At 44.2% G+C, this 132611-nt stretch overlaps 3 protein-coding genes across 4 annotated transcripts; 1 reads left to right on the top strand and 2 right to left on the bottom strand.

Moving 5' to 3' along the window:
* The first annotated feature begins 52211 nt into the window (after positions 1-52211).
* Positions 52212-118240, top strand: LOC115114330 (chloride channel protein 2-like). Its single transcript, XM_065013366.1, has 24 exons — positions 52212-52467; positions 78338-78491; positions 95194-95325; positions 97223-97351; positions 97809-97942; positions 98279-98359; positions 98916-98969; positions 99294-99372; positions 99541-99666; positions 99789-99873; positions 100102-100203; positions 107526-107628; positions 107926-108081; positions 108337-108406; positions 108500-108610; positions 110120-110333; positions 110543-110682; positions 111037-111311; positions 111770-111982; positions 112355-112420; positions 112855-112893; positions 113019-113123; positions 113907-113993; positions 115813-118240. The coding sequence occupies exons 1-24, from the start codon at positions 52327-52329 to the stop codon at positions 116359-116361; spliced, it is 3345 nt and encodes a 1114-aa protein (XP_064869438.1). The 5' UTR covers positions 52212-52326; the 3' UTR covers positions 116362-118240.
* On the bottom strand, positions 73719-77047 carry LOC115114327 (zona pellucida sperm-binding protein 4-like). Its single transcript, XM_065013365.1, has 8 exons — positions 76694-77047; positions 76384-76571; positions 76022-76119; positions 75606-75761; positions 75163-75357; positions 74827-74965; positions 74177-74252; positions 73719-73927 (listed from the first exon to the last, which is right to left on the bottom strand). Exons 1-8 carry the CDS (start codon positions 76971-76973, stop codon positions 73839-73841), a joined length of 1221 nt encoding a protein of 406 aa, XP_064869437.1. The 5' UTR covers positions 76974-77047; the 3' UTR covers positions 73719-73838.
* Positions 118241-118306: 66 nt separating the features above from the next.
* On the bottom strand, positions 118307-126017 carry LOC115114328 (protein FAM131A-like). 2 transcript variants are annotated; one of them, XM_029642473.2, is made up of 5 exons: positions 125777-126017; positions 121160-121268; positions 120659-120844; positions 119787-119924; positions 118307-119368 (listed from the first exon to the last, which is right to left on the bottom strand). In XM_029642473.2, the coding sequence occupies exons 2-5, from the start codon at positions 121245-121247 to the stop codon at positions 118869-118871; spliced, it is 912 nt and encodes a 303-aa protein (XP_029498333.1). In that variant the 5' UTR covers positions 121248-121268; positions 125777-126017; the 3' UTR covers positions 118307-118868. The 2 variants fall into 2 exon arrangements, with proteins under 2 accessions (XP_029498333.1, XP_029498332.1); XM_029642472.2 differs by lacking the exon at positions 125777-126017 and adding an exon at positions 123769-123895.
* Positions 126018-132611: the final 6594 nt, after the last annotated feature.

The raw sequence follows: 132611 nt of genomic DNA, 5'->3' as shown, positions 1-132611 counted from the left end.
CTTTTAAGGGGGGGGGGGGGGGGGGGGGGGGGGGGGGTGAGAAGGATTACTTAAAGAGGTGGGGTTTCAGGTGTCTCCGGAAGGTGGTGATTGACTCCGCTGTCCTGGCGTCGTGAGGGAGTTTGTTCCACCATTGGGGGGCCAGAGCAGCGAACAGTTTTGACTGGGCTGAGCGGGAACTGTACTTCCTCAGTGGTAGGGAGGCGAGCAGGCCAGAGGTGGATGAACGCAGTGCCCTTGTTTGGGTGTAGGGCCTGATCAGAGCCTGGAGGTACTGAGGTGCCGTTCCCCTCACAGCTCCGTAGGCAAGCACCATGGTCTTGTAGCGGATGCAAGCTTCAACTGGAAGCCAGTGGAGGGAGCGGAGGAGCGGGGTGACGTGAGAGAACTTGGGAAGGTTGAACACCAGACGGGCTGCGGCGTTCTGGATGAGTTGTAGGGGTTTAATGGCACAGGCAGGGAGCCCAGCCAACAGCGAGTTGCAGTAATCCAGACGGAGATGACAAGTGCCTGGATTAGGACCTGCGCCGCTTCCTGTGTGAGGCAGGGTCGTACTCTGCGGATGTTGTAGAGCATGAACCTACAGGAACGGGCCACCGCCTTGATGTTAGTTGAGAACGACAGGGTGTTGTCCAGGATCATGCCAAGGTTCTTAGCGCTCTGGGAGGAGGACACAATGGAGTTGTCAACCGTGATGGCGAGATCATGGAACGGGCAGTCCTTCCCGGGAGGAAGAGCAGCTCCGTCTTGCCGAGGTTCAGCTTGAGGTGGTGATCCGTCATCCACACTGATATGTCTGCCAGACATGCAGAGATGCGATTCGCCACCTGGTCATCAGAAGGGGAAAGGAGAAGATTAATTGTGTGTCGTCTGCATAGCAATGATAGGAGAGACCATGTGAGGTTATGACAGAGCCAAGTGACTTGGTGTATAGCGAGAATAGGAGAGGGCCTAGAACAGAGCCCTGGGGGACGCCAGTGGTGAGAGCGCGTGGTGAGGAGACAGATTCTCGCCACGCCACCTGGTAGGAGCGACCTGTCAGGTAGGACGCAATCCAAGCGTGGGCCGCGCCGGAGATGCCCAACTCGGAGAGGGTGGAGAGGAGGATCTGATGGTTCACAGTATCGAAGGCAGCCGATAGGTCTAGAAGGATGAGAGCAGAGGAGAGAGAGTTAGCTTTAGCAGTGCGGAGCGCCTCCGTGATACAGAGAAGAGCAGTCTCAGTTGAATGACTAGTCTTGAAACCTGACTGATTTGGATCAAGAAAGTAATTCTGAGAGAGATAGCGGGAGAGCTGGCCAAGGACGGCACGTTCAAGAGTTTTGGAGAGAAAAGAAAGAAGGGATACTGGTCTGTAGTTGTTGACATCGGAGGGATCGAGTGTAGGTTTTTTCAGAAGGGGTGCAACTCTCGCTCTCTTGAAGACGGAAGGGACGTAGCCAGCGGTCAGGGATGAGTTGATGAGCGAGGTGAGGTAAGGGAGAAGGTCTCCGGAAATGGTCTGGAGAAGAGAGGAGGGGATAGGGTCAAGCGGGCAGGTTGTTGGGCGGCCGGCCGTCACAAGACGCGAGATTTCATCTGGAGAGAGAGGGGAGAAAGAGGTCAGAGCACAGGGTAGGGCAGTGTGAGCAGAACCAGCGGTGTCGTTTGACTTAGCAAGCGAGGATCGGATGTCGTCGACCTTCTTTTCAAAATGGTTGACGAAGTCATCTGCAGAGAGGAGGAGGGGGGGAGGGGGAGGAGGATTCAGGAGGGAGGAGAAGGTGGCAAAGAGCTTCCTAGGGTTAGAGGCAGATGCTTGGAATTTAGAGTGGTAGAAAGTGGCTTTAGCAGCAGAGACAGAAGAGGAAAATGTAGAGAGGAGGGAGTGAAAGGATGCCAGATCCGCAGGGAGGCGAGTTTTCCTCCATTTCCGCTCGGCTGCCCGGAGCCCTGTTCTGTGAGCTCGCAATGAGTCGTCGAGCCACGGAGCGGGAGGGGAGGACCGAGCCGGCCTGGAGGATAGGGGACATAGAGAGTCAAAGGATGCAGAAAGGGAGGAGAGGAGGGTTGAGGAGGCAGAATCAGGAGATAGGTTGGAGAAGGTTTGAGCAGAGGGAAGAGATGATAGGATGGAAGAGGAGAGAGAGTAGCGGGGGAGAGAGAGCGAAGGTTGGGACGGCGCGATACCATCCGAGTAGGGGCAGTGTGGGAAGTGTTGGATGAGAGCGAGAGGGAAAAGGATACAAGGTAGTGGTTGGAGACTTGGAGGGAGTTGCAATGAGGTTAGTGGAAGAACAGCATCTAGTAAAGATGAGGTCGAGCGTATTGCCTCTTGTGAGTAGGGGGAAGGTGAGAGGGTGAGGTCAAAAGAGGAGAGGAGTGGAAAGAAGGAGGCAGAGAGGAATGAGTCAAAGGTAGACGTGGGGAGGTTAAAGTCGCCCAGAACTGTGAGAGGTGAGCCGTCCTCAGGAAAGGAGCTTATCAAGGCATCAAGCTCATTGATGAACTCTCCGAGGGAACCTGGAGGGCGATAAATGATAAGGATGTTAAGCTTGAAAGGGCTGGTAACTGTGACAGCATGGAATTCAAAGGAGGCGATAGACAGATGGGTAAGGGGAGAAAGAGAGAATGACCACTTGGGAGAGATGAGGATCCCGGTGCCACCACCCCGCTGACCAGAAGCTCTCGGGGTGTGCGAGAACACGTGGGCGGACGAAGAGAGAGCAGTAGGAGTAGCAGTGTTATCTGTGCCGCAGATCGGCAGTTCCAGAGGCTACCGGAGACCTGGAACTCCACGTGGGTCGTGCGCGCTGGGACCACCAGATTAGGGTGGCCGCGGCCACGCGGTGTGGAGCGTTTGTATGGTCTGTGCAGAGAGGAGAGAACAGGGATAGACAGACACATAGTTGACAGGCTACAGAAGAGGCTACGCTAATGCAAAGGAGATTGGAATGACAAGTGGACTACACGTCTCGAATGTTCAGAAAGTTAAGCTTACGTAGCAAGAATCTTATTGACTAAAATGATTAAAATGATACAGTACTGCTGAAGTAGGCTAGCTGGCAGTGGCTGCGTTGTTGACTTTGTAGGCTAGCTGGCAGTGGCTGCATTGTTGACACTACACTAATCAAGTCGTTCCGTTGAGTGTGATAGTTTCTACAGTGCTGCTATTCGGGGGCTAGCTGGCTAGCTAGCAGTGTTGATTACGTTACGTTGCGTTAAAAGAACGACAATAGCTGGCTAGCTAACCTAGAAAATCGCTCTAGACTACACAATTATCTTTGATACAAAGACGTCTATGTAGCTAGCTATGTAGCTAGCTACGATCAAACAAATCAAACCGTTGTACTGTAATGAAATGAAATGAAAATGTGATACTACCTGTGGAGCGAAGCGGAATGCGACCGGGTTGTTGAGTGAGGAAGTTCTATTCAGTAGACGTTGGCTAGCTGTTGGCTAGCTAGCAGTGTCTCCTACGTTAAGGACGACAAATAGCTGGCTAGCTAACCTCGGTAAATTAAGGTAATCACTCTAAGACTACACACTCTAAACTACACAATTATCTTGGATACGAAGACAGCAAAGACAACTATGTAGCTAGCTAACACTACACTAATCAAGTCGTTCAGTTGACTGGCAGCTCCTGTCATGCACCTGGTTACTCAGTCATCAGTTTGACCCAGAGGAAAGTCAAGATAAACTAAAGGATTGCAATGAAAATATTCCACATTGCTCACGTGAATTGGAAAAAGACTTGCTATTAGAACAGGCATCAAGTGCATTTCCCTCTCTCATCTCCCCTCAACACTTATTATCCTCTATCTACCCTTCCTCCCACTCATCGGGGCTCAAATTAAAACGGCCCTCAGCGTCTAGTCTGTCTCCATACTTCTCAACAATATTCTAGCAGGTCACTTGGATGCTATTGAGACTACAGATTAAAAACATGGCTCTGCATGTTAAAAACATGCAGAGCCACAATCACAGGTTGTCTCTCCATCTGCTTTAGACGAGACATGGGAATCAGAAACCATCAAGCTCTTTAAAGGTCCAATGCAGCTGTTTTTATCTCAATATCAAATCATTTCTGTGAATTAAGTATCTTACTGTGATTGTTTTCAAGAAAACATTGTCCGCGAAAAAAAAATGCTTCTTAGCAAAGAGCAATTTCTCAAACAATAATTTTTCTAGCACTGTCTGGGAGTGGGCTGAGTGGGGAGGGGGAAAATGAAAACCAGCTGTTATTGGCAGAGTTTTGGAACTCTTTCTTAATGATCTATTAACTAATGTGCCGACTTGGTGATGTCATCAGGCAGGCCAAAACTCCCTCCCACCAACACAGGCTGAATTTTCAGGCCATTTTTTCAAACAGCTCTTACACTAAAAGGACATTATCATGATTTTAACAATTTCACAGTATTATTCCAACCTCATAGTGTGGAAATATATACAAAACACATAAATGTTTTGTTTTGGACTGCACTGAGGGAGAGCAGTGCAACATGCATAAAAGTCTCAAGTCAAGTTTGTCATATGCACAATATAAATCAAATCAAAACGTTATTGGTCACATACACATGGTTAGCAGATGTTAATGCGAGTGTAGCGAAATGCTTGTGCTTCTAGTTCCGACAGTGCAGTAATATCTAACAAGTCATCTTAACATTTTCCAAACAACTACCTTATAAACACAAATCTAAAGGGGTGAATGACATATACATACAGTGGGGCAAAAAAGGTATTTAGTCAGCCACCAGTTGTGCAAGTTCTCCCACTTAAAAAGATGAGAGAGGCCTGTAATTTTCATCATATGTACACTTCAACTATGACAGACAAAATGAGAAAAAAAATCCAGAAAATCACATTGTAGGATTTTTAATGAATTTATTTGCAAATTATGGTGGAAAATAAGTATTTGGTCACCTACAAACAAGCAAGATTTCTGTCTCTCACAGACCTGTAACTTCTTCTTTAAGAGGCTCCTCTGTCCTCCACTCGTTACCTGTATTAATGGCACCTGTTTGAACTTGTTATCAGTATAAAAGACACCTGTCCACAACCTCAAACAGTCACACTCCAAACTCCACTATGGCCAAGACCAAAGAGCTGTCAAAGGACACCAGAAACATAATTGTAGACCTGCACCAGGCTGGGAAGACTGAATCTGCAATAGGTTAGCAGTTTGGTTTGAAGAAATCATCTGTGGGAGCAATTATTAGGAAATGGAAGACATACAAGACCACTGATAATCTCCCTCGATCTGGGGCTCCACGCAAGATCTCACCCTGTGGGGTCAAAATGATGACAAGAACGGTGAGCAAAAATCCCAGAACCACACGGGGGGACCTAGTGAATGACCTGCAGAGAGCTGGGACCAAAGTGACAAAGCCTACCATCAGTAACACACTATGCCGCCAGGGACTCAAATCCTGCAGTGCCAGACGTGTCCCCCTGCTTAAGCCAGTACATGTCCAGGCCCGTCTGAAGTTTGCTAGAGAGCATTTGGATGATCCAGAAGAAGATTGTTAGAATGTCATATGGTCAGATGAAACCAAAATATAACTTTTTGGTAAAAACTCAACTCGTCGTGTTTGGAGGACAAAGAATGCTGAGTTGCATCCAAAGAACACCATACCTACTGTGAAGCATGGGGGTGGAAACATCATGCTTTGGGGCTGTTTTTCTGCAAAGGGACCAGGACGACTGATCCGTGTAAAGGAAAGAATGAATGGGGCCATGTATCGTGAGATTTTGAGTGAAAACCTCCTTCCATCAGTAAGGGCATTGAAGATGAAACGTGGCTGGGTCTTTCAGCATGACAATGATCCCAAACACACCGCCCGGGCAACGAAGGAGTGGCTTCGTAAGAAGCATTTCAAGGTCCTGGAGTGGCCTAGCCAGTCTCCAGATCTCAACCCCATAGAAAATCTTTGGAGGGAGTTGAAAGTCTGTGTTGCCCAGCAACAGCCCCAAAACATCACTGCTCTAGAGGAGATCTGCATGGAGGAATGGGCCAAAATACCAGCAACAATGTGTGAAAACCTTGTGAAGACTTACAGAAAACGTTTGACCTCTGTCATTGCCAACAAAGGGTATATAACAAAGTATCGAGATCAACTTTTGTTTTTGACCAAATACTTATTTTCCACCATAATTTGCAAATAAATTCATTAAAAATCCTACAATGTGATTTTCTGGATTTTTTTTCTTCTCATTTTGTCTGTCATAGTTGAAGTGTACCTATGATGAAAATTACAGGCCTCTCTCATCTTTTTAAGTGGGAGAACTTGCACAATTGGTGGCCGACTAAATACTTTTTTGCCCCACTGTAAATATATGGATGAGCGATGGCCGAGCGGCATAGGAAAGGTATAGATGGTATAAAATACAGTATATACATATGATATGAGTAGTGTAAGATATGTAAACATTATTAAAGTGGCATTATTTAAAGTGATTAGTGATCCATTATTAAAGTGTCCAGGGATTAGGTCTAAATGTAGGCAACAGGCTATCTGAGTTGGTGATTGCTGTTTAGCAGTCTGATGGCCTTGAGATAGAAGCTGTTTTTCAGTCTCTCGGTCCCAGCTTTGATGCACTTGTACTGATCTCGCTTTCTGGATGGTAGCGGTGTGAATAGGTAGTGGCTCGGGTGGTTGTTGTCCTTGATGATCTTTTTGGCCTTCCTGTGACATCAGGTGTATGTGTCATGGAGGGCAGGTAGTTTGCCCACGGTGATGCGTTGTGCAGACCGCACCACCCTCTGGAGAGCCTTGCGGTTGAGGGCGGTGCAGTTGCCGTACCAGGCTGTGATACAGCCAGACAGGATGCTCTCGATTGTGCATCTGTAAAAGTTTGTCAGGGTTTTGGGTGACAAGCCACATTTCTTCAGCCTCCTAAGGTTGAAGAGGCGCTGGTACGCCTTCTTCACCACACTATCTGTGTGGGTGGACCATTTCAGTTTGTCTACGCTGAGGAACTTAAAACTTTCCACTTTCTCCACTACTGTCCCTTCGATGTGGATAGAGGGGTGCTCCCGGTGCGTCCTTTATTTAAAGAGGGAGATCAAGCTGATCCTAAATGTTATAGGCCTATTTCTATTTTGCCCTGTTTATCAAAAGTGTTGGAAAAACGTTTCAATAATCAACTGCCTGGCTTTCTTGATGTCTATAGTATTCTCTCTGGTATGCAATCTGGTTTCCGCTCAGGTTATGGATGTGTCACTGCATCCTTAAAAGTACTCAATGATGTCACCATTACCCTTGAATCTAAGAAATGTTGTGCTGCTATTTTTATTGACTTGGCCAACGCTTTTTATATGGTAGACCATTCCATTCTTGTGGGCCGGCTAAGGAGTATTGGCGTCTCTGAGGGGTCTTTGGCCTGGTTTGCTAACTATCTCTCTCAAAGAGTGCAGTGTATAAAGTCAGAACATCTGCTGTCTCAGCCACTGCCTGTCACCAAGGGAGTGCCACAAGGCTCGATCCTAGGCCCCCACACTCTTCTCAATTTACATCAACAACATAGCTCAGGCAGTAGGAAGCTCTCTCATCCATTCATAAGCAGATGATACAGTCTTATACTCAGCTGGCACCTCTCCGGATTTTGTGTTAAACGCTCTACAACAAAGCTTTCTTGGTGTCCAACAAACTTTCTCTGCCCTTAACCTTGTTCTGAACACCTCCAAAGCAAAGGTCATGTGGTTTAGTAGGAAGAATGCCCTTCTCCCCACAGGTGTGATTACTACCTCTGATGGTTTAGAGCTTGAGGTAGTCACCTCATACAAGTACTTGGGAGTATGGCTAGACGGTACACTGTCCTTCTCTCAGCACATATCAAAGCTGCAGGCTGAAGATAAATCTAGACTTGGTTTCCTCTCATCGCTCCTCTTTCACCCCAGCTGCCAAACTAACCCTGATTAGGATGACCATCCTACCCATGCTAGATTACGGAGACATAATTCTTAGATCGGCAAGTAAGGGTGCTCTCGAGCAGCAGATGTTCGTTACCATTCGGCCATCAGATTTGCCACCAATGCTCCTTATAGGACACATCACTGCACTCTATACTCCTCTGTAAACTGATCATCTCTGTATACCCGTCGCAAGATCCACTGGTTGATGCTTATTTATAAAACCCTCTTTGGCCTCACTCCCCCCTATCTGAGATATTTACTGCAGCCCTCATCCTCCACATACAACACCCGTCACATTCTGTTAAAGGTCCCCAAAGCACACACATACCTGGGTTGCTCGTCTTTTGAGTTCGCTGCAGCTAGCGACTGGAACGAGCTGCAACAAACATTCAAACTGGACAGTTTTATCTCAATCTCTTTTTCAAAGACTCAATCATGGACACTTACTGACAGTTGTGGCTGCTTTGTGTATACATCACATGATGATGTATTGTTGCCTCTTTCTTCTAGCCCTTTGTGCTGTTGTCTGTGCCCAATAATGTTTGTACCATGTTTTGTGCTCCTACCATGTTGTGTTGCTACCATGTTATGTTGCTGCCATGCTATGTTGTTGTCTTAGGTCTCTCTTTATGTAGTGGTGTCTCTCTTGTTGTGATGTGTGTTTTGTCCTATATATTTTTTTTAATGTAATCCCAGCCCCAGCCCCGCAGGATGCCCTATGCCTTTTGATAGGCCGTCATTGTAAATAAGAATTTGTTCTTAACTGACATGCCTAGTTAAATAAAGGTTAAGTATATATATATTTTTAAATACAAATGTGTAGGAGCTTAGTAACTACTATCGTCATTAGGGCCCCTAATTTAGGCCTACTATGAACCAAATGAATATAGTATAATAAATAGAACATGTTAGTAACTCAACTACAACCCTAATGCTGTTGATACAGTTTGGTCATTACAATAAATCATTGTCAACTCATTTTAAATTAACTCAATTATTAACAGAATGATACGATTTAAACGTTGTTTTCTTCACCCAAAACATACCAGAGAAAATGTATAGGTTTCATAATTTATATTTCAGTAGGGATGTAGCGATTCACCGACAGGTAAAGGTCCCCGATTTAAATGTTTAAGATAGTGAACCGAAAATACCTCCATAAAATAGCTCTCATCTTTTCCGACAACTGATGTGTCCTCTCCTTCAATGTTTACATACACCTTAGCCAAATACATTTAAAAACTCAGTTTTTCACAATTCCTGACATTTAATCCTTGCAAAAATTCCCTGTCTTAGGTCAGTTAGGATCACCACTTTATTTTAAGAATGTGAAATGTCAGAATAATAGTAGAAAGAATGAGTTTATTTCAGCTTTTCTTTCTTTCATCACATTCCCAGTGGGTCAGAAGTTGACATACACTCAATTAGTATTTGGTAGCATTGCCTTTAAATTGTTTAACTTGGGTCAAATGTTTCGGGTAGCCTTCCATAAGCTTCTCAAAATACATTTGGTGAATTTTGGCCCATTTCCCTGACAGAGCTGGTGTAACTGAGTCAGGTTTATAGGCCTCCTTGCTCGCACACACTTTTTCAGTTCTGCCCACACATTTTCTATAAGATTGAGGTCAGGGCTTTGTGATGGCCACTCCAATACCTTGACTTTGTTGTCCATAAGCCATTTTGCCACAACAACATATGACCACAAGTATGCTTGTGGTCATTGTCCATTTGGAAGACCCATTTGTGACCAAGCTTTAACTTCCTGACTGATGTCTTGAGATGTTGCTTCAATATATCCACATAATTTTCCTACCTCATGATGCCATCTATTTTGTGAAGTGCACCAGTCCCTCCTGCAGCAAAGCACCCCCACAACATGATGCTGCCACCCCCGTGCTTCACGGTTGGGATGGTGTTCTTCAGCTTGCAAGCCTCCCCCTTTTTCCTCCAAAGATAACGATGGTCATTATGGCCAAACAGTTGTATTTTTGTTTCATCAGACAAGAGGACATTTCTCCAAAAGGTACGATATTTGTCCCTATGTGCATTTGCAAACCGTAGTCTGGCTTTTTTATGGCGGTTTTGAAGCTGTGGCTTTTTCCTTGCTGAGCGGCCTTTCAGTTTATGTCAATATAGGACTCGTTTTACTGTGGATATATTTACTTTTGTACCTGTTTCCTCCAGCATCTTCACAAGATCCTTTTGTTGTTGTTCTGGGATTCATTTGCACTTTTTGCACCAAAGTACGTTCATCTCTTGGAGATGACGGCTGTGTGGTCCCATGGTGTTTATACTTGTGTACTATTGTTTGTACAGATGAACGTGGTACCTTCAAGTGTTTGGAAATTGCTCCCAAGGCTGAACCAGACTTGTGGTTGATTTTCTGATTTTCCCATGATGTCAAGCAGGTACACCTCCAATTGACTCAAATGATGTCAATTAGCCTATCACAAGCTTCTAAAGCCATGACATAATTTCCTGTAATTTTCCAAGCTGTTTAAAGGCACAGACAACTTAGTGTATGTAAACTTCTGATCCACTGGAATTGTGATACAGTGAATTATAAGTGAAATAATCTGTCTGTAAACAGTTGTTGGAAAAATTACTTGTGTCATGCACAAAGTAGAAGTCCTAACCGACTTGCCAAAACTACAGTTCGTTAACAAGAAATGTGTGGAGTGGTTGAAACATGAGTTTTAATGACACCAAACTAAGTGTATGTAAACTTCCAACTTCAACTGTATATACATATATGGTCATTTTTGAGATATACAGGGTAAAGTTTACAATTTCAGAATGAGGAGAGCAATCACTTTTGCTAACGAAGCAGCACTGTATTGTCGAAATGGAAGGAGAAGGTCACTCCATAAAAAATTGTAAACTGTCAAAAGCACTCCATTTTGAGACCGGTGAACGTCTAAATTGTGCTATGTATTCATTGGCATGGCACATTTTTTTAATGATAAATATTGGTACATTACTAGTTTAAACACTTTTAATTTTTGAAAAATTACAAGTGGGTGATGGTGATTTCAGAAGAAAGGTATTAGGAGAAAAAAAGCATACATTGCCCCCCCTAATCTGATAGTGAAGTGGTAGATGACCACCTGTCTCCCTTATGGCTCAACTTACCTGACTACATGACACCATCCGCACACACTAAAACTTAGCATCCCTGTATCGTATCAGAGCCCATGTATATAGATACATTTAGAATCGTATTGAAAGAGAATCATTCACATCCCTATCTTTCAGTGTTATCTAAGGCTGCAGATGGGATAGAGTCTGGAGTATGGCCACAAACACATGTTTACCAGATCAACAGAATAACAGCAGCTGGTCAAGACTAGTCAGTCTTAACCCGTAGCCTATCACTGGCTGTTGCTATGCGTCAGTCCCATCCATGCAGTCAAATGTGAGAGAGAAGCCCAGTCTGAGGTCAAGAGCATACATCCACACATGCACAGAGAGAGACACACATCACTGGCTTCCAATAATGGGTCTTACTTGTCTTTTTCCTCGAAAGGTTTACCATTACATTTGACCTCATTGAAACGGTTGGACCAAAGTTACTCGTGGACAATTACAACTACGAGCTAATCTCTTTCCAAATAGAACATTCTGGAAGTGTTTGGAACGTGGGAGTTTTGGGAAAGATCCCAGATCTACACGGAAGCAGCTTCGAATTGGCACATTCGCAGAAGTCCTAGTGACTCGCCAAACCCAAATTGCACCAGTCTCCCCAACAAAAGTTGTTGGTACTCGGATGCTGCTGTCTCTATCTCTGTATGTAGGGCAATGTGATGATGAAGTGTTTATTATTGTCTCCCTTGTGTGTGTCTGTGGAAGTGTGAGAATGACGCAGGTCGGCCTCATGCTCTGGCTCAGAAGCTTTATGGTGACCCCGCTCTCTGTGCAGCAGAAGACAGTCAGAAGTGTATCTATGTATAAATAAGTAACAAATCGAATGTACCCATGATCATTTGCAGCAGTTGACACCGTATTAGGAGTGGACCCAGGTAGTGCCTTGATCAAATCTGCCAAACACATATGCACCTTGGTCTAGGAAGACTGCTATTTCCTATATCTATACTCTTCAAATGAAAGTACTTCAAAATAAAGTAGAGAACAAACATGACTCAACCGTTAATTCTCTCACACTCAAAATCAAATCAAATCAAATTTTATTTGTCACATACACATGGTTAGCAGATGTTAATGCGAGTGTAGCGAAATGCTTGTGCTTCTAGTTCCGACAATGCAGTGATAACCAACAAGTAATCTAACTAACAATTCCAAAACTACTGTCTTATACACAGTGTAAGGGGGTAAAGAATATGTACATAAGGATATATGAATGAGTGATGGTACAGAGCAGCATACAGTAGATGGTATCGAGTACAGTATATACATATGAGATGAGTATGTAGACAAAGTAAACAAAGTGGCATAGTTAAAGTGGCTAGTGATACATGTATTACATAAGGATGCAGTCGATGATGTAGAGTACAGTATATACGTATGCATGTGAGATAAATAATGTAGGGTAAGTAACATTATATAAGGTAGCATTGTTTAAAGTGGCTAGTGATATATTTACATAATTTCCCATCAATTCCCATTATTGAAGTGGCTGGAGTTGGGTCAGTGTCAATGACAGTGTGTTGGCAGCAGCCACTCAATGTTAGTGGTGGCTGTTTAACAGTCTGATGGCCTTGAGATAGAAGCTGTTTTTCAGTCTCTCGGTCCCAGCTTTGATGCACCTGTACTGACCTCGCCTTCTGGATGATAGCGGGGTGAACAGGCAGTGGTTCGGGTGGTTGATGTCCTTGATGATCTTTATGGCCTTCCTGTAACATCGGGTGGTGTAGGTGTCCTGGAGGGCAGGTAGTTTGCCCCGGTGATGCGTTGTGCAGACCTCACTACCCTCTGGAGAGCCTTACGGTTGAGGCGGAGCAGTTGCCGTACCAGGCGGTGATACAGCCCGCCAGGATGCTCTCGATTGTGCATCTGTAGAAGTTTGTGAGTGCTTTTGGTGACAAGCCGAATTTCTTCAGCCTCCTGAGGTTGAAGAGGCGCTGCTGCGCCTTCTTCACGACGCTGTCAGTGTGAGTGGACCAATTCAGTTTGTCTGTGATGTGTATGCCGAGGAACTTAAAACTTGCTACCCTCTCCACTACTGATCCATCGATGTGGATAGGGGGGTGTTCCCTCTGCTGTTTCCTGAAGTCCACAATCATCTCCTTAGTTTTGCTGACGTTGAGTGTGAGGTTATTTTCCTGACACCACACTCCGAGGGCCCTCACCTCCTCCCTGTAGGCCATCTCGTCGTTGTTGGTAATCAAGCCTACCACTGTTGTGTCGTCCGCAAACTTGATGATTGAGTTGGAGGCGTGCGTGGCCACGCAGTCGTGGGTGAACAGGGAGTACAGGAGAGGGCTCAGAACGCACCCTTGTGGGGCCCCCGTGTTGAGGATCAGCGGGGAGGAGATGTTGTTGCCTACCCTCACCACCTGGGGGCGGCCCGTCAGGAAGTCCAGTTCCCAGTTGCACAGGGCGGGGTCGAGACCCAGGGTCTCGAGCTTGATGACGAGCTTGGAGGATACTATGGTGTTGAATGCCGAGCTGTAGTCGATGAACAGCATTCTCACATAGGGGCTCCAACAATCTTACATCACAACCCCATAATATTCATGTTTCGGTTGCCGTTTTAGGCGGGACACTCCTTTCTCATCCCTCAGACTTCACACCTCCATTTGCACGGATGTGGCTATTTTCTTACTGACAGAGGGTTGCTATACGTCACATTTCAAGTGCCATAGTCTTCTTCCATTGTTACGTCACATGCGGGCTGTTTTTGCAGCCGCAGACAGACATTAGCCAATCCTACAACACTGCGGAATTCTAGGGTGGAATGTTTGCCGTCTGCTGGGAGACTTCCTTTGTAAAGTTGCCTCTCTGCCCACTCCCTCCTCTCTTTTAAGATGGTTTCTTTTAAGATGGAAATAGACAGTCTCCCTCCATGAACTGTCATGAAGTGATACTGAACTTAACAGTTTGTTTTAAGTCTGAGTAAAATGGTCTGTTTAGACAGACTCCAACAATGAATTCGCAATTCCCAACCGTATGCCTGTAAAACCCTTGACAGAAAGAAGTGACAGTACACTTGACTGTAGAAAGTACCGGTCATACGATCCACATGGAGTCCAGTCATTTGTAATAGTCTGTGCCAAAATGGTGTGTTTGTCATCCATTTCAATGTAATCTCTTGGATTTCAAAAGAACACATACAATCACATGCTCTCAGACACATTTTGAAAACCTTCCTTAACAAGAGGGCCACAACAGTGAAGAGTCAAAGACTCATCCACCCATCCTCACCTTGAGGTTTAGTCCCTTCAATCTATTTTAGTGTAAGTATTTTTGTGTGTGGATACTCAAAGGTGCTGCATGGTCAATCCGACATCTGCATTGGCCTTGCAGCATTTTAATATTTTTTATTTCACCAGGTAGGGTAGTTGAGAACAAGTTCTCATTTGCAACTGTGACCTGGGCAAGATCAAGCAAAGCAGTTCGACATGTACAACAACAAAGAGTTACACATGGAATAAACAAACATACAGTCAATAATACAGTAGAAAAATCTATATACAGCATGTGCAAATGAGGTAGGATTAAGAGAGGTAAGGCAATAAATAGGCCATGGTGGCGAAGTAATTACAATATAGCAATTAAACACTGGAATGGTAGGGTGTGCAGAAGATGAATGAAAGAAAGATGAATGAAGATGAATTTACGGTGACACGGCCTCTGCATAAGTCCGGGCGTTTATGCTTCGCGGGGGAGCAGCGCAGAGCTGTTGTGAAGGAAGTTGTCAAGGAAGTGAGTTTGTGTTTATACAGGACCTCCCGCCCTCACCTACCGTCAACCAATCATGGACCCAGTTTGGGAAACCCCGTTTGTTGTCGAGTGTAACTGTAAATTGAGAGCTGCTTGGAGTATGTTGCCCTCTATGGGTATTCTAGAGCACTGCAAGTCAGGTACGGGCTCCACTGTTATCCCTATCCGTATAATAAGATAGGTGTAGAATGATGGATGGAAGTTAAGAAGTATCTAGAAACGCATCTATGATTCATGGGAATTGTTGGAAGTGTACGTCTGGCCTGTGTTTTGTGCGCGTCTGTGTGTGTGCGTTCGGAAAGGAAGTGTGTGAAAAAAAAAGGATGAAAAGGTGACTGACATAAACAGATGCTCTGTTTTACCATCATGTTTCAACCGTCATATGCTGTCATTGAGCTTCTTTTAATTCCCCAATGTCAACATTAATTATGTTCAACTAAATGGGAATTGTTGCAGAAGCCCAAATAAGGGTGTTGATTTGAGAGCAACATCCTGGCTATATCCATGTCACTTCTCCCAATCACGTCCAGTATATCCTGGTAAAACATTTATTCGTGCTTTAGCCAACTCCTCTGACCAAGGAGGTAATCTAGCTGTCTACCTGCTCAGACCTGCACCGTAGAGATTATTTGCATCGACTCTCTGCACACATCCAACTCTTATATACAAGCACACACACCCACCCACACACACACAACACTTATATATATACTATTTACTCAACTGTGCGACCAAGACACTATCCACTTTATATTTGTAAATGCAGTCATACTGTACTTGACATTGCACATTCATAATGTATCTCCTATTGTGTACATATCAGTTTTGTTAAGTACATACTACTATCTTCTACTTCTTTTTTTATTGTTATTGATATTGATATTTGAACTGCACTGTTGAGGGAGCTTGTAAGTAAGCATTTCTCTGCAACGTTTATTCCTGCTGTAACTGTGTACGTTTCGTGACAAATAAACTTTGATTTGATTTAGTCACTGAACAGGTCTGCCTTAGGCGTTGGCTAAAGCACATAGCAACAGATCTGGAATCAGTCTACATCTCCCCTCATGTGTTCCAGGTAGCTGTGGGTGGAATAAGGAAGTCAGAGGTCAGGGATCTAACTGGTTTCTCATCAGTATTCAGTATGGGTGTGGTAGTGGACATCAACTAGACAGCCAGCCAGCCATTGCATCTTCACTGATTGCTGTGGTTTCTTTCATTCATTCATTGTACTCATAAGTGTCTGGAGGATATAGACAATACAGGCCCTTCGCAATATTTCAAATATAATTGCGGGAAAGCACAGGCTGGAAACCAAATGGCTCCTGATGAAAAGACTAATCTGTCTGCTATAGGCTATAAAAAATAATTGATCAACTTCACCCCTTGTCTCTGGGCTTTGGGGTCAAAGGTGATGAGTCATGAACATGACCTGGTCATGTGGATGTCTGCTGACCTCTCCACAGATTGATAAATCAAAATCAATCCATTGATCAACTGATTGGTTGATTGCTGGAAGGAGTATGGCTGGTTTGATAACTGTGTAAAGAAAGATTAAACAAATGCTTGCCAATGGAACTTCAGAGTGGGAACATGGATCAAATCAGAAATCCACTTGAATTTACTGATGCAGAAATAAAGCATCCATGGTTTCATCACATCCCGTCTAGATTACTGTTTTATCAGGCTGTACCGCCTCCAATCTGAAAAATATACAAATTGTACAACATGCTGCTAGAGTCCTAACAGGAAGCATCAAGTCTTAACACATTATCCCAATTCTTGCCTCTCTCAACTGGCTCCCCATACCGTCCCGTACAGACTGCAAAGCCCAGATCTCAACCCAATTGACCACTTATTCGATATTCTGTAGTGGAGCCTGAGACAGTGTTTTCCACAGTCATGAACAAAACACAAAATAGCATTCCAGACACTTGTAGAATCTTTGCCAAGATGCTTTGAAGCTTTTCAGGCTGGTGGCCCAATGCCTTATTAACATGCGTTATGCCGGTGTTTCCTTTATTTTGTCAGTTACCTGTAGATCAAAATACACAGCTAGATGCAGGGCCCACTCTCCATCCACCCTGTTGCGCTACCCTGCGATCCCTCCACCTTCTTTCTGGCTATAAATGGACTCATTATCACTGCCGCCCTACTGGACTCCCTAGTGTTTTGCGGTCATGTCTCTTGACCTTGTGTGATGTCCCGGTGCTAGGTCTTAGATAACAGAGCACAGGGACAAGAATAGATGGTCTGATAACAAATTAAGTAGCAGCACAGAATAGAATAACTTTATTTTTCACAGTCGAACTTCAGCATCTCTTTATGTAAGAATTTCCTATAATCTCATAACCATGTAATAATGTATCCTTATTATAATGGTATAACATGTAGTATAAACAGAGCTGGCCTACAAACATACTTTCCCTTCTTATTTTTTTGACGTGTCTCCCTCTAACGGTTCAGGGTGGTTGTATAGAGGATGGATGGTTTGATAACTTAGATTGAATGAAATAACAGCATAGAGTAACTGTTATTCCCTATGAATGATGAAGCTGTTCAACAAACAATACCTCTAAAGGTTGCTTTATAGTAATGACTTAAGGAATTTTCCATAATGGAAGAGAAGGTCAGTAGGTCTACTCTTGGACCGTGTCTGAAATGGAAGAAAACAACTTGTTTTTTAGTAGTGCAGACCACCTAAAAAAAACAGTGTCCTTGTAGAAATGCTAAGTGGTGGTATGTGGATCTGAAATATTTGTTGTTTTCTTCCTTTTCAGACATGGTCCAAGAGTAGACCTACTGACCTTCTCTTCCATTATGGAAAATAACTCCCCAGCGTACCACTGTATGAGTGCCCCTAACCTGAAATAAAGTAATGAATAGAGATTGAAGAGAAAGAAAGGTTTCCGTGAAATCAGTGCGGATATGTTTTACTGTACATTTCCACACTAATGTTCCACACCCTCCTACGATGCAATGGCCATTGTCGGAAGTGACTCACAGTCGTCTCCTCCTCCGCAATGGAGGGATGGAGGGATCACCCTGAAACATCAGCGGATTTTCTCGGCGGTTTAGGTGGATACACTCATCAGGGCAAGTTTAAGTGCACTCTCTCTCCCTCTGCCAATGACTTCCATGGCTATATAAGGTTAGCGTGAGGCCCTAAGACGAGGTGATGAAAGGAAAATGCAATATGCTTTCAAATTCCATTTGCATTGAATATACACTATCGTTCAAAGGTTTGGGGTCACTTAGAAATGTCCTTGTTTTTGAAAGAAAAGCTATTTTTTGTCCATTTAAAATAACATCAAATTGATCAGAAATATAGTGTAGACATTGTTAATGTTGTAAATGACTATTGTAGCTGGAAACGGCAGAGTTTTTATGAAATATCTACATAGGCGTAAAAAGGCCCATTATCTGCAACCATCACTCCTGTGTTCCAACACCAGTCTCAACGTCAACTGCGAAGAGGCAACTCTGGGACGATGGCCCATCTTAATCTTTTATTTTTATTGGCCAGTCTGAGATATGGCTTTTTCTTTGCAACTCTGCCTAGAAGGCCAGCATCCCGGATTCACCTCGTCACTGTTGAGACTGGTGTTTTGTGGGTACTATTTAATGAAGCTGCCAGTTGAAGACTTGTGAGGCGTCTGTTTCTCAAACTAGACACTAATGTACTTGTCCTCTTGCTCAGTTGTGCACCAGGGACTCCCACTACTCTTTCTATTCTGGTTAGAGCCAGTTTGCACTGTTCTGTGAAGGGAGTAGTGCAGAGCGTTGTACAAGATCTTCAGTTTCTTGGCAATTTCTCACATGGAATAGCCTTCATTTCTCAGATCAAGAATAGACTGACGAGTTTCAGAAGAAAGTTATTTGTTTCCAGCCATTTTGAGTCTGTAATCGAACCCACAAATGCTGATGCTCCAGATATTCACCTAGTCTAAAGAAGGCCAGTTTTATTGCTTCTTTAATCAGAACAACAGTTTTCAGCTGTGCTAACATAATTGCAAAAGGGTTTTCTAATGATCAATTAGCCTATTAAAAGTATAAACTTGGATTAGCTAACACAACGTGCCATTGGAACACAGGAGTGACAGTTGCTGATATTGGGCCTCTATACGCCTATGTAGATATTCCATTAAATATCTGCCGTTTCCAGCTACAATAGTCATTTACAACATTAACCATGTTTACACTGTATTCCGGATCAATTTGATGTTATTTTAATGGATGAAAAATGTCATTTTATTTAAAAAACAAGGACATTTCTAAGTGACCCCAAACTTTTGAACGTTAGTGTATATGCATTCATATTCAATTTTCATAACCCTGGCTGATATAACCAGAGAGAATGTAATTGTTTGATACAATGGGAGTCTGTCCATTTCATTCTCAAAAAGGTCATCCCAGGCATAGAACTAAATTGGAACAATTTAATGTATCTCCGATCCGAGGGCTACACAGATCATAACAATGGAAACATTTATCAAGTTCAGTATTTTTACATCATCCTCCTCGTCATTTTATCCCATGTGCATCTCTGTGTTGTTGTTTTTGTCGCACTGATTTGCTTTATCTTGGCCAGGTCACAATTGTAAATGATTACTTGTTCTCAACTGGCTTACCTGGTTAAATAAAGGTGAAATAAAATAAAATCATGAATTAAAACCAAGCTGCACTTCGTGCTATTCAAGTCCTGTAAAGCGGAAGCCATAGAAATGGAATCATTTTCCTGTATTGGCTTGGTTATGTCTACGCCCACATACCCCATTGTTATCAGCACACCCACATATGTGAATTCATGGAGATTTTCTGTAGCAAACGTGACGCAGTTGGGTTGCACATCTCACTGGCAACCAGGCCTGGTCCCATTACTGCCTGCTGGAGGCGTCGATGCCCACTGCCAAGTCACCCACCATGTGTTAACCAGTGACGTGGATCGGCTGGGTATTTCTGATCCTCGCCATCATGTGTACAATGACTGTGGGTTGTAAACCAATGGAAACGTCAGATGGGATGTGGAGGTGAATATCACTTATGGTTAACTTCACAGCAGTGCTGGTTGAGTCAGTCTGTGGAATATCAACTGGTTTACAGTGACCACCGTATGGCATAAAACACCAGATTATTAGTTTGTAGACTAGAAACTTCCCTGTTAATCACTTCGACTGGAGACAAAGCTGTTTATGGTAAAAATGATCCCAACAGATGAATAATTATTGGGGGGAGACTTTGGTGAGAACAGAAAATATATTGTGACATTTGTGGCTGACAATTAATCTTCTCCTTTCCCCCTTCTGATGACCAGGTGGCGAATCGCATCTCTGCATGTCTGGCAGACATATCCATGTGGATGACGGATCACCACCTCAAGCTGAACCTCGGCAAGACGGAACTGCTCTTCCTCCCGGGAAGGACTGCCCGTTCCATGATCTCGCCATCACGGTTGACAACTCCATTGTGTCCTCCTCCCAGAGCGCTAAGAACCTTGGCGTGATCCTGGACAACACCCTGTCGTTCTCAACTAACATCAAGGCGGTGGCCCGTTCCTGTAGGTTCATGCTCTACAACATCCGCAGAGTACGACCCTGCCTCACACAGGAAGCGGCGCAGGTCCTAATCCAGGCACTTGTCATCTCCCGTCTGGATTACTGCAACTCGCTGTTGGCTGGGCTCCCTGCCTGTGCCATTAAACCCCTACAACTCATCCAGAACGCCGCAGCCCGTCTGGTGTTCAACCTTCCCAAGTTCTCTCACGTCACCCCGCTCCTCCACTCCCTCCACTGGCTTCCAGTTGAAGCTCGCATCCGCTACAAGACCATGGTGCTTGCCTACGGAGCTGTGAGGGGAACGGCACCTCAGTACCTCCAGGCTCTGATCAGGCCCTACACCCAAACAAGGGCACTGCGTTCATCCACCTCTGGCCTGCTCGCCTCCCTACCACTGAGGAAGTACAGTTCCCGCTCAGCCCAGTCAAAACTGTTCGCTGCTCTGGCCCCCCAATGGTGGAACAAACTCCCTCACGACGCCAGGACAGCGGAGTCAATCACCACCTTCCGGAGACACCTGAAACCCCACCTCTTTAAGGAATACCTAGGATAGGATAAAGTAATCCCTCTCACCCCCCTCCCCTGAAAAGATTTAGATGCACTACTGTTCCACTGGAGGTCATAAGGTGAATGCACCAATTTGTAAGTCGCTCTGGATAAGAGCGTCTGCTAAATGACTTAAATGTAAATGTAAATGTAATCAAAAGAGAACCATCGGGCTCTCCAAAAAGCCTGGCTGGTGCGTAAAACCCGCAAGTTCAGACAAACAAAGAGGTGGAATGGGTTGGCACTAAAAAATGTGTTGCATAAAGCTTACTTCATTACTAAAAAAAAATTATTGCATCAGGGATAGCGTACACGGACATTTTGGCTTTGCAGCCTTCTTCAGTGTGGCTTTGTCAGTCTGTGTCAAAATGTCAGGACATAGACGGCGCATGATGTAGTGCACATGCCCTATAACTGTAAAGTCACTGGTTCAAGCCCTGCCTCCGCTGTTCCCCTTCAATCACTACAGTAGAGTTGTCATACTGTGGCTCTGGTGAGGTTTCTAAGCAAATATCACCCCCTTCTGGTCTGGAAATGCATTCTCTGCACATTGATAGAGAGAAGGATTCCGTTATTGAAAATACCATATATACACATTTATTTTTCTTTAGTGGTACATACAAAACAACTTGAATTGTGCCAATGATGCCAAGTGATGATGTGACCTCCTGGACGGTTGAGTTAAAACCTGCCCCACACCGAGTAAAACCTAGTGTGTAGTAATCAGAACATCCACACCAGAACAGCAGGAATGAGTCAGTCAACCAAGATCCATAGAAATCAGACAAACATACACACATCCTCTTGCTCCTCAGCTTTACACTATTAAAGTGACTGGTGTCATTCACAAAGAATGTTCATAGGAACATAACTCACTGGATAATGGAAAGGGTCAGGGGTGAGGGGGTAATGATGCAAAGATGATCTATTATATGGACAAGATATTTGCCGGACTGCTCTAACAATAGAAATACATGTCCTCAACTATGGAAGACAGGCAGGAGGAGGAGATCAGGTGGGTCCATTCTAGCCTATGAGAGAGCAGATACGCATGTAACCAACAGGCAGAGCAAGTAAGTTGTTTTGTCAAAGTTGCCGGAATGCCACGTGCAACCACTTATAGGAGTACAGTTGTAACAGCCTAAACATTACGAAGCTTCTATTAGATCAAATAAGCCTCACATAAAATAATGCAACACTCTCATAGAAGTTGATACAAAAAACAGCTTCTCACACAGACAGATTTTGGGTGGAGTAAATCCTCTGGCTTTGTCTCTTCCTCTGTAACAGGTGTACCCCCATGGCTGGGTGGGTCAAGCCCAGGTCTCTATGGAGCAGGTCCAGCTGGTGAAGGGGTCAGAGCCAGGTGAGGGATAAGGTGAATGGGGATACAAGTGAAGGCTCAGGGGTTAGAGGTCAGTGGTGACAACTGGCATTACCCAATGGATGAGCAGGGTAGGGCCAAGCTCTCTACTGAGCAGGTCCAGCTGATGCAGTTAGGAGTATCACTGCATGTCTGCCGGTGGGCGGGGAAAATGCAGGAAACGCACGGCAGGGGCGGGTCTCTGTGCTGGCGAATCAGATTGTTCACAGCACAGAAGTAGTCGTCTGTCAGTTGAGCAGCGTTACTGGGGATCTTCTGGCATTCGTCAAAAGTTTGGAAACACCTACTCAGGTAGCCTAGTGGTTAGAACGTTGGACTAGTAACCGAAAGGTTGCAAGTTTGAATCCCAGAGCTGACATGGTAAAAATCTGTCGTTCTGCCCCTGAACAAGGCAGAACTAGGCTGTCATTGAAAATTTAAAAATTGTCTTGCCTAGTAAAATAAATAAAAATCTTCTTCATTTTCTACATTGTAGAATAATAGTGAAGACATCAAAACTATGAAATAACACATATGGAATCGTGTAGTAACCAAAAACAAAAATGTTAAATAAATCATAATATGTTTTACATTCTTCAAAGTAACCACCCTTTGCCTTGATGACAGCTTTCACACTCTTGGCATTCTCCCAACCAGCTTCATGAGGAATGCTTTTCCAACAGTCTTGAAGGAGTTCCCATGTAGGCTGAGCACTTGTTGGCTGCTTTTCCTTCACTCTCATCCCAAACCAACTCATCCCAAACCATTTCAATTGGGTTGAGGTCAGGTGATTGTGGAGGCCAGGTCATCTGATGCAGCACTCCATCACTCTCCCTGGTCAAATGGCCCTTACACAGCCTGGAGGTGTGTTTTGGGTCATTGTCCTGTTGAAAAACAAATGATAATGCCACTAAGCGCAAGATGGGATGGTGCATCGCTGCAGAATACTGTGGTAGCCATGCTGGTTAAGTGTGACTTGAATTTGAAATAAAATCACAGACAGTCACCAGCAAAGTACCCCCACACCATCACACCTCCTCTTCCATGCTTCATGTGGGGAACCACACTTGCAGAGATCATCCGTTCACCTCGTGAACCAGCATCCCGGATTCACCTCGTCACTGTTGAGACTGGTGTTTTGTGGGTACTATTTAATGAAGCTGCCAGTTGAAGACTTGTGAGGCGTCTGTTTCTCAAACTAGACACTAATGTACTTGTCCTCTTGCTCAGTTGTGCACCAGGGACTCCCACTACTCTTTCTATTCTGGTTAGAGCCAGTTTGCACTGTTCTGTGAAGGGAGTAGTGCAGAGCGTTGTACAAGATCTTCAGTTTCTTGGCAATTTCTCACATGGAATAGCCTTCATTTCTCAGATCAAGAATAGACTGACGAGTTTCAGAAGAAAGTTATTTGTTTCCAGCCATTTTGAGTCTGTAATCGAACCCACAAATGCTGATGCTCCAGATATTCACCTAGTCTAAAGAAGGCCAGTTTTATTGCTTCTTTAATCAGAACAACAGTTTTCAGCTGTGCTAACATAATTGCAAAAGGGTTTTCTAATGATCAATTAGCCTATTAAAAGTATAAACTTGGATTAGCTAACACAACGTGCCATTGGAACACAGGAGTGACAGTTGCTGATATTGGGCCTCTATACGCCTATGTAGATATTCCATTAAATATCTGCCGTTTCCAGCTACAATAGTCATTTACAACATTAACCATGTTTACACTGTATTCCGGATCAATTTGATGTTATTTTAATGGATGAAAAATGTCATTTTATTTAAAAACAAGGACATTTCTAAGTGACCCCAAACTTTTGAACGTTAGTGTATATGCATTCATATTCAATTTTCATAACCCTGGCTGATATAACCAGAGAGAATGTAATTGTTTGATACAATGGGAGTCTGTCCATTTCATTCTCAAAAAGGTCATCCCAGGCATAGAACTAAATTGGAACAATTTAATGTATCTCCGATCCGAGGGCTACACAGATCATAACAATGGAAACATTTATCAAGTTCAGTATTTTTACATCATCCTCCTCGTCATTTTATCCCATGTGCATCTCTGTGTTGTTGTTTTTGTCGCACTGATTTGCTTTATCTTGGCCAGGTCACAATTGTAAATGATTACTTGTTCTCAACTGGCTTACCTGGTTAAATAAAGGTGAAATAAAATAAAATCATGAATTAAAACCAAGCTGCACTTCGTGCTATTCAAGTCCTGTAAAGCGGAAGCCATAGAAATGGAATCATTTTCCTGTATTGGCTTGGTTATGTCTACGCCCACATACCCCATTGTTATCAGCACACCCACATATGTGAATTCATGGAGATTTTCTGTAGCAAACGTGACGCAGTTGGGTTGCACATCTCACTGGCAACCAGGCCTGGTCCCATTACTGCCTGCTGGAGGCGTCGATGCCCACTGCCAAGTCACCCACCATGTGTTAACCAGTGACGTGGATCGGCTGGGTATTTCTGATCCTCGCCATCATGTGTACAATGACTGTGGGTTGTAAACCAATGGAAACGTCAGATGGGATGTGGAGGTGAATATCACTTATGGTTAACTTCACAGCAGTGCTGGTTGAGTCAGTCTGTGGAATATCAACTGGTTTACAGTGACCACCGTATGGCATAAAACACCAGATTATTAGTTTGTAGACTAGAAACTTCCCTGTTAATCACTCGACTGGAGACAAAGCTGTTTATGGTAAAAAATGATCCCAACAGATGAATAATTATTGGGGGGAGACTTTGGTGAGAACAGAAAATATATTGTGACATTTGTGGCTGACAATTAATCTTCTCCTTTCCCCCTTCTGATGACCAGGTGGCGAATCGCATCTCTGCATGTCTGGCAGACATATCCATGTGGATGACGGATCACCACCTCAAGCTGAACCTCGGCAAGACGGAACTGCTCTTCCTCCCGGGGAAGGACTGCCCGTTCCATGATCTCGCCATCACGGTTGACAACTCCATTGTGTCCTCCTCCCAGAGCGCTAAGAACCTTGGCGTGATCCTGGACAACACCCTGTCGTTCTCAACTAACATCAAGGCGGTGGCCCGTTCCTGTAGGTTCATGCTCTACAACATCCGCAGAGTACGACCCTGCCTCACACAGGAAGCGGCGCAGGTCCTAATCCAGGCACTTGTCATCTCCCGTCTGGATTACTGCAACTCGCTGTTGGCTGGGCTCCCTGCCTGTGCCATTAAACCCCTACAACTCATCCAGAACGCCGCAGCCCGTCTGGTGTTCAACCTTCCCAAGTTCTCTCACGTCACCCCGCTCCTCCACTCCCTCCACTGGCTTCCAGTTGAAGCTCGCATCCGCTACAAGACCATGGTGCTTGCCTACGGAGCTGTGAGGGAACGGCACCTCAGTACCTCCAGGCTCTGATCAGGCCCTACACCCAAACAAGGGCACTGCGTTCATCCACCTCTGGCCTGCTCGCCTCCCTACCACTGAGGAAGTACAGTTCCCGCTCAGCCCAGTCAAAACTGTTCGCTGCTCTGGCCCCCCAATGGTGGAACAAACTCCCTCACGACGCCAGGACAGCGGAGTCAATCACCACCTTCCGGAGACACCTGAAACCCCACCTCTTTAAGGAATACCTAGGATAGGATAAAGTAATCCCTCTCACCCCCCCTCCCCCTGAAAAGATTTAGATGCACTACTGTTCCACTGGAGGTCATAAGGTGAATGCACCAATTTGTAAGTCGCTCTGGATAAGAGCGTCTGCTAAATGACTTAAATGTAAATGTAAATGTAATCAAAAGAGAACCATCGGGCTCTCCAAAAAGCCTGGCTGGTGCGTAAAACCCGCAAGTTCAGACAAACAAAGAGGTGGAATGGGTTGGCACTAAAAAATGTGTTGCATAAAGCTTACTTCATTACTAAAAAAAAATTATTGCATCAGGGATAGCGTACACGGACATTTTGGCTTTGCAGCCTTCTTCAGTGTGGCTTTGTCAGTCTGTGTCAAAATGTCAGGACATAGACGGCGCATGATGTAGTGCACATGCCCTATAACTGTAAAGTCACTGGTTCAAGCCCTGCCTCCGCTGTTCCCCTTCAATCACTACAGTAGAGTTGTCATACTGTGGCTCTGGTGAGGTTTCTAAGCAAATATCACCCCCTTCTGGTCTGGAAATGCATTCTCTGCACATTGATAGAGAGAAGGATTCCGTTATTGAAAATACCATATATACACATTTATTTTTCTTTAGTGGTACATACAAAACAACTTGAATTGTGCCAATGATGCCAAGTGATGATGTGACCTCCTGGACGGTTGAGTTAAAACCTGCCCCACACCGAGTAAAACCTAGTGTGTAGTAATCAGAACATCCACACCAGAACAGCAGGAATGAGTCAGTCAACCAAGATCCATAGAAATCAGACAAACATACACACATCCTCTTGCTCCTCAGCTTTACACTATTAAAGTGACTGGTGTCATTCACAAAGAATGTTCATAGGAACATAACTCACTGGATAATGGAAAGGGTCAGGGGTGAGGGGGTAATGATGCAAAGATGATCTATTATATGGACAAGATATTTGCCGGACTGCTCTAACAATAGAAATACATGTCCTCAACTATGGAAGACAGGCAGGAGGAGGAGATCAGGTGGGTCCATTCTAGCCTATGAGAGAGCAGATACGCATGTAACCAACAGGCAGAGCAAGTAAGTTGTTTTTGTCAAAGTTGCCGGAATGCCACGTGCAACCACTTATAGGAGTACAGTTGTAACAGCCTAAACATTACGAAGCTTCTATTAGATCAAATAAGCCTCACATAAAATAATGCAACACTCTCATAGAAGTTGATACAAAAAACAGCTTCTCACACAGACAGATTTTGGGTGGAGTAAATCCTCTGGCTTTGTCTCTTCCTCTCTGTAACAGGTGTACCCCCATGGCTGGGTGGGGTCAAGCCCAGGTCTCTATGGAGCAGGTCCAGCTGGTGAAGGGGTCAGAGCCAGGTGAGGGATAAGGTGAATGGGGATACAAGTGAAGGCTCAGGGGTTAGAGGTCAGTGGTGACAACTGGCATTACCCAATGGATGAGCAGGGTAGGGCCAAGCTCTCTACTGAGCAGGTCCAGCTGATGCAGTTAGGAGTATCACTGCATGTCTGCCGGTGGGCGGGGAAAATGCAGGAAACGCACGGCAGGGGGCGGGTCTCTGTGCTGGCGAATCAGATTGTTCACAGCACAGAAGTAGTCGTCTGTCAGTTGAGCAGCGTTACTGGGGATCTTCTGGCATTCGTCAAAAGTTTGGAAACACCTACTCAGGTAGCCTAGTGGTTAGAACGTTGGACTAGTAACCGAAAGGTTGCAAGTTTGAATCCCAGAGCTGACATGGTAAAAATCTGTCGTTCTGCCCCTGAACAAGGCAGAACTAGGCTGTCATTGAAAATTTAAAAATTGTCTTGCCTAGTAAAATAAATAAAAATCTTCTTCATTTTCTACATTGTAGAATAATAGTGAAGACATCAAAACTATGAAATAACACATATGGAATCGTGTAGTAACCAAAAACAAAAATGTTAAATAAATCATAATATGTTTTACATTCTTCAAAGTAACCACCCTTTGCCTTGATGACAGCTTTCACACTCTTGGCATTCTCCCAACCAGCTTCATGAGGAATGCTTTTCCAACAGTCTTGAAGGAGTTCCCATGTAGGCTGAGCACTTGTTGGCTGCTTTTCCTTCACTCTCATCCCAAACCAACTCATCCCAAACCATTTCAATTGGGTTGAGGTCAGGTGATTGTGGAGGCCAGGTCATCTGATGCAGCACTCCATCACTCTCCCTGGTCAAATGGCCCTTACACAGCCTGGAGGTGTGTTTTGGGTCATTGTCCTGTTGAAAAACAAATGATAATGCCACTAAGCGCAAGATGGGATGGTGCATCGCTGCAGAATACTGTGGTAGCCATGCTGGTTAAGTGTGACTTGAATTTGAAATAAAATCACAGACAGTCACCAGCAAAGTACCCCCACACCATCACACCTCCTCTTCCATGCTTCATGTGGGGAACCACACTTGCAGAGATCATCCGTTCACCTACTCCGCGTCTCACAAAAGACAGCTGTTAGAACCAAAAATCTCAAATTTGGACTCATCAGACCAAAGGACAGATTTCCAACGGTCTAATGTCCAGCTTGTGTTTCTTGGCCCAATCAAGTCTCTTCTTATTATTGGTATCCTTTAGTAATGGTTTCTTTGCAGCAAATCGACCATGGAGGCCTAATTCACAGAGTCTCCTCTGAACAGTTGATGTTGAGATGTTTCGGTTACTTGAACTCCGTGAAGCATTTATTTGGGCTGCAATCTGAGGTACAGTTAACTCTAATGAACTTATCCTCTGCAGCAGAGGTAACTCTGGGTCTCCCTTTCCTGTGGCGGTCCTCATGAGAGACAGTTTCATCATAGCGCTTGATGGTTTTTGCGACTGCACTTGAAGAAACCTTTAAAGTTTTTGAAATTTTCCGGATTGACTGACCTTCATGTCTTAAAGTAATGATGGACTGTTGTTTTGCTTTGCTTATTTGAGCTGTTCTTGTCATAAGATGAACTTGGTCTTTTACCAAATAGGGCTATCTTCTGTATACCACCCCTACCTTTCCACAGCACAACTGATTGGCTCAAACACATAGATGGAAATAAATTCCACAAATTACCTTAACAAGGCACACCTGTTAATTGACTGTGACTACCTCATGAAGCTGGTTGAGAGAATGCCAAGAGTGTGCAAAGCTGTCATCAAGGCAAAGGGTGGCTACTTCAAAGAATCTCAAATATAAAATATATTTTGATTTGTTTAACACTTTTCAATTACTACATGATTCAATGTGTTATTTCATAGTTTTGATGACTTCACTATTACTCTACAATGTAGAAATAGTCAAAATAAAGAAAAACCCTTGAATGAGTATGTATGTATGTATGTATGTATGTATGTATGCATGTATGTATGTTCCGGAAATAACATATTCATGTAAGTATTCAGACCCTTGACTAGGCGCAAAAACCAAGCTATGAGGCCAAATGAATTATCTGTAAAGCTCCAAGACAGGATTGTGTCGAGTCACAGATCTAGGGAAGGGTACCAAAAACTTCTGCAGCATTGAACGTTTTCAAGAACAGTGGCCTCCATCATTCTTCAATGGTTCTTCCTAGAGCTGGCCACCTGAGTAATTGAGAGAGAAGGGCATTGGTCATGGAGGTGACCAAGAACCTTGATGGTCACTCTGACAGAGCTCTAGAGTTCCTCTGTGGAGATAGGAGAAACTTTCAGAAGGACAACCATCTCTGCAGCACTCCACCAATCAGGCCTTTATGGTAGAGTGGTCAGACAGAAGCCACTCCTCAGTAAAAAGGCACATGATAGCCCGCTTGGAGTTTGCCAAAAGGCACCTAAAGACTCTGACCATGAGAAAGAAGATTCTCTGGTCTGATGAAATCAAGACTGAACACTTTGGCTTGAATGCCAAGTGTCACGTCTGGAAGAAACCTGGCATCATCTCTACAGTGAGGCATCATGCTGTGGGGGTGTTTTTCATCGGCAGGGACTGGGAGACTAGCCAGGACCCAGGAAAGAAATTAGCCAAAGAAAGTACAGAGAGGTCCTTAATGAAAATCTGCTCCAAAGCGCTCACTATTTCAGACTGGTGCGCAAGTTTGGGGCGGCAGGGTAGCCTAGTGGTTAGAGTGTTGGACTAGTAACCGAAAGGTTGCAAGTTAAAATCCCCGGGCTGACAATGTAAAAATCTGTCGTTCTGCCCCTGAACAGGCAGTTAACCCACTGTTCCTAGGCCGTCATTGAAAATAAGAATTTGTTCTTAACTGACTTGCCTAGTTAAATAAAGGTAAAAAAAATATATAATAAAAAAGTTCACCTTCCAACAGGACAACGACCTTAACCACACAGCCAAGACATTGCAGGAGTGGCTTCGGGACAAGTCTCTAAATGTCCTTGAGTGGCCCAGCCAGAGCCCGCACTTGAACCCGATCGAACATCTCTGGAGAAACCTCAAAATAGCTGTGCAGCGATGCGCCCCATCCAACCTGACAGAGCTTGAGAGCATCTGCAGTGAAGAATGGGAGAAACTCCCCAAATACAGGTATGCCAAGCTAGTAGCGTCATACCCAAGAAGACTCAAGGCTGTAATTGCTGCAAAAAGTGCTTCAACAAAGTACGGAGTCAAGGGCCTGAATACTTTATGTAAATGTGATCCGTTTTTTTTTATTTGATAAATTTGCCAAAATATCTAAAAACCTGTTTTTGCTTTGTCATTATGGTGCAATGTATGTAGATTGATGAGGGGAAATCACGCATCTGCAACAAGTCATTTTTCCCTTCTTCAACTCCTGTACGGACTCAGGAGAGGCGAAGGTCAAGAGCCTTGCGTCCCCCGAAACACAACCCAGCCGCGCTGCTTCTTGACAACGCCCGCTTAACCCAGAAGCCAGCCACACCAGTGTGTCGGAGGAAACACCGTACACCTGGGACCATGTCAGTGTGCATTGCGCCCGGCCCGCCACACGAGTCGCTACTGTGCGATGGGACAGGAACATCCCTGCCGGCCAAACCCTCCCCTAACCCAGATGACGCATGTCCAATTGTGCGCCATGGGTCTCCCGGTCGCGGCTGGCTGCGACAGAGCCTGGACACAAACCAGGATCTCTAGTGGCACAGCTAGCACTGTGATGCAGTGTCTTAGACTACTGCGCCACTCGGGAGGCTCTCAACAAGTCAGTTTGGTGGAAACACACACTTGGCATAAAAATGTTACTTGCACCATAACAAATAAATATACATAGCACTACATTCACATTATCTGCCTGTAGTTATTGAACTCAACCTGCAGGAGGTTTGTTTGTTGTGACTGAGTGGGGAGGAAACAGCTGCGGGCAAGTTTCTGACACATGGGTGTGTCTTGGTGATGGCAAGGACACAGCCAAGAACCCATATCAAACCACACCCCCAAGCCAACTCATGTTTGGCTTCTGTCATGGCCTCCAGCATTTCTTGAGAAGCCAAAAAACAAGGCCATATCAGCGGGTGCAGTTTTCCAGATCTTACTGTACTGTGCTGTAATAGCCTAGTGGTTAAGAGCGTTGGCCTGGTAAACAAAAGGTTGCTGGTTTTAATTCTTGGTGACAAGGCACTTAACCTTAATTGCTCCTGTAAGGTGCTCTGAATAAGAGTGTCTTCTACATGACATGTACAAATAAGAGCATTGAACCAATCAAGCACTTAAAGGAATAAATGGATGACAATGGGGCTGCATAATACCCTGAGCATATCCATACCAATAAAGCAGAATGGAACAAAGTGAGTCTTTGGCTCAATTAAACACAGATTTCCAAAATAACATAAGGGCTTCTCTAGAAGACCTCTGTAACTTCAGTCAACAAACCATTCTGTTTTTTGCAAAGCCAAGTGGCCTTTGAAATGGACTCTCGGTCAGTGAAGTGTCTGTTTTAAAATGTCAGGGCACCACTCTTATTACCTCCCTGATTCCTTTAGTGGGCCGAGTGTGTGAAAAGGACACTAGGTTACTGGCCTTCTTGTTTTATGTGCCCATAGAGATTTGGCCTTCTTATTCCACTTTGTCCACAGTTCTGTTCTTATGGCCACTCACTTTCCCCCAGCCGTGACGGCTTGAACTGTTTGATGGTTGGCAGCTCTGCTCAAGGGCTGCAAATGGATCTTGGAGCTGGGCTGGAGTTGGTCCAAGTTTCTCTTGACTTATACTGTTTCTGTCATCTCATCCAGATATATTTCTCTCACAGATCTTTCTTGGTGGTGGTACTCGTGTTTTCTCATCTTGGTGATGGAGGCCACTGTGTTCTTGGGGACCGTCAATGGTATTGCCAGTAGTGCTGTCCCAAGAATATTGCTAAACTGAAAGAGTTTTGTAAAGAGGAATGGACCAGAATTCCTCCTGACCGTTGTACAAGTCTTATCCGCAACTACAGAAAACGTTTGGTTGAGGTTATTGCGGCCAAAGGAGGGTCAACCAGTTATTAAATCCAAGGGCTCACATGCTTTTCCCACCCTGAATGTTTACTCGGTGTGTTCAATAAAGACATGAAAACGTATAATTGTTTGTTAATAGTTTAAGCTGACCGTTTGTCAATTGTTGTGACCTAGATGAAGAGAAGATCAAATTTTATGACCAATTTAAGAGGAAATCCAGGTATTTCAAAAGGATTCACATACTTGTTCTTACCACTGTATGTGCTTGTGTGTAAGCCTGTGTGTGCTGACCGGTCACAGGAGAAGGCCACCAGCAGGCTGAGCAGGAATACTGTAGGAGATGAAGGTTAAGATGACTGCTGCCAGGGTTCCCCTGAGGACTTGGGCTGGGGCTCTTCAGGTCCCCTGGAGTAGAGTAAGAGAGAGAGTCCACGCATTAATAAGTTATTTTGGGAAAAAACATTGCTAAATGAGAGAGACACACACACAAAACATTAGGAACACCTTTCTAATACCGAGTTGCACCCATTTTGCTCTCAGAACAGCCTCAATTCGTCGGGGTGTGGACTCTACAAGGATTTGAATGCGTGCCACAGGGATGCTGGCCCACAGTGTCAAGTTAGCTGGATGTCCTTTGGGTGGTGAACCCTTCTTGATACACACGGGAAACTCAAACCATAGCGCCTGCCACCTACTACCATATGCCGTTCAAAGCCACTGAATCTTTTGTCTTGCCCATTCACCCTCTGAATGGCACACATACACAATCCATGTCTCAGTGCTTGAAAATCCTTCTTTAACCTGTCTCCTCCCCTTCATCTACACTGATTGAAGTGAACTTAACAAGTGACATCAATAAGGGATCCTAGCTTTCTCCTGGGTTCACCTGGTCAGTCTGTCATGGAAAGAGCAGGTGTTCCTAATGTTTTGTACACTCAGTGTATAATAAAAATGGCTTCAGTGACAAAATATTATGTCTAAACACCAGACCTGTTTTTTTTTTAAATGGTATTTGAGTATTTGTTATTTAAATACTTATTTTCTGTGTATTTAAGTACTTTCAAAAAATGTGGCCCCGGGCCTGGTTAAATGCAAGGGAGTATTTGAATTAGTGTATTGGAGTATTTTAAAATACTTTCCAAGTGCATTTCCAAATACATTCATATACTCAACTACTTGTCTTCTCAAATAAAAAAAACATATCTAAATAACAACTTCCAAATGTCTTTGAAAGTAGTTGAAATACCATTGAAAGTAGTTGAAATACCATTGAAAGTAGTTGAAATACCATTGAAAGTAGTTGAAATACCATTGAAAGTAGTTGAAATACCCTAAAAAGCATTTGAACTCAGGTCTGCTAAAAACACTCACATCATGTACGCTGAACTTCTGCCAGTGTCTGCCCTTAGTCTCACCTGACATGTTGGAACTAGAACTATGATGCCTGTACAGCCGTTGAACATGACAGCAAACACAGTGGAAATGTCATCATGGTGCCTGTGGTGTAGTCTCCTGTGTAGTCAGCTGGGAGGGGAGAAGAGATCACAGAATACATTAACATCTATCAAGACAATCTCCAAAGCCAAGATATTGCTGATTTGGATTTCTGAACTATTATGGCTGCGTTTACACAGGCAGCCCAATTCGTCGGGGGTTCTGTAGAATTGGAACAATTTGGAACGTTCAGATAGAAATAGGCTTTGTAAATCAAACATGCCTCATATTTAAAATAAGGAATCATGGCAGCTCTATTCATGGCATTTCTATCTGTAATGTTCAAGAATGTTTGGCATCTGAAAGTTGCCCTGATCTTTTGCTGTCTCGGTCTAGTTAGCCCCAACACCCTCTAATTTGGGTAACTTGTGCATCAAATCAAATTTTATTTGTCACTTACACATATTTAGCAGATGTTATTGCGGGTGCAACGAAATTGCTCCAACAGGGCAGCAGTATCTAACAATTCACAACAATACACACATCTCAAAGTAAAAGAATGGAATTAAGAAATATATAAATGTTAGAATGAGCAATGTCAGAGTGGCATTGACTAAAATACAGTAGAATAGAATAGAGTATACACTATAAAGCAGTTGAGTAAAGCAGTATGTAAACATTATTTAAACAGTATTAAAGTGACTAGTGTTCCATTATTAAAGTGGCCAGTGACTCCCAAGTCTATAGGGCAGCAGCCTCTAAGGTGCAGGGTTGCATAACCGGGTGGAAGCCAGCTAGTGATGGTTAACTTGTGCAGATGGAGGAGGAGGCAAAAGGGGCAAAAGAGTGGTTTGGGATGCAGCCCTAGTGAAAATGGTGTTTAGGTACTTTTGATGGATATGCTCAAAAGATGTTCACCAGACCTCTACATAGCCCAACCCCTGGCATGCAACCACACCCCAACAAAACATCCTATACTCCCCCCACAGGTTGTCCCTCAGGGTTGCCAGGCAATGATCAGTGAAGTTGGCAGTGCCCAGGCCAGTGGTAGCGTTGGCACCAGGAGCGTAGGGAAGCATGATGTCCCGCGGGCCCACAGCGAAGAAACTGAGGATGAAGGTGGCCAGGACCGACATGACGATTATTGAAAATTAGGAAGACGGCCTTGGCATAGATGTGAGCGCTAATCTGAAATGACAGTCTATGTAGATGTCATCATGTATAGTTTGCAAACAAAACGTAGTACATTATATAGGAAATAGGGTATAATGCATCCCTAGGAAGAGACACACTGCATCACATTTCTCTTTCCTTTCTCCCAGTGTGTACGGGCTAGGGAGTTTCCAGCATGCCTCTAAGGAAGCAGAGGAGAGAGAGAAAACGATCTTACCCGACAGAAGAGGCAGAGGAGAATGGCCGTGCCATAGAGCAGAGACCACCAGTATTCAGCAGGCAACACCTGGTCCAAGATCAGTGGTGCTAAGGACACAGTAGGCGCAGCCAGCATCCAGAGCCCTGCTGGCGATGGCACTGACCGACAGAACAGTCAAACTGATGAGGTATGCCACTATGAACATGGCTATGGACTGGTACATCCCACACTGGTACATCCCCCATGAACACTACACAAACAGACCGGAGAAAACAGTCAAATACTGTAGGTCTGTGTGTGTGTGTGTGTGTGTGTGTGTGTGTGTGTGTGTGTGTGTGCCAGCATGTAAAGTCCCCCATATTCCCCTATTTTAAATGTAGTCAACAACGCCAAACATTGACAGTAATATTAGAATTACCACGCCGGAATCCAACAGAACTGAATTTCAATACCATTTCTTTGTAACCCCAACAACAGCATCACTTTTTGTAACCATACATCCTTACGTTTCAACTTTCCAGATCTTCAACTACACAAAACGGATGCAGAGTCTGCACCATTACTACTCTTCTTGGTTGCACCTCCTCTGTCCATTGCAATCCAACAACAATCGCAACCATTTCTGTTGAATATACAGATAAATCATTTGTCAGTCTGTTGCATAGATTAACATCGAACTCAGGAAATACACCTGCATAAATACACCTGCTCCAGTCTTCCCATTCATGGGATCCTTTGAGCCGTCTCTATACACTGCAAGACAATAATAAAACGGATTACTAATGTATTGATCCACTAGTGCTCCTACATCATCTTCTTCACACCACTGTTTCTTTTCTTCGGTCAGGCTAAGATCAACACGTGGTCTTGAATAAAAGCACAATGGCACATTTCCTACTGACACAGGTGGCCTTATTACAATATCTCTGAGTCCATAATTCATCCATCCCTTTTCCAATCTCTGGGCCAGAACCCCTCTTTTGATATTGTGCATATTTCCAGCAGTCTTGTTAGCGTAGAATGATCTACCGTGCTACCCTTCAGTCTTGCCCAGTATGCCAGGGTTACCTTAACTCTAAGGGATAGTGGCATTTCCCCAGTATCTCAAATCAAAGTTTATTTGTCACGTGCGCCGAATACAACAGGTGTAGACCTTACAGTGAAATGCTTACTTACAGGCTCTAACCAATAGTGCAAAAAAGGTATTGGGTGAACAATAGGTAGGTAAAGAAATAAAACAACAGTAAAAAGACAGGCTATATAAAGTAGCAAGGCTACATACAGACACCGGTTAGTCAGGCTGATTGAGGTAGTATGTACATGTAGATATGGTTAAAGTGACTATACATATATGATGAACAGAGCAGCAGTAGTGTAAAAGAGGGGTGGGTGGTGGGACACAATGCAGATAGCCCGGTTAGCCAATGTGCGGGAGCACTGGTTGGTCAGCCCAATTGACGTAGTATGTACATGAATGCATAGTTAGTGACTATGCATATATGACAATCAGAGAGTAGAGGCAGTGTAAAAACAGGGGTTGGGGGGTGGCACACAATGCAAATAGCCCAGGTAGCCATTTGGTTACCTGTTCAGTAGTCTTATGACTTGGGGGTAAAACTTTTTTTTTTTTTTTGTCCTAGACTTGGCACTCCGGTACCACTTGCCTTGCGGTAGTAGAGAGAACAGTCTCTGACTGAGGTGTCTGGGGTCTTTGACCATTTTTAGGGCCTTCCTCTGACACCACCTGGTGTAGAGGTCCTGGATGACAGGCAGCTTAGTCCCAGTGATGTAGTAAAGCCTGAACCGGTGTAGTTTTAAATGCACCATCACACATCCTGAGTGCCCTAGCTTGCATCCTATGATGGCACAACAGCGATGTAAAAGCCGCAGAACCATATACAAATAAAGGTGAAATTTAAAAAAATAAAAATATAAAAAAATCACCCATAAAATGTGGACAATCATCAAAGTACGATAAATATTAATGTTCAAGATAATACACCAATATGCCTACAATAACCTGTTCCACTAATTTACAGAGATTTGATGTAAGTGCAATAAGTCTATAACGAGCAGGACAGGATGAATCTTTACCAGGCTTCACAAAAGGCAAATCCACAGCACGTTTCCATCCTGATGGTAGCTCTCCTGTCCTCGATATTTTGTTAAATAAACTCAAAATCGTTCCCAAAACTTCTGTAGGCAGATGTTTAAACATAATGTAGCATAATGGATCCTCACCTGGAGCAGTACAACCACACCCCTCGCTATTTCAAACATGGTTAATCCAGCATCCAGTCATTCTCCAGAATCCCACTTCTTACGCTATACATCTTCATGCATTCTTAGATTTTCTTCCTTACATTCATCACCTAGATTGTCAACTTTAAGCACTGCTGCAAAAGCTCTTCTTCTATGATAACATGGCGGTCTGCAATCAAACGTTTAAAGTGCTTGCTGCCACCTACTGTGCTGGATTGTATGATCAATCATGATCTTCCAAATTATGTACTACCATGAAAATCTCATTAAAAAACAAATAAATCCCTAACTTCTACCACACCCTTCCTCCTCCCCAACTCCATTAAACATTATCTATATCATGCTGAAAACAACCAGCTGTCAACAGCATGTCAACAACCGTTTCAACGGTAACACATCGGTTACCCCCAATTTCTCTTTTGCGGTCTCCACAATGACCGTCAACCTGACAGTTCTGCTTTACACAACCCGAGTCGTATTGATAACCTTCCCAATAAAAGCTATGAAGTCAACTTTATTCATTATCAACATTTGACACCACACATTCCTTTACACTGAGCAGCTTCATGTCCCATTCTTTGGCATTTAAAACACTGCAGTGCATATGGACAAAAATTCTCTAACATTGAAACTAAGGAATCCTATCTGTACATGTCCCGGCAAGACTTTCTCAAACCTCAGCGTCACTGATAAGCTTTCACTACTTTGACCCTCTTTCCTACTGATCAACTTTTTGGCCTCAATCACTCTGCCTCCCTTCACATTTTCTTTAATATCATCTGTGGACATAGATAGAGACTCCAGTGATGACTCCCCTTAACCTATCACAGTGGTTTCCAGACTTTTTAATAGTCCCGTACCCCTTCAAACATTCAACCTCCAGCTGTACCCTCTCTAGCACCAGGGTCAGTGCACCCTCAAATGTTGTTTTTTTTGCCACCATTGTAAGCCTGCCACACACACACGCACAACGATACATTTATTAAACATAGGAATGAGTGCAAGTTGTCGTCACAACCCGGCTCGTAGGAAGTGACAAAGAGCTCTTATAGGACTAGGGCACAAATAACAAATAATTTTGCTCTTTATTTAACCATCTTTCATATAAAACCTTATTTGTTCATCAACAATGGTGAATCACTCACGACAGGTTAATGAGAAGGGTGTGCTTGAAAGGATGCACATACAGTAACTCCGTAATGTTGGGTTGTATTGGAGAGAGTCTCAGCCTTTTTGCACACACAGTCTGTGCCTGTATTTAGTTTTCATGCTAGTGAGGGCCGAGAATCCACTCTCACATAGGTACATGGTTGCAAAGGGCATCAGGGTCTTAAAGGCAGGATATTCTGAGCACAGCCCAATCCAGAAATCTGGCAGTGGCTTCTGATTAAATAACATTTTCACAGAACCGCTTGTTGCAATTTCGAGGCTCTCTTTTTCAGATATCAGTAAGTGGACTGGAGGCAGGGCATGAAAGGGATAACGAATCCAGTGGTTTGTGCCATCCGTTTCGGGAAAGTACCTGCGTAATTGCGCACTCAATTCATTCAGGTGCTTCGTTATATCACATTTGACATTGTCCGTAAACTTGAGTTCATTTGCACACACAAAAAAATCATACAATAATGGAAAGACATGTGTGTTGTCCTTGTTAATGCAGACTGAGAAGAGCTCCAACTTCTTAATCATAACCTCAAATTTGTCCGGCACATTGAATATAGTTGCTGAGAGTCCCTGTTATCCTACATTCAGATCCTTCAGATCATTTTTGGCAGTGAAACGAGGCTACTCATGCGAAAAATGTCCTACCTTTCAGTATCACGATCTCTCTTCTTCCGATGTCTTTCCATTACAGTCCATTCAGATTCTTGAACATCATCATTCCACTCCGTATCATCAGAACGATCACCCATAGTGATCGCACTCCAGCACAGCTGATGCTTCTCCAAACTTCTCCAACCTTCTCTCCATTTCTTCCATTTCATCCACACTACTTGCCACCATCCCTGCAAAAGCTCTTCCTATCTGTCAGTCTTTTATTGACCACGCCCATTTGTAACATTTTGTTGTTTATCCAATTAGTGATGGTCTCTCCTTGATCACCTCATGACCCCAAAATTGTACAACAGCTGGTTGGTTTCAGCGAGTATTTGTATTACTTTCACTGAAGTTTAATTAAAACATTATGCGTAAAACTTGGCATTTTATGAGACAGGATTTTTTGAGTGTAGGCAGGCTACAATTTCATTTGTGGGTTTAATTTGAATAATTTCACACAAGTATAAGGAAATATTTATATAGCCTGATTAATGAATGAATGCAAATACAGTTTTAAAACCAATGTTATGTACAGTGAACAATATATTAAAATACTAAAAGCGGACTAGTATATGATCGCATCCAAATAAGGACTCCAATTGCTTCACACTTGTTCCAAATGCTCTGTTGGTAGGTGCCATACATTGCAAGCCATCAAATAGTCCTTCATTTCATCAATCATGATGTCATTGTGTCAACACATACATTCTTCTTATTCCTTTTGTCCTCGTAGTAGTAGTAGTGCTGCAGAAACATCCTGCAGTCCACGCTGAAGCCTGAAAGAGTGAACTCTAGTTCCAAATAATGACCAGCAGAGGGTAACGTATCTCCATGTTTCATCAAACATGTTTTCATTATCAGCCAGACAAAAGGCTGCTTGCTGTGTGGCAGGGGGTTGTTTCATTTCTCCTCTCCTCTCTGAGCAGCTCCCCTCTCCTCTTCTCCTCTCCTCTCTGGGGGCATCTCAATACTCTAAAGCAGCTCCCTCTTTTCGTCTACTTTGCTCTTTGGGCCCGTTTCAATACTCTAAAGCAGATCTCTCTATGTGGCTGCATCTCAATACCCTTAAGCAGCTTCCTCTCCTTGTTTCCTCTCCATCATCTTCTGGGGCACCTGTGGGTCAGATCAGCCATAAGCCACTCCAGCTTGCCAGTGAGCAGTCTGCTGAAAGTCCACAGAACAGTGCTCAGGCTGTGGGTACTCTGAGGGGTACAGGACAACACTGGGCTCTCCACAGACCCCTGTAGGACCAGGGGGAAGAGGGACAAGGTGGGGTATAGGTAGGATGGAAAGAGCGGGAGAACGGGGGGGGGGGGGGGAGAATGGAGGAAGAGAGATAGTCAGTATAACAAAAATATAACACACCTGGGTGATTCCTCACTAAACGAGAACTAAAAAGACCTTAATATTTTAGATTTTCACTAAATGTAATCCATAGAAGGGTCCTTTCACTTCTTAAGAGAAACGATTGCATCTGGTACCAGTACAGTTGAAACTGGGATTCACCCGTGAAGAGCACACTACTCCATAGTGCCAGTGGCCATCGAAGGTGAGCATTTGCCCACTGAAGTCGGTTATGATGCAGAACTGCAGTCAGGTCAATGATGACGAGCACCTAGATGAGCTTCCCTGAGAAGGTGTCTGACAGTTGGTGCAGAAATTCTTCGGTTGTGTAAACCCACAGTTTCATCATCTGTCTGGGTGACTGGTCTCAGACGATCCCGCAGGTGAAAAAAACGGAAGTGGAAATCCTGGGGTGGTGTGATTACACATGGTCTTGCGAGACCGGTTGGTTGTGAGACCGGTTGGACATACTGCCAAATTCCCTAAAACAATGTAGGAGGCGGCTTATGGCTTCCTCAACCCTTGAGACATCTGTGGAATTGTGTTGTGTGATAAAACTGCACAGTTAAGAGCGGCCTTTTATTGTCCCCAGCACAAGGTGCACCTGTGTAATGATCATGCTGTTGAATCAGCTTCTTGATAATCCATCCACCTGACAGGTGTGGCATATCTTGGCAATGGACAAAAATGCTCACTAACAGCGATGTAAACAAATATGTGCACAAAATTGGAAAGAAATAAGCTTTTTGTGCATCTAAAACAATATTTGGGATCTTTTATTTCAGCTCGAAAAACATGGGACCAACAATTTACATGCTTCTTTTATATTTTTGTTCAGTGTATACTATTTCTCAATTATGTAAAGATACAGACGTCACATATAGCCTAGACAATCCTTCTTCCTTCTATGGGTTTACATTTTGAGGAATCACCCACATGTCCAAATATGGAACCTGTACATTCCCAACAAGTTTCCATTACAAACGCTATTAACTTTGCCTAAGCATTTGTTGATTTAGAGCTGGAGTCTGCATTGGTAATTTGATAATACACATGAAAGCCTTTTGTTGACATTGTGTGATGAGAATGAGACACACTCAAGACACACATTGTGAATGCCAATTGGAAAGAAACAACTGTTCTGTTTTGCTCGTTTCTAGCTAGTCTTATGACAAATGTTGCTGGTGAATGGCCTGTCCCTTGCATAAGCACTCTAGGCTCGGCCTACGTGGCTGTGCCTCTGTCATGGGGAAGGTATGCCCTGCTATCTGCTTTTCTTCCTGGGGAAGGAAGAGCAGGGGTCGTCGGGGTCACAGCTACATATGAAATGAGAGGGAGTCAATGAGAGATTCCTGGAAAAAGACAGGATACTGCCTTTTTCATATGGAAACGATAGTGACTTAGCAACACTGATAGGCTAACTATGTGTGGGCGGCGAAATGGATGTGTTTGTTTACAAAATGAATAAAATTGCATGTGGGTGTGTTTGTACACACACACACAGTGCATTCTGAAAGTATTCAGACTGCTTGACTTGACTTACATTTTGTTACGTTACAGCCTTATTCAAAAATGGATTAAATATTTTTTCCCCTCATTAATCTACACACAATTCACCATAATGACAAAGCAAAAACATTTTGACATTTTTAGTAATGTATAAAAAAAAAATGGAAATATCAGACCCTTTACTCAGTACTTTGTTGAAGCACCTTTGGCAGTGATTACAGCGTTGAGTCTTGTTGGGTATGACCCTACAAGCTTGGCACACCTGTATTTGGGGAGTTTCTCCCATTCTTCTCTGCAGATCCTCTCAAGCTCTGTCAGGTTGGATGGAGAGCGTCGCTGCACAGCTATTTTCAGGTCTCCTGACATGTTCGATCGGGTTCAATCCGGCTCTGGCTGGGCCACTCAAGGACATTCACCGGCTTGTCCCGAAGCCACTCCTGCGTTGTCTTAGCTGTGTGCTTAGGATCATTGTCCTGTTGGAAGGTGAACCTTCGCCCCAGTCTGAGGTCCCGAGCGTTCTAGAGCAGGTTTTCTTCAAGGATCTCTCTGTACTTTGCTCCGTTCGTCTTTCCCTCGATCCTGACTAGTCTCCCAGTCCCTGCCGCTGAAAACATCCCCACAGTATGATGCTGCCACCACCATACTTCACTGTAGGGATGGTGCCAGGTTTCCTCCAGATATGGTGCTTAGCTTTAAGGCCAAAGAGTTCAGTCTTGGTTTCATCAGACCGGAGAATCTTGTTTCTCATGGTCTGATAGTTTTTAGGTTCCTTTTGGCAAACTAAGTGGGCTGTCAAGTGCCTTTTACTGAGGAGTGGCTTCCGTCTGGGCACCCTACCATAAAGATCTTATTGGTGGAGTGCTGCAGAGATGGTTGTCCTTCTGGAATGTTCTCCCATCTCCACAGAGGAACTCTGGAGCTCTGTCAGAGTGACCATCAGGTTCTTGATCACCTCCTTGACCTGACCAAGGCCTTTCTCCCCCAATTGCTCAGTTTGGCCGGTGGCCGGCTCGAGGAAGAGTCTTCTTCCATTTAAGAATGATGGAGTCCATTGTGTTCTTGGGGACCTTCAATGGTACAGAAATGTTTTGGTACCCTTCCCCAGATGTGTGCCTTGACACAATCCTGTCTCTGAGCTTTACGGACAATTCCTTTGACCTCATGGCTTGGTTTTTGCTCTGACATGCACTGTCAACTGTGCCTTTTATATAGACAGGTGTGTGCCTTTCCAAATCATGTCCAATCAATTGAATTTACCACAGGTGGACTCCAATCAAGTTGTAAAAACATCTCAAGGATGATCAATAGAAACAGGATGCACCTGAGTCCCATAGAAAAGGGTCTGAATACTTATGTGAATAAGGTATTTCTGTTTTTAACTTTTAATACATTTGCAAAAAAAATGTAACCTGTTTTGCTTTGTCATTATGGGGTATTGTGTGTAGATTGATGAGAGTTTTTTTTTTTTAATTAATTTTAGAATAAGGCTGTAATGTAACAAAATTTGAAAAAAGTGAAGGGGTCTGAATACTTTCTGAATGCACTGTGTATATATGTATATATATATATATATGTCTGTGTATGTATTTATTATTATCTCTTACCGTGATGTCCAGGTGTGTGACTATGTGTAGGTAGTTGTTGACAGTATGCTCCAGCCTCTCCAGAAGAGTTGAGGCACAGCCAGGCTGGCTCAGTGTCCTAACAACACTCACACTCCCAGTCAGAGCACCCAGAGACACAGCTATGTCCCTCCTCTTCTCCTGAGCCTGTGGAAAAACACACACACATAGATAACACATGCAAACACACACACACACACACACACACACACACACACACACACACACACACACAGAGAGAGATACAAACATCAAATTATTGCCACAATTGGATGCTACTGAACCGAGGAAAACAAATCATCTGCCTTGAGAAGCAGAAGTTGAAGTGTTTGATAGCGTACTGATTTCCTCTCCCAAGAAGCCTTGTGAACCTTGATGCAGGGGAGCTGAATGGGGGACGGCAGGGTCTTCAAGACATCACAATCAGCCTGAAGAGAGGAGAGAAGCATACAGACATTAAAGGAGAGAGGTAAGACAGACGGACAGACAGACAGACAGACAGACAGACAGACAGACAGACAGACAGACAGACAGACAGACAGACAGACAGACAGACAGACAGACATTAAAGGAGAGAGGTAAGACAGACGGACAGACAGACAGCCGGATGGACGGACGGACGGACAGACAGACAGACAGACAGACAGACAGACAGACAGACAGACAGACAGACAGACAGACAGACAGACAGACAGACAGACAGACAGACAGACAGACAGACAGACAGGCAGACAGACAGGCAGACAGACAGACATTAAAGGAGAGAGGTAAGACAGACGGACGGACGGACGGACGGACGGACGGACGGACGGACAGACAGACAGACAGACAGACAGACAGACAGACAGACAGACAGACAGACAGACAGACAGACAGACAGACAGACAGACAGACAGACAGACAGACAGACAGACAGACAGAGCTACTTTCTGTGTTAAAGGTAACGTATATGGCAGATTGTTTAAAACATACAGGTTTAGCCTCACCAATGCAGCCTCCATGTCTGCCACAGTGTTTAGGTCCCTCCGGGACTCTCTGTCACACACAAAGTCTATGGGCCTGGTCTCAGCATCCCACACCTCAGAGGCTACCATGCACAGCAGCAGCAGTCCTGGACACATACAGTTGAAGTTGGAAGTTTACATACACTTAGGTTGGAGTCATTAAAACTCTTTTTTCAGCCACTACACAAATGTCTTGTAACAAACTGTAGTTTTGGCAAGTCGGTTAGGACATCTACTATGTGTATGACACAAGTAATTTTTCCAACAATTGTTTACAGACAGATTATTTCACTTATAATTCACTGTATCACAATTCCAATGGGTCAGAAGTGTACATACACTAAGTTGACTGTGCCTTTAAACAGCTTGGAAAATTCCAGAAAATTATGTCATGGCTTTAGAATCTTGTGATAGGCTAATTGACATAATTTGAGTCAATTGGAGGTGTACCTGTGGATGTATTTCAAGGCCTACCTTCAAACAGTGCCTCTTTATTTGGGAAAATCAAAATAAATCAGCCAAGACCCCAGAAAAGAATTGTAGACCTCCACAAGTCTGGTTCATCCTTGGGAGCAATTTCCAAACGCCTGAAGGTACCACGTTCATCTGTACAAACAATAGTACGCAAATATAAACACAATGGGACCACGCAGCCGTCATACCGCTCAGGAAGGAGATGCCTTCCGTCTCTTAGAGATGAACGTACTTTGGTGCAAAAGTGCAAATCAATCCCAGAACAAAGGACCTTGTGAAGATGCTGGAGGAAACAGGTACAAAAGTATCTATGTCCACAGTAAAACGAGTCCTATATCGACATAACCTGGAATACCGCTCAGCAAAGAAGAAGCCACTGCTCCAAAACCACCATTACAAAGCCAGACTACGGTTTGCAACTGCACATTGGGACAAAGATGGTACTTTTTGGAGAAATGTCCTCTGGTCTGATGAAACAAAAATAGAACTGTTTGGCCATAATGACCATCGTTATGTTTGGAGGAAAAGGGGGGATGCTTTCAAGCTGAAGAATACCATCCCAACCGTGAAGCACGGGGGTGGCAGCATCATGTTGTGGCTGTACTTTGCTGCAGGAGGGACTGGTGCACTTCACAAAATAGATGGCATCATGAATTAGGAAAATTATGTGGATATATTGAAGCAACATCTCAAGACATCAGTCAGGAAGTTAAAGCTTGGTCACAAATGGGTCTTCCAAATGAACAATGACCACAAGCATACTTCCAAAGTTGTTGCAAAATGGCTTAAGGACAACAAAGTCAAGGTATTGGAGTGGCCATCACAAAGCCCTGACCTCAATCCTATAGAACATTTATGGGCAGAACCGAAAAAGCGTGTGCGAGCAAGGAGGCCTACAAAACTGATTCAGTTACACCAGCTCTGTCAGGAGGACTGGGCCAAAATTCACCCAACTTATTGTGGGAAGCTTGTGGAAGGCTACCTGAAATGTTTGACACAAATTCAACAATTTAAAGGCAATGCTACCAAATACAAATTGAGTGCATGTAAACTTCTGACCCACTGGGAATGTGATGAAAGAAATAAAAGCTGAAATCAATCACTCTCTCTACTATTATTCTGACATTTCACATTCTTAAAATAAAGTGGTGATCCTAACTGACCTAAGACAGGGAATTTTTACTAGAATGAAATGTCAGGAATTGTGAAAAACTGAGTTTAAAGGTGTATGTGAACTTCCGACTTCAACTGTACATACATATTAAACCCATTTAAGAAAATCTTTGCTATTGGTCAGTGGCCCTGGCTGGGCAAGTCAATTCAGTCAACTTCAGTCAACTTGTATTTGTCCCCAAAGACACAGGCTCATTTGATTTGACCCATTAGTTCAGTTAATTATGAAACCCCTGTGAATGGTCCCTCTCTGAATACTCACTGCTTAACGCCATGCCCCTCTCGGTTGCTTCTGATGTCCATTCATGTGGTCCATTTAAAACAAATCTGGTTAACTGTCTTCAGTCGCAATATATCCTTGCCACTCCGAATTACCTTCTGCATGTCTGAAGTACGCTGTGTCCCCTCTATCGTCCTCGCGCCCTTCCTACATTTTCATGGCCGGAAAGGACACGCATTATCAAGTCCCAGAGCGCACTCAACTTTCCTGTTGCACGTCATTTCCATATGTCAAAGGGTCACGAGAACGAATATCAAGGATCTCCTATTCTTTCGTCTGTCCCCTGTCATTTAGTAACTTTCTCTCACTCTCTCTCTCTCTCAATGACAATGCCTCATCAACAGAAATATCATCCAATGTTCAGAGGATAATATGTTGATGGGCTACCTAGCCTGCTTCCACCAGAGTTAAGGTTTATTATTGTGAAATGGTTCAATCTAATTCTTTGGTGTGCACAGCTGATCAATCAAGTGATTGGAATTCTGCTTCAGACATGGAGTATAGAGGAAATGGTAGGCCTGAAGCTTAGGATTCTATTGTATCAACTTTATATATTTTTTATCACTGACAACATAATCTTCTAATCTACAATTTACATAGTCACTCAAGTATGCAAACCATGTAAAGCACTTTCACTTTCAAAGGATTTCCTTCCCAAAAATCTCTCTCTCACACACACACACACACACACACACACACACACACACACACACACACACACACACACACACACACACACACACACACACACACTCCCCCTCTCTATCTCTCTCTGTCTCTCTTACTCACTCACTGTCTAGGACCGGTGTTTTGTTGTTGTTTTAGCTACATGCTTAGGAGACATCCCGTGTGTGACGATCCAGAGAGGTACGGTACATTCGGAAAGTATTCGGACCCATTGACTTACAGCCTTATTCTAAAATTGATTCAATAAAAAATGTCCTGCTCAAAATCCAAACGGAAAATATTTACACAAGAAGCAACCTAATATAACACAGTCAAACTCTCAGTCATTTAGTAAGTTCACCATTCTGCCATTCTCACTGTTAAACATCGCACGGTGTTTCAACACAACGGCTCTTCAACACAACACAATAACCCAAAATGACAAAGCTAAAACAGGTTTTTAGAATTGTTTAAACTGTATTAAAAATTTTAAAAACAGAAATACTTTATTTACATAAGTATTCAGACCCTTTGCTATGAGACTCGAAATTGAGCTCAGGTGCATCCTGTTTCCATTGATTATCCTTGAGATGTTTCTACAACTTGATTGGAGTCCACCTGTGGTAAAATAAAGTGAAATGACTTTATTTGGAAAGGCACACACCTGTCTATATAAGGTCCCACAGTTGTCAGAGCAAAATCCAAGCCATGAGGTCGAAGGAATTGTCCTTAGAGTTCCGAGACAGGATTGTGTCGAGGCACAGATCTGGAGAACGGTATCAAAAAAATGTCTGCAGCATTGAAGGTCCCCAAGAACACAGTGGCCTCCATCATTCTTAAATGGATGAAGTTTGGAATCACCAAGCCTCTTCCTAGAGCTGGCCACCCGGCCAAACTGAGCAATTGGGGGAGAAGGGCCTTGGTCAGGGAGGTGACCAAGAGACAGGTCAGGGAGGTGACCAAGAAACCAATGGTCACTCTGACAGAGCTCCAGAGTTCCTCTGTGGAGATGGGAGAACCTTCCAGAAGGACAACCATCTCTGCAGCACTCCACCAATCAGGCCTTTATAGTAGAGTGGCCAGACGGAAGCCACTCCTCAGTAAAAGGCACATGACAGCCCGCTTGGAGTTTGGCAAAAGGCACCTAAAGGACTCTCAGACCATGAGAAACAAGATTCTCTGGTCTGAATTCTTTGGCCTGAATGCCAAGCGTCACATCTGGAGGAAACCTAGCACCATCCCTACGGTGAAGCATGGTGGTGGCAGCATCATGATGTGGGGATTTTTTTTACAGCGGCAGGGACTGGGAAACAAGTCAGGATCGAAGGAAAGATGAACGGAGAAAAGTATAGAGCACACAGCCAAGACAACGCAGGAGTGGCTTCGGGACAAGCCTGTGAATCTCCTTGAGTGGCTCAGCCAGAGCCCAGAATTGAACCCGATCTAACATCTCTGGATGTCAGCCCAAACTCTTCCAGTCCCAGAAGGGACTAGGCAAGTCAGTTAAGAACAAATTCTTATTTACAATAATGGCCTACCCTGGCCAAACCCGGACGACGCTGGGCCAATCACGGCCGGATATGATACAGCCTGGATTTGAACCAGGGACTGTAATGACACCTCTTACACTGAGATGCAGTGCCTTAGACCGCTGCACTGGGAGATTGAGTCCCAGTGTCAGCCTCTAGGTTACACCGTCATCATAATCACTGCAGCCCTAGCCAAACTGAATAGACACCAAGGCCCGGCTACTGTGCAATTCGCCAGGAGAGGAAATTGCTTTAAGTAGCCTCGTTAAAAATATATTTCAGTCATAGTCCTGAGCTGAGCTGACTGCAGAGGTATCCCACAGTGGGGGCTGTTTAGACAGCGTGCCATCAGGTGGGTCACCAACAGGACCAGTGGAAATTTTAGCATGTAAAACTTGGTGGGGCAAAAAAAAAAGAAAGTGGGATGAATGCCAACAAAGCCACTACACAACACTAAACAATACATTAATTGCACTATAATGTTGACAAACGGTGCCCACAAACTGTTATGGCCTCCATAAAGCTGTCCCAGCAGCAGAGTCCCAACAAATTACCACTGCTACAACTGGCTATCAGCAGAGCCTTGTCTGGCAGCGAAACAGTTAATTCTGCCTCATTTACTGCCTTTAAAAAAACATAGCTGATATGGATGACTTGCTTAAACAAATGTGGTTTCTAATGACAATTGGCATGCACAAACTATGCCATAAGGGGACGACAAGTGGATAAGAGGCAATCCGTAATTTCGATTAAGACATTAAGGAGCGAGCTAGGATGGACGTAGTGAATATAACTATTTGTTCAGCACTTTTGAAATGTACAGCGACAGAATTCAGAACATGGGCCGTTCTTACAGTGTTCTCCCTGTACATCAAGTCAGAACCAGAGGATAAATAAAAGGGGCATATAAGCAGACAATGAAAGCTCTTACAATATTCAATGTTTACATTTTTCTAAAATAGGTTATAGGCTACATGTGCACCACCAAGTCAGAACAGTAGGCAAAATTAGAGGTGAAAATAGGCTAAATTATTAGGGTGAGGCACATGGGCTACTAAAAGCTTACTACACAACATACACTTAGTATTATTTTCTTAGCTACAGTATACATATCTCCCTGGCATATTACATCATTTATGCATCAGCATACAATACATTTTTGGACTCACCTTGTTGTGCTGTGCTCATTTGAACAGGAAGGTGGCGCGGCGGTCCTTCGTGGGCAAATTTTGTCATCAAACTTTGTCATCAAAGTCTGCATTCTCTGGATTTATGGTGCTTTCAAGACAATTGAGAACTCAAAAAACAAACAGGTAAACTCATGATGACGTCATTGATCTTCAGCTCATAGCTCTAGAAAGAGGTCCGAGTTGGATGAAAGTTCAAAACGTATTTTCCCGAGTTCCCAGTTGTCTTGAACTAACTAAAGTCAGATTTTGCAGTTCCGGGTTGACAGTTGTTTTAAGTGCAGCACAAATCATGCTTCATCAACAGCATGGCCAACGTTGAATGTTAATTTTAAACTAGGAAAAGAGACCCTTAAGCTTAGACTTTGTACCACACAGCCACTCCACTGAATAGCAGGCTAATGATTCCTTTGCAATAATTAGCCACTAATTCTCGTTCCTAACCACTCATTGGGGCGGTAGGTAGCCTACTGGTTAGAGCGTTGGACTAGTAACTGAAAGGTTGCAAGATCAAATACCTGAGCTAACAAGGTAAAAATATGTTGTTCTGCCCCTGAACAAGGCAGTTAACCCACTGTTCCTAGGCCGTCATTGAAAATAAGAATTTGTTCTTAACTGACTTGCCTAGTTAAAAAAAAGGTAAAATAAAAATGTGTAATTTCCAACATGTTGTGTAATGTTTATATCCGATGAGCACTGATACATTTTATCTATAATTTCTCTTCATTATTTATCTTCATATGACAAGGAATAAAAAGGATTTGCCAGTAGATTGTCGAATTGATTCATGATGATGACTGCTAGCTAAGGTTTTTCAGTCCAATCAATGCTACTATAGATATAATGTAGATATAATGTGATTTGACATCATTTTATCTGTGGCCAATGATCTTGAGCCTTCTTGGATGGGCACTTCTAATGTAACTCTATCGCAGCACCCAAGGGCCTTGAATTTTCGAGGTATACCCTTAGACTTGCCCCACCACCACAGAAAGCACTGAGCTAGGCTGAAAACAAATTAAAAGACCATGTTTTATCAACTCAATTATATATATATATACATATGCAAAACAGGCAAGCCCCACCTGCTCTGAATGACGGGTCGCCACTGAATGGGACTTACAGGATGACATTGATAGGCTAACGTGAACATTTTGACCTGCAAGGCCTATCATAAATAATGGGCAACTAATAAAAATGTGATGAATATTCATCCCACTAGGCTATATGTGTTTGAAAAGGGTGTAGGGCTAATTATCTGGATTATCATTAGAATAATGTTAAGTCTTTTCTCGAGAATACTTGACTGTTCCAGTGTTTTTCAGGCCAAGGTGAATTCAAGATTTCATGAATTACACACACACTGGTGGCGGTCCTGCTGAAGCTTTTATAGCTCAGTAGCCAACCATTAGGTCTACTCTGTGTATTTATATTTCAGGAACAGAAGAGAACACCAAGTGTTAGTCATCACCTCGGATTCAATCTTCCACCGGGTGCTACTCGAATGCCCACGGGTCGCAGCTGTGAGAGGCAGTGACGATACAATTCGATAGGAGGGAAGAGCAAAATCTCAGGGTGGACGTTGATTGATCCCCGTATTTGTGGACAATCAAGCCAGCAAGTAGAATGATACTTCGAGACGTATTGCACCCCATATTAACTGAAAGCGTGTGTGTGTGTGTGTGTGTGTGTGAGAGAGAGAGAGAGAGAGAGAGAGAGAGAGAGAGAGAGAGAGAGAGAGAGAGAGAGAGAGCGAATGAGTAGGCTGTATGCCCGGCTTTGTGTGAAGTGTTGAGAGAGTGTTGAGTGCACACCCGTCACAGGTTGCACACGGCCAGACAGTGATAGTGATACTCCCTCCATGCCTTTATCTATCTGCAGACACCTCGATCGGCGCTCGTTAATTAAGACGAATGCGCCACCAGCTCCCGGTAATGGCAACCACGTCTGGACTTTCTTCACAAGGAGATAAGGGGGAACCGTGGCACTGACAGAACCCGCATTGCATCACGAACACCCGGTAGCCTACCCCGCTGCCGATACAGCTCGAGCTTATTTATATAATACATTATTTATATAATACATAATTTGGCAAAAAATGACGTTCACAGTCACACACTCACATTTGACGGTGTAGCTCTGCTGTCGCTCCGGGGCCAGCTGCTGTCTGAATACATGCGCATCGACGCGGATGAACGCAGCAGTGTTCAGAAGTTTGAGGTGCTGTGTGCGCACAACCAATCAAGGCACCAGCAACAGGCCACCAGTTTTCACGTTTACCCGAGGTGCAGAAGAGTGAATGAGACAGGAGATTGGAGTGGAGCGTCTCTGCTTGTGGATGGACCACTGATCAAGAGGGAAAGTAAGCTTGGAAGTTGGAGTTTATGCACGAAACGCGCAGAGATATTCCTCATTTTTATTCACTCTGTTACACGAAGGATGGAGGGGCGCAGCTGACGGTTAGGGATCGTAGCCTCGAAGAGGATAAACACACCGAAGGAACCGAACTGCCGGACGAGGGAAATGTGAGTATGAATGAGTCCTCGGCAACCTCAAGTCCATCATGCACCCATCCCACCTCCGGTATCCTGTCTTTCCCCGGTGACGACGAAAACAATGGGTCAAATTATTTTGTCATTATTCCCCTCTTGTTTTCATCAGGTCAATAGATACTCTATTGATTGATACTCTATCAATAGAGTATCAATTGAACTTCGGTAATGTGTTCATGCTCGAGGGCAAATAAATCGGTTATTGAGTCAGAGTCACATTGAATTGTCTATAGCCTGTAGGCTATAACATGTTTTTATTGCAAAAATGAAATCATGTTCAATGTAGTGACATTGGGCTATATATCTATTGGCATCCTTTATCTAGACACCGAAACTTGTTAGGAGAAGAGGTACAGGTGGTTATGTATCCTATTCCACTTTCCGCATCAAGTCGTCGTCGGGGCTCAAGGTCCTTATAAGGTCCCTCATTGCTGCGGTTCATCTTGAAATTTACGCGCACGGCGAACGGCTATTTTATTCGCTCAGAGGACTTTCCTTTCTTTTCGTTTCTGTGACGTTTAATAATAATAAAGTGTTTTTACTTCTAAGACCTGTATGTCATATTTTGACATTGAATCCACTCATTGACATGCAAAAATTGCGATGACGTCATCGAGAGAGTATGATCCAGTCTGCAGATTTTATTTAGGTTTCTTTAAATGGTTTGACCCACTTGGAAATCCTAAAATGACTCTCTTCAGTTCCCTGACTGGTACTTGTCCACCCTCCTCCTCCACGTGCATGTACATGTGTGTACACACACACACACACACACACACACACACACACACACACACACACACACACACACACACACACACACACACACACACACACACACACACACACTCTCTCTCTACTCTCAGATTCATCTCTGTAGGTCGTACCATTTATGAATAATTTGTTCCCGTAGTGGGGTGCCAAAATAAACTCCACAGGTGTGTATTTATTCCGGATTGTTCCTGTTGAGACTGAAGGTTGAACTGGGTCAGTGTGTTGGTGCTTGGGACTGCAGAGCACCTAGTTTCACTACTGTAGGAACGACAATACAGCTGCTCAAAGACACAGCCACAGTAGTACCTGCATGGTATTCAAAGCAGAAGCACACCTACAGCAATAGATATTGCAGAGAGAGACAAAACACACGTAATAACTCCTCTTTCTCACTGAGAAGAAAATTATATGTTTGTGTTGCCACAGTTTGAGCCTTTGTCAAAATAAATATGGCTTGGATTATGTGTGCACGTTTCTGCATATTTGTGAATGTGTGTGTGTGTGTGTGTTGGCCTATGATTTTGTTGTTCCATTACCATGAGCCAGTTCCATTACCATGCCAACAGCCTATCAACAGCCTCATCACTGCAGCGGAATTCTTCTGTCAGCCAATCAGAGGCTCTTTCTCTCAGGGGAATTCAGTCTTTTCATCATGTGTATGATGAGAGCCACTGATACTCCAAGGCCCTAAATGCCTGGAGCGAAATGGCAAATTAGCACAGCACAACACATAAACCACAACATGTAATATTCATATGGAAACAAATTCAGTGATCAATTGCCCAGTTTTGTAGGCTACGGAGTGGGTGAGGGAAAGGTCATTGTTGAGTATCTTCAAAAGTTTCCAAAGTCGGTTTTGATTATGGGGTATGCGTGAAGCAGATTGTAGTTTTCTGTATTCTATCTTGTTCTAAGGGCAGTTCTGCCTCCAGGGCAAAACGAATGTGATTGGTTGAAAGCTCAACAGCCAGTGGGCAGAGCTCATAGGTGGGAAGGTTGGTGGTGGATGTGGTGCAGGGCATCACCCCAACTCTTACACTAACCCTAAACTTAATCATTTGGAATTACTTGCCTAAATTTAACCAATCACATTTTGTGGCTGAACTTTCGCACAGACCTATACAGTATAGTCAAAGCAAGCGTTCAGATATAGTTTATTTGAAAAGACAAGTAGTTGAATATTTAAATATATTTGGCAATACTCAAATGCACTGACTCAAATACACTGCCATGCATTTAACCCAGGCATTTAAAAATAGTATTTGAAATAAGTATTAGAAAAAACTCTCAAATACAATTAGGTAGACGATTTAACCATTCAAAAACTAAAATAAAAGTATTTGTTTTGGGCTGTGTATCAGATATTCAAATACACATGTATTTGAACCCAGGTCTGAAATCCTTAAGAGCAGCCTGTGCGTCAATCTAAGTAACATAATAAAAAGAATCCCCATCAAAATGTGTCAGTTTAAGATAGAGATCTCGTGGGCTGCGTCTCAATTTACCACATCCACCTATGTCGGCCTTCCACATCTGCGAAGGAAGGTGGTCAAGCTACAGCGGTGTTTGTCAGAACATCAGACGTCCTGAAAATCAGCCTTCTCACGAAAGCATCTGTAGAGTCCGAACTGTGTTCTTCGTTTTTCTTCTACGACCCCCACAAAAGTCACAGGACACATCTGAAGGTAACCCACTCAAACGAATGGAAGCACGGAGGTCGTTTTGTGCCAACAAAAATAAGGGGTTAAATATGTGTAAAAAAAAAAACACTAATATTTCTTGAGCTTTCTTATATCTCCTAGATATAGGACAGATACTTCAGAACCACATTTCTTATGATTTATAATTTGACTGACTTTTTTTGCCGTTTAGGAATGTGTTATTCAATGCGTTTCTATGGGCTTTGGTAGTAAAGGCCAAATTCTATATTTTATCAAATATTTTGTATATATGGTCCTACAACTCTAAATGCTAAATATCTAAATGATCCATGGTATGAGCACCCTGAAACAATTCCATATGTTAGCTTAGTACCCCTTCCCCCTCCCCACATTTCTTCCCTAAACATAACCCAACCCCTAACCCTAACCTTAACATTACATTTCTGCCCTTGGGGCACAGCTGGCCTCAGAAGAAGATTCAGTAAGGGAAGCTCATATGAGCATTGTTGAATGTCTTGAAACTTGCCACTAAATTAGCAATTGTCTCTTCACAATGTCCTCATGTCATGGAGCTCCGTTCGATGATCTGTCTTGCAGTCTCTTTTCCCTCTGATTGACTCGCTGACTGTGTGATGATGGAGGATGACTTATGCAAAGCGGTACTGTAAATCGATGCTGTAGCTTTACTCTGTGATTCAAAACAGTGTATGGACTCAATGGGCTAGTACTTTATGTCCCTGCATAGCAACTAGCATTTGCAGCTCTAGTCTACAATCCATTTTAATTACAGTGCCTTTATTAGGTGTAACAGAGCTGAGGGCTCTTGTTCCACCCATGGTCCCCCAAGCAGCTCTCTATTAGCCTGACGACTCACACTAAATTCTTCCGCTGCTCTGTCGTTCACCACATACTTTAGTCTGAGACCGCCATCAGTGAAGCCGTTTGTGGTGACGAGGGCAAGAGGGGTGTTGTACTAAACAAAGTCATCAGCAATTGGATCGTCTCTAACCAATCAGAGTATGAAAGCCAGTTACGAGTTTTAAAACCGTGGCTTTACCCAGATGTGTTCTGGCTCCGGCCCAACCCATCAGTTTCTGGACCAATCAGACGGCCCTGAATGTGTTCACATTCGTTGAATGCTCGGGGAGGCCCTCAGATCCAGACTCAATGCGGAGAAGAAACTAACATCCGTGGGCATGGCGGAGCGTTTGGGCGGAGCAAGAAGTCTGGGTAGCCAGGCAATTTATCTATTCCTATTCCCCAGAAATCCACTGTGTAAAGACACTGCTTCCATATGCTGTCTTCTTTACCCTGATCACTCAAAAGCATTAAAAAAAAATCACAAAAAAAAAAAATCGCTCAAAAGCATAGCTGTGTGATCTGTATGGCTGTTATGCATCTGAGTGATGCTTTTGTTTACAGGCCATGGTTAGTCAGTCCTTTGAGACCCGAACATTGCTCATCTGAGGTGAGATAAAATCTATACCACACATGCAGTGTATACCGGCTAAAGTGTAGCTTTAAGTATCAGGGGAAGCCATGGGCTGTGCATGTCACTTGAATGCAGCTATACAGCCTCCAGTGTATATCATAGGCTTACAATGAGTAATGAGTACACAGTGCATTCGCAAAGTATTCAGATCCCTTCCCTTTTTCCACATTGTGTTACTTTACAGCCTTATTCTAAAATGGATTAAATGATTATTTTCTCTCATCAATCTACACACAATACCCCATAATGACATCATTCTTAAATGGACGGAAGCAACTCCTCAGTAAACGGCACATGACAGCCCGCTTGGAGTTTGCCAAAAGGACTCTCAGACCAAGAAAAACAAGACTCTCAGGTCTGATGAAACCAAGATTGAACTCGTCTGGAGGAAACCTGGCACCATCCCTACGGTGAAGTATGGTGGTGGCAGCATTATGCTGTGGGGAGGTTATTCAGTGGCAGGGACTGGGAGACTAGTCAGGATCAAGGGAAAGAGAGATCTTTGATGAAAACCTACTCCAGAGCGCTCAGGATCTCAGACTAGGGAGAAGGTTCTCCTTCCAACAGGACAACGACCCTAAGCACACAGCCAAGACAACACAGTAGTGGCTTCGGGACAAGTCTCTGAATGTCCTTGAGTTGCCCAGCCAGAGCCAGGACTGGAAACCCGATCGAATATCTCTGGAGAAACCTGAAAATAGCTGTGCAGCGACGCTCCCCATCCAACCTGATAGTGCAGAGAAGAATGGAACAAACTCCCCAAATACAGGTGTGCCAAGCTTGTAGCGTCATCAAATCAAATCAAATTGTATTAGTCACATGTGCTGAATACAACCTTACAGTGAAATGCTTACTTACGAGCCCCTAACCGACAGTGCAGTTTTAAAAAATATAAAAAAATATCCGTTTGAATTCAATCCTTTTTTGACAGCACCCCTTTTAATTTCAATAAAACCTTTCATTTTGCCTGTTTAGAAGTGGTCAGAAAGTTACTTTTTTATTCATTGTGATGTAAATGATAAGCAATGTCTTCAATAATAGATAGATAAAAGTAAGAGATAAAAGTAACAAGTAATTAAAGAGCAGCGGTAAGAAATAACAATATATACAGGGGGTGCAAGTACAGAGTCAATGTGGAGGCTATATACAGGGGGGTGCAAGTACAGAGTCAATGTGGAGGCTATATACAGGGGGGTGCAAGTACAGAGTCAATGTGGAGGCTATATACAGGGGGGTGCAAGTACAGAGTCAATGTGGAGGCTATATACAGGGGGTGCAAGTACAGAGTCAATGTGGAGGCTATATACAGGGGGGTGCAAGTACAGAGTCAATGTGGAGGCTATATACAGGGGGTGCAAGTACAGAGTCAATGTGGAGGCTATATACAGGGGGTGCAAGTACAGAGTCAATGTGGAGGCTATATACAGGGGGTGCAAGTACAGAGTCAATGTGGAGGCTATATACAGGGGGTGCAAGTACAGAGTCAATGTGGAGGCTATATACAGGGGGGTGCAAGTACAGAGTCAATGTGGAGGCTATATACAGGGGGTGCAAGTACAGAGTCAATGTGGAGGCTATATACAGGGGGTGCAAGTACAGAGTCAATGTGGAGGCTATATACAGGGGGTGCAAGTACAGAGTCAATGTGGAGGCTATATACAGGGGGTGCCAGTACAGAGTCAATGTGGAGGCTATATACAGGGGGGTGCAAGTACAGAGTCAATGTGGAGGCTATATACAGGGGGGTGCCAGTACAGAGTCAATGTGGAGGCTATATACAGGGGGGTGCCAGTACAGAGTCAGTGTGCAGTGGCACCGGTTATTTGAGGTAGTATGTACATGTAGGTAGAGTTAATTAAAGAGACTATGCCTAGATTACAACAGAGAGTGGCAGTGGTGTGGAGAGGGGGGGGGCAATGTGAATAGTCTGGGTAGCTATTTGACTAGATGTTCAGGAGTCTTATTGCTTGGGGTTAGAAGCTGCATAGAAGCCTCTTGGACCTAGACTTAGCGCTCCGGTACCGCTTGCCGTGTGGTAGCAGAGAGAACAGTCTATGAGTAGGGTTGCTGGAGTCTTTGACAATTTTTAGGGCTTTCCTCTGACACCGCCTGGTATAGAGGTCCTGGATGGCAGGAAGCTTGGCCCCAGTGATGTACTGGGCCGTTCGCACTACCCTCTGTATTACCTTGCGGTCGGATGCTGAGTAGTTGCCATACCAGGCAGTGATGCAACCAGTCAAGATGCTCTCGATGGTGCAGCTGTAGAACCTTTTGAGGATCTGAGGACCCATGCAAAATCTTTTCAGTCATACCCAAGAAGACTCAAGGCTGTAATCGCTGCCAAAGGTGTTTCAACAAAGTACTGAGTAAAGGGTCTGAATACTTATGTCAATGTGATATTTCAGTTTTTTACTTTAAATAAATTTGCAGAAATGTTTAAAAAACAGTTTTTGCTTCGTCATTATGGGTTATTATGTGTAGATTGATGAGGAATACATATATTTTTATTGAATAAGGCTGTAATGTAACAAAATGTGGAAAAAGTAAAGGGGTGTGAATACTTTCTGAATGCACTGTATGTGTGGAAGCCGTTCTCAGCAAGGACAACTGTCCAGAAGAGAGAGCATATTCCATTCTTTCTGCCGTTCTCCAGAGAGATAAGTGGTTCATGTTTTCTGTGAGAGCTCTTCCATACAGGGCAGCACTGAAGGTAGCCTAGAGGTTAGAGAGGTGGGCTAGCAACGGGGAAAATGTGGTGGGCATCCTCTGTGTTATCTTCTTCCATTGTGCCCTTGAGCAAGGCACTTGACTTTAATCTGCTCTATGGATGCTGTACTGTCTGTGGATGTTGTAGTCTTGAGAGCAGTATTACAACAGTCGTACATTATATTGCCTATCTAAGTTCAAGGGAAAGGGGCATGGGAACAATAGCATGTCTACTGTACCCAGCCTCACAAAACTAGCCTCAGTTGTCATGAATCTTCATCATGAGCTGTGAACTTTGTGCTGGGCGCTGTTCAGTGGCTGTGGTGCTGAAATCAGCAATCAACTGTCTTCTGTTTGGAACGCTTAGACCATGGTGCTGTCCATGGTGCTGAATGTCTGTGCTGTATTACATTCTTAGAAAAATTTGTTCTGGATAGAGCCAAAAAGGGTTCTATGCTTGCTTCATGTACGGCGTCCCTTAAGGTTCTGTATAGAACCGACATTGGATCCATGTAGAACCTTATATGGAAACAATTTTGGTTCAGTGAACAAGAACCCCTGGGGTTCTGATCAAATAACCCTACAAAAACCTTTAGGAGTGCCATATATGAAGCAAGCAATAGAACCCTGTTTGGTCCTATCCAGAACCAATTTTTCTAATAGTGAAGGGCACAAAAATGTATTACCGTAGGTCAATTTAGATGTCTTTGTGACTTTTCCCAGATACTGTAGTTAGTAGTTCCATCAGGCAGTTTGATTGTCCATGCATGATTAAGTCTATTCTGGATTCATTTGCTCTATCACGGCTAATAATAATTTACTTTTAATGGGCATGTCTAACGCTGTAAAATATTGGACTAATCTTTATCCAGGAAGTCACAGTTATTTGTATTCAGGAGTCCCTAATACATGGTTAGTTGATCATGAAATCAATTTCATCTTAATTAACTGAGCCAAAATTAGGCACTCTTGAACTGAGGTAGGACGATATAGCTTTTTGACTATGATTTAAGCTCAGTTTAGTGTTTTTCTTCAGCACATGATGTATGGTTATAGTATTTGCTTAAGATTATCCTGGATCTGTGCCATAGGGAATTTTGCACCCAGAGTGCTCATGAGTTATGTGAAACTGGCCCTTATAAACTATAGCCTAGGCTGCTTTAGTTTATTTTACTTTAAACAAGTGTGGGTAGACTATTATTACCAAATTATGACTCATCAGTTCTCACCTGTAGACAAAAGAACACCGGTGCGCCGACGGATAGATTCAAGGAGAAACAGATAAGAGCTATTGCAACGAATACAAATCATAATTGTAAGCTCATTGTGTTTGGACACTGCACCACCCCCGCAAAACACAAAACATCAACTCCGCTCCCTTCGAACTCCGCTGGGACCGACTGTACCAACGTGTGGAGGAGGGAGGCGGCGTTTAAACAACCCGCATATGCGGCTACTCATCTGGAATAGATCGCACTAGTTCTTCAGTAGCAGCGGCGGCTTAGGCTATGATAATAACTTGCTACATTACACATGTGTAGAAGGCTATAGCTGTATAAAGGCAAGGAAATTGAGTGACAAATTAATGCGGACCGTGGATAAATCATATGGATGAGGATATTGAGACGATGCCGGCAAAGGACAAGGCCGAGAATCGGTCGCTCCAGTATCAGCAAACTTTGGTGAGTTTTTAGTGGGATAATCCCTAACCGGTCATGCTCATGTAAAAGTTATGAGTGCAAATCACTTGGGGACATGCGTCATTCATTTGAAATCCCGAGACACAGTCACTGAGCAGTGCCTTTTTTGTAGGCTTGATAGATTTTTAAGTGACTGTCAGATTTCTTAGATGTCATTCACAGAACATTAGATAACACCAGAATCTCTGGTTGCTTTTTTCCTCCGCATTATTGCTGTGAATGGGCTGCTGCGCTGCTTGCGAAAATATGTGGCAGCGAGAAAATCGATTCAAGACAAACATCCATTTCAAAAGCTGGGCACCGGCATTGTGTGTGTGCGCGCGTGTGCGTGCATGCGTGCACGTGTGACAGTGATTCGTGGTTTGTATTCCAGTGTGAACTGTTGTCAAGGCACAGTTATAGTGGCTGCCTGCATTTAAAGGTTGCCGTCAGTTTATCGATTACGCACTCGGTCGTGACCGTCCACCGTTTAGGGCGCTATTCTGAGGCCTGCGGGCTCTGGAGCGGAGCGTGAAAGGTGTGTGCCAGGTCAGGTCTCTACTGTAGATTACGTCACCCCATCTTCAAATATCCTCAGGTGTCTGTCTTATGACACTGCGTCAAAGCTATGCACCTGTTTCACAGATTTATAAAAGTATGGACTGGTTGACGTTAAAAAAAGTAGGACTCCCAAATAGGCAGTGTGGGCACAGCTATATCACTGCAGAGGCCTACTCTCCTTTTCCCATCATTCTTTACCACTGTCTCTCTCTCCTCTCCCCCACTTTCCTCTCCCCATCTACCACATTTTCTCTTCTCCTCCACCTGTCTCAACCAATATCTCCCACTGCACCTCCATTCTCTTTTCCACTTCATCCCCCTTTTCCCCTCACTCCTTCTTTGCTCACACTGCCCCTCTATTCCTCCACCTGTCTATACTCAAAGCAGCCAATATCTCCACTGCCCCTTTCCCTCTCCTTCCCCCTTCCCTCTCCTTCCCCCTTTCCCTCTCCTTCCCCCTTTCCCTCCCTCCTCCATATTTCCCTGCTAAATCTGCCAATCTACACATGAACTAAAGTGGATCCGATCTGAATAATAATTGCTTCGTGCACCAGTTTTTCACACTCATGTCACTGTGTGATTGACAGATGTAGCCTGGAGCACTTCATAGGGATATCTATAGATGGGGACAGATGGAGGGACAGAGAGAGAGAGAGAGAGAGAGAGAGAGAGAGAGAGAGAGAGAGAGAGAGAGAGAGAGAGAGAGAGAGTGATCATACCAGGAAGAAGAGAGATGTACTGAGATAAATGTGTTCCTCCATAACTGTGTGTTTCTTTGACTGAAGTCCAGCTTTTAGTGTGTATCTGAGGGAGAGAGAGAGGTGGGGGGGGGTAGAATGACTGCGATCTGTTTCTCTATCTGCTTTATCAGACTGCATTCCTTGTCAATATCAGACTGCAGTAGTTGTCTGTCTCTGTGCCTCCTATAAGCATGCATTAGTGGAAAGAGAGGGAGGAGGGGGCTCTCAGGCATTTCTAGGAGATTTTGTGCTATTTATGCTCTTCAGGAAGGCATCACGTGGCAACAACACACCCGGACAATATGCTAGTGGTGTATATGTGGGAGGGTCTGGTGGACATGTGAGAGAAACTGTGTGTATTTTTGTGCATATTTTTGTTGCTTCTGTGTCTCATTTATTTTGGTGCACATCAATGTTCAAGAGTGTGTGCATTCACTCGTGTGTGTGTGTGCATATGTGTGTGTGTGTGTGTGTGTGCGTCAAGTTCAAACAAACTTTTTGCGCTCCATAATGAGCCTAAATGTCCCGATTTATTTGAACTGCAATTTGTATTTTGCCTTCTTTAAATAGCATCCGCTATTACATGACCCTCAGCAACAGCCACGAGGACGTGCCAGCGTTTACAGGGGAAACACATAACAGTAGACTAAATCAAACGATGTAGGCCTAATGGAATGATACAAATGTAGAGTACCAATTGAAGGGAACTAACACTTCATTGGCAGTTAAATATGTGTAGTAATTACTCACGGTCGCTACCGATAGAGGCTACCCACTGGGCACAGACGTCAATTTAACGTCTATCCCACGTTGGCTCAACATTATTTCATTGAAATTATGTGGCTACAACGTTGATTCAACCAGTGTGTGCCCAGTGGGTATATTTAACATATAGCCTACAAATTGAAGGAAACAGGAAAAGTCGGGTATATGATTAAAACGTTCTACAAAGCACAAACCGTTACATTTGGTGTGACTCTTTGCCTTGTCATCCAATTTGGCTTGCATCTCCAAATGTAATCCTTGCAAGTTACAAGGCCATACAATTAAAATTCTGTACACTCACACTAGAGCCCGACCGAGCATGCCCCCATTCTCATCGACGGTGCTGCAGTGGAGCAGGTTGAGAGCTTCAAGTTCCTTGGTGTCCACACCACCAACAAACTAACAGGGTCCAAGCACACCAAGACAGTCGTGAAGAGGGCACAACAGAACATATTCCGCCTCAGGAGAATGAAAAGATTTGGCATGGGTCCTCAGATTCTCAAAAGGTTCTACAGCTACACCATCGAGAGCATCCTGACTGGTTGCATCACTGCCTGGTATGGCAACTGCTCGGCCTCCGAACGCAAGGCACTACAGAGGGTAGTGTGAACGGCCCAGTAGATCACTGGGGCCAAGCTTCCTGCCATCAGCCTCTTTACCAGGCGGTGGCAGAGGAGGGCCCTAAAAATTGTCAAGGACTCCAGCCACCCTAGTCATAGACTGTTCTCTCTGCTACCACACGGCAAGCGGTACCGGAGCGCTAAGTCTAGGTCCAAGAGGCTTCTAAACAGCCTCTACCCCCAAACCATAAGACTCATGAACATCTAATCAAATGGCTACCCAGACTATTTGCACCCCCCCTCTCTCTTTTACACCGTTGCTACTCGCTGTCACTTTAATAACTCTACCTACATGTACATATTACCGCAACTAACCGGTGCCCCCACACATTGACACTGTACCGGTACCCCCCTGTATATAGTCTCGCTATTGTTATTTTGCTGCTGCTCTTTAATTACTTGTTACTTTTATTTCTTATTCTTATTCTTATCCGTATTTTTTATTTTTTAAACTGCATTGTTGGTTAGGGGCTCGTAAGGAACCACTTCACGGTAAGGTCTACCTACACCTGTTGTATTCGGCGCATGTGACTAATACAATTTGATTTCATTTGATATGGGATTTTTGGGTCCAGTACGATACCGATTTTAGGGAGGCAAAAGTCACCGATTACTGATACCACCAAAAAGCTACATCCTATATCTAACTATATCCTCTATAAATATGAAATTAAACACAAACACTTTTTCAGTTTACCTTCTTAGATACAACATAAAGAGTTGTCTATCTATGGCAATGGTTAAGAATGCAGAAGTGCTTGTGCTGAAGCACCACAAGCACACTAATAAATGAGAAGGGATGAATTAATTCAACTTTGTCTCAAAGTAAATCTGAAACTGCACTGTTCACAACCTATGCAGTGAAATGCAGTACCATGCAGTTCTTAATGTCTACACTAGATGTCAGCATTTGTATTGAGTAGATTCACTGCAGTGCTTTATAACATTCAAAGGTCATGTGAAGAAACATTTTATGGCATCATCTGGTGCCCAAATTGATGATATATGTTGCACAGCAAGAGTCGAGTCAAAACTAACACAGATTTGGTTCAGTCACTTCAGTCAGTCGTCCTGATGAGCCCTTCCCAGGTAGCTAGTTTAGGCTTGTGGCTAGAAATTTCAGCATGAATTTGGAACTTATCTGCCGAAGTTGGGACTAGGGAGAGTGTTCAGAATCATTCAGTTTTTATGACGTTAACGTTATCGGTGTTTTCTTACTGAAACATTCATGTAAATTACACTGTTATTCAATTCAAAATCTATACAAAACTAATTGGATGTATATTTCAACTGCAAATACAATGTCCTGATGATTTGATGTGACTGAGAATGTTCGTGCAGGAAAATCCTTGCCACTTCTGGTTTTAGTCACACACGTTCTAGTTTAGCTTGCATATTTCGGGAAACGAAATAAACTCGTTAACATAATATACCCAGACAGTAGCGGTGTTATTTTTGTATCAAGGATACTTGTTCACTTTGGCACCAGTGTTAGCAAGGCTAACTACCTTGCTGGCTAGATAGAGACTAACTCAATTGCTGGCTAGCTAGCCAGCTAACGTTAACTAAGTGAGAATGTGATGAGGATAGGGCTGTTTTGCTTGGTGAAGTGTACTTTTGATGATTTACCTATTCAAATATGCTGTCACTGACTGCGGCAAGCTACTCACCGTCAAACCACCATGCCTACTCTCACGTCGTGACTTAGTGGTGAATGATGTTCAAGTGAGCAGCTCGTAGAGTGCCCTCTTTAGGAAACCATTCCATTAAAAAAAATATATATATATATTACAGCAAATGAGCAGACATATTTTTTTCATTCTATGTATATCATTTCAGTGCTTTATCTGTGGAATAAAGACTGATACAAATATTTGTCAGACCATATCAGTGAATCGGATTCATCAGCCAGGCTTTAAACGGCACAGCTTTTCATACGTCACTGTGGGAAAGGGACAGAAACACCTGGAATGTTGATATGCTTTTCAGTTTCATGCCATATTTTAGATTTAAGTCATTTAGCAGATGTTTTTTATTCAGAGTGACTTAAAGGAGCAATTGTGGTTAAATCCTTTGCTCAAGGTCACATCAACATATTTTTGACCTACGGGATTTGATCCAGCGACCTTACGGTAACTATCCCAAAGCTCTTAACTGCTAGACTACCTGCCGCCCTGGTGACTGGTTTCACATTTGTCTCCAGTGATAATGCGGTAAAATATATCTAAAATAATTGTAATTTACAAACCTAGGTCTTCTCAGTAGCTCTTATCAATTTATAAATGACAGCGTGTGGACCATGCTGTTATTTCCAGAGAGGGAAAAGAAAGTCGATGTTTTTCCACATGGAACAGACAGGTTTGCCCGACATTATTCATGGTTTCCTCGTACGAAAAGGTGGTGGAAATAAGTCAAGGTCAGTGTACACATCAGTGGACACACCTCCATTTCTGTGGTCTCCACCCCAAGCACATAGCTGGCTGGCTCATACGTTTCCCCATACTTATATTCGTGGTCAGAATGCATGCAGAGAGAAAAGTGTATGAAAAAATGTTCCATTTTAAAAAAAAGTTCCATTTATACGTGCATATCTCGGGTGTGAATTGCCCTCCAGTTCATTACAAATAAATACATGGCCTATACAATTGCGTGTGTGTGTGTGTGTGTGTGTGTGTGTGTGTGTGTGTGTGTGTGTGTGTGTGTGTGTGTGTGTGTGTGTGTGTGTGTGTGTGTGTGTGTGTGTGTGTGTGTGTATGTATGTGTGTGATGGTATGTGATACATGAAACTCCCTTCATCATCTGAAATGGAGGTAGGCCTTTTTCCCCTTAGGGAGAAATGACTGACAGATGGCTCATACTCCAGATATTAACCAAACATGTGAGAGCTAGTTTACATGTACTGTGGGGCCAGAGGGCCCTGTACCTTCTGCTCTCCCAGTTAGAAATGTAATATGACTCTGCTATGTATTGGTGTTTAGACATAGCCTAGGACTCGAAGCTACAGATGGGTCTGAAACTGAAAATAGGCCTTGTTTTACTCATTCAAGGGTTGGCTAATTGACCCTGTCTGGGCTTGTGTCATCTAGTGATGTAGTGAAATAAATGTTCACGTTTAAAAACATCCCGCTGAAAAACGTCCCCACAGCGTGATGCTGCCACCACCACTCTTCACCATATGGATGGTGCTAGGTTTCCTCCAGATGTGATGCTTGGCATTCAGACCAAAGAGTTCCATCTTGGTTTCATAAGACCAGAGAATCTTGTTTCTCGTGGTCTGAGAGTCTATAGGTGCATTCGTGTGCCTTTTACTGAGGAGTGGCTTCTGTCTAGCCACTCTACCATAAAGGCCTGATTGGTGGAGTGCTTCAGAGATTGTTGTCCTTCTGAAAGGTTCTCCCATCTCCAAAGAGGAACTCTGGAACTCTGTCAGAGTGACCCTTCTCCCCTGATTGCTCAGTTTGGCCGGGCAGCCAGGTCTAGGAAGAGTCTTGGTGGTTCCAAACTTCTTCCATTTAAGAATGATGGAGGCAACTGTGTTCTTGGGGTCCTTCAATGCTGCAGACATTTTTTGGTACCCTTCCCCAGATCTGTGCCTCGACACAATGCTGTCTCGGAGCTCTACGGACAATTCCTTCGACTTCAGGGTTGAGGTCGTGTTGTCATCTTCAGCTATTGTACTCATAAGTTATTTCTCCATTTATATGTTTTAAAGGTCCAACTCAGCCGTTTTTTTTATCTCAATATTAAATTATGGGTAGTAATTAAGTACCTAACTGTGATTGTTTTCAATTGAAATGGTCAAAAATAAGCTAAAATAGCTTCTTAGCGAAAAGCAATTTCTCAATCATGAATTTTGCTAGGACTGTCTGGGAGTGGTCCTAGTGGGAAGGAAAAACAGAAAATGTGTTATTGGCAGAGAGGTTTAGAACTCTCTTTCTTATTGGTCTATTAACTAATTTAGGCAGGCCAAAACTCCGTCCCACCAAAATATCAGGTGGTCTTTTAAAGCAGCTCTTACACTAAAAGGGCATTATCATGAATTTTACAACTTCACAGTATTATTCCCAACACATAGTGTGGAAATATATATACAGTGGCAAGAAAAGTATGTGAACCCTTTGGAATTATCTGGAATTATGGATATATTGGTCATACAATTACATCTGATTTCATCTAAATCACAACAACAGACAAACACAGTCTGCTTAAACTAACTTTTCTTGTCCATATTGAATACATAATTTTAACATTCACAGTGTAGGTATGTGAACACCTAGGCTAATGGCTTCTCCAACAGCTAATTGTAGTCAGGAGTCAGCTAACCTGGAGTACAACCATTGAGACGTGATTGGAGATGCTGGTTAGAGCTTCCCTGCCTTATAATAAACACTCACAAAATTTGAGTTTGCTATTCACAAGAAGCATAGCCTGATGTGAACCATGCCTTGAACAAAAGAGTTCTCAGAAGACCGAAGATTAAGAATTGTTGACTTGCATAAAGCTGGAATGGGTTACAAAAGTATCTCTAAAAGCCTTGATGTTCATCAGTCCACAGTAAGACAAATTGTCTATAAATGGAGAAAGTTCAGCACTGTTGCTACTCTCCCTATGAGTGGCCGTCCTGCAAAGATGACTGCAAGAGCACAGCGCAGAATGCTCAATGAGGTTAAGAAGAATCTTAGAGTGTCAGCTAAAGACTTACAGAAATCTCTGGAACATGCTAACATCTCTGTTGACGAGTCTACGATACGTAAAACACTAAACAAGAATGGTGTTCATGGGAGGACACCACGGAAGAAGCCACTGCTGTCCAAAAAGTCTGAAGTTTGCAAAAGAGCACCTGGATGTTCCACAGCACTACTGGCAAAATATTCTGTGGACAGATGAAACTGCAGTTTGGTTGTTTGGAAGGAACACACAACACTATGTATGGAGAAAAAAAGGCACAGCACACCATCAAAACCTCATCCAACTGTAAAGTATGGTGGAGGGAGCATCATGGTTTGGAGCTGCTTTGCTGCCTCAGGGCCTGGACAGCTTTCTATCATGGACAGAAAAATTAATTCCCAAGTTTATCAAGACATTTTGCAGAAGAATGGAAGGCTATCTGTCCACAAATTGAAGCTCAACAGAAGTTGGGTGGACCAGGACAACGACCCAAAACACAGAAGTAAATCAACAACAGAATGGCTTCAACAGAAGAAAATACGCCTTCTGGAGTGGCCCGGTTAGAGTCCTGACCTCAACCCGATTGAGATGCTGTGGCATGACCTCAAGAGAACGGTTCACACCAGACATCCCAAGAATATTGCTGAACTGAAACAGTTTTGTAAAGAGGAATGATCCAAAATTCCTCCTGACCGTTGTGCAGGTCTGATCCACAACTACAGAAAACGTCTGGTTGAGGTTATTGCAGCCAAAGGAGGGTCAACCAGTTATTAAATCCAAGGGTTCACATACTTTTCCCACTCTGCACTGTGAATGTTTACACAGTGTGTTCAATAAAGACATGAACACGTATAATTGTGTGTGTTATTAGTTTAAGCAGACTGTGTTTGTCTATTGTTGTGACTTAGATGAAGATCAGATCAAATTTTATGACCAATTTATGCAGAAATCCAGGTAATTCCACAGGGTTCACATACTTTTTATAGCCACTGTAACACACAGGGAAAAAACATTTTGGACTGCACTGGGCCTTTAATAACATAAAGAGCCATAAAGACTGATCGACTGCGGCTGTGGCATTGGCTTAAACAGATTTCTATTTTTACTGATTTTCAATTAACCTTTACCAGGAAGGAAGTCTCGAGCTTTGAATCCGTTTTTCGAGAGTCTTGGCAAGACATCAGTGTTCATGATAAACCAACACAATACACACGAACAAATACAATATTTAAATGTAGTTGCTTTGGTTGATGGCACATTTTGGTAGTGGATGAGGTGAGTTGAGATGAGGTGAGTTCCCATTGTGCACCTGCTGATAAAAGTGCTATGTAAAACCACCTATTACCCATCACCACATGGTAGGGTTAAGGTCTGTTTCCAGACAGGTGTCCGGGTCAGCGAGTTTTGGAACTCTTGTCTGGTGCAATGCATGATGGGACAGCTGGCTGCCACTGCCACCGTATGCCTCCGGTATGACTCATGGGATGAATGCATAGAAGGGTGGTTAGACAGAAGGTGTTTGGGTGTCTTTAAGTATTATAACATTCCAACTGATGTCTCCTCCTTCAGAGTGTGTGTGTATGTGCATGACTGTGCGTGTGTGTGTGTGGGGGGGGGTGCATATGTGTGTGCTAAGCCTCTGTCAGAACAGATGTTAGACACAGCAGGCTCATGTCCTTATGGCCAGCGGGGGTTCAGGACGATTTGGCTGCTGCACAGATCAAAGTCATGATCAACCTGAACAGGAAAAGCAGCCCGTGGAGAACTGCAGATGCAACCAAATATCATCCATTCTCACGCCGTGTGTTTGTGTGTGTGTGTGTGTGTGTGTGTGTGTGTGTGTGTGTGTGTGTGTGTGTGTGTGTGTGTGTGTGTGTGTGTGTGTGTGTGTGTGTGCGTGCGTGCGTGTGTGTGTGTGTGCGTGCGAGTTTGTGTTTGTGTTTGTGTGTGCAAGGTGTGTGTGTGTACATTAATGGGTGTATGAGAAAGAGCAAGTGTGTGCAAGGTGTGTGTGTGTGTGATTGCACTCTTGCGTGTGATTAGAGAGTTAGCAGAAGATGTGCCCTAGAGAGAAACACCTCTAAATCCATGTCACACACACACAACACACACAACACACACAGAGACTATTTTGCTCTTCACAGGGATGTAGCTTGTCATAGTCAGCATTCCTGTCTCTGCACACACACAGAGGTGGGCTCGGTTCCACTTTAGCTTCTGACAGAATAAAGCTACCTTCTCTCTCTCTCTCTCTCTCTCTCTCTCTCTCTCTCTCTCTCTCTCTGATGTTGATGATGAAATACTGCAGGTGTGAAGGAGGGACAAAGAACGGTACAATCTCTTTGGACATGTAGGATAGTGTATTGCAAAATCAGCATGTTTAAACGATACGTTTCAGTTTGACTGAGTGTCAGTTAAATTTGATACAGGGCATTGATTCCTGAAATGACTGGAATGGCCATTTCTGGCACACCACATAGGTTAGAGGTCAAATGCCTTAGGTAATTCTATGAGGTTGTGTTTTTGTTTTTGGGGGTCGCTTGTGAACGTGTGTTCTTGATATGATGGTGTGCATAGATAACTACTCCACCAACACCAGCCTCCATGACTGACCTACTGTATATTAATGCAGATCTTCAGACAGATGAAGTCTCATGGTCCCAGCTAATTCAATTTCCCAAGCCTGTCCCATGAGCCCTGGGGGTTTTGGATAAGCTGCTCTATCACTGCAATGAGTTTCAGTACTTTGTAATATGCAGGTGTGTGTTTTGATCATAATACTAGAGCAGATTGTGGAATGAGATTTTAGTGCCGTTACTGTTCTTTGACGCAATACGGACACTCTTGGTGCGCGCAGGGTTTTTGTTCAAGCCCAGTTCTGACACTCCTGATTCAACTTGAGCAAGAGGTAGATAAGTACTGTAATCTGATCAAAGCAGCCTGATGAGTAGTTGAGGAGTTGAACCAGGTGTGCACAAGTAAACAGTTCACAACCTTTTCCGTTCCTGGGACCAGCAAACCACCATCAAAAGCTCTAGCTCTATCCCAAAAATAATATACAGTTTATCTTGGCGGTCAAATGTCGTTACTTTGAGCAGGGAACAAATGAAAGGCCTATTAGCACAAACAATTAGCATTGTTAAAAGTAATGTAACATTGCTTATAATACATTAATACTCCCAACTGTTATTATTTTTGGAACAAAAAAAATATTTTTAATTTGGACCACCGGTAGTACACCTACAGGGTGGTCCACGGACCCAGTAGTACCCCTACAGGGTGGTCCACGGACCCGGTAGTACCCCTACGGGGTGGTCCACGGACCCGGTAGTACCCCTACGGGGTGGTCCATGGACCCGGTAGTACACCTACGGGGTGGTCCACGTACCCAGTAGTACCCCTACGGGGTGGTCCACGGACCCAGTAGTACCTCTACGGGGTGGCCCACGGGGTGGTCCCGGTAGTACCCCTACGGGGTGGTCCACGGACCCGGTAGTACACCTACGGGGTGGTCCACGGACCCGGTAGTACACCTACGGGGTGGTCCACGGACCCTGGTTTGTAAAACACTGGCCTAGTTGTAAGTAGCAGTAGAGGAAACCCTCCTGTGGTGTTGTCAGTCATCTTGTTTAAGTTGTTATTGTCATTGTTGCTTTTTCATCTGTTGACAATGTTGCAGGGAATATCTTCGGTAACCGTAGTGGTGACCACAGCTCATTTAACACACAGTCCTTCAGTCCACCTGCTGCTACATTTGGGGACCGCACGCCAGATGGTTTGTGATTGGTTTCTCACAAGCCCAAGACGAGGCCACTAACAGGCAGCATTATTACCTGAGTGTGTGTGTGTGTGTGTGTGTGTGTGTGTGTGTGTGTGTGTGTGTGTGTGTGTGTGTGTGTGTGTGTGTGTGTGTGTGTGTGTGTGTGTGTGTGTGTGTGTGTGTGTGTGTGTGTGTGTGTGTTGGGGGGGGGTCTCCTGCACTTGATTGGGTTCATTATCATTTAGCCTACACATTTATTCAAATACAGTACCAGTCAAAAGTTTGGACACAGCTACTCATTCCAGGGTTTTTATTTTTTTACTCTTTTCTACACAGACTGTGCAAAGCGGTCAAGGCAAAGGGTGGCTACTTTGAAGCATCTCAAAATATAAAATATGTTTTGATTTGTTCTAACACTTTTTTGCTTACTACATGATTCCATGTGTTACTTCATAGTTTTGTCTTCCATTTTATTCCACAATGTAGCAAATAGTAAAAAAAAAAAAGAAAAACCCTGGAATGAGTAGCTGTGTCCAAACTTTTGACTGGTACTGTACATATGTTTCCACTATCAGCCTGCCTACACAGTAGTGTTGAGCTGGGGCGTAGTGGTTCCATGTGTTGCAGTGTCATATGTGGAGTTGCCCTAGTTAAATGGGTAGAACAGGGAGAGGCTGATGGGCTGTAAAGTGATGGGAGGTGGGCTATTGGACATCCCTCTGTCAAGACAGAAGCCACGGCTGTGCAGCTTTCCTTCTGTGCCTCACCTGCTCAAGCAAGCGGAAAGAGCAAGTCTGGAGGAATCGTGATGCCCATCTCAATGAGTGGGAGAGGGGAAATAGAGGGAAAAAAGGTAAGCGCTGGTAGCCGAAGAGAGCGGGAAAGTAGAGAGCAGAAAATGTCTGGAGGCGTGATGCTCATCTCAATGCGTCTCTGGCTTCTCACTGCTCTGATCACACCACTGTATTTAGACAAAAGGGGACAGAGCGTAGGGAGAGCAGAGATGGAGAATAGATGAAAGGCACTGCACTGACCCTATAAACTGGTTTATACAGAGAGCGTGTCTCTAAATGTTTGATTACCAAGGACATTTTAACCAGGAAATTGAAAGGATGACCCTTGTGCCACTAGATGAGGGTATTTAGTGGTGGGTGCAGGCCTGTGTAAAATCCAGACAGTAGACGTACAGGTTGGTATATGGGGAAATAGTCCTCAGCTGGCACAGGCTCCCCGCCATAGACATCCCCCTAATGTCACACTTTGTAGGATCACACTCCCTAGAACTTGGCACACTGCCAGTTAACTTTCATTAGAGACACGCTGCCTCCAAGCAGTCGCCCGGAAACATGTGCCACTTTCACATCTGCGAGACAAATGTCATTCCTCTACATGGCCACATTATAGAGGCATTTCCAATACAAGCACTGTTCCAGCAGCTTATTACTTTGCTTGTTCTGGCTCAGTCTTATGCCAATCTACAGACAAGACACAGCACTTGTGTGAAGCTACCTTCCAGAAACTGTTTCCAGAACACCTGATTTACATTTGATTCATTAGCTTGGAATGAATTCCTCAAGTAGTCAAGGCACGTGACCAATTACACTTACCTTGAAAGGCTCCAACTGTCAGTATCCAAGTACAGTTTAAAATAAAATCAAACATGGGACAACCCTTCAGAAATGGTAAGCCAATGTGTTGCTATAGTGACTGGCAGAAATCAGAACCACCATGTGCCCAAAATGTTGAAGGCAATATCAGTTCTCCAGTAGAGTCTAACAGAAACACATCAACATGCAAATTGAAAAATCAATCATTTTATTTAGCAAGCTAGCGGATAACAAGTGAATAGGCATCTTGTATCTGCTACTAGGTCGTAGTCAGGCCCTCATCCCAAGCAGAGGTGGATCAGAAGTATTTCTCAGGCCTTGCAGGTGGTTCTGGTCAGAATCAGCTCTCCACTGGACACCACGGAAGTCTCTCCATCCAAAGACACTGCCACATCTCTCCCTGGAGGAACAGAAGATTAGGTCATAATGCTTCAAGCACTAAATCAAACTAATGCAAAACAGTTTAGTATTTCCAGCTACTTTCAAACGCTGGTCAAATTAAAGTTAGGATGTATTGATGTTTGTGCAAATGTAAACCCCATAGTGCTATAGGACCAGGATTGATGGCCACCACTTAAAAATAACTAAAGCTAGATGATCAAATTTAAATCTATCCCTAGATTATTTTTTATTTTTTTAAGCCACTTACTTTGCCTGTTGCAGCTCTGTTGACAGGAGTAGTTTCCAGTAGCGTAGCACACCTCTGTACTACAGTGAATGAATACCTGGATGGAAGGAATGTTGGCATTAATTGGGATGATTCATGTACTAGAGGCAGCGCTGCAGAGTGGTCACTAGCTGGAACAGAGTCAAACCTGACCTTTACAGCCAATTTGTTTATGAATCTCTACAACGACCAATTTTGACTCAACAGCCATCCCATCTAGTGCAAAATGCTCAGTTCTGCCTCCAGGGAAAGACTGATAATGAATGTCATCCTACAGATGGAAAGCAAACCTCTGGCTTGGTATCATTTAGCACACACTCTTATCCAGAGTGACTTACAGGATAAATTAAGGTTAAGCAGCTTGCTTAAGGGCACAGAGCTCACCTGCTCAACGAGTCGAACCAGCAACCTCTCAGTTACTGGCCCAATGCCCTTAACTGCTAGGCAGCCCCAAACAGCGACAATTATGCAAGCCATTAAAAAGCCGTCAACAGCACCGCTGGCTTTCAACTAGTGACTTGGACGGAAGTGGAGTGGACTTCCTGGCCAATCAGTCATCAGGGAGAAAAGCCCAGCAGACCACGAGGCCTTGATTGAAACACTCCTGCTGTAGTAAAGTAAAGATGCAGTACCCTGTCCTTCAGAGGGGCTAAGGTGTGCGCATCCACAAAAGTGAACATCTTGACCACAAAGCGTTTGTAGTGGGTGGGGAACACGACGCCAGACACAGGGATCACAGAGGTCAGGTAGCGGTCATCCTGAGATGGACACCTGGAGGGGGGAGAAAAAAAAGTCATTGTTTATACAACTCTAGGATCATCCTAAAGTTCCTAAGTTAAAATTCTGGTTGGAAGAGCCCCAGTTAGTTGACATGTAAGCACAGATTTAAAATTAAAGTAAGAAAGGCGCAATACATGGAGAAAAAAGAAAAAAAAGCAGCAAGGCAACAATCTTAGTTCTCCAGTTACCCATCAACCAGGAGGTCCCACTTGGGCAGGCTTAGAGGACTGGGGGTGGAGGTGGCCCAGCAGTGCTCCAAATTCAGGACCAGGTTAGAGTCAGTCCTCCTCTCGATGTTAACCTCAACATAAACCGGCTCCTTTAGGACCTTGACAACTGGGTAGTCTGCCTCGCTGTAGTAGGAGGTGTAGGCTTCCACATCTGTGGAGACAGGTTAGAATGCAAACACTTGAAGTGTAAACATTTCAGAACAGTGCTGGCCAGCTTACACCACCCCCTCCCCCAATAATGTTGGAACAGGCATAGTTCCACCCAGGAAGCAACACATTTGAAAGTCTTGATAGACGATAAGTTAAGGAACCAGGCATGTTATGCCACAAAGCCATTTCCCCTCACACAACTACAAGCCATTAATGAAATAATTGTATTATTCCGTTTCGCCAACTTCCCTTCCACACATCCCTCGTTGTAACATTGTCCTCTGGCCAGTCGCAGCGCCACGCTGATGGGTCCAGGAACAGCAACCGGAGCAGGTGGAGCAACAGTGTTCACCTCAACAATCAGTACCTCCACTGCCGTGTCAGAGTACTTACACTGGAACCGCAGCCTAGGAGAGAAACATTCCTACTGTTATGGAATGTACATTAGGACCACCAGTATTGGGTTCCTCAACATTGATTGGGCTAGCTAGCATTTGCTGGGTACGACAAGTCGAGCGTCAAATTGGATACCAGTTAGCGTCAGCTTCTTTAGTTAAATTAGTCCCCTTGAAATATCTTAGAGATATCAAAAGAAAAAATTTTTGAGCATTTAATTGAGCCTCAGGTGGAATTGGGTGAACATTAAGCCCCTGGAGAGAAGACCCACTCAAAATGGCTGTCTCTGGTGATTGAGCCACGAGGTCCAATCCCCACGTCATAGGAAGATGTCATGCTGTTCTCATAGACCACATAGCCACTGTCCTCCTGAAAAAGGTACGAAACGCATTTAGTTGGTGTACACCAATGGGTATATAACAGCCAGGCTTTAAATGAAGAGCAACACAGGTGTTCATTTTTATCCTCACATTAGATGAGGCACACTGGGTAATTACATAATTAGCCAGTTAACTACCAGGGAGAGTAGAACCCCAGCCGTGTTTCAGACCAAGATGATTATACCCCCCCGTGGAAGCTACAATGGATTGGATTCATAGTCACAGTGCATGGCACATTAAGACAGCTACCCACCATCAGAGTGGTGCCACATGCAGTGACAGGGAACTGGTATACAGCAAAGACTGTAGTGGTGCCAACAGGTTTACAGGGGGCATCCTGCCCACCAAGCAGACTAATGGAATCAAGGTCCAGGTTGGGCCGAGTGGAATCCCTGGCCACCACCACCACAAACTGACCATCTCTGCTACACTGAACAGTCACTGGGGAAGGAGATGGCACAGAGAGAAGACACTAACACTCCATAAATGAGTCTTACAAGTTAGAGCTTGGCAGGGAGAAGTACAAATAATTAGACAAACCTGAACTGCAGTAGTTGACTCACCTGCTTTCCCATAGTAGCACCGCCACCCATCAAAGCAGCAGTTGATCGCGTCACATTGAGCAATAGTAATCGCAGGGGTTCCACAAGTAATCCTCTCTTCCTCCTTCACTTGGCATTTCTCTATAGGAGTGGAAGCCACTGACCTCCGGATGACCTGCTGAGGCTGCGCAGCATAAGTTACAGGTCTAGGCAGATGCTGTGGACCCATTTCCCACATTAGTGCACCAAGTACATTGGTGCAGCACACGACCACTATCGCAACTTCAACCCACCCTGCCATTGTTGTACAATATTGGACTGACTGTACTTCTGTGGCTTGCTGAGGGTTTTATGCCTGAGATGTATTCATTACGGAAACAGTTTACCATTTAAGAACCAAACGGCCAACAAACAGAGCAAAACAAGAGTTTCTATTGGTCAAATTCAGGTAGGTCCGCCCCGTTTTATTCAGTTTGCGTCCGTTTAAGAAAAGTTCTGCAAAGGAATCGGAGTATTGAATATACCCCTGATTGATTGTGTTGGTTTGGCGGGAGCCCCTCCTCGTTAAGAGTCAAGCCGTCACCAGCCCTGGGTAGTTAATCAGTCAGGGCCTGGCAGGTGCAGCTCATTGACGGCTCATTTGGCTCTAGGGAGGGATCATTACCTAGGGATTGTGTCTATCAAATTGGCCAATTTAAATGCTGTGAAATTGATCAATTGTCTGGATCCATCTCAGTAGTCGAAAGTTGCTTCCTCTTCTTCTGTCATTTTCACTGATCTGAGAATATAGGCTACAAAATAACCAATATTCAAAAATGTCCTTTCACCAGTCTTCTCAGCACAAACGGAGGAAGGAGGACACCATTTTTGACTATTGAGATACATCCTCTATTAGTCTCCTTCACTTTCTCTCTTTCTCTCTCACCTTTTTCTTGTCCCCCCTTCTTCTCTCCATCTCTCTCTCCCGTGTTTAATCACAGGAGGTTGGTGGCACCTTAATTGGGGGCGAACAGGCTCGTGGTATTGGCTGGAGCGGCATAGGTGGAATGGTATCAAAATACATCAGACAAATGGTTTCCATGTGTTTGATGCCGTTCCATTGATTCCGTTCCAGCCATTATTATGAGCCGTCCTCCCCTCAGCAGCCTCCACTGTGTTTAATGTATACATTTCAAAAGGACTTGGGCACTGAAAAATGATCAAATATTCTCATTTTCTTGACTGCTCATCAGTCTCGAGGGATTGGGCAATACCATGAGCTTGTGCCTATCAAAGGGATCATTTGAGTACTTGAACAATGGGTTGCACTACCTCTTTGGGGCCATCTCAATAGTCTGAAGATGCTTCCTCTTCTTGTCCCCTCTCCTTCATTTTCACCAAAAATCTATATGAGGGACACCTTTTAGCTAGTCCTTAAGACTATTGAAATGCAGCAACTATTTCTCCTTCCTTCCCCTTCCATCTCTCCCTCCCTAATTCTCTCTTGCCCTCCCCCTTCTCATCCCTCTGTCCTCCTCTCTCTCTCCCATGTGTGATTAATGTATTATATGAAGCAGAACTCAGAAGCTGGTTGTGTAAGCTGAGGGTCATAAAGAATACTTAAAAATGATCTAATATTCTCTTTCTCTTCCCTTCCTGCCCCTCTCCCTCCCCCCTCTCATGTAGATGTATGGGCGTTACACACAGGAGCTCGGTGTGTACGCCAAGGAGGAGGCGGCCCGCCTGCGTGATGGCGGGGGGCTGCGGAGGGTCACCAGTGTTCGCAGTCGGTCGGCAGAGCTGCTGGAGTATGAGAAAGACCCTTGCGCTAAGTGTCATGGTGAGTGACCGACTGACGGTAACATGACCACTCATATTTACTAAGATGTCTAATGAACTCAACATGACCACTCATATTTACTGACCTGTGTAATGACCACAGAAAAGACTACAGTGCCAAGTATCAGAGTGAGCGAGTACTGTGCTCCTATGACCGCTCCTATGACTGCACCACAACCACTGAATTGACAGCATCATCCTACGCTGCACTAACTACCTCACTGACCACAATCTCAGTTAACCCAGAACTAAAGTCTTGCGTAATTGGTCAAGATGCTCGAAAAAGTTCTGGGTCCATATGTTTTAATTAAGAGAAGAGAGAGAACGGGGATCGGAACCATAACGAAGAGCTCCACCCTCTCTCTTTGCAAGTTACGGGCATGTCTATGGGCCAAATGTCCCCTCCCCTTCTTAAATTCGAAAGATGATAACACCTGCGAACTCGTGATTTGTCCAAATAACCAGTGACGGAAAACACCAAGTACAGAAAGGAATGTTGCTCGTGATCTCACGCATCTCGCTATATCATGACAGATCTGCGGTACCATATATGTTCACCCAGTCTTTCCACGAGAGATAACCCAGACCATAACCTGACCTGACCTGACCTGACCTGACCTGACCTGACCTGACCTGACCTGACCTGCCCTATTGAACACAGAACACATTTGAAGAGAGGTTCTGATGTTACTGGTGCATCCTATCAGCCTCTAAATGAGAGAGATGGGTAAAGTTGACGCTTATGACACAGCATGATGACCGATGACCAATCCTGTGCCATGGCCTCGTGGGTGACGGCACTGCTCTTCTGCCAATGTAAAAAAAAACAGCCCCCTCTGCTGGTAATGAATGGTCACTTAGTGTGTCTGTGATGACGAGGGCTGCTGCTGTGCATGTCAATAGCTCCTCTGTCACCTTCATCTTTACTGCGTCACGCCTTTCAACCTCCTGGCTTTTCTCTCCAGAGTAGTACGACATGATGAGGGACGGGAACAAGGAGAGGATGTGCGTGTGAGTGCATGCGTGACTGAGAGAGAGAGAGAGAGAGAGAGAGAGAGAGAGCGGTAGAAAGAGAAATAAAAATAAAGTAGCATCACTATCTTTGTGGGTGTGATTTAGAATGCATGTGACTGTGTAGGCTGAAGTTTATGGCTGTGTTCCAACTGCTTTCTCTCCGTGTCTCCTACACACCATGCCCTTGTGGCTACTGAGCCGATTACGATTGGATAGGTGAAAGCATTATCGTAAATACTCTAGCTGACTGGGAAAGAGCTTACTGAAAAGATATGTAGCCAGACTGGTTGGTTTAGGGACTTTTTCCTCTGTTAATAAGATAGCAATCAGAAGTAGTTGCTGATCAAGTGTAGTACCTATTGTTGTGTTCAGTGACCAATTTATTAATTCTCAGTCTATGAGAGAGAGAGTGAGAGAGAGCGCGAGAGAGCGCGAGAGAGAGAGAGAGAGAGAGAGAGAGAGAATATACAGTGACAGTATATGTGTGTTTATATTTGTACTAGGAAGCCTGGTTTCCGTTCAGGCTAGAATGAATGGCGGCTGGCGCTTAGGAGAAAACGTATCTATAGAGTTAAAAGGGTACTGGCACTCAAACCTTGAAGGGGAATAACCCAATGAGGCCCGAGATGCAAAAGGCATAACAAAGGGTGAAATTTCACGGGTCTGTAAAATAAAGGACACAACTCAGCCTCTCTTCAATGAGACTCTTGAGTACCGGCGAGATCTTGCCACGTTCTGGTACATGTTGCATAACTCGAGGAGAGCAGAGCCCAGCCATCCTCCCCACCGGAGGAGTAGGAGGATGTGTGTCTGCCTCTGTTCTACTCCACATCCAGAGCCACGGTTTGAGAGCCCTGCCTACACACTCCATCAAAAAGGCCGAGCTGCTCATCGTGATGGTTAGCTCTAGAGAGCGAAAGCGGCTTAGCTAAGATGGAGAGAGCGCTAACATGCTACGCTAACACTTAATCCAGCATGACTGACTCCTCGCGCTCGCCACCATTGGCCGTCTACTGTGTTTTATGTTGAACATGTAGTTCTACTGCCTTTTATTGTGACGGTCTGCGTGCATTAACTTCCATAGGCCGCGTGTTGAAATCGTTCTTTTTTACAACCTGGGGTTGTGGGGGGAAAGAGCCCAGATGACAGGTTGTCTTTTTGTACGATTCATATTACGAACAGAATAAGCTATTCATTTACGTGGGGATAAAAATGTGCATCTGGCCGACAGTGTGCGTTTTGGATTGAGAAAAAGACGTCTGTCACGCTGCTGTGGATATAAGGACGGGCCAAGTCGCCCATGCAAGCACCGGGCAGAGGGCCACCCACCACGTGCCAAACTAGTGTGTGTTTGTGTGTGTATCTGTTAGCCAGAAAGTCTTCCTGAGATGACATAGGTACCACTAGCAGTGGCGCCACTAGTCAATGGGATATCGTGGAATAGTCTGTACGACAATACTTTCCTGTGAACATTTAGTCAAAAATGTCGTCCTGCACTGGGACCAACCTCTATTGTGGAAAGGTCTGTACAACAATAATTTCCAGTGAACCTTTTGGATCCCATATATTTTTTATTAAATTCAGAAAAATTACAAGGCCATATACATGATTAGGGGAGATAAAATGGGAGGGTTCAACGCAGGGATGAGACCCCGGTCTCCGTCGGGAACACATGTGTGTCGAGAGAGGAGAATGTTACCCCTTGATCCCGGACCTGCACACTAAACATTTTGTCTGAAAATTCAACATGCACAAAGACAAATTCCCCCAACCAACCAAACGAGTAAGTTGAAATGGAATTTTATTAAAAATTCTGTCTTGTAGGGGACTCGCCTATCAAGATAACAATGAGAATATACAGTGAGCTCCAAAAGTATTGGAACAGTGACAAATGTGTTGTTGTACATTAGCAGATGTCACAAAGTGCTATACAGAAACCCAGCCTAAAACCCCAAACAGCAACCACTGCAGATATAGAAGCACGATAGCTAGAAAAAACTCCCCAGAAAGGCAGGAACCGATAAAGAAACCGAAAGAGGAACCAGGCTCTGAGTGGTGGCTAGTCCTCCTCTTCTGGCTGTATCGGGTGGACATTTATAAGAGTACATGACCAGATTGTTCTTCAAGATGTTCAAATGTTCATAGATGACCTGCAGGGTCAAATAATAATCACAGTGGTTATATAGGATGCAACAGGTCAGTAGTTCAGGAGTAAACGCCAGTTGCCTTTTCATAGCCGAGCATTCAGAGGTCGAGAGAGAGAGGCCGAGAGAGAGAGAGAGAGAGAGAGAGAGAGAGAGTCGAAAACAGCAGGTCCGGGACAAGGTAGCATGTCCGGTGAACGGGTCAGGATTCCATAGCCGCAGGCAGAACAGTTGAAACTGGAGCAGCAGCATGACCAGGTGGACTGGGGACAGCCAGGATTCTTCAGGCCAGGTAGTCCTGAGGCATGGTCCTAGGGCTCAGGTCCTCCAGGAGGAGAGAGAGAGAATTAGAGGGACCCTACTTAAATGAACACAGGACACCAGTTCTTGAATGTCTCCATTGATCTTCGGTCCTGGCAGTTCTGTGCAGAATCAGGACAACTGAGCTTTGGAGAAGTACGCAGATTTAAAAAGGAGTCCGTAATTTGCTTTCTAATGATCAGGATCTATTCATCAAAGAAGTTTATGAATTCATCACTGCTGAAGTGAAAGCCATCCTCTCTTGGGGAATGCTGTTTTTTAGTTAGTTTTGCGACAGTATCAAAAATACATTTTGGATTGTTCTCATTCTCCTCAATTAGGTTTTAAAAATAGGATGATCAAGCAGCAATGAGGGCTCTTCAGTATTGCACGGTACTGTCTTTCCAAGCTAGTCAGAATACTTCCATTTTGGCTTGCTTCAGGGCTTGGGTATTTTCTGCATACCGGGGAGCTAATTAACAAAACTAGGTCTAGAGTATGACTGTGGCAGTGAGTAGGTCCGGAGACATGTTAGACAAAACCCACTAAATCGATGATGCCTCTGTAAGTCTTTTGGAGTGGGTCTGTGGACTTTTCCATGTGAATATTGAAGTCACCAAAAATGTGAATATTATCTGCCATGACTACAAGGTCCGATAGGAATTCAAGGAACTCAGTGATGAATGCTGTATATGGCCCAGGAGGACTATAAAACAGTAGCTTTAAAAAGTGATTGAGTAGGCCACATAGATGTCATGACTAGAAGCTCAAAATATGAAAACACTGTCGGAAATGCTAGCAACACCTCTGCCTTTGCATAGGAGATATGGACACTAGTGTAACCAGGAGGAGATGCCTCCTTTAACACAGTAAATGTATCAGGCTTGAGCCATGTTTCAGTCAGACCAATCACATCAAGACTATGATCAGTGATTAGTTCATCGACTATGACTGCCTTGGAAGTGAGGGATCTAACATTAAGTAACCCTATTTTGAGATGTGAGATATCACAATCTTTTTCAATAATGATAGGAATGTTTAGTTTTGCCTAAACTAGATCGAGGCATGGACACAGTCTCAATGGGGATAACTGAATTAAGTGATAATGCATGAGAACTCAGTGTTTGGAGTATATATTCATTGAGGGCCAGCAAACCGTGCCAATATATCCTCCAGACATCGCTTTCGAGTTTCCAACATATTCAAATCATGATTGACATATTTTCATTAAAAACTTTATTTTGATTAATTTCTGTCACGCCCTGACCTTAGTTTTCTTAGTTTTATTTTTATTTTGGTTAGGTCAGGGTGTGACGAGGGTGGTATGTGTGTTTTTCTTGTCTAGGTTTTTTTGTACATCTTTTGGGTATTGGTTTGTCTAGGTATATATAGGTCTATGGTGGCCTGAATTGGTTCCCAATCAGAGGCAGCTGTTTGTCGTTGTCTCTGATTGGGGATCCTATTTAGGTTACCATTTTCCATGTTGGTTTTGTGGGTTATATTCTATGTTTAGTTGCCTGTTCTGCACTAGCCATATAGCTTCACAGTTTGTTTTGTTGTTTTGCATAGTTTTGTTCAGTGTTCTCTCTTTCATTATTAGAGTTATGTGCGCTTACCACGCTGCGAATTGGTCTCCTCCATACAACGACCGCGACAGAATAACCCACCAAACCAGGACCAAGCAGCGTGAAAAGAAGGAACAGCGCTTAATGGGAAAATGGACCTGGGAGGAGATATTAGATGGAGCAGGACCCTGGACACAGCCGGGGGAGTATCGCCGTCCTAAGGAGGAGTTAGAGGCAGTGAAAGTGGAACGGCGATACTACGAGGAGAAATACAGGAGAATAGAGGAACAGCGAAGATATGAAGGTACACGGCTAGCACAGAAGCCCGAGAGGCAGCCCCAAGATTTTTTTGGGTGGGGGGCACACGACGAGATTGGCTGAGTCAGGTAGGAGACCTGAGCCAACTCCTCGTGCTTACCATGGGGAGCGTGTAACTGGTCAGGCACCGTGTTATGCAGACATTGGCGCGGTGTCTCCAGTGCGCTATTCTAGCCCGGTGCGCTCTATTCCAGCTCCTCGCATTTGCCTGGCTAGAATGGGCATCCAGCCAGGACGTATTGAGCCAGCTCTATGTTCTGGATCTCCAATGCATCTCCACCGTCCAGTACGCCCTGTTCCTCCTCCCCGCACTCGCCCTGAGGTGCGTGTCACCAGTCCGGTACCACCAGTTCCGGCACCACGCACCAGGCCTCCAGTGCGCCTCCAGGGTCCAGTACGCCCTGTTCCTGCTCCTCGCACACGCCCTGAGGTGCATGTCCCCAGCACTGTACCCCAAGTGAAGGCACCACACACCAGACCTATAGTGCGCCTCGGCAGTCCAGTGCGCCCTGGTCCTGCTCCTCGCACTCGCCCTGAGGTGTGTGTCCCCAGCCCGGTACCACCAGTGCCAACAGTACCCAGTCCAGAGCGTCCTGCGACAGTACCTAGTCCAGAGCGTCCGGCGACAGTACCCAGTCCAGAGCGTCCGGCGACAGTACCCAGTCCAGAGCGTCCGGCGACGGGCCACAGACCGGAACCTCCAACGACGGGCCACAGTCCGGAACCTCCAACGACGGGCCACAGTTCGGAACCTCCAACGACGGGCCACAGTCCGGAGCCTCCAACGACGGGCCACAGTCCGGAGCCTCCAACGGCGGGCCACAGTCCGGAACCTCCAACGACGGGCCACAGTCCGGAACCTCCAACGACGGGCCACAGTCCGGAACCTCAAACTACAGGCCACAGTCCGGAACCTCAAACGACGGGCCACAGTCCGGGGCCTCCAACGACGGTCCCCAGTCCGGCCTCCAGCGGTTCATTTTGTTGTTTTGTATAGTTTTGTTCAGTGTTCTCTTTTTCATTAAAGAGTTATGTACGCTTACCACGCTGCGCCTTGGTCTCCTCCATACAACGACCGCGACAATTTCTTCATTCTAATTCATCCTGCCACAAGATATAGTCCCGACACAAATCTAGGGTTGCTACCCAAGCCGGCTGGTTGTTCGTTCTGTTGGTTTGGTTGCCAGGGACACGACCCAGTCGTTCAGTCTTTTTGTTCTGTATCTATGGACGCGACACAGTCGTTCGTTCTAAATGTTCTATTGACATACTGGCTGGCGACGTTTTTATCCTTTACTTGCTAGCTAGCCAACTATGGCTAACTTAGTCACATCAAAAAGTGCAGCCAGAATAACAGCAAAGTAGCTGCATTTGTTTAAGCTGTTTTCTAGTGAAATTTATTTGGATACATACATAACAATGAGCTAATGAGGTGCGATTTCACCTGGCATAGAAAATGTGCTCTCTTGTCAGGAAACTGTTGTTCAGAGGAGCTAGCCAACAACACATAACACAATCACTTCAAACTGAAGCTGGAAAGATTGCAAACTAACTGCACTTCATTTTGTTTTACCTTTTTCAATTGACATTTCTTTGTATTTATCTATAAAAATGATGCCAGCTGATCCATGATTCCGACTGGCTGAGAAACGTTGCCTGCCTGTCGGTCTCATCCCGACTAGTTCATTACAATGGACAGCTGGAGATCGAATTTTGAATATTGAAACAATGTTGCAAATGTCAGAGAGACAGACAGTAAAGGTTTATACAAATCTATGCTGTTGAAAACTAAATGATAGTCTAAAAGAAATGTGAGATAATGTCTAGATGCTTTTTATAGTAGAGATCAAGTTTATAAATTGCTTGGCTGGGTTGATGGGACAGTGGGTTGCACAGTCAGATGGAACAGAGTAAATAGGCACGTCATAGATTTATCCGGTGGGAACCTTGTGGAATAGACACCGGCTGGAGTGCGTTTTTTAAATATATTTTTTACAAATATTTTACCCCTTTTTCTCCCGAATTTTGTGGTATCCAATTGTTTTAGTAGCTACTATCTTGTCTCATCGCTACAACTCCCGTACGGGCTCGGGGGAGACGAAGGTTGAAAGTCATGCGTCCTCCGATACACAACCCAACCAAGCCGCACTGCTTCTTAACACAGCGCACATCCAACCCGGAAGCCAGCCACACCAATGTGTCGGAGGAAACACAGTGCACCTGGCAACCTTGGTTAGTGTGCACTGCGCCCGGCCCGCCACAGGAGTCGCTGGTGCGCGTTGAGACAAGGACATCCCTACCGGCCAAGCCCTCCCTAACCCCGACGACGCTAGGCCAATTAACCACCCTTAACCACTGCGCCACCTGGGAGGCCGGATAACCAATCAGCATTCAGGATCAGACCCACCCGTTGTATAATTAAGCAATAAGGCATGAGGGGGTGTAGTGTATGGCCAATATACCATGACTGTTACGTCCGTCGTCGAAATGAGACCAAAGCGCAGCGTGGAAAGTGTACATCTTTATTTATTTTAGATGAACACCCAAAAACAACAAAAGGGCTATACAGCAACTGTGCAAAAACAAGGTGGAAAACAGGCTGCCTAAGTATGATTACCAATCAGCGACAACGATAGACAGCTGCCTCTGGGAACCATACCCGGCCAACAAAGAAATAGAAAACTAGAATGCCCACCCAAATCACACCCTGACCTAACCAATTAGAGAAATAAACAGGCTCTCTAAGGTCAGGGCGTGACAATGTCTAAAGGATATTCTTAGCCACTACGCACCGCGGAGTGCCTGGACACAGCCCTTAGCCGTGGTATATTGGCCATATACCACAAACCGCTGAGGTGCCTTATTGCTATTATAAACTGGTTACCAACGTAATTAGAGCAGTAAAAATACATGTTTTGTCATACCTGTGGTATACAGTCTAATATACCATGGCTGTCAGCCAATCAGCATTCAGGGCTTGAACCACCCAGTTTATAATGGTAAATAATGCTTTGTGTCATTTTGGAGTCACTTTTATGGTAAATAAGAATAGAAAATGTTTCTAAACACTACCATGATTACAGATAGTCCTGAATGAATCGTGAATAATGATCAGTGAGAAAGTTAGACGCACAAATATCATACCCCGACGGCATGCTTACCTCTCACCATTACAATAACAGGGTTAGCATTTGTTGGGGTATGATATTTGTAGATAGGATAGTCCACTCAGTAACAATTTACCTCTGTTTTCCAGGGATTCCTGGGTTCCATTGAATCCGGGAATCCTGGGTTCCATTGAATATTTAGCGCGAACACCGCTAACTAGCTAGCCACTTCACATCCGTTACACTTGCAACATCAAGGTTGGGGGTTCAATTCCCACTGGGGACCAATATGAAAACGCATGAAAATGTATGCACTCACTATTGTAAGTCGCTCTGGATAAGAGTGTTTACTAAAATGTCAATATGAAAGTAGGAAGATTTATGTTTCCAGAACCATACCGCAATTCACTTTTATATGGTGTTTTTGGCTGTTTTGGCTCCTAGAGCCAAACAGAACATGTAAGGTCCTTGGACTATAAGGATTAACGTTCCTTTAGTCCATTATTGGACTTCTTGCCTTGCTGCTGAGTGGCTTTACTTCCTATATTGATACTGAACGTTCTTTTTCAGTTTTATGTCTGCATACTTATCTGCCTCTACCGCGAACGTCATGCGCTCGTTCTCTTTTTTAAGTGCAACAGCAGTGCTTTCAGCCTAGCATCGCCGCTATGGTGTAAAGTTTGAATATCTGCACCCATTTATTCCAACGTGTCCCGACGGAACTGGGGTCACTTTCAGTTTTAAACTGTGCGATTGCTGGCGCCATTTCAATGTCCTTTTAGCTAGCTACCAGCTTGTTAGCTTGCAAGCGTTAGCGTGCTAGCCTAGCTTGCTAATCACGAGTGAAAATCCTTTACTTGCCCGAAAGTCAAATTCAGTTGAATGTTTGTTTTCTTGCTTGTAATCCATCTCGTTTTTAATCCTCGTCGCCATGGTAATACTCCATATGCATGAATAATAAAGTAATGTCCAGACACAGTTCAGTTGATGGTCGTTTATCCAGAAGCGTTGCATGGTTGACACACACATGTTCAGTGGTTGACTGACAACCATAACCTGTAGTACTATGGCTCTACCACGAGGTGTCCTATTACACTAGTGTAGTCGTAAACAATGTAATCAATGTTACTGCACTGTCGGACCTAGAAAATTACATGTATGTGTGCCTGTGTGCGCGTATTCCAACTCAATGTGTTTGTGTGTGTGTGTGTGTGCATGCTCGCCTGAGTGTGTCTGCACGCCCGTGCGCATGGGCAAGTGAGGTGCCAGTCAGCAGGTGCCCTGGCTGGCGGTTGTCAACGAGGCCTATCACGTTGCCATGAACACAGTTGTGCCCCTGCTTCACCACTGTTCCCTTGGGGACCTCAATGTCCCCCTGTGACCTGCCCCATCACTCTCTGTCTGTCAGCTGTTCTCTCTCTCTCTCTCTCCCGCTCTCGCTCTCTCTCGCTCTCAATTCAATTCAAAGGGCTTTATTGGCATGGGAAACATATGTTTTCATTGCCAAGTGAAGTAGATAATAAACAAAAGTGAAGTAAACAATAATATATCTCTCTCCGCCTGCTGTTAACTGCGGTTCTGTCTCTCTCTTGATTTATCATGCCTCTCCCTCTTATCTCTTTCCTTTTTCCCCTCTTCCTCCATCTTTCTCTCTCACTTGTCCATCTCTCCCTCCCCATGTCAATATTCCTCTCGCCATCTCTCACAAAGATAAGACCATGTTTGGATTTCAAATCAGTAGTACACGTTTATTGAAGGATAAAGTCATATTTATGTCCTTGTGACAGTGAAGGGGCATTGGCTAAGTACAGAAGATGTCCAGCGACTGTGTCAGTAGAGCACGTTGGGTGTCTAGAGGGACACAGTCTACGAACGCTCTAGATACGGAACATTGAGTCCAATGGAGCCTCTTTTCACTGACCTAACTTTATCTATATATATATTTTGCATACCTGCCCATAGCCTCTCAAAGGTTCTGTCCCAAATGGGACCCTATCCCCTAGTGCACGACTTTTGGGGCCCATAGGGCTCTGGTCAAAAGTAGTGCACTTTAAAGGGAATAGGGTGCCGTTTGGCACATGGCCTTTGAGAGGCTATGGGCTGATATGTCTGTGGAGTAGGACAAAGACAGACGTATAGAGCAATTGAAAGAAACTTGAATGAAATAGTTTGGTCAGCTAAAAAAGGCTTCATTGGTCTCAATGTATTCTCCTTTTCTGTAAACTGGCAAACGTCTGGAACTCTACTCGTCCAGTATTTAGAGAATGTAAAGACTGTCCCTCAAGACACTCTGTGTTCTGCTGACACAGTTTGCTGTGCATTTTCTGTATTTAATGAATGTCCCTTCGTTGCCACAATGATACTAATATTACTTTGCCTTACAAAAACATATACTATAGTGCAGTTTGTGTAATGCAGTTTGTATAGTGCAGTTTAAGGCGATTTTTACAGTTAACAACTGTAGCTATTTCACATGCTGATATTGACTTTGGTATTACTGAGTTATCATTGGCTAGAACTGGAATTGCTAGGGGGCCTGGCCCACGTGGAGGAAAATGTAGGGGAAATGGCGCAGCAGAGCTTTCAAACTAGGGATTTCGTGGCTTTTTATTTTATTTTATTTTACCTTTATTTAACCAGGCAAGTCAGTTAAGAACACATTCTTATTTTCAATGACGGCCTGGGAACAGTGGGTTAACTGCCTGTTCAGGGGCAGAACGACAGATTTGTACCTTGTCAGCTCGGGGGTTTGAACTCGCAACCTTCCGGTTACTAGTCCAACGCTCTAACCACTAGGCTACGCTGCCGGCTATGCTGCCACCCCTGTCTTACCTCGGCTAATCGAGGTAAGACAGTAATTCTACTAATACATTATTCATGTATGAATTACACATGATTACATCCAGCCCAAAGAGGGATGTTTGAAAAAATACTTAATAATCGCCAAAATTCCGGAGCCTTTAAAGGAAAAATACACCCAAAACCACCAATTCCTATCATTTACAGTGTTAAGTAACACTATGTGAGAACAACACCTTTTGTTTTTCAAGTCAAGTTTTTATTATCACATACACAAGTACAGTGAAATGCCTTTCTTGCTTGCTCTTTCCCAACAATGCAGTAATAATCAATATCAGTAGTACTATATTTTTTGTTATTAAAAAAATGAAGTAGAACAAAAATACACAAGAAATTTTAATAAGAACACGCAAAAGTAAGTAAGCTACAGTTGAAGTTGGAAGTTTACATACTCCTTAGCCAAATACATTTAAACTCAGTTTTTCACAATTCCTGACATTTAATCCTAGTAAAAATGCCATGTCTTAGGTCAGTTAGGATCACCACTTTGTTTTATGCATGGGAAATGTCAGAATAACAGTAGAGAGAATTATTTATTTCAGCTTTTATTTCTTTCCCACAATAAGTTGGGTGAATTTTGGCCCATTCCTCCTGACAGAGCTGGTGTAACTGAGTCAGGTTTGTAGGCCTCCTTGCTCGCACACGCTTTTTCAGTTCTGCCCCCAAATTTTCTATAGGATTGAGGTCAGGGCTTTGTGATGGTCACTCCAACACCTTGATTTTGTTGTCCTTAAGCCATTTTTCCATAACTTTGGAAGTATGCTTGGGGTCATTGTCCATTTGTAAGACCCAAGTTTTAACTTCCTGACTGATGTCTTGAGATGTTGCTCATGATGCCATCTATTTTGTGAAGTGCACCAGTCCCTCCTGCAGCAAAGCACTCCCACAACGTGATGCTGCCACCCCCGTGCTTCGCGGGTGGGATGGTGTTCTCCGGCTTGCAAGCCTCCTCCTCCAGATCAGGAACACCCTCCAGGAGGCAGGTGTATCTGTGTCAAAGGTCAACAATCAAGAGAAGACTTCACCAGAGTAAATACAGAGGGTTTACCACAAGATATAAACCATTAGTAAGACTCAAAAACAGGAAGACCAGATTAGAGTTTGGCAACAAAAAAACATCTAAAAAAGCATGTACAGTGAATTCTGAAGTGTTTAGGGCTGTATTATTATCTGCTCAGATTCAGCCAAATGCATGAAAACTCATTGGACGGCGCTTCACAGTGCAGATGGACAATGCCCTGAAGCGTACTGAGAAAACAACCCAATACTTTTTTAAGGCAAATAAGTGGAATGTTCTGCAATGGCCAAGTAAATCACCTTACCTGAATCCAATTGAGCATGCATTTCACTTGCTGAAGGCAAAACTGAAGGCAAAACGCCCCAAGAACAAGCAGGAACTGAAGACAGCTGCAGTAAAGGCCTGGCAGAGCATCACCAGGGAAGAAACCCAGCATCTGGTGATGTCTATTATGGGTTCAAGACTTCAGGCAGTCATTGAGTGGAAAGGATTTGCAACCAAGTATTAAAACTCACAATTTAATTTATGATTATGTTAGTTTGTCCAATTACTTTTGAGCCCTTAGAACTGGGGGGCTTTGTATAAAAATGGTTGTAATTCCTGCACGGTTCATACAATAATTTTGACAAAACCCTTAAATTAAAGATGAAAGTCTACACTTAAAGCACATCTTGATTGTTCTGTTTCAAATCTATTGTGGTGGCGTACAGAGCCAAAATGATGCAAATTGTGTCACTGTTCAAGTACTTATGGACCCAACTGTATAGGGGTAATGTGACTAGACATCAGAATATATGATAAACAGAGAAGCAGCAGCTTGTGTGTGTGTGTGTGTGTGTGTGTGTGTGTGTGTGTGTGTGTGTGTGTGTGTGTGTGTGTGTGTGTGTTTAGAGTCAACATGAATGTGTGTGGGTGTTATGTTAATGTGAACAAATTGTGTGTTTGTTTGAGTGTGTGTTGGTGTTTCAGTGTGAGTGAGTATGTAGAGTGTGTGTGTGTGTGTGTGTGAGTGTGTGTTGGTGTTTCAGTGTGAGTGAGTATGTAGAGTGTGTGTGTGTGTGTGTGTGTGTGTGTGTGTGTGTGTGTGTGTGTGTGTGTGTGTGTGTGTGTGTGTGTGTGTGTGTTGGTGTTTCAGTGTGAGTGAGTATGTAGAGTGTGTGTGTGTGTGTGTGTGTGTGTGTGTGTGTGTGTGTGTGTGTGTGTGTGTGTGTGTGTGTGTGTGTTGGTGTTTCAGTGTGAGTGAGTATGTAGAGTGTGTGTGTGTGTGTGTGTGTGTGTGTGTGTGAGTGTGTGTTGGTGTTTCAGTGTGAGTGAGTATGTAGAGTGTGTGTGTGTGTGTGTGAGTGTGTGTTGGTGTTTCAGTGTGAGTGAGTATGTAGAGTGTGTGTGTGTGTTTGTTTGAGTGTGTGTTGGTGTTTCAGTGTGAGTGAGTATGTAGAGTGTGTGTGTGTGTGAGTGTGTGTTGGTGTTTCAGTGTGAGTGAGTATGTAGAGTGTGTGTGTGAGTGTGTGTTGGTGTTTCAGTGTGAGTGAGTATGTAGAGTGTGTGTGTGAGTGTGTGTTGGTGTTTCAGTGTGAGTGAGTATGTAGAGTGTGTTTCAGTGTGTGTGTGTGTGTGTGTGTGTGTGTGTGTGTGTGTGTGTGTGTGTGTGTGTGTGTGTGTGTGTGTGTGTGTGTGTGTGTGTGTGTGTGTGTGTGTGTGTTGGTGTTTCAGTGTGAGTGAGTATGTAGAGTGTGTGTGTGTGTGAGTGTGTGTTGGTGTTTCAGTGTGAGTGAGTATGTAGAGTGTGTGTGTGTGTGTGAGTGTGTGTTGGTGTTTCAGTGTGAGTGAGTATGTAGAGTGTGTCTGTGTGAGTGTGTGTTGGTGTTTCAGTGTTAGTGAATATGTAGAGTGTGTGTGTGTGTGTGAGTGTGTGTTGGTGTTTCAGTGTGAGTGAGTATGTAGAGTGTGTGTGTGTGTGTGTGTGTGTGTGTGTGTGTGTGTGTGTGTGTGTGTGTGTGTGTGTGTGTGTGTGTTGGTGTTTCAGTGTGAGTGAGTATGTAGAGTGTGTGTGTGTGTGAGTGTGTGTTGGTGTTTCAGTGTGAGTGAGTATGTAGAGTGTGTGTGTGTGTGTGAGTGTGTGTTGGTGTTTCAGTGTTAGTGAGTATGTAGAGTGTGTCTGTGTGTGTGTGTGAGTGTGTGTTGGTGTTTCAGTGTTAGTGAATATGTAGAGTGTGCATAGAGTCAGAGGAAAAAAACAAATAAAACAGAAGGGTAAATGCACATAGTCTGTGTAGCCATTTTGTTAGCTATGTAGCAGTGTTACGGCTTGGGGATAGAAGCTGTTCAGGAGCCAGTTGGTGTCAGAGTTGTTGGTACGGTACCGGTTGCCATGCGGAAGCAGAGAGAACATTCTATGGCTTGGGTGGCTGGAGTCTTAAGTAGACTGCAAAACCCACAATGCAATAGCTAGCAAAGGTAGCAAACAATAATACCAAAGACAATATCAGCATGTGAAGTAGCTATAGTAGTTAGCTGTAAAATCTCCTTAACAAACTGCACTATCAATTTAGGAGTTTACAATCTCAACATATTCAACCTGCAAACCTGGTCTTATAGACTAAACATAACATTTATTGTTTTATTTCACCTTTATTTAACCAGGTAGGCCAGTTGAGAACAAGTTCTCATTTACAACTGCGACCTAGCCAAGATAAAGCCAAGCAGTGCGACACAAACAACAACATAGTAAATGTAAATCCGAGAAACTCAAATGGATGATATGTTACGTTTGGTATGGTTACACAAGACAGATGGTTATTTAAGGCAACAAAAATAAAGTGTTGGTCGTATTACAACACGAATGTCTAGCAACCCAAAAGTTGCGAGTTTGAATCTTATCACTGACAACTTTAGCATTTTAGCTAACTACCAACGTTTCAACTACTTAGCATGTTAGCTAACAAATGAATACATAACATATCACACTAAATGGACAATCTCAGATTTACGTACAGACTAATATGAATACGAATGCTTTGAGACCAGATTGAGTATTGTGATAATAATTTATAGAAAGATGACTTTTAGATTGTGAAAATGTCTATCGCACGTCAGATGTCAGGACTGGCCAATGTCATAACTCATGATGTTATGATGTTATATTCTCGCTCGAATAAGCCATTGATTGTATTTTTGAGATAATCCCGACCTCGAGAAATGTGTAATTTAACAGAGGTTCACCTCCTATTTTTCTGATTCAGTCCGTGGTGTTTAGCTTAGCGCTGTTACGAACTTAAGACGTCGATCTGCAGGTGCTGGAAAGGGTTAGGCTTAGGGGAAAGGGTTACATGCTTAGTTGCAAAGTAGCGAAAAAGTAGTAAGTAGTTGAAAAGGTGCTAAAATTCTAAATTTGTCAGTGACCTTTGGGTTGCTAGACGTTCACGTTATATGCCAACCAGCCACCCACTCGAGTTTTAACACTAGATATAACATTCAAAATGGGTGAATCTTTCCTTTAATTTGACCCTCCTCACAGCAGGAAAATAATCGAGCAGCCACAGGAAATGTGAATAATTATGTGGATTTTGATTCATCTACATTTTAGTAGGAATTAATCCCTTTTTCATGAGGGTTTTTTCTTTTTTGAATTTGACCCCTTTTTCTCCCCAATTTAGTGGTATCCAATTGTTTTTAGTAGCTACTATCTTGTCTCATCGCTACAACTCCCGTATGGGCTCGGGAGAGATGAAGGTTGAAAGTCATGCGTCCTCCGATACACAACCCAACCAAGCAGCACTGCTTCTTAACACAGCGCGCATCCAACCCGGAAGCCAGCCGCACCAATGTGTCGGAGGAAACACCGTGCACCTGGCAACCTTGGTTAGCTCGCACTGCACCCGGCCCGCCACAGGAGTCGCTGGTGCGCGATGAGACAAGGACATCCCTACCGGCCAAGCCCTCCCTAACACGGACGATGCTAGGCCAATTGTGCGTCGCCCCACGGGCCTCCCGGTCACGGCCGGTTACGACAGAGCCTGGGTGCGAACCCAGAGTCTCTGATGGCACAGCTGGCGCTGCAGTACAGCGCCCTTAACCACTGCGCCACCCGGGAGGCCCAAGTCTCTCTCTTTCCACCCATCACTAAGTCCACTCATTCCCTTTCTCATTCATTCAGCTCAACATGTTGGAATGCATCTATCTGTCCTTCCCACTGGCTTTTCACACAGTGTTCCTTCTGTACACATTTCTCTTTTCTTATATTTTTTGTGCTCTCTCTCTCTCTGCCTGTTACTGTGACTATTCCTCTTGTGCTTCATTTTCCTATGGTTTTCCCTCTCTCCTTTCTCTCCCACCCATCTCTCCCTTTCCTCCCTCTCTCCTCTCCCCCTCTGTCCAGTGTGTACGTCTCGCTGTCAGAAGTTCCTGATCTCGCGTGTGGGCGAGGACTGGATCTTTCTCATCCTACTGGGTCTGGTCATGGCCCTGGTCAGCTGGGTGATGGACTATGCTATCGCCTTTTGTCAGCAAGGTGAGAGAGAGGGATGAAGAGAGAGAGAGAGAGAGAGAGAGAGAGAGAGAGAGAGAGAGAGAGAGATATTATTGGGTGTAGTCATGGCCCTGGTCAGAGTGGTCAGCTACGTGATGGACTAGGCCATAGCCTAGGCTCTAAGGGTATGGAAGGAGAGAGAGAACGGGACAGAGGGAGGGAGAAAGAAAGAACGGAACAGAGGGAGGGAGAAAGAGAGAACGGAACAGAGGGAGGGAGAGAGAGAGAATGGGACGGAGGGAGGGGGAGAGAGAGAGAACGGGACGGGACGGAGGGAGGGAGAGAGAGAGAACGGGACGGGACGGAGGAGAGTGAGAGAACAGGACGGGACGGGATGGAGGGAGGGAGAGAGAGAGAACGGGACGGGACAGAGGGAGGGAGAGAGAGAGAACGGGACGGGGCAGAGGGAGGGAGAGAGAGAGAACGGGACGGGATGGAGGGAGGAGAGAGAGATGACGGGACGGAGGGAGGGAGAAAGGGAGAACGGAACAGAGGGAGGGAGAAAGAGAGAACGGAACAGAGGAGGGAGAGAGAGAGAGAGAATGGGACGGAGGGAGGGAGAGAGAGAGAAGGGGACGGGACGGAGGGAGGGGAGAGAGAGAGAACGGGACGGGACGGAGGGAGGGAGAGAGAGAGAACGGGGGGACGGGACAGAGGAGGGAGAGAGAGAGAACGGGACGGGATGGAGGGAGGGAGGGAGAGAGAGAGAACGGGACGGGACAGAGGGAGGGAGAGAGAGAGAACGGGGACGGGACAGAGGGAGGGAGAGAGAGAGAACGGGACGGGATGGAGGGAGGGAGAGAGAGATGACGGGACGGAGGGAGGGAGAAAGAGAGAACGGGACGGGACGGAGGGAGGGAGAGAGAGAGAACGGGAGGGAGAAAGAGAGAACGGAACAGAGGAGGGAGAAAGAGAGAACGGAACAGAGGGAGATAGAGAACGGGACGGAGGGAGGGAGAAAGAGAGAACGGGACGGGACGGAGGGAGGGAGAGAGAGAGAACGGGACGGAGGGAGGGAGAAAGAGAGAACGGAACAGAGGGAGGGAGAGAGAGAGAATGGGACGGAGGGAGGGAGAGAGAGAGAACGGGACGGGACGGAGGGAGGGAGAGAGAGAGAACGGGACGGGACGGAGGGAGAGTGAGAGAACGGGACGGGACAGAGGGAGGGAGAGAGAGAGAACGGGACGGGATGGAGGGAGGGAGAGAGAGAGAACGGGATGGGATGGAGGGAGGGAGAGAGAGATGACGGGACGGAGGGAGGGAGGGAGAAAGAAAGAACGGAACAGAGGGAGGGAGAAAGAGAGAACGGAACAGAGGGAGGGAGAGAGAGAGAGAACGGGACGGGACGGAGGAAGGGAGAGAGAGAGAACGGGACAGGACAGAGGGAGGGAGAGAGAGAGAACGGGACGGGATGGAGGGAGGGAGAGAGAGAGAACGGGACGGGACAGAGGGAGGGAGAGAGAGAGAACGGGACGGGACAGAGGGAGGGAGAGAGAGAGAACGGGACGGGATGGAGGGAGGGAGAGAGAGATGACGGGACGGAGGGAGGGAGAAAGAGAGAACGGGACGGGACGGAGGGAGGGAGAGAGAGAGAACGGGAGGGAGAAAGAGAGAACGGAACAGAGGGAGGGAGAAAGAGAGAACGGAACAGAGGGAGAGAGAGAACGGGACGGAGGGAGGGAGAAAGAGAGAACGGGACGGGACGGAGGGAGGGAGAGAGAGAGAACGGGACGGAGGGAGGGAGAAAGAGAGAACGGGACGGAGTGAGGGAGAAAGAGAGAAAGGTAGCTGGCGTGAGAGCGAGAGAGATATTCAGAGCCTCCCTAGTGTAAAAAAAGTGTATTTAATTGGTTTAATGTATCTCTGTGTGTCTGTGCAGCTCAGAAGTGGATGTACGGGGGACTGGACAGTAACATGCTCCTGCAGTACCTGGCATGGGTCACCTACCCAGTGGTGCTCATCACTTTCTCAGCAGGGTTCACACAGATACTGTCCCCGCAGGCTGTGGGTAAGAGACACACCCACGCTCAAGTGTGACACACACACATACACACACACGCAATTACATGAATGGGCGTGCAGACACACACACACACACACATGTACTCTCTCATTCAATTTCACCTCACACCTAAATTCATTGCTAATCATGCACACTCATATATGTAAATACCTCATTTACATACAGAATGAAACACTGTGCATGATTGTTTAAAGGTCACAGATGTATGGAGTGGACTCCGTTCACAAGAGTAGTTGGCAAAGGTTATACAACTTCAGGACATCCTTGACTATATCCTTGAAACCGCTAGTACTGACAGCCTTGAATACATACATAATCTTGAAGGTGATGCATGAATATACCTTTTACTCCCCTTCCTTCTCTCTCCCTCCTCCCTCCCCCTCCTCCGGCCGTCTCCTCTCCCACCTCTGCTCTTCCTCCTTTCTCTCCTCTTCTTTCTCAGGTTCGGGTATCCCAGAGATGAAGACCATTCTGAGAGGCGTAGTGCTGAAGGAATATCTCACCTTTAAAACCTTTGTGGCCAAAGTTATTGGGCTGACCTGTGCTCTGGGCAGTGGCATGCCCCTGGGAAAGGAGGTGGGAAACCCCTAGTGGACTGTTACAGAATGAAAGGGATATGTTTGAAATTCCTGAATTCGTGTTTATCAAGCATCTCAGAGTAGAAGTGCTGATCTAGGGACGGTTTTGCCTTTAGATCATAATGAATAAGGTTATGGACACGGGGCGACCTGATCCTAGATCAGAAGTCCTACTCTGAGAGGCTTTATGAATACGGGCCCTGATCTGAAATTGGTTTAGTTCTGGCTTTTTTTTCTCCCTTTCCCCCTCCCTCATCCTATAAACCCCTACGCCTCCATCTCTCTCTTTCTCTCTCTCTCTCTCTCTCTCTCTCTCCTCCGATCACTCTCTCAGGGCCCGTTCGTTCATGTGGCCAGTCTCTGTGCAGCCCTCCTGAGCAAGTTCTTGGCTGCCTTGTTTGGTGGACTCTACAAGGTGAGAGACCCCCCCCCACACACACACACACACATACATACACACACACACACATACACACACACACCTAACCTTTAACCCTTCACACACGCTTACTCCCTCTCAATTTGGTTTAGTATCTGTGTGGTACCTGTCTGACCAGCCTGCCACCCCTCCAGGACCCACTCTCACCTCCACTCACCTGAGTCCAAGCCTGGGCTCCAGTCTGGCTCCTGTCTATGGTTCTCAGTCTGCCAAGAGATTACTTTCTCTGCCATACACCACCCAAGACTTGGAGGAAGAGGAGGAAAAGGAGGAGGAGAAGAACAAGGAGAGGGAGGGAAAGGGTGATGAAGGAAGAAAGTGTCAAGTCAGCAAGAGTCAAATAAGACTGTCTACTTTATAGAGCTTCCATATTGATCGGTGTCAGCGCTCAATCCATTTGAACCCAGTCACTATAAGAGATTGCATATACTTTCCGTCCCAAAAAAAACAACGCAATGACGCATCAAAGAGAATATTCCAGAAGATTTTGGTCTCTGCTTTTCTTCTTTTGAACTCTTAGGTACTCACTCAGATTTCTGTCTTTTCCCACTTACTGCTTAAGGAAGAGCCCTTTGAGGGAAACAAGGTACGAGTGCACGTGTGTCTGAGTATGTGCACATCTGAGAGTTTCCACGTTTCATGTACACATGTTGGAGCGTCATGTGAGCATCATTCCATTTCTAATCCAGGGTTCCTATTATATTCTATGTGAATGACACATGACATCTCCCTTGACTTCATGTTAGTTTGTTCATTCTAGAATTCCTCTCTGTGACTCCATCGTATTCCAATGCCCTAGGCCTTCCCTCTTTACCAGAAAAGTGTATATGTGTATGTGTGTTTACATGTGTGTGTGTGTATGTACTATGGGTGCTTGCACATACGTGTGTGTGTGTTCCTATTCCTACAGAATGAGCTGAGGAACACTGAGATGCTATCAGCAGCGTGTGCAGTGGGGGTAGGCTGCTGCTTCGCTGCCCCCATTGGAGGTAATTAGAATATACTTTGGGTGAGAAATACAATAAGTGAAAGAATGGTGTTACTGCAAAAGTGTGTGTGTGTGTGTGTGTGTGTGTGTGTGTGTGTGTGTGTGTGTGTGTGTGTGTGTGTGTGTGTGTGTGTGTGTGTGTGTGTGTGTGTGTGTGTGTGTGTTGCAGGTGTGCTCTTCAGCATTGAGGTAACGTCTACGTTCTTTGCGGTGAGGAACTACTGGAGGGGCTTCTTCGCTGCCACCTTCAGCGCCTTCATCTTCAGAGTATTGGCTGTGTGGAACCAGGACGAAGGTGAGGAGGTGTGTGTGAGTGTGTGTAAGGGGAAGGGCTTTGGGTCTACGTCACTGAGTCAATAGTTAGTCGGTGGTGACTCATGTTATTTCTCTTTCTCTCTATGTCTGTCTTTCACTCAGAGACCATCACAGCCCTCTTTAAGACGCGTTTCCGCCTGGACTTCCCCTTTGACCTCCAGGAGCTGCCAGCCTTCGCGATCCTGGGGTACGGTTTCTTGTTTGTCTTTTGTGTCCAACACGCCCAGGTCTGACTCCTCCTCATTCTGATCACTTCAATGGCTATTGGCTTCAATGACTATTGGCTATTGACTATTGGCTTCAATGGCTGTTGGCTTCAATGGCTATTGCCTATTGGCTTCAATCGCTATTGGCTATTGGCTTCAATGGCTATTGAACTAGAATGGTGTGTGACACTGTCCCCTCTCCTCCTCAGAATTGCGTGTGGTTTTGGTGGGGCTCTCTTTGTCTACCTGAACAGACTGATAGTAGAGTGTATGAGGAAACAGAAGACAATCAACAAGTTCCTGCTCAGGAAGTGAGTCTACACACACACACACACACACACACACACACACACACACACACACACACACACACACACACACACACACAGAGACAAAGACACTGCTACACACACCAAACACACACACACAGCGCCGGCTCACCCTTTACGTGGACCACACACTGCGCGTTGGCGGCTCAGACAAAAATAAAACATATTTTTACAAATTTGAGAGAGAGTTTGAAAGAACACACTTTTGAGAGTTGGAATTCTATAATACACAAAGTTCAGCACGACTACAAATAAACTAACATTCTCTCAAGTCATGTTTTGGACCCAAGGGTTATGAGGTGTGGGGCCCCCAACCATATCTCACTTTGGGCCCCCAAAAGGCTAAAGCCCTGAGTTCTTTCGTACATGAACAGCAGTGTATTATAGTGAAGAAAACACTGTAAAACAGGATGGGAGCACCTGAGCAACACCCACTTTTTTCAACCAGAAAATGATCATGATCCTTTGGGTAATTTGTTATTTTCAATGATTAGTAATGTTTTGAGCTAGTAGGTGTGTCCATGTTATATATGATATAATAATGAACAGATTGCATTTTGCGTCCAGGTCACCTCAAGATGAATGGCTTTGACCACTGGAATGTTTTACTTCCTTCCGCACACCACTGTTTTAGTTCAGTGCCGTTAGAAAGCACTACCGTAGTTGCACCACTGTTTTAGTTCAGTGCCGTTAGAAAGCACTACCGTAGTTGCACCACTGTTTTAGTTCAGGGCCGTTAGAAAGCACTACCGTAGTTGCACCACTGTTTTAGTTCAGTGCCGTTAGAAAGCACTACCGTAGTTGCACCACTGTTTTAGTTCAGTGCCGTTAGAAAGCACTACCGTAGTTGCACCACTGTTTTAGTTCAGTGCCGTTAGAAAGCACTACCGTAGTTGCACCACTGTTTTAGTTCCGTGCCGTTAGAAAGCACTACCGTAGTTACACCACTGTTTTAGTTCCGTGCCGTTAGAAAGCACTACCGTAGTTGCACCACTGTTTTAGTTCCGTGCCGTTAGAAAGCACTACCGTAGTTACACCACTGTTTTAGTTCCGTGCCGTTAGAAAGCACTACCGTAGTTGCACCACTGTTTTAGTTCAGTGCCGTTAGAAAGCACTACCGTAGTTGCACCACTGTTTTAGTTCAGTGCCGTTAGAAAGCACTACCGTAGTTGCACCACTGTTTTAGTTCAGTGCCGTTAGAAAGCACTACCGTAGTTGCACCACTGTTTTAGTTCAGTGCCGTTAGAAAGCACTACCGTAGTTGCACCACTGTTTTAGTTCAGTGCCGTTAGAAAGCACTACCGTAGTTGCACCACTGTTTTAGTTCAGTGCCGTTAGAAAGCACTACCGTAGTTGCACCACTGTTTTAGTTCCGTGCCGTTAGAAAGCACTACCGTAGTTGCACCACTGTTTTAGTTCAGTGCCGTTAGAAAGCACTACCGTAGTTGCACCACTGTTTTAGTTCAGTGCCGTTAGAAAGCACTACCGTAGTTGCACCACTGTTTTAGTTCAGTGCCGTTAGAAAGCACTTGCGTAGTTGCACCACTGTTTTAGTTCAGGGCCGTTAGAAAACACTACCGTAGTTGCACCACTGTTTTAGTTCAGTGCCGTTAGAAAGCACTTGCGTAGTTGCACCACTGTTTTAGTTCAGGGCCGTTAGAAAACACTACCGTAGTTGCACCACTGTTTTAGTTCAGTGCCGTTAGAAAGCACTACCATAGTTGCACCACTGTTTTAGTTCAGTGCCGTTAGAAAGCACTACCGTAGGTGCACACCGCTGTTTTAGTTCAGGGCCGTTAGAAAGCACTACCGTAGTTGCACCACTGTTTTAGTTCAGGGCCGTTAGAAAGCACTACCATAGTTGCACCACTGTTTTAGTTCAGTGCCGTTAGAAAGCACTACCACTGGTGTATAAAATGAAAAGGCATCTGCAAAATATATATTTTTTAATCTATTTTGTTGTTGTTTTTTTATGTTGTTTCATGTCCGACGGTGTTGGTCACATGGTGTTGTTACATATCATTTGAGAAGTGCGCACCGCGAACAAATTCAGTTTGTAATTCCACTTTTCCTGTAAGAGCCATGATGGGCATGTCTTGGCTGTATTGCAGCCTCTGACTCTGCCTTCCATCAGCCTACTAAAGGTTGCACCTTTGCAGACAACTGCATGTCCGGTAGGGACCTCGCAATAGAGAAATAATCAGTAGGTCTAATATTACGTGATTAAATCTGTGGGGGGGGGGGATCCTCCCCAAACTGTGTAGAGGCATTTAACACCATTCTGCACTTTGCCATCCATTTCCCAACATCAATCGGTTAAATGATATTGTTAAAACATTTTCATTCAGTTACAAAAGTAACAGTCCTGGGTGAGCCCACCGTGGCCGCTTTGAGGTTACAATGTAGCCAATATGTATGCGCTAAATGGAAAAGCACAGGATCATTTGTTTTGTCGATAAAAACAAACAGCTCTGCTTGGCTTGGTAAGGAACAGATCGAAATTCACTGGGGGGGGGGGGGGGGGCTGGTCCAACTCAAGATGTCATAAAAAAATGATGCACCCCCTTCCCAAAGTAAAATATTTCCACATATAAATAAATGTAACACCCTCCCCCCTCATAGAATGAACTCAAAATAATGTTTACGACCACAAATAACAATAACTGTAGCGACCCTGTGTTTACAAATATGGCTATTTTTATGGGTACAGTCGCAGGGCTACGAGCTCACTCTCCCTGCCTGTTTCATTACACTACAATCAGCCGGCTGCAGACAATGATCAGTTAGGGGGAAATTAGATTTTTTACATTTGGATGCCATATTTATAATTATATAAAATATATGCAACAAATTCTCCACCAACAGGTTTCTGTGCCAATGCACCACACAACCAATTAACAAAGCATACTGACTTCGGCACTTCAATATCATAGCTTGCGTTTTCAACAACACAATAAATAGACTATTTCAATCTTGACAAACAGAAAACACATCCCTCCCTACTTTGTAGGCCTACGCAGTATAGAAGGTGTCACGCCCTAACCGTAGAGAGCTTTATATGTCTCTATTTTGGGTTGGTCAGGGTGTGATTTGGGTGGGCATTCTATGTCCCTTTTTCTATGATTTGTATTTCTGTGTGTTTGGCCGGGTGTGGTTCTCAATCAGAGGCAGCTGTCTATCGTTGTCTCTGATTGAGAACCATACTTAGGTAGTCTTTTTCTCCACCTATATTTATGGGTAGTTTTCCATGTATAGTTGCCTGTGAGACCTACGTTGGCGTCACGGTTTTGTTTGATGTTTATTGTTTTGTTGGTGACGTCTTATAATAAAGAAGTATGTACGCTCACCACGCTGCACCTTGGTCTCCTCAATATGACGACCGTGACAGAAGGCTTGGCTTGACAATCTCCGAATGTCATTAAACTTTTTGATGTTTTGTAACAGATGTCTCTTTCCATTCATCAATTGGCCACTGCACAGTTTGCATTGATTGCTTTTATTTGTACACAAAGATTTATACACAAAGATTTGTTCAAGTGACAGGGATTGCACAATAAAGTCGGGGGCGTATTTCTATTGTGGCAATGACATAGATACAGACACATCCCAAAGATGGAGACTAAAACATGCTCAACCTCCAGATCAGTATGAGGGGGGAGTTTAAAATACAATTATTTTAAGCTTGCTTGGCCGGTAGAACATTTTTTAGATGTTAGGAACTGCTGGTGAACCATGATGTGCAGGCATAACCATAGTGACACTGGACTAGTGCACTTGCCATAGTCTTTAGGGTGTATATAGCTAGGTTCCCATCCAATTGGCGACAGATTTCATGTGAATGTTCTAAAATCTTCACAAAAACAATATGCAATTTCAGCGCTGGATAATATGACAGGCAACATTTTAATTGACCGGACATTTGAGAAATTCCTTGGACATCCATATGCATTCAGATCCAACCTGGCGCAGCCAGCGGCATCAATAAACGAGGGCTGTTGGCCACATTTAAGTGTCCTTTAAAACAGCCTTTATCAAATTACGAAAACACTATTCCTTGTGTTTCGATGTGTAGCATATGCAACTTTTTTATCCATTTTTTTTTTCTCTAGGTACTTTTTCGAAAACAATAATTGTCCACCTCGCGGTTCAGCTGTCAGATATTTGAGCATTAAATGTATTAGGGCATTGTATGCAAAGGCTTAGGTGTCCACGGTATGATCATAGTTTAATAGGCTATATATGTCTTCACTGTTGACGTTGAGACTGGTGTTTTGCGGGTACAATTTAATGAAGCTGCCAGTTGAGGAAATTTGCTTTTCTTTCAAAAACAAGGGCATTTCCAAGTGACCCCAAACTTTTGAACAGTAGAGTATAAATATATAAAGGATGAGAAGCTTAGGCCTGACCCCAGAGAGATACAACACCGACATGCATTTCTTCATGTCAGATGGCTACTACTCTACAGAAATAGACGTACAGAAGGAGGGTCATTTGTACATTTTAGATCCAAATATTTCTATTGTTATTTTATAGGCCTGAAACAGTCTTCCTGACCTCAAGTTCAACTGTCGGAGTCAGTTGGAGCGCCCAGGGAGCATTGCCTTCAGAAGAAGAGAGAATGTAAACCAGGAACCCCCCCACCCCAAAGCAACAACAAAAATGTTTGACAACCCTCCCCTATTTTGGACCACACTTCCCCCACAGTACATTTTGATCTGTCCCTAAGTAATATCGACAAAATAAGCCAATTCTAATATGTATGCTGCTAAAACATGTTCATTTTAAAAATGTTCATGGTGACATTGCTTCAGCGCCCCCCAAAAAATATGAATGTGCTTGCTGGGAATACAATTTTTCTATTCCTCGTACTTTTTCTTCACGATTTGTCAAATATGTAGCCTACTCACTGTGGTCGTTGTTCAAAAAAATTCTTAGTAGCCTAGTCCTGTAACTGCAGGCTACAGATTGGTTCAAATGTAAAACCCTTTTTTCTCTTACACCTTAAGGATCTAACCCTTTTTAAAATTTTCCGCATACAATGACATACCCAAATCTAACTGCCTGTACCATTTGAAAGGAAACACTGAAGTTTGTGGAAATGTGTAGGAGAATATAACACACTCAATCTGTTAAGAGATAATACAAACATAAAAACATGCGTTTTCTATATTTTTTATTTTTATGATATTTGAAATGCATGAGAAAGGCCGTAATATAATATTGCAGTTTAGGCTCAATTTAGATGTTGGCCACTAGATGGCAGCAGTGTGTGTGCAAAGTTTCAGATTGATCCAGTAAAGCATTGCAATACTGCACAGTATTTTGTATTAAGTCTACCCAAATGTGCCAAATTGGTCAATTGATACATTTTCAAGTACATAACTATAGAGAACATACAAAAATGATATGATAATACAAAATTAAAGTTTACACACTCCCAGGAATGTCATACTGTACATGATGTATTATTAGCTTATACACATCTAGATGGCCGGGCGGGGAGGGTGTGGAGCCAGAGACAGCAGGGGTTCAAACTGTAGAACCCAGTTCCTACATTTGAATATAAAAATAGATTTTATCAAACAAACTATGCTACATTCTATCTCTTGGACCTTCAGGATGACAAATCAGAGCAAGATTATTGAATGCAAGTACATTATTTACCTTCAGAGGTGAATGCATCAAATCAGTTGTCGTGATAAAAGTTCTTGGTTGTTGTGCACTCTCCTCAAACAAGAGCATGGAGTTTTTTTATATGGGTAGACTATGTCCTGGAAAGTTTGTTGTTACTTACAATGTCATCCTAGTCACATTAGCGCATGTTAGCGCATGTTAGCATCAACCGTCCCGGTATAAGGACACCAATCCCATAGAGACATGAAGGTCAGTCAATCCGGAAAATGTCAAGAACTTTGAACGTTTCTTCAAGTCCAGTCGCAAAAACCATCAAGCGCTATAATGAAACTGGCTCTCATGAGGACCGCCACAGGACAGGAAAACCCAAATATTTTTGATTCCAACCGCCGTGCCTTTGTGAGACGCATAGTAGGTGAATGGATGATCTCTGCATGTGTGGTTCCCACCGTGAAGCATGGAGGAGGAGGTGTGATGGTGTGGGTGTGCTTTGCTGGTGACACTGTCAGTGATTTATTCTTGAATTCAAGGCACACCTAATCAGCATGGCTACCACAGCATTCTGCAGCGATACGCCATCCCATCTGGTTTGTGCTTAGTGGGACAATGCTCAACAGGACAATGACCAAAAACACATATCCAGGCTATTTAACCAAGAAGGAGATTGGTGGAGTGCTGCATCAGACCTGGCCTCCACATTCACCCGACCTCAATCCAATTGAGATATGTTTGTGATGAGTTGGACCGCAGAGTGAAGGAAAAGCAGCCAACAAGTGCTCAGCATATGTGAGAACTCCTTCAAGACTGTTGGAAAAGCATTTCAGGTGAAGCTGGGTCATATTTGAACATTTTGGGCTAGAGCAGTGGTCTCCAACCATTTATTTCATAAAGGCTACTTCATACAAAAAGCTACTCATGTACAGCCTGCATATTTCCTTATTGTGTAGTTCTAATTCGATCAATAGAAACAAAGAACAGCACCACATACATAATGTAATTGCGTTTTGGTTCTTAAAACCACACACTTTGAACAGAAAACATTCTACAGTAGTCTTGAGAATTTTGCCTTTTTAATTAAAGTAATGATGGACTATCGTTTCTCTTTGCTAATTTGAGCTGTTCTTGCCATAATATGGAATTGGTCTTTTACCAAATAGGGCTATATTCTGTATACCACCCCTACCTTGTCACAACACAACTGATTGGCTCAAACGAATTAAGAAGGGAAAAAAATCCACAAATTAACAGGCACACCTGTTAATTGAAATACATTCCAGGTGACCAACTCATTTAGCTGGTTGAGAGATGCCAAGAGTGTTCAAAGCTTCCATCAAGGCAAAGGGTGGCTACTTTGAAGAATCTCAAATATAAAATACATTTTTATTTGTCTAACACTTTTTAGGTTACTACATGATTCCATGTGTGTTTTTTCATAGTTTTGATGTCTTCACTATTATTCTACAATGTAGAAAATAGTAAAAAATCAAGAAAAGCCCTGGAATGAGTACGTGTGTCCAAACTTTTGACTGGTAATATATATAGGGCTTTGAACAAGAACTGTCAACTTGAAAATGCAAACTTGAGTTCACATCAAAATAATATTGCAAACGTATTATTAATTTATCATAGCGGGACACACTCACTCACTCACTCACTCTAATGACCCACAGCTCCTCTCTCCATGTCAGACGTCTGGTGTATCCTGCTATGGTCACCTTGATCATCTCAACCCTCACCTTTCCCCCTGGGTTTGGACAGTTCATGGCTGGACAGGTCAGAAGTTACACTTTTTTTTTTAAATATCTGTGTCTGGTATCTGTCAACCACAATGTGTATGATACATTTTTCAAAATATTAAACCAAGGATGCATTTCATTTGTCTAAAACACCTTCCTTCCTTGTCCCCTTCATAGTATCTGATATGAAGGATCAGTTCTGTGTTGTCTTCACCGATCCTATTCTGTTAGATCAGATAACGGAAGGAGACGAGGAAAGGAAACCATTTGAGACTATTACGATTGATACAGTATATCCCATGCCTAACAGTTCTGTCGCTCCTTGTCTCCTCAGCTGACGCAGCATGAGTCCCTGGTGGCGTTGTTGGACAACCGAACATGGTGTCGGCAGGGCGTTGCCGAGGAGTTTGACTACATCAGCCACTCCCACGCCTGGAAACACCCCCAGGTTAACGTCTTCATCACTCTCATCCTCTTCATCGTCATGAAGGTACGTGTTCATTGATTTGAGATCGAGAGAGTGGGTTTCTGTGTGAGCTTGGGATAGGTGAGGCTGATGTCGTTTGTTCTTAATCATTTTTATTGAACCTTTATTCATCCAGGTGAGTCAATTAAGAACACATTCTTATTTACAGTGATGGCCTGTCTCGGTGTGAATCTGTGACTGTGTTGATGTCAAATGTTCTGCCCCAGTGTGTCTGTTTTCAGTTTCCTCTATTACGTCTCTATCTTTATCTCTCCTCAGTTCTGGATGTCTGCAGTAGCTACCACCATGCCTGTGCCATGTGGGGCCTTCATGCCAGTTTTCCTCATTGGTAAGTCACTCGCTGTGTGTGCGAATTTGTGTATTTAGCCATACACACTAAAAACCTGTATGTACACTAACGCTTTATGTATGGGATGTGCAGGTGCGGCATTTGGACGTTTGGTAGGCGAGACCATGGCAATCATGTTCCCTGATGGCATCCATGCTGATGGCAGTGTCTATCCTATAGTGCCTGGCGGCTATGCTGTAGTGGGTGAGTACATCATTAAAACATTAAACATTAATGTTAAATCATTAAAACTAACCTGTTTTTTGCTTTCAAGGCCCCATTACAGCTCTAACGTGTTCACTTATGGCTGAATCCGAACCTGAGACGACTGAATTTAACCATAGGCCCCTCCATTTTGGCTCTCTCTGATGTGATTGAATCGGCAGGCGGTGCACGACTAGTTGCACGACTAGGCACCATTACGGCTCTTACATGTCCACTTATGCTTAAAACAAAACCTGATACTTCACCATAGGGTCTATCTTGGCTATTCTCTGATGTGATTGAAACTGCAGGCGGAACTCCACCAGTTGCACTAAAACCAACCCGTTTTTTCATCTTCAAGGCCTCATTACAGCTATTTTGTATCTACTTATGGGAGCCATCTTGGATCTTTCTGTTCTCTAACATGATTGAAAAATGCAGGAGGGTGTGATGCCGAAGCTATTTTCGTCAATTGTGCTACCTTATTGAATGTGACTGGTGAAAATATATTATGCTACGATAAAGCAGACAAGCAGATTAAGGATTTAAATAAAAAGTTAAATCATTTTCTGCTCTTCGTTGATCTGATAGATTATGTGGGCGGCAGGGTAGCCTAGTGGTTAGAGCGTTGGACTAATAACCGTAAGGTACAAGGCACAAGGTACAAATCTGTCATTCTGCCCCTGAACAGGCAGTTAACCCACTGTTCCTAGGCCGTCATTGAAAATACAAATTTTTCTTAACTGACTTGCCTAGTTAAATAAAGGTAAAATTTAAATAAAATAAAAAATAGATTAGTAGAATTTTTTAATTTATCCGTTATTTTACCAGGTAAGTTGACTGAGAACACGTTCTCATTTACAGCAACGACCTGGGGAATAGTTACAGGGGGTTGAATGAGCCAATTGTAAACTGGGGATTATTAGGTGACCGTGATGGTTTGAGGGCCAGATTGGGAATTTAGCCAGGACACCGGGGTTAACACCCCTACTCTTACAATAAGTGCCATGGGATCTTTAATGACCTCAGAGTCAGGACACCCGTTTAACGTCCCATCCGAAAGACGGCACCCTACACAGGGCGGTGTCCCCAATCACTGCCCTGGGGCATTGGGATATTTTTTAGACCCGAGGAAAGAGTGCCTCCTACTGGCCCTCCAACACCACTTCCAGCAGCATCTGGTGTCCCATCCAGGGACTGACCAGGACCAACATGTAAATGTAACTATTACAATCACATCACTAGCTTGAGCTTTCATTTGTTTTGTTGTCTAAAACAGTAAAGCTAACAAATAAACGTACAGTAGCATTGAGAACCTGTTCACCTATTGCTTATGAAACATGTATTTTTTTGTGGAGAGGTAATGAATGAAATGTGGACTCACCCACTACTGATCCTGTGCTAACAGCCTTTCTGTACTCTCTGTAGTTGTAAAAAAGAAAAACGTTACACCACTTTGGGCCAAGTCATATTCATCATCATCCATACTGTGTTTCCCTCCTCCCCCAGGTGCAGCGGCGTTGTCGGGGGCAGTGACTCACACGGTGTCGACAGCAGTCATCGTGTTTGAGCTGACGGGTCAGATCAGCCACATCCTGCCGGTGATGATAGCGGTGATCCTGGCCAACGCCGTTGCCCAGTCCCTCCAGCCCTCACTATACGACTCTATCATCAGGATCAAGAAACTACCCTATCTCCCTGAACTGGGCATGGGGCACCACGAGTAAGTCTGTCTGTCCATCTTTCCTTTGCTTTGTTCATGTCTCTATCTCCCTTGCTTTCTGTTACTCCCTTTTCTTTATTCTCTTATGTTTTCAACTGTCTTCTTGACTGATTCTCTCTTCTTAACATTATTTCTTGTCCTCTCTTCGTCTATCTCCTCTTTCATTCTTACCCCTTCTCCTGCTCTCTTCTCCTCCTCTCCTCCTTCAGGAAGTATAACATCCGTGTGGAGGACATCATGGTTAGAGACGTGCGTTACATCACTCTCTCCTCCTCCTACCGAGAGGTGCAGGAGGTCCTGATGACTGGACAGCTGAAAACACTGGCCCTGGTTGAGTCCACAGGTAAGGGTACGTGTGCAACTGCACATCTGTAGTCAGCTATGAATCCAAGATGCATCCTTCCTCCATGACACATGTCTCCCTCTCTACCGCTTTCCTTCTTCTCTCCCGTGTCTTTCACTTCTTCCAGCCTTTTGTTTTTGTGTCCTATTCCATCTATTCCGTACTCTGCTTATTACTCTCCCTTACTGTTCCCTCTTTCTCTTCTCTCCTTTCTCCCCTATTCCCTGCACCCCTTTTCTCTTCCTCTATCTCCTCTCCCTTATTCTCCTTTACTCTTTTCTCCCCTATTTTGTCACTTTCCCTATCTTCCTATCCCACTCTTCCCCTCTCTCCCTCCCTCTCTCTCTCTCTGTCCCTCAGACTCTATGATCCTGTTGGGTTCTATAGAGCGCTCCCAGCTCCAGTCACTCCTGTCCCTCCAGCTGGGTCCAACGCGCAGGCTCGACCACCTCCGGAGGCACGCCCAGGACAACGGCACACACACACACACACTGGGCGCGCACACACACCTGACCAGCCTGGACACCATGGACAGTCCCCCCAGCCCACCCTGCACACACACACACTCCTACACCTCCAACTCCTCCAATACCAGCGCACGCCATGGGGTTCGCTTCCTGGTGAGTGTAGCGGAGGTGAGTCGGACTCCCGCTCACGTGAGGAGGTAGCCCTGCGTGTGACTTAAAGTCATTGTTACCGTCGAGAGCGGGGGGTAGTTTGACTGAAGATTCTTATCCATACATAATGTATGGATGTGTATGTGGATGGACAGATATTGCTTACAGAAAACGTGTGAGTCAGGGTGTGTGTTAGGAAAGGTGTGTGTTAGGATAGGTGTGTGTGTATGTACAGTAAGTGTGTGGGGCTGGTTTGGTGTGTCTGGTAGGGGACGTCTGTGAAGTTTGACTTACAGTATGTGGGGCATCTTAAGTACTTCAGTATGCCTTCTGCTGTCTACAGTACCTCTAACCTGTGTGTGTGTGTGTGTGTGTGTGTGTGTGTGTGTGTGTGTGTGTGTGTGTGTGTGTGTGTGTGTGTGTGTGTGTGTGTGTGTGTGTGTGTGTGTGTGTATATATTGTGTGTCTCTATCTAGATCTCAACAGAGGAGTCCTCCTTCAGTGCAGCTGTGTCCAACTCTCAGCTGCCACTCAAATCTGCAATGAAAACTGTCCCTACTATTCACAACACAGAGACACCCAACAGTATACATACTCTCTCAATTAATAGAGACACGCCGACTCCCTCTCCTCTGTCAGGCTCTCAGCAGACCCTTTCCTGTGGTGACCCTGAGAGAGAGCTACTCGAGGTGAGTGTGAGTGTAAGTGTGTGTACGTGCATGTGTTTATGTTTTTGTGTGTATGCTTGTATCCTCATATGCCTCCTTCCTTTACGTCCAATCTTTAGTAACTTTAAGCCCCAGCTTTGCTGTCACATGACATTGCGCTGATGTTACGCCATTGCACCTCTCCTCCCTCTCCTTAGTAAGAGAAGCATAACAAGCGTTCTGCGTTGCAGTAACATTGCATTCATATTTACATCACCCACTATCCATCTCCTCTCTCCTTATCAGCTGGTAAGACCATTATAGAGTATAACGTTGCTGTAACGTTGTTTTTAGGTTGTGTTAACGTTGTGCTAACGTTGTGCTATGTTACTCCCTTCTCTCCCTGGCTTTAAGAGCCCGGCAGAGCCAGAGGCTCCTGAGAGCAGGGGGCCCAAACGAGTCAGGATCTCCATGGCGGCGGTAAGACTGCCGCCCGCATTAGAACCCGTTGCTAAGTAACCGTTGCCTAGCGACCTAGCATAGAGCAAGTGACCGACCATAATCGCTTTGGGTACTTCTACCAGCCCAAAATATACTGCGGCTTTGTAACACTTTGTAGAGAGAGAGAGAAATGAGAAGGAGAGAGGAAGGCACAATTGACCAAATCTGAGTTAAGTAATTTTAGTGATTCAGCTGATTATTTAGCCAACAAAAGCTAAATCAGCAGTGACTCACAAAGCCAGCCGAGTAACAGTGTAGCTGCAGGGGCAGAAACATGCACTTTTGATTGTGGTTATGTGTTAGTCTCATTGTTTGTGTTGTTAGTCTTTTGCGCTCATATGTATGGTATGGATTCATTGTATATTTGTGTTTGTGTGTATGTGGGTGTAACCACTGTCTCTCTTTGTTTTCAGGAGTCCCCTGAAGTAGAGGATGACATGACCACAAACGAAGTAAGACTGAACTCTCTCATTGGTAAACTGGCGTGTCAGTCAAAAGCTAAATGAAAATGCAGTGACTGATGTGAGAGCTTTATAGATGTTCTTTTATTGGCTGAGTTTTGAATCCACTCCCACAGATAGCAGAGTGGGAGGAGCAACAGCTGGACGAGCCAGTGGATTTCAACAACTGCAAGATAGACCCCGCCCCTTTTCAGCTTGTGGAGCGGACATCTCTGCATAAGGTGTGTCGTCATCAGTTCAACTGTCACTCAATCTACCGATCTCTTACCGGTCTACATAGTAACCCAACTGATACGTCTTAGTTGTGAAGGTTTTTCTTGTGATACTTGTTGTCGTTGTTTCACTGCCAAGGCAGACATGAGCAGAGCATCTGCTAAATGACTCAAATCTAGAAATGTAACCAGGCTACAGGTGTCCGACAAAGGCTGAGTTCCATCCCTAAAAAAATGGTTCTCTTCCCTCTGCCCTTGATGACCCCTTTGATTGATGGGGTTGGTGACCAGAGATATGATAACACACAGCTCCACTAGTCAGGAGCCTTTTATTACAAATAGAAGTCTCTGCACTAAACCATGGCATTTTTCTAATAGACAATTTGTTCTCAATTATGTTTTACCCTTTCTCTCTCATACCCTCTCTCCCTTCCCTCTCTCTCTCTCTCTCTCTCTCTCTCTCCACCCCTCTCTCTCTCCATCCCCCTCTCTCTCTCCATCCCCCTCTCTCACTCTCTCTATCCCCCTCTCTCTCTCTCCATCCCCCCTCTCTCATCCCCTCTCTCTCTCTCTCCACCCCCTCTCTCTATCCCCCTCTCTCTCTCTCTATCCCCCTCTCTCTCTCTCCACCCCTCTCTCTCTCCATCCCCCTCTCTCTCTCTCTCTCTCTCTCTCTCTCTCTCCATCCCCCTCTCTCTCCCTCTCTCTCACTCCATCCCCTCTCTCTCTCTCTCTCCATCCCCCCCTCTCTCACTCCATCCCCTCTCTCTCTCTCTCTCTCTCTCTCTCCAGACTCACACCATCTTCTCCCTGCTGGGACTGGACCATGCCTATGTGACCAGTACAGGGCGGCTGGTGGGCGTGGTCTCCCTCAGGGAGGTGGGTGTTCCCGTGCATTAGAAGAACCCTTATGTCACGGTCATGTAGTTAGTGTGTAGTTATTTGTATTTTCAACACGGATGTCATCATACTATGTTTGATTTGAGTGCACTTCACCTCAAAATCACTGCAAACACATGATATGACATCACAGGAACACGTCCTCTTTACCTTTTGGCTGTGGTTGTTTGAATATTGTCACCACCTCAGATCAGTCATAAGGACAATGTTGTGCTTCATGAATCAGAAGCAATCAAGGCTAATCAATCTGCTCTTTACAAAAGTTGATGCAGATTAACAACCCAGTGCGCTTGGAGATGGAATCAAAAGCATAATATGAATCACTACTCCGTGTAATCCAAAATCACATCATAATGTTCAATTCTATATCTCTGTCTCTCTCTCTCTCCAATCTTCTTTCTATCCTCTCCCCCGTTTCTTTCCATCCTCTCTCCCATTTCTTTCCATCCTCTCCCCCGTTTATTTCTATCCTCTCCCCCGTTTCTTTCCATCCTCTCTCCCGTTTCTTTCCATCCTCTCTCCCGTTTCTTTCCATCCTCTCCCCGTTTCTTTCCATCCCTCTCCCCGTTTCTTTCCATCCTCTCCCCGTTTCTTTCCATTTCCATCCTCTCTCCCGTTTCTTTCCATCCCCGTTTCTTTCCTCTCTCCCCGTTTCTTTCCATCCTCTCCCCGTTTCTTTCCATCCCTCCCCGTTTCTTTCCATCCTCTCCCCGTTTCTTTCCATTTTCCATCCTTTCCATCCTCCCGTTTCTTTCCATTCTCTCCCCGTTTCTTTCCATCCTCTTCCGTTTCTTTCCATCGTTTCTTTCCTCCCGTTTCTTTCCATCCTCTCCATCCTCTCTTCTTTCCATCCTCTCCCCGTTTCTTTCCATCCTCTCCCCTTTCCATCCTTTCTTTCCATCCTCTTTCTCCCGTTTCTTTCCATTCTCTCCCCGTTTCTTTCCATCCTCTCTCCCGTTTCTTTCCATCCTCTCCCCGTTTCTTTCCATCCCGTTTCTTTCCATCCTCTTTTCTTTCCATTCTCTCCCCGTTTCTTTCCATCCTCTCTCCCGTTTCTTTCCATCCTCTCCCCCGTTTCTTTCCATCCTCTCTCCCGTTTCTTTCCATCCTCTCCCCCGTTTCTTTCCATCCTCTCTCCCGTTTCTTTCCATCCTCTCCCCCGTTTCTTTCCATCCTCTCTCCCGTTTCTTTCCATCCATCCTCTCCCCGTTTCTTTCCATCCTCTCCCCGTTTCTTTCCCCTTTCTTTCCATCCTCTCCCCGTTTCTTTCCATTTCCATCCTCTCCCCGTTTCTTTCCATCCTCTCTCCCGTTTCTTTCCATCTCTCCCCGTTTCTTTCCATCCTCTCTCTCCCCGTTTCTTTCCATCCTCTCCCCGTTTCTTTCCATCCTCTCCCCGTTTCTTTCCATTTCCATCCTCTCCCCGTTTCTTTCCATCCGTTTCTTTCCATCCTCTCCCCGTTTCTTTCCATCCCCCTTTCTTTCCATCCTCTCCCCGTTTCTTTCCATCTCTCCCGTTTCTTTCCATCCTCTCCCCGTTTCTTTCCATCCTCTCCCGTTTCTTTCCATCCTCTCCCCGTTTCTTTCTTTCCATTCTCCTCCTCTCCCGTTTCTTTCCATTTCCCCGTTTCTTTCCATCCTCTCTCCCGTTTCTTTCCATCCTCTCCCCCATTTCTTTCCATCCTCTCTCCCGTTTCTTTCCATCCTCTCCCCCGTTTCTTTCCATCCTTGCTCCCTATTTGATTCCTTTCCCTCTCCCTCCAATCTCTCTACCTCTCCTCTCTCTGTCTAACCTCTAGCTGCGTAAGGCCATAGAGGGTTCAGTGACGGTGACAGGGGTGAAAGTTCGCCCCCCTCTGGCCAGTTTCCGTGACAGCGGCAACACTACCAGCGTTTCCGAGGTGACAGAGCTGCACAAGCTTTGGAACCGCCACAGAGGCCTCTCGTTACCACGGGAACCCACCCCGCCCGACATGGAGGACCAATTGGACGTTATGGATGAGGAGACCCCTGTCCACTTCATACAGGACCAATCAGATATGGAGTTTGAAACCATCCCCACTGACAATATGGACCCGCCATCGGAATTGGTTCTTCAGGAAAGCCTCTCAATAACAGAGGACCAAACAGAAGAGTTTATCTTAGAGTGCAGCCCTTCCCACACTGACGAATCAGAGCTGGCCTGTGATTTTGACCCCTCCCACCTCCCTGAGACTGACCAATTGGAGCCGGCGAAAGAACATGGAACCCCACCACATGGAACCACACCCCAGAACATAGAGAAAATGGACCAATCAGAACTGCAGTGTAAGCGAAGTCCCAACCGCACTGAGGACCAATCGGAATGACAGAAGGGGCGAGGGACAGTTAGGAGTTGCTTCGTGGTTCGTTGAGGTTTCTACAACCTTAGAGGTCACGTTCACCTGAATCTGTCTGTGTCCACAATGTATTGTGTGCGCGTGTGTTGGTGTAAATGAGCTCGTATTCCTGTGTGAGTGATAGAGTAACTGAGTGAATGTGACAACATGGTTCTGTGTTTAACAAAGTGTTTTGGGGTGTGTGTGTGTGTGTGTGTGCGTGCTGGTGCGCGTGCGTGTGTGTGAGACTTGGTGGAACCTTGCCCATGCACCCATCTGGTGCTGACACTTCTATTCTCAGTTTGATTATCAGAGCCAAACTACATTTCCCCCCCTAAATATAGCTACAAATAACACAGAGAGAGAGAGAGAGCAGATCAGAGGGATAAAGGAAAGGAGAGAGAGGGAAGAGAAGGGAGGGTCTCACTTTAGATTAAGTGGCCTATAAAATCTACGTATTTACACAGCTACATTCTAAAGGACATTCTGTAATTACAGTATAAGTAAATGCATGTACAGTCATATCTGAAATGGGATATTAAGAGAAAGACAACAAGTTACTACCCAAAGGCAGCTGAGAAAAGGCCAACACGTTGACATTGCTCAGTCATAAAATGGCATCCCACAGGGTTAAGAGCATTTGTGAAGCACATTGTAATTAACATGCATTTAACTCAAAGTACATATAGCCTTGTCTGGCATTAAGGTAGGAGGGCGGACGGACGTTAGAGAGTTTCTTGTCTTGTAACAGGGTGTTTTGGTCACAGTGTCATTTTGTATCTTACATTTCTTGAGATAGGATGTTATGTGAATATCGTATCCTATCTACTGTACCGTGTTCCGCATGTTTCTGGAATGATGTGAGTGTTTGCACAGGAAAAGTTGGTTATGTGGAGAGAGAGACGACATCAGTTGTTGTGAGCACACATATGCACATGGGCCAATAGTACACGCACAAGGGCTCGATTCAATCCGTGGCGCCGAAGATCCGCGTTGCCGTGCGATTGACATTTTGAAGGCAATGTTCCCGCACTAGCGGACACTACTACAGGTTCACGGTAAGTGCTGCACATGTCGCCTCAATCGGAAATGACAATGACATTTCAATTGTGCTGTGGATCTTCTGTAACACAGATTGAATCGAGCACGAAGTAAATTAACACATTCATAAATCTACACATAGAAAATAATATCCCAGAAAATACACACCACACACACACACATTGAAAATGATTAACACAGCCTGCCTGGCCTTGAAACCAGTTTAGAAATACGTACTACCAGCTTAGAAGCACAGTTATAAGTCTCCAAGTGTACTGGTGAGCAATAGAAGCCTCTATAAAGGACTGAAACAACTGTTGTAGAGAGAGTGTGTGACTGTTCTCCACAGTCTCATTATAAAATGAGTTCATCAAACAGATGTTATGTAATTTGTCTCTTCAATCATTTCTCTTAGCTCCGTTGACAGATTTGAGCCATTATATATATATATATATTTCAATTGTATGTAAAAACCCTGCCATAACTACAATTTAACGGTTAATTTTCTTCTGTAAAAAAAAGTCAGTTGCGCAAACCATTTATTGTCGTCTTACTTTTGTATGCACATAGAATGTGAAGTAGTGCTCGCCATACAAGATATAATGTAAACTGAGTCTAATGTATAGAGTGTATAAGGTAATTAACAGCGCTAGTTAAGCAATAAGTCTGTAGTTTCTCCCTTTATATAGCCCCGGCCTGTATATGGTTTGTACATATGAAAATACATTATGACGGAAATCTACGCATTGTACATAGGAGAATATGCATTTGAGATCAACAGCCATTGTTATTTTTCAGAAAACATACTAATTGTTTTTTGTACATTAAATTTCAACAAAACTTTGAGATGTAAATCTGTTTTTCAAAACTCTTTTATTCTCTCTGTGTGTGTGTGTGTGTGGGGGGGGGGGTATTTTCCTTCTTGTCTCATATCAGAGATGGGTCAAATGATCAAATGGTGAAAATCTCTTCTTTTTTTTTTTAAATCATGTTTTATTCATCCAGGACAAACCCCATTACTTGACTTCACATCATGGTCCTGGGAAAACACGACAATAACAATCCATAGAAAACCAGTGAAATAACAACATAAAACCTCTCCGTTTGAACAACACAGTATTCGGGAATCGAGTTTCAACTCTCAAATACAGCGTAACATCAGCAAAGAAGTGGCAAGGAAGTGAAAAAGAAGAGAAAGAGAAAAGAAACAGGGTGCAGAGGAAGCAGGGAGAGACAAGCCGAGAAAAGGAAGGAAGGAAGAATTGGAGGAAAGAAAGAGAAACAGGAGGAAGGAAGGAAAGGAAGGATGGAAGATGAATAAAGGCTAGCCATCACTAAGTTACATATCTAAGAGTCGACAGACTATCCAAGGGGAACACCTACGAGATGAAAAAACACAACATCCACAACATCCAATGCTCCCTCTTTTCTCCTCCTCCAACCTCCTTCTCCACCTCCTACTCTTCCTCATCGAATGAAGCCACTCCCGACGAGCCTCTGTCGGAGAAGAAGCTTCTCTGGCTCTGGCAGGAGTGCCACTCTCTACCTTCCTGAAACACACTCCCTTCTCCGTCTTCCTCTTCCGCTTCCTCCTCTCCAAGAGACTCAGAGTGAGAGGTTGAATAGCAGGAGTCAAACCTACTGCTTCTGATCCTCGGCCTCCAGTCAGGCTTGTGGACGATACAGACACCCCCACCGGTCTCTAGCTGTGGTACAGGCTGATCATCGCCATCCACTAGTTCCCCCTCTCTGGGGAATGGGCTAGCCCGGTCACTCTCTAGAATAGGCTGGTCATTTTGCTGTGGAGATGGGTCATTCTTAGATGTGGGCCTATCACAGTGCAGGCTGTTGCTGCTGGAGCCAACGGGAATGGTTGAGCTGATAGAGGGTGGAACTTTAATGCTGCCAATCTCAGCCTGGAATGACACTCGGGGCTCGTGATTGGACGTTGCGGTGTCTGAGGGAGGAGCAAAGAGTCAGAACACCTGGAGATGGATGAGAAGAGAGAGATGGAGGGATGAGAAGAGGACGAGTGAGGGACAGGGAAGGAAAGAAAGAAGAGAGTGAGGGATATTGGGGCATAACACCGAGTGTAGGGGCTCTATTCAATCTGTAAAACTGATGCGTTACAGATCCTGCAATAGAAATGTAAAGGTCATTTCCGATTAAGCCGGCATATACAGTGTTTACCGTGAACACAGTCTCCACTAAAGCAGGAACACTGCCTTTAAATTTCAATCGCGCTGTAACGCTGAATTTCCACGATGCGGATTGAATAGAGCCCGGAGCTGGAAATGATGATCGAAACACACATGATGAGAGGCATGACATAGATATTGGGTGTACTTCTGCGCAAAGTGGGTGTATGTGATTACCTGAGCGGGTAGAGAGTGTGAGTGTGTTTCTGTTGTTCTGGAGAAACTCTTTGTCAGCTTCCTCCTCATCATCATCATCATCCACAGAAGCCCAGGCTTTCAGCTTTGCCTCAGCGATAGCAAACTGCTCTGCCACTCCTGGAAATGGACACACAAACAAATAGGACAAATATAAACACACACAGGCTAAAAACAGGACTGTTTATTTTCACCCAAAAACCTTACAGCACACATCAAGCACGGGAGAAAGTGGGACACAGACAGACAGAGTTGTCTCCGAAATCATTAGAAAGTGAACAGGGGAGAGGCTGTATCACCATGGGGACACTAGGGGACAGTGAAGTGACAGTTGGAAGAGAGTCTAATTGGCTACCATCTGTTAGGCTCTCATAGGACAGGCCGTCATCGCTTAGGTGACACAGGAGGAGCACCGATCTGAGCTGTGACATATGCAGGGGTTAGAGAGGAGCTGTGGGACAGGTGTAAGGATGACGGGGGGGGGTGTGCGTACGTACGAACGTACGCACACAAACACATGGTGGTGGTCCACTTTACTTTTGATCCAATTGACCCACAAATCGTCAGCGTGGACGTCATATGCTCATGACTGAAATCCACAGAGTAAAGTACTGTACAGAGGACACATTCCTGATACGATCCTATCTGAGACATTGGTTATTAAACATCATTGACTGCAGATTTAGTTGGATAATAGAAACGGGTGTATACATCCTCTTGAAAAATAAACTCAAAGAGATAAGCTGAGATAAGATGCATTCAAATATATTAAAAGAGGACAACATTAAATTGCTATAAATTGGTGTGTATCAGCGGCTCTACTTTACTGGCTAATTTGGTGGAGGGACACACACCTGCAGCGAAGCGCGCCTCCTGTTCCCCCTCAGTGAGGTGGCAGTAGGAGTTGAAGTGTGTGTGGAGGGGGACCGTGGGGGAGTCTGTGGGTTTGGGCCAACCCTTCCACTCTATGAGGTGGGCGACCCTGCCACCCTGCAGGGACGTGGGCTTGGTCACATGGTCCTTCATCGCCTGGGATATGCCTGGAGAGAGAGAAGTATGAGGCCTGGGTTAAAGAGTGTGTGACCTCTAAAAATGCTGGGTCCTGGGTCCTTCAATCTGTAGTGCTGAAGATCAGCACTATAGCGCCATTGAAATGTCAAGTTCATTTCCGATTGTGCCGACATATACAGCCTTTACCGCGAATGCAGTCTCCGTGAACGCGGGAACATTGCCTTTAAATGTATATTGTGCTCCAGTGCAGGTCTTCAGCGCTATGGGTTGAATCGTTGCGCAGGATTTGTATGTGTGAGATGAAAGTGAATTAGTGTGTGTGTGTCTGTCTTTCTGTCCCTTACCATTTAAAGAGGATCTGGCCAGAGCAGCAATCTCCTGGATGCTGACTGCCTTTCTCATGTCTGAAGATTTTCTTGACTTGGGGATCATTTCAGCTTCCTGAAATTTTAACTGGAAAAAAAAGCAGTCATGCTCAGTATGTCACGTACACCACAGCACTTAAAGTGTTTTCTATAGTAATGTTGTAGGCCAGGGATGGACAAGTTTGATAGGGGTGGGGGGCCACAAAACATCTGAACTGATCGTGGTGGGAGGCAGGGGCTCGTGATCCTGCGTACCCACCTACATCCATGCCCCCACCTTGTGAGCAAAACATTTTTAAATTTTATAACTAATTTCATGCAAATGTACTTATTTTACCATGGGGCGGAGATATTTTTCAGTTTTACAGCTTATTTCCTGCAAATCTATACATTTTGCCATTTGTCTTTGGAAGATTTTGAAATGTTATAACTAATTTCATACAATTGTACACATTTTGCCATATGGGGCGGAGAGAAATGTTAGCAGGTTTTAATAGGATATCAGAGTGAGAATGACTAACAAAAAACTCGACCACCTTTACTCCACACACAGAGATGCATACAAAGCTCTCCCCCGCCCTCCATTCGGCAAATCTGACCATAATTCTATCCTCCTGATTCCTGCTTGCAAGCAAAAACTAAAGCAGGAAGTACCAGTGAGTCGCTCAATACGGAAGTGGTCAGATGACGCGGATGCTACACTACAGGACTGTTTTGCTTGCACAGACTGGAATATGTTCCGGGATTCATCCAATGGCATTGAGGAGTATACCACGACAGTCATCGGCTTCATCAATAAGTGCATCGACGACGTCGTCCCCACAGTGACCGTACGTACATTTCCCAACCAGAAGCCATGGATTAAAGGAAACATCCGCATCGAGGCTAGAGCTGCCGCTTTCAAGGAGCGGGACACTAATCCGGACGCATACAAGAAATCCCACTTTGCCCTCAGGACAACAACCTCTCACTCAATGTAAGCAAGACAAAGGAGCAGATTATGGACCACAGGAAAAGGTGGGCCACACACGCCCCCATTAACATCAATGGGACTGTAGTAGAGTGGGTCGAGAGTTTCAAGCTCATTGGTGTCCACATCACCAACGATCTATCACTATATATCAAACATACCAAGACAGTCGTGAAGAGGTTACAACAAAACCTTTTCCCCCTCAAGAGACTAAAAAGATTTGGCATGGTTCCCCAGATCCTCAAAAAGTTATACAGCTGCCCCATAAAGAGCATCCTGACTGGTTTCCTGGAATGGCAACTGCTCTGCACTACAAAGGGTAGTGCGAATGGCCCGGTACATCACTGAGGCCAAGCCTCCTGCAATCCAGGACCTATACAATAGGCGGTGTCAGAGGAAAGACCATAAAATTGTCAGAGACTCCAGTCACCCAAGTCATAGACTGTTTTCTCTGCTACCGCACAGCAAGCAGTACCGGAGCATCCAGTCTAAGACCAAAAGACTCCTAAGCAGCTTTTACCCACAAGCCATAAGACTGTTGAACAATTAATCAAATGGCCACCGGACTATTTACATTGACCCCACCACGCCCCATTTGTTTTGTACACTGGTGCTACTCGCTGTTTATTATCTATGCATAGTCACTTCACCCCTACCTACATGTACAAATTACCTCTAACCTGTATCCCCGCACACTGACTCAGTACTGGTACCCATATATAGCCTATTTATTGTTATGTTATTGTGTTACTTTTTATTCTGTTATGCTTTGGTATTTTTTGGTAAATATTTTCTTAACTCTTCTTGAACTGCACTGTTGGTTAAGGGCTTGTAAGTAAGCATTTCACTGTAAGGTCTACACTTGTAAGTAAGCATTTCACGGTAAGGTCTACACTTGTAAGTAAACATGTCACTGTAAGGTCTACACTTGTAAGTAAGCATTTCACGGTAAGGTCTACACTTGAAAGTAAGCATTTCACGGTAAGGTCTACACTTGTAAGCATTTCACCGTAAGGTCTACACTTGAAAGTAAGCATTTCACGGTAAGGTCTACACTTGTAAGTAAGCATTTCAAGGTAAGTTCTACAGTTGCTGTATTCGGCGCACGAGACAAATAAAGCTGAAATGTATCCATGAGCCTACAAAAGGTTGGACACGAGGCAGACAGTTGTCCATCCCTGTTGCAGGTTCATGGACTCAAATGTTGCTCAGAGACCAGTAAGATATCATGACATCGATTATTCAATTATGTATTTTATGAAGCTGCGCACAATGGCGCATCACGTGCGTGAGAACGGCGAAAAGACCAGAGACAATCCTGTGTAAGTTTCAGCACGTGGACAGCAACCGCTCCTCAGAGCGTATGATGGCGCAGGAGTTCCATGACTTTGCACTAACCATTTAAAACAGTTCAAATATATTTACATATTGCCTCTATGATAGTGTATTTTACAAGCAAGCAGTAGGCTACGCACGTTGTTGCATGTTGTAAGAAAGTAGGGTCCATCATAATTTCTAGGTCAACTAACAGTAACACATATGAAAAAGCGCTGCCTTTTTCCATGAAGGAACCATGGAATCGTTGGTACGAAGTCTGCAAAGGACAACTCCACCCTACCTCCTCTCGTTGTCGCCCCCCTCTTTCTCCTCCACGAAAAGTCAACCACATATTGTACACGAAGAGACGCCGTATCACCGCGGAACAAGACAACGCATTAATCAACCCCACAGCTTGTCTCTGCGAGTTTTAACGCTGCTAATGACTATACTGCCGCGACAGATGCCAAAGAAACGGTAAGCCGGTGAAACCATTTGGCTCAAACGGTTAAACTTGAGGGAGTCCAAGAGACCTGACAAACATATGGCCCGGGGCAAGCTCAATAGTCTACAGCTGTGTAAGCAGCTCGAACCCCCGATCTGCTCAACCTGCTGTGAAAGGCTACGATCCCCATTAAAATAGAGATGCACGTGTGCGTCTGGAGTCAGGGGGTCAGCGATTTTAGCCTCCTTTATTTATACTTCAATAACAAAGTTGTTATTTGGTGCACAGTCCAATACAAAACAGAGGGCTCTGGTCTACACACGTTTATCATTCTTTGGCCCTCTAGCTCTAGGTGCAACAGGTTGAAAATGAGACAAGGTCACCGACAATGATGGCGAGCTTTATTGGCCTTGGGGGACAAAGAAGACTTTAGGAATTGGCCGGAAATCAGTCGGCCCTAAACTAGGCTACACGTGGTTGACATGACCACGCTAATGCCAGACATTCCTAAGCAGATTTGCGCTTAAACAGCTAACAGGAAAGCTGCCACTTTTGAGATCATGGCACGCACAGATGCGCTGTATAATGACACCCATGCTGACAATATGTGGGTCAAATACAACGTGGACCAAGACCACCATGACCATGTTTATGTTTTTGAATATCTCTCTCTCTCTGCCTATGTGTGTGTGTGTGTGTGTGTGTGTTGTTTGGTTTTACTATCCTTGTGGGGACCAGAAGTCCTCACAAGAATGGTAAAACAAGGACAATTACGACAAGTGGGGACATTTCGCAGGTCCTCACAAGGAGAAGGGCTATTATAGGCTAAAGTGTTAGATTTAGGGCTAGAATTAAGGTTATGGTTAGGGGTTAAGGTTATGGTTAGGGGTTAAGAGTTAAGGTTAAAATTAAGAAATGGAGCATTCAAACAAATAACCTAATAGAAAAACATGCATGACTGTCCTTGTTGATAGGCAACAGCACCACTCTGTAAAGGGGATTACATGTATTCTTGGATAAACATGAGCCTAGCCATATGTTCGACTTGGCATAGTGTAAGCAGCAAGGAAAGATGGTGATATGCGAGCTCCCACGCGCCTATTCAGCACCCACGCGTCTTTTCAGTACAGGGACAGATCAATGTAGGCTAATTCCATCCATGCTATTGTTTCCTTGGGTTCGATCGTGCTAAAGACTGTATTGCTTTATTTAACCAAGCAGGACAATCATTGAGAACACATTTACAATAACGACCTATTGTAGGGTAGGCCTAGAACCCAAATGTCTATAGCTCAATAGGTAATATGTCATGTATTCTGTTGTGTTTGGAAACCATACTAGAAAACACGGACGTTATAGTGCTATTACAATAATCCCATAGTATGGAATAGGGGATAGATAGGCTATATAGGACCTATGGACTACTTTTATTTTTGACACCTCGTGGTGTTTAATCTACCGTAGGCCTACCATAGAAATGGATCAATAAGCATGCCGTCTCTGAGTAGAATTGATTTAACAAAGAACGAGGCCGACAGCGGACATCATACTGTGATTGATGGCACGGTAATTGCCAGGAGAAATAAATAACGCCGGTGCCGGTGTTGGTGTACACCGTGTGGCTCGAGCAGAGGATGCGGCATGTCTCCAAGCAACGGGAAACAACATCTGCATATCAATGACCCTGACTCGGGAGAGGGCTTAGTAACGGGCTCCGGCTAACGTTACAGAGACTGCCGCATTGTCATAAAAAAAAGCCAATTAAAAGGGATAGCAAGCATGTCGATCGGTAAACAAGATATGGGACTTTACTTAGGGAATAAAGGCATGCAAATAAATGTCGGTCACACACATTAGCACCTACCTGTAAACCGAATAGAGGTTGCGGCACTGTCGAGCGTCGCACATGATCACAATGAGCTTGTCTCAAATCCCATTAACAGATGCTAACATGGTGCCCCGTGTTGTTATTCCCCACGGTTTTTAAACGATTTCTCTTGTAGCCTAGCACAAAAAGCCCGTCTTTCACACCACAAGCCTCAGGTTGTCGCCCCGCGATATGGGCTGCTACAGCCTACCTATATGCGCTCTGTCCAAATTGTTGGCACGCGTCATCGGCGAAAGGCGGCGTCATAACCAAATCTGTCCCCCTCCATCCAATTCTCTTCCCTCCTTTTAAAACATGTTGCGAAATATTTTTTGGAAACTATTACTGGTCTGTTGTCTGTTAATGTAGATTACGTATTTGACCAAATCTAATTGGAGACTAAAATTTGCACTAATTGTAGGCTATCGCTTTTATAACCAACAAACCTGTACATCTGGTGGTTAATCAATTTTTAAAAATCCCTTCACCTGGACCCTGATGATCACAGAGGGGTACCAAAGCAGGTACCAAGTCAATGTGCAAGGGTACGAGGAAGTTGAGGTAATCGAGGTAATATGCACATGTAGGTAGGGGTAATGGTGACTAGGAAATCAGGATAGATAATAAACAGAGGAACAGCAGCGTATCTGAAGAGTGTGAACAACGTGTGTCTATATGTGAGTGTGTGTGTAGAGTCAATATGCATGTGTGGGTGTGTTTTGTGTATGTATGTGTTTTAGATTTAAGAGGATCCCCATGAGCCGATGCCAATGGCGACAGCTAGTCTTACTGTGGTCCAACACATAACGAAAAAGACATTACAACTGACATACATTTAAAAACATTAACATGTAGTGTGTGTGTGCATATATCAGTTACACATACATGGCAGTACATACAGTTGAAGTTGGAAGTTAACATACACCTTGGCCAAATACATTTAAACTCCGTTTTTCACAATTCCTGGCATTTAATCCGAGTAAAAATTCTCTGTTTTAGGTCAGTTCAGATCACCACTTTATTTTAAGAATGTGAAATGTCAGAATAATAGTAGAGAGAATGATTAATTTCAGCTTTTATTTATTTCATCACATTCCCAGTGGGTCAGAAGTTTACAAACACTCAATTTGTATTTGGTAGCATTGCCTTTAAATTGTTTAACCTGGGTCAAACGTTCTGGGTAGCCTTCCACAAGCTTCCCACATTAAATTGGGTGAATTTTGGCCCATTCCTCATAACAGAGCTGGTGTAACTGAGTCAGGTTTGTAGGCCTCAATGCTCGCACACGCTTTTTCAGTTCTGCCCACAAATTTTTTATGGGATTGAGGTCAGGGCTTTGTGATGGCCACTCCAGTACCTTGACTTTGTTGTCCTTCAGCCATTTTGCCACACCTTTGGAAGTATGCTTGGGGTCATTGTCCATTTGGAAGACCCATTGCGACCAAGCTTTAACTTCCTGACTGGTGTCTTGAGATGTTGCGTCAATATATCCACATAATCTTCCTACCTTATTGATGCCATCTATTTTGTGAAGTGCACCAGTCTCTCCTGCAACAAAGCACCCCCACAACATGCTGCTGCCACCCCCGTGCTTCACGTTTGGGATGGTGTTCTTCGGCTTGCAAGCATCCCCCTTTTTTCTCCAAACATAACAATGGTCATTATGGCCAAACAGTTCTATTTTTGTTTCATCAGACCAGAGGACATTTCTCCAAAAAGTACGATCTTTGTCCCCATGTGCAGTTGCAAACCGTAGTCTGGCTTTTTTGGAGCAGTGGCTTCTTCCTTGCTGAGCAGCCTTTCAGGTTATGTCAATATAGGACTCGTTTTACTGTGGATATAGATACTTTTGTACCTGTTTTCTCCAGCATCTTCACAAGGTCCTTTGCTGTTGTTCTGGGATTGATTTGCACATTTCGCACCAAAGTACGTTCATCTCTAGGAGACAGAACGCGTCTAATTCCTGAGCGGTATGACAGCTGTGTGGTCCCATGGTGTTTATACTTGCGTACTATTGTTTGTACACATGAACGTGGTACCTTCAGGCGTTTGGAAATTGCTCCCAAGGATGAACCAGACTTGTGGAGGTCTACCATTTTTTTCTGAGGTCTTGGCTGATTTCTTTTGATTTATCCATGATATCAAGCAAAGAGGCACTGAATTTGAAGGTAGGCCTTGAAATACATCCACAGGTACACCTCCAATTGACTCAAATTATGTAAATTAGCCTATCAGAAGCTTCTAAAGGCATAACATAATTTTCTGGAATTTTCCAAGCTGTTTAAAGGCACAGTCGACTTAGTGTATGTAAACTTCTGAACCACTGGAATTGTAATACAGTGAAATAATCTGTCTGTAAACAATTGTTGGAAAAATTACTTGTGTCATGCACAAAGTAGATGTCCTAACCAACTTGCCAAAACAATAGTTTGTTAACAAGAAATTTGTGGAGTGGTTGAAAAACGAGTTTTAATGACTCCAACCTAAGTGTATGTAAACTTCCGACTTCAACTGTACACACAACAAGTAGGTGACATAGGGGAGAGGTGTTGTGCCGTGAGGTGTTGCTTTATTTGTTCTAAAAAAACAGGTTTGCTGTTCACTTGCACTATGTAAGATGGAAGGGAGTTCTATGTTCTCATGGTTCTGTATAATACTGTACGTTTCCTTGAATTTGTTCTGGATCCGGGGACTGTGAAAAGACCCCTGGTAGCATGTCTGATGTGGTAAGTGTGTGTGTGTCAGGGCTGTGCGTAAGTTGACTATGCAAACTATTTCGAATTCCTAACACATTGTTTCTTATAAAAACAAGAAGTGACACAGTCAGTCTTTCCTCAACTGAATGTCACCCCTAGTCACCTCTAGTCACCCCCAAAACCAATTATTTCTTTGGTCGCCTCTCCTTCCAGTTCTCTGCTTCCAATGACTGGAACGAACTACAAAAATCTCTGAAACTGGAAACACTTATCTCCCTCACTAGCTTTAAGCACCAACTGTCAGAGCAGCTCACAGATTACTGCACCTGTACATAGCCCACCTATAATTTAGCCCAAACAATTACCTCTTTCCCTACTGAATTTAATTAATTAATTTTGTTTGCTCCTTTGCACCCCATTATTTTTATTTCTACTTTGCACATTCTTCCATTGCAAATCTACCATTCCAGTGTTTTACTTGCTATATTGTATTTACTTTGCCACCATGGCCTTTTTTTTTGCCTTTACCTCCCTTATCTCACCTCATTTGCTCACATCGTATATAGACTTGTTTACACTGTATTATTGACTGTATGTTTGTTTTACTCCATGTGTAACTCTGTGTCGTTGTATATGTCGAACTGCTTTGCTTTATCTTGGCCAGGTCGCAATTGTAAATGAGAACTTGTTCTCAACTTGCCTACCTGGTTAAATAAAGGTGAAATAAATAAATTAAATAAAACTCTTAGCCAAGAGAGACTGGCATGCATAGTGTTAATTTTATCCCTCTGATTACAATGAAGAGCAAGACGTGCCGCTCTGTTCTGGGCCAGCTGCAACTTAACTAGAATTGTCCTTGCAGCACTTGACCATACATTATGACTGAACAATAATCGATATAAGATAAAACTAGAGCCTGCAGGACTTGCTTTGTGGAGTGTGGTGCCAAAAAAGCAGAGCATCTCTTTATTACAGACAGACCTCACCCCATCTTCACAACATTTGAATCTATATGTGTTGATCATGACAGTTTACACTCTAAGTTAACACCAAGTAATTTAGTCTCCTCAACATGTTCAACAGCCACACCATTCATTACCGGATTCAGGTCTAGAACTTAGGGAATGATTTGTAGCAAATACAATGCTCTTAGTTTTAGAGATGTTCAGGACCAGTTTCTTACTGGCCAACCATTTCTTAACAGACTGCAACGCTTTGATAAGGGTTTTAGTGACTTCATTAGCACTGGTTGCTGATTATATGATATGATAAGATAAGGGTTTTAGTAACTTGATTAGCACTGGTTGCTGATAATATGATATGGTTGAATCATCAGCGTACATGGACACACATGTTTTGTTTAATGCCAGTGGCAGGTCATTGGTAAAAATAGAAAAGAGCAGAGGGCCTAGAGAGCTGCCCTGGGGTACACCACACTTTACATGTTTGATATTAGAGAAGCTTCCATTTAAAAAAAACTCCAAGTTCTATTAGATAGACAGAGGTTGAAAAGCAAATAACACATACGTTTTCTCAACAACAGGTTGTTGGGCTCCTGAGTGGCGCAGCGGTCTAAGGAACTGCATCTCAGTACAAGAGATGCCACTGCAGTCCCTGGTTTGAATCCAGGGTGCATCACATCTTGTTGTGATTGGGAGTCCCATAGGGCAGTGCACAATTGGCCCAGTGTCGTCCGGATTTGGCTGGGATAGGCTGTCATTGTAAATAAGAATTTGTTCTTAAACTGACTTGCCTAGTTAAATAAAAATAAATGGTCAAACATATCAAGGCTGCACCGATCAGTACATGTTGAGTGCCCTTCTCTATAAGCATGCTGAAAGTATGTTGTTAATTTATTTACAGGGAAATTGTATTTGGTCAAACCCAATTTTTCCCAACAGTTTGCTTAGAGATGGCAGCCAGCTGATAGGTCTGCTGTTAGAACCAGTAAAGGCCACTTTACTACTCTTGGGTAGTGGAATGACTTTGGCTTCCCTCCAGGCAGTTTTTATTTTTATTTTATTTAACTAGGCACGTCAGTTAAGAACAAATTCTTATTTTCAATGACTGCCTGTTCAGGGGCAGAACGACAGATTGGTACCTTGTCAGCTCGGAGTTTTGAACTTGCAACCTTCCGGTTACTAGTCCAAAACGCTCTAACCACTAGGCTACCCTGCCGCATGAGGACAAAGACTTTCTTCTAGGTTCAGATTAAATATATGACAGATAGGAGTGGCTATAGTCAGCCACCATCCTCAGTAGCTTTCCATCTAAGTTGTCAATGCCAGGTTTGTCATTATAGATTAATAATAATTTTTCAACCTCTCCCACACTAATTTTACAAAATTCAAACTTTCAATGCTATTCTTTCATTATTTGTTTTTTAATGCATGAGTGCTCACTGGCTCACTGTTCATTGTTGGCATTTCCTGCGTAAGTTTGCCAATAATTGCCAACATCAAATGGTTTTGAATTGAATAAGCCATCGGATTCAATGAAAGATGGAGATTAAGTTGTGTTTCTGCCCATAATTTAAAGTACTCCAAAGTTTATATCACTGATCTTGGCTTCAAAATACAGTTTCTTCTTCTTTTTGTTGAGTTCAGTCACATCATTTCTCAATTTGCAGTAATTCAGCCAGTCAGATGTGCAGCCAGACTCATTAGCTACTCCTTTTACCCCGTCTCTTTCAACCATATAGTTGTTCAATTCCTCATCAATCCATGGAGCCTTAACAGTTCTAACTGTCAGTTTCTTAAAATATGTATGTTTATCAATAATTGGTAGAAGCAATTTCCTAAATTAATCAAGTGCAGGAATTTGGAATTTTAACTTTCCTGGATATAGCCACTATACTGTGATCACTGCATCCAATGGGTACAGATACAGCTTTAGAATAAAGCTCTTCAGTATTAGTAAAAATGTGATCGCTACATGTGGATGATCTTCTTCCTGTAGTGTTTGTAAACACCCTGGTAGGTTGATTAATAACCTAAACCAGATTACAGGCACTGGTTACAGTGAGAAGCTTTCTCTTGAGCGGACAGCTTGATGAAAACCAGTCAATATTCAGGTCCCCATCACATACACTATCAAGCATTTCACACATATTATTTAGATACTGACTGTTAGCACTTGGTGGCCTATAGTAACACCCCAAAAGAAAAGGCTTTAGATGTGCCAGGTGAACCTGCAACCACAACACTTCAATAACACTTGACATAAGATCTTCTCTAAGCATTACAGGGAAATGGCTCTGAATATATACAGCAACACCTCCCCCATAAGCATTTCTGTCTCTTCTATAGATGTTATATCCTTGTATTGCTACTGATGTATCATCAAATGAATTAAAAATTAAGTGAGTCTCAGAAATAGCTAATATACTGTATGAATGTTATCTGACGTTAGCAAGTTATTGATTTCATAAACCTTATTTATAAGGCTACATATTGTATATTAATATGGGCTATTTTCAGCCCTTTCCTGGGTAGCTTATCAGAGATGGACATAATATAGAAAACAGCAAACAAAGCTATACATTCAGCCGTCCATTAATCAGTTGGTGTGCGTAAGTGTGTGTGCTGCGGGGTTGAAGCTACGAACCCATAGGCTTGGTTCGCTCAGGATGTACAATAAACAGAGCAGCAGCAGCGTATGCGAAGAGTGTGAAAGTGTGTCTATGTGCGAGTGTTAAGAGTGTCACTCGACACTCTCCACTTCAGCCCCGTCGATGTGAACGGGGGCGTGCTCAGCCCTCCATTTCCTGTAGTCCACGATAAGTTATTTGGTCTCGTTGACGTTGCTGCCAGGTCTCTGACCTCCTCCATATAGGCTGTCTCATCGTCATCAGGCCTACCACCGTCGTGTCGTTGGCAAACTTTATGATGGTGTTGGGAGTCGTACCTGGCAACGCAATCATGGGTGAACAGGGAGTACAGAAGAGTACGCACCCCTGAAGGGCCCCCGTGTTTTGTGTCAGCGTGGCAGATGTGTTGTTGCCTAATCTCACCACCTCGGGAGGCCCGTCAGGAAGTTCAGGATCCAGTTGCAGAGGGAGGTGTTCAGTCCCAGGCTCCTTAGCTTTGTGATGAGCTTGGAGGGCACTATGGAGTTGATCACTGACCTGTAGTCAA

The sequence above is a fragment of the Oncorhynchus nerka genome, linkage group LG9b (genome assembly GCF_034236695.1).
Source record: "Oncorhynchus nerka isolate Pitt River linkage group LG9b, Oner_Uvic_2.0, whole genome shotgun sequence".
Classification (NCBI taxonomy): Eukaryota; Metazoa; Chordata; class Actinopteri; order Salmoniformes; family Salmonidae; genus Oncorhynchus; species Oncorhynchus nerka.
The sequence above is the reverse complement of the archived record's forward strand: the minus strand, read 5'-3'. Positions and strand labels throughout refer to the sequence as shown.

What these genes read in the sequence shown, in the direction of transcription:
- LOC115114330 (XM_065013366.1), top strand. Translation starts at nt 52,327, where the DNA reads ATGCACGAAACGCGCAGAGATATTCCTCATTTTTATTCACTCTGTTAC. An exon ending in AGCCCTTTGAGGGAAACAAG is followed by an intron (nt 98,970 to 99,293) that starts GTACGAGTGCAC and finishes CTATTCCTACAG; the next exon opens with AATGAGCTGAGGAACACTGA. An exon ending in CTGGGCATGGGGCACCACGA is followed by an intron (nt 110,334 to 110,542) that starts GTAAGTCTGTCT and finishes CTCCTCCTTCAG; the next exon opens with GAAGTATAACATCCGTGTGG.
- LOC115114327 (XM_065013365.1), bottom strand. Translation starts at nt 76,973, where the DNA reads ATGGCAGGGTGGGTTGAAGTTGCGATAGTGGTCGTGTGCTGCACCAAT. An exon ending in GTGCTACTATGGGAAAGCAG is followed by an intron (nt 76,572 to 76,693) that starts GTGAGTCAACTA and finishes CTCCTTCCCCAG; the next exon opens with TGACTGTTCAGTGTAGCAGA. An exon ending in ACCAGAGACAGCCATTTTGA is followed by an intron (nt 75,762 to 76,021) that starts GTGGGTCTTCTC and finishes TTTCTCTCCTAG; the next exon opens with GCTGCGGTTCCAGTGTAAGT.
- LOC115114328 (XM_029642472.2), bottom strand. Translation starts at nt 123,819, where the DNA reads ATGTGGTTGACTTTTCGTGGAGGAGAAAGAGGGGGGCGACAACGAGAG. An exon ending in GGCCAGATCCTCTTTAAATG is followed by an intron (nt 120,845 to 121,159) that starts GTAAGGGACAGA and finishes CTCTCTCTCCAG; the next exon opens with GCATATCCCAGGCGATGAAG. An exon ending in CACACTCTCTACCCGCTCAG is followed by an intron (nt 119,369 to 119,786) that starts GTAATCACATAC and finishes CTCCTCCCTCAG; the next exon opens with ACACCGCAACGTCCAATCAC.